Source organism: Fistularia commersonii, chromosome 34, assembly GCF_037954325.1.
Source record: "Fistularia commersonii isolate RoL2024-O1a breed Wild chromosome 34, RoL_Fcom_v1.0, whole genome shotgun sequence".
NCBI classification, from domain to species: Eukaryota; Metazoa; Chordata; class Actinopteri; order Syngnathiformes; family Fistulariidae; genus Fistularia; species Fistularia commersonii.
Genome location: NC_141317.1, coordinates 3,348,074 through 3,478,827, shown reverse-complemented (window position 1 = coordinate 3,478,827; position 130,754 = coordinate 3,348,074). Strand labels below are relative to the sequence as shown.

At 40.7% G+C, this 130,754-nt stretch overlaps 8 protein-coding genes and 1 long non-coding RNA gene across 11 annotated transcripts; 4 read left to right on the top strand and 5 right to left on the bottom strand.

Annotated features, from left to right (window-relative positions):
• Positions 1-2,578: 2,578 nt before the first annotated feature.
• On the bottom strand, positions 2,579-10,155 carry slc25a33 (solute carrier family 25 member 33). The gene is made up of 7 exons (XM_086141676.1): positions 10,000-10,155; positions 8,462-8,635; positions 7,180-7,257; positions 6,016-6,116; positions 5,501-5,567; positions 4,186-4,466; positions 2,579-4,100 (listed from the first exon to the last, which is right to left on the bottom strand). Exons 1-7 carry the CDS (start codon positions 10,038-10,040, stop codon positions 3,901-3,903), a joined length of 942 nt encoding a protein of 313 aa, XP_085997802.1. The 5' UTR covers positions 10,041-10,155; the 3' UTR covers positions 2,579-3,900.
• Positions 10,156-12,100: 1,945 nt separating this feature from the next.
• spsb1 (splA/ryanodine receptor domain and SOCS box containing 1) lies at positions 12,101-23,811 on the bottom strand. Its single transcript, XM_086141860.1, has 3 exons — positions 23,740-23,811; positions 17,060-17,929; positions 12,101-14,406 (listed from the first exon to the last, which is right to left on the bottom strand). Exons 2-3 carry the CDS (start codon positions 17,751-17,753, stop codon positions 14,279-14,281), a joined length of 822 nt encoding a protein of 273 aa, XP_085997986.1. The 5' UTR covers positions 17,754-17,929; positions 23,740-23,811; the 3' UTR covers positions 12,101-14,278.
• A 2,948-nt stretch (positions 23,812-26,759) lies between these two features.
• On the bottom strand, positions 26,760-30,533 carry LOC147214225 (glycine N-acyltransferase-like protein Keg1). Of its 2 annotated transcripts, none has more exons than XM_086141747.1 (5): positions 30,411-30,533; positions 29,274-29,381; positions 29,073-29,202; positions 28,419-28,542; positions 26,760-28,223 (listed from the first exon to the last, which is right to left on the bottom strand). In XM_086141747.1, the coding sequence occupies exons 2-5, from the start codon at positions 29,358-29,360 to the stop codon at positions 27,800-27,802; spliced, it is 765 nt and encodes a 254-aa protein (XP_085997873.1). In that variant the 5' UTR covers positions 29,361-29,381; positions 30,411-30,533; the 3' UTR covers positions 26,760-27,799. The 2 variants fall into 2 exon arrangements, with proteins under 2 accessions (XP_085997873.1, XP_085997872.1); XM_086141746.1 differs by lacking the exon at positions 30,411-30,533 and adding an exon at positions 29,562-29,662.
• A 3,924-nt stretch (positions 30,534-34,457) lies between these two features.
• Positions 34,458-36,982, bottom strand: LOC147214224 (glycine N-acyltransferase-like protein Keg1). Its single transcript, XM_086141745.1, has 5 exons — positions 36,836-36,982; positions 36,499-36,606; positions 36,258-36,387; positions 35,547-35,670; positions 34,458-35,312 (listed from the first exon to the last, which is right to left on the bottom strand). The coding sequence occupies exons 1-5, from the start codon at positions 36,911-36,913 to the stop codon at positions 34,886-34,888; spliced, it is 867 nt and encodes a 288-aa protein (XP_085997871.1). The 5' UTR covers positions 36,914-36,982; the 3' UTR covers positions 34,458-34,885.
• Positions 36,983-43,985: 7,003 nt separating this feature from the next.
• Positions 43,986-52,551, top strand: LOC147214223 (uncharacterized). Its single transcript, XR_015104378.1, has 3 exons — positions 43,986-44,127; positions 47,891-48,150; positions 52,404-52,551. It is a non-coding gene; the product is annotated as an uncharacterized LOC147214223 (long non-coding RNA).
• A 4,819-nt stretch (positions 52,552-57,370) lies between these two features.
• gpr157 (G protein-coupled receptor 157) lies at positions 57,371-64,749 on the top strand. The gene is made up of 4 exons (XM_086141744.1): positions 57,371-57,927; positions 61,436-61,649; positions 63,102-63,296; positions 63,805-64,749. The coding sequence occupies exons 1-4, from the start codon at positions 57,551-57,553 to the stop codon at positions 64,009-64,011; spliced, it is 993 nt and encodes a 330-aa protein (XP_085997870.1). The 5' UTR covers positions 57,371-57,550; the 3' UTR covers positions 64,012-64,749.
• Positions 64,750-70,373: 5,624 nt separating this feature from the next.
• Positions 70,374-77,298, top strand: slc2a5 (solute carrier family 2 member 5). The gene is made up of 12 exons (XM_086141706.1): positions 70,374-70,800; positions 70,887-70,985; positions 71,194-71,354; positions 71,436-71,560; positions 71,636-71,788; positions 72,025-72,150; positions 72,227-72,414; positions 72,580-72,690; positions 72,766-72,867; positions 75,104-75,179; positions 75,357-75,484; positions 76,921-77,298. Exons 1-12 carry the CDS (start codon positions 70,756-70,758, stop codon positions 77,143-77,145), a joined length of 1,539 nt encoding a protein of 512 aa, XP_085997832.1. The 5' UTR covers positions 70,374-70,755; the 3' UTR covers positions 77,146-77,298.
• A 48-nt stretch (positions 77,299-77,346) lies between these two features.
• On the bottom strand, positions 77,347-84,810 carry ca6 (carbonic anhydrase VI). Its single transcript, XM_086141705.1, has 10 exons — positions 84,708-84,810; positions 84,036-84,215; positions 83,469-83,617; positions 81,364-81,459; positions 79,454-79,520; positions 79,225-79,382; positions 78,986-79,112; positions 78,802-78,885; positions 78,674-78,706; positions 77,347-78,230 (listed from the first exon to the last, which is right to left on the bottom strand). Exons 1-10 carry the CDS (start codon positions 84,796-84,798, stop codon positions 77,596-77,598), a joined length of 1,620 nt encoding a protein of 539 aa, XP_085997831.1. The 5' UTR covers positions 84,799-84,810; the 3' UTR covers positions 77,347-77,595.
• A 9,090-nt stretch (positions 84,811-93,900) lies between these two features.
• Positions 93,901-102,378, top strand: eno1a (enolase 1a, (alpha)). 2 transcript variants are annotated; one of them, XM_086141944.1, is made up of 12 exons: positions 93,901-94,034; positions 96,047-96,141; positions 98,078-98,173; positions 98,618-98,676; positions 99,109-99,178; positions 99,318-99,451; positions 99,574-99,796; positions 100,160-100,357; positions 101,064-101,265; positions 101,371-101,479; positions 101,635-101,693; positions 101,861-102,378. In XM_086141944.1, exons 1-12 carry the CDS (start codon positions 93,910-93,912, stop codon positions 101,922-101,924), a joined length of 1,434 nt encoding a protein of 477 aa, XP_085998070.1. In that variant the 5' UTR covers positions 93,901-93,909; the 3' UTR covers positions 101,925-102,378. The 2 variants fall into 2 exon arrangements, with proteins under 2 accessions (XP_085998070.1, XP_085998071.1); XM_086141945.1 differs by lacking the exon at positions 98,618-98,676 and adding an exon at positions 98,327-98,385.
• The last annotated feature ends 28,376 nt before the right edge of the window (positions 102,379-130,754 follow it).

Below are 130,754 nucleotides of genomic sequence, written 5' to 3'. Positions count from 1 at the left end.
ACACTCCAGGCTGATCCAACTTTGATGTAATGCCCTTAAAACAAGTCAAAATGAATCTGTGTTGCTTCCTGAGTGGACACTATGATTTCACAGAAGTGTGATTGACTTGGAGTTACATTGTGTTGTTCAAGTGTTCCCTTTATTTTTTTGAGCAGTATATATGCAAGTGTGTATATTTTATCTTCAATGTCTTTATCTATTGTTTTTTTATGTATAGTAGCTTTCATTTTTGTCTTTTTGTTACTTGTCCTCTTGCCCTGTGCTGCTGTGATATTCAAGTTTTCACAATAGCAATCAATTGAAATATATATATATATATATATATATATAGCGACTGGCCCAGGGTAAATCCCTGTGACGTTACATGCTGGATGAATGACAGATAATGTTTGTGTGTGTGTGCGCGCGCGCGCACACACACACACAATATAAATGTACACTGACACTTAGCAAAAAGTAAAACTATTGAACTGCTTATCCGTTGCAATACTACTTTGTGTGCTTGTTTTTTTCATGAACTTCAAAGGTAAGAAGACCAGTTTTACATAAAGTTTGACCAATCCCATAAAACATGAACAAGGAAACTTCAGAGTATTTTATCTATACTGCTTATCCTGCACTCAGGGTGCTGGACACGTTCAATTGTTCACTAATTCATTCACACATTTGGGCAAGTTTAGTACCCAGTGAGCCTACGGCAATTTGTGAGAGGGAACTGGAGAACCCAGGGGACACCAAAGTAGAAAGGTGCACAACTGCACAGAAAAAGGCTCCCGGCTGGGATAAAGCCAGTGACCCAAATGTAATTTTAGTTAACCCTTTTGAACCTAAGATGGTTAAAATAGAATAAATTGGCACCCAAAATGACATGTTTTTCAGCTAATTAAGGACATATGAAACAAACTTTATATTGCTGTGATATACTATTCATGCAAAATTATGGGTCATCGGGTTTCTCCCTGCAATATATAGACATTTTCATTCACAGAAAGAGTTTAACATATTGAGCTTTAACAGGGACAGCTACACAGTATCACAATACTCAACCACTTCATCAAAACATAAAAAAATATGCTCAATCACACACACACCCATGCATTTTCAATACAATATTTACCTGTCAGTGCAAGAAAATCATTTACTATTATAAACCAAATAAACCAATTTCTTGGTTAACAAAAGATAATATTAAGGGCAATGTGACCCTTTTCATCAAAAGTACTTTCAAAAAGTACCTGAATCTGCCCTGTGTTGTTTATGCTCAACAAAGAAGACCCGAAGGCAACTGTTCCTTTGCCAGTTGAAGCGTGTTTTTCTTGAATGACACATTAACAGAACGGCATGTTTACGACGACTGGGCTGTGAGCCTTTAACAAAAGCAGGAATAGAAAGGTACACCAATAGAACGTGTAAACCGGCACAGATGTCATTTGAGAAAGGAAAATATGAGAAAGGAAAGGGCTTATATTTCTATGTCAATAATAATACAGCACCACCTTGCCTCCGCATACGACAAGTTTAGCGAGGTGAAAGGGCACCGTAAAATACAGAGGGGAAAAAAGAAGAAACCCTGTCACCCTGAAATGAGAAGCTTTCAAAGGGTATAATAACATCTTTGAGCCATCACAATGTTACATCTCAGTGTCTATATCCAGCTTTTGGAGCAGGTACAAGATGTGCACCTGGACAATTTACGTTTCTCAGTACCGGAAGTGAATTTAGAAGGGTCACGTACACAACACATAAGTCGGCACCAAGTCAGATGGCTGAGGTTTCGGATAATTGCCGTTTTTTTCTTGCAAGGGAAATCCCCTCCACGGTGACTTACGAATTTTAAAATCCAATTTGAAGGATTTTAAATTTGACGTCGGCTCACATGTTGTCGACGGGTTATAGCGCGATGCCCGGAAGTTGAGCCTCCCCTTATGCCCACTTCCGGTCAAAGCAAGCTACACGCTGGGTACAGGTGTCCTGTCTGTTAAGTCGTTGATATTGGCATTGGCGCCGAGTTTCTCTTATTTCTGCAGCCCAACCTCACTTTGAGTCGGGAATAAAAATGAGAGAATTATAATAAAAAGGGAATGTCTCTGAGTCAAGGTCGACCAGACTTGGAGCGGCCGAATATTTATTAGCAGCTGGAGCAGCACACTTTAACTTGCGAACATCCGAGTTAGCCGTCAACATCTTGAATAAATAAACCAATTGCTCTTGAGGATCTTATGCACGCTTTAAAATGTTATTGTATCATAGCACTAAATGTAATACAGTGGTTAACGTAATTACTTCAATCGCGTCATTTGAGTCACTTTTAAGTGTGGCATGCAGGGGTACACTGCAAATCAGGAGCAGTACCTGCATATGACTGCATTGTACTCCCAATGTCCAGAGTTACATAATATTGGTCTGTGACAAATGTCTAAAGCTTTTTCTGATCACAGAAAACTTTTTCAAATTGGTAAATGGAAAAATTTTCCCTCCTTATAGAGGATATTTTCAAATGGTTCTTACCAGCTGTGGTGTACATGGCGCATTCCTCCACAGGTGACCTTCAAATTAATTGTAAAAATCATCAAACTTCGGCAGTCACCACTCATATTTTATTAACTTGAGCCAAGAACAAGGTGAAGAAAACTTATGCGGTCAAAGATATTGGAAATGTGTCAGTTAATGCTTTTGCTGTACATGGCCCTTTGGAGGAGGGGGTCCTTGATTTTTTTGTTGAAAAAAAAAGTGACCACTATTCATTCTAGCCAGTTTACAATAGCAAATATACTGAGCACTGGAAGTCTATTGAAAAACAGGAAATATGTCTTGGTAATTTTCATCCCAGTGGTTAGAATGGCTTAAGCATTGCGAATCCCCGGTAAAACATTTTCTAGTTGTCCAAGGGATCTTTCAAACAAACAAAAAAGACAATAAATACTAAAGGGCAAACAGTTTGGATCTTGTTCCGGTGGTGTTTATAATCAAACTGATGACTCCATGCAATTGTCGACAAGTGAACTGAGATAGATAAATCAATAGAGATCTCTTTCAAAGACCTTCAATTATGTTACTGTATTTTACGGAGGCTGATCCTAAAATCGCACTTCTTCAAAACAAGGTACAAAAAAGCTCTTAAGGAGTTTAGACATTTGATAGCTACATAAATGGAGAAGTGACTTGTGAAAATGAGTGAGGTAGGGTTTACCAGGTACCTTGGAGTCTCGATCATATTTGGATTTGTAAGCACTATCTTCAGCTCACAGTCCAGTAAAGGCACTATTGGGTATTAACAGAAACATCTCAGTGTTGGTTCAGTCCCCAACTGATGCATTTTATTGAGCCACTGGTCAAATAAGCATCCAAGCTCTCGTGTTGTAAAAAGTTGACATTCCCCCCCAGAAACAAAAAACAGATAAGCCTGTATATATAGATATATATATATATATATTAACAAAAAATATGAAACTTCAAACCCGTTACATTATTTTGTTTAACATATATCCCGAAAATGTCCAATGTGGTCATTAAATGTGAGGAACAGCACCTCATCTTAATAGGTTCCCTTCAAATAAACGTGTGGGTACATTTACCACTGATAAAAAGGACACAAACTGTCATAAAATAACAAGAAACAATAATTTAGTTAACTTAACACTAGTCATTGAAGATGATGACCTTTTTCACAGGTTTGCAGGTTGAATACAAAATTTAAATTATTGGGTTATTTTGATGAACTAACAACAACCTTTCAAAAAAAATAGCTCTTTGGGTACAACTTGCTCCATGTCCACTGTCAGTCTCTCCAGCACCACACTGAAAATTGTATCTGCTGCAACTTTTAAAGGTCCTTTCTCAGCACAGGATTTGTAGGGCTCTCCATGAAATAACAGGAGAACCATCTTCTGAATGATATCTCTATTTGGACTCCCCAAGGAGATGGACAATCAGTTCGTATGTGGACAGGACGATGGCTGTGTTAGGGATCTGTCTGATTAGCTGTGGAATAAGTCCTCTATAGAAAGCTGCATATCCCTCCTCCACAGCTATCAATCTTCCCGTTTGGAAGAAGTACTTGTACTTGCTGCCCTCTTCGCGCAGTCTTGTCCGAATGACCTCTGTGGAACCAAAAAAAAAGTTTATGTTTCTAGTTCGCAATGATGTATTGATTGTTTGAAAGAGATGAATGCTGGTTTGGTTTACCATGTGGGTAGGCTATGCAGGATGCACAACCCTTTGAAAAAGCAGCTGCCATCATCAGGCTAAGGAAATCTGATGCGCCTTTGCCATTTCCACTGTTTGGGGAATTGAGCTGGCTCTCAGCAAGATGTTTCTTTAGTGTTTCGTAGATAAGGAAGCATATCATAGTTTCAGAGATGCCGGCATAGGATGCAGTCAGACCTCGGTAGAAACCCCGCACCCCTTCTGTTTTGTAAACATAGCGGGCACACTGCAATGCATTCATCTTCTTTTCTCCTCTTGCCCTGATAAAAAAAAAAAAAAATGGGACTGTTAATCGCAATCAAAATTTAAATATAAAAAGAGAGCTAATATTATTGACTTAACAGCTATTACCTTAACAGCAATGACAATACAAACAAGATAAGACGAAGCATTAAAGCAGCGGAGTATATGACATTCAAGGCAAACAATTCACTTAATTACAATGGAAAATGACTTCGTTAGAACTTAGATCCCTCAGCAAGAATTTCACGTGATTACCATAAGAAATTGTGTAACCCAAAGCACTGAACTTGTATGAACTTGTAAAGAAAATACAGTGAAACATTTAAATGTAAACAGACTGCATATTGCTGAAACCGGTTTGATGGTGGATCTTTGTGTCCTGAGGACTGCTTCTAGTTTTGCTATTAAAATCTAAGAACAGTTTTATTATAAGCTACCTGATATTAAATAGAAAGATCACTGAAAGAATGCAGTTCTCCTTCCAGCCTGTGACTATGAGATATCGTGCAAACTCTGAGATAACTGTGACTGGTGCAATATTAGATGAATGGGAGGGGGTCACATGGACAGTGAAATGAAACATGAGCTTAGTAGATCTGTCTGGTTGCCAGGCAAAGAAAGTGGCACACACAGATTAAATGAATTTTGCCAGAACTGACCCAACAGATACCCTTTCATTCAAAAATGCCAGTATTTTCTGTTGCGTGACAATTTTCAAGAAAAAAATGAAAAATTTTGTTCCTCTGACCTTACGTGATACTACTGCCCTGTACTTGGGAATGTAAATATAGACTCTTCTGCACACAGGAGAGTGCGTCAGCACTGTGTATTTATGGAGCCAGATCACAAGCTCAGTGTCATGCACTGGATACCCCAAGGACGTGCAGGGAAGGCTGTCCGTTATGGGTTTCTCTCATAGGTCCCTTTCTTGTGCAGGCTCCACACCCACAAATATAACTCAGATGATTATTTTAAAAAAGATTTTCATTGCACCAGTCTGTCTATAGGCAGAACATGCAGGAAAGGGCAGGCTCGTCAAGATTGTACACACTTTTTCTCCAGCTGCATCCTGGTCTTGACCATCCAGATGGGGTTCATCAGCGAATTGGTAACAAAAGCTGTGGAAAAGTAAGAAATAAGCATACTCTGTCTTACACTGCATTTTGCCCCTCATTCTAAAGTTAAGAGAAAATGCCAATACTGAACAAACTGAATTGACACAAAAAAAATGCAATGACACACTGATTTAAAATCTCCCAAATTACACCCCACTGGGAGTTATTTGTGCAAACATTAAAGATTAGTTTCTTTTCAACTGACAAATAAATAAGCACATTTCCAAAGATACAAAGTTTTGTGGATTGTTTGAGGTTTGCAAATTACAATAAAAAGTTGGCAAAAGAGGATTGAAGAACAGCCTAGCAAAAGTATGATTAAGGAAAGAGACTGTAGGAAGTAAGTGTGAGGTAACAAATACTATTTCAGTAGGGCACTGGATTGTACTATTTGGGCAGTATTCAGGATGTTGTATCCATTCCATGTGTGTTACAATGGCTAACTGCTTACCTGCAACACCAGCAGAGAACATGTGCACTGCTCCGCTGTTAGGAACCAACAGCCCATTGAACATCTCTTTAGATTTCGAGTATGCAGCAAAGTAAATAGCTCTAAAAACACAGAAAAAACTGGTAAGGACTCTACACAGAAGCAGCTGTAAGGACTCAAACACAGTGCAAGTGCATTTTCAAAAACTGCTGTACAATTATGTAAATGATTCAGATCATTCATAGAGAGTATGTATCCAGAGCAACATGTTCCCAAGCCCCAGCTCTCTCTCTGCTTGCCTTCTGGAACAGACCGTCACTGCACCAGAATGGGCTGAATAAGCACTGGGCATCACAGTTGCCCACAGAGCCGCTCCGAACACAAGGCCGGCCAAGTGCGCCAGTACAACGAAGGGCAGGTCGAGTGTCAGTAAGCAAAGAACCATGTTGCAGCTATTCATTAACCACTGCAAAAGTAATCCATGAGTGTTTAACAGAAAAACCTCAAAGTCCGATCAGTGTTTTGTGGCAAATGGATTTTGACATTTTGTCTGTGTCACTGTCATATTGTCGACATCAAAATGAGAAACACGGCAACGTATTGGCCTTTGTTGACACTTAAAATAGAACCTTAAGTGAAAATGAGACTGTACAAGCTGTACCTCTTTAAGCCCAACACTGTAACATTGTGTAAAAGACACATTAAAAGTTACTCTGGCCCCATCAAATAAGATTCAGCTATAACTAGCTGACCATTGGACGCTACCCTCGCAAACTGGAATATGTGAAAGATTCTGTGTGTCATTTAGCCCACAAAAAACACAACTAATACAAACTGATATGTAGAAAACCCAGCAAATATAACATATCATTTTTTTAGTTTCAGTACTTTCAATATCTAAGGGAAAACTATTTGAAAATAAACATCCAGTGTTTGTCTTCTTTTTTCTTTTAATAATGAATCACTGTATAGTAATCACGTGTTTCCTGATGCAAAAAATAAGAATGTCTTACATGCTGTTATTGTGCCAATATTTGACTGGTTTCTTCATTATAAATGTCATTTTGTGTCAACACCGGGTATCATTAGATAGCTAGAGTTTTCTGACATGTTACAAAGACCTGCCATTGACATAACAGAGGGATAACTTAATCAATGCAAGTATGCAGTGGAGATGCACTATACCTTGAGGGGGCCACACCGACAAGATTTGGCCCCAGACCACGGAAAAGTGACCGTGGCCCCTCTTTCTCAAGAATTGATCTGAAAAGGATATACATAGACTTCAAAATCGAAAAATGTAACATCAACATAGATAGTAAATCCAATGATTTCATATGAATAACTTTGGCAAGGTGATGAACACAAGATCCACCCCTTGCAATAGATTAGTTGTGTCGTGCACAGACTATTTATTTAACCCCAAGTACGTCACTCGCTCTCAAAAAGTGCAAACACATTGCTCTTACCAATACCAGACAACTCTTCTAAAACACCCAGCGGTCAACTTTAACAACCACATTGCAAGTCAAAGTAGTCCCCCCCTTACACCACAAATAAACAAGGTTGAAAAAAATAACACAAGCAGCTTTTGAAACACAAATTCTGTTCCTTTAGGTAAAACAATGACCTGAAGTACAGAGAAAATATGTGGTCAATTTTGAATTTTTTTTAATTTAGTATTTACAGACGCAACTGACACTTGTCCAGACTGGTTTATTGTGGCCCCATTTCCCTGAGCGTGATTTAAAACTGATGCACCTCCCCGGTTAAAGAATTGCATAAGAGTTACAAAGAAAAGGAGGAGTCCCAGACAGCAAACAAGGCAGTCTCATATGATATATTATGAAATACTTTCAGCTTTTCTGGCCATTCTCAGCAGAAATAACAGCTAAATATGAGACAGACATTGTGTGTGTCACTGTCACTTTGTGTAGGACAGGATTAGAGGCCTTCAATTCAAGACTACGAAAGCAGAAAACAAAATGAACAAAAAAGGATACTCTACAACAATCAGAAACTACATTGGATTCCCAGGTGCTCTGCTTAACAGTTACATAACTGAAAAGTTACATTTGTGCTCCAAGGCATGATAAACTGCACCAGGTGCTTATGGAAGATGTTATTCCCACATAGATTACTGGAAAAATAAAGAAACCAAAATACCTCACTACATGGACCACACGCTTATTAAGGCCCACTGCTTAACAGCGGGGGTTCAAAATGCAACATTGGGCTTTTTATTTGATCATCCATATTTTGAGCACAGTAGTTCGATACATCTAACAGCTCACTGTCATACAAGAGCAAGCAACAATTACACCTTATCATAGTATGTTGGACTTAGAAAATACTTCCGATACAAATGCATCATATATACACATTTGAAAAATGCCATCAGCACTCAATAAAAAATGAGCTTAATAATACCCACTTGGGTCTATTTGATACAAAATAAGCATCTCACCTCAGGACTTGCAGCAAGCCAGGCGAAACAGTCCCTGGTCTAATAACACCTGTCCCACTCAAGGTGCCCAACTGGACCTGGAAGACGGGCCGGAGGGTGAGACCAGAGGACTGTAACCGTGTCTTCAACACCTCCAAGGGGCAGGTCACGATGGCTCCCACTGTACCACTACATCTGAAAATAGATGTGTTTTCGTTTACAACCATGTAAATATGGATTCGAACTTGACTTCCAAGGGAAAGATCACAGCATTGAACTGGCCTACTTGACTTCATTGATGAGGTTGATTTGCCTATGTGATGACAAAGTAGTTTCTATGAGAACATAAATACATCACATGCTTTGAATCTGACAAGACATTTCCATCACAGGAAAGGAAACCCTCTCTAGATAGTTATATAACGGTACCACATTCAGTTAATGCCATTCTTTAAAGTCACACTGGCAAATCCTTTCACCGTGCCTGTAACCTTGTCAGTGTCGTGTCCAGAAGTCTGGAACAGATTATCCTAAGCCTCAGTGCTGTCTCGTGGGAGAGGACTGTGTCAAACACAGTATTTATTCACTCATCTGATAGCTACCCGGATGTGATGCTTACAAATCAAACCAATGTCTCATTACATAAGAGTAGCAGTCAGAATAACAGACACATGAAGGAAACAACATAGAGGGAATGAAGATAAATACTCAGCCCAAAGTTAAGAAATCCAGGCAAACAGAAGCAGAACTGTGTTCTGGTAACTACGGGCATGCCTATAAGCTCTTATTAAAAACGTGTGTTTTGGCCAGATGTACCAATTCAGGTGGTCCTCGCCAATCTTCGTCCAACCCATTTGCCTGGTTCTTAATAAGAAATGAAAACGACGTGTATAGATGTTGCATGTCAACGAATGATTTATTAAGGGAAAAAGACTGGACATGAGATAACCCGTAGATCGTGGTGCCTTTTCAAGGGTAAAATGGCGTCAACCATGCATCTATAGGTCAGACATTTCAATTGACCTTACAGTTGCCATCTCAGGATGTCTTCCAAGCTATATATGCGTGTAACATTCACGGTCAGCATCAGCAGCGTGGTGCGGGCCGTCGGTTGGCCGCACGCCTGCTTCGGTATTACCTAATAGCGAACGACATGTAACCAACCGCTCACGGCTGCGCCGCAGACAGCCACGACGGCAAAGTAGAGGCACGACAGACCGTTACCGCAACTCGCAAGCTTTCTCAGACGATACTTTAAGGCCATTTAAAACACATTTTCCACCCAAAGTACAATACGACCTTCCCGGCCGTACGCTACGGATATACTTCTTGCTAACGGCTACCTCGGAGTGAATGTAACGCTTTGGACTTCGACGGTTTCAAAGACAATAGCAGTTGGCTTTTTGTCCACGGCGACATTATCAAAATGACATGCAGTCACAAAAATACACAGCTGTAATTTGTCTACTGAGTTAAACGTTTCATTTAACGCTTAAAATATCTCGTCGAATTGACCGTTGCTAACGTCAGCTAGCTCGTTTGGTTTCACTGTGACTTACCCTCCAGCGAAGAGATGTAGCAGCGTGTCTTTCTGTGCCATCCTGGTGTTTATCAAACAGCCACCATACTCTCAACTGTACTGTGTGCCGGGGGGGGGGGGGGTCGCGATTTATTTGATGTGGTTTTTTTTAAGCAAAAGACGGGTTGTTTAATGACTGCAGCTCTCTTGTCGTATATGTACCTGACGAGGAACCGGTAGGGCGGAGCTGACAGCACAGGGGCCGTCCCGCAGTGTGGACGGAGGGGAACCGCTCTCGATGACACAAGCGGATCGGATAGGGAGGGGGTGTTGTCTGTGACGTAAGCGCACGTGCCTTTGACTTCCGCTTTTCGGAAGCGGAAGTTGCTGCGTTTTTGCTTCAAGACACAGGAAAATGAACAAAACAGGAAACCACCGTCTCGGTCAACAACGTCCTTTTACTCCTGTTTTTATTCTTTTCAGGAGACATCTAATCTTGCCTCCTAGCGACTTTTGTGATTATATGATCGCTACGATTCACCGAGACAAAATTACTGGAAAAATGATGTCGAAGTACAGTTTCCTGGTCTCGGTGTGATTGATGCAACAAGACTGAAGTACACTCATTGCATAATACACTGGATTTTAAGCTTTGAATTCGGACTGCTTAAATATTAAAGTGCGATGGTTGGATGTATAATCTGAGTTTAAACAGTTCACGTTATGATTGACAAGTGTTAAAAAAATCCAGTTGCAATCGAAAACAATTGTAACACGCAATTTGCTTGAAATAGTCACATTTGAAAAATATGTGGTTTGTAATGATCCAGTTTGTTTGACGTGCTTTTTAAATGCAATAAAGCAAATAGTATATTTTTCCTTCATTTAAATAAATACATTCTATGACAATAAGTATAATAATAAAGACCACTACTGCAGCTAATATTGATGATAAACAAAGCACTTTTTTTTTAACTTAAGTTGTAGCTATTTAGCCTGAACATACAGTATAAAATTATTCAGGTAAACATTAGAAATCTTGTTTCACTCCTGGAAATGAATGAAATGAGAACCAAGCATTGTCAAATGCATTTGTTTTCCAGCCACCTGTTATGGAAATCAGCGGCCTCTTACATTGTGGCACACTTTGCATTTTGCAACAGCAATTACTAGGGTGACATAGGTTAACCTTTACTATTTGTCTGTCAGCAAATGGTTTGCTTCTTTTCTGATAAGAACAGCATGTACAAGAATACAAGAAAAACAATGAATATGGAACAGCAAAACAGACCTTGGTGTTGAGGACATTTGAAATACGATACCACCCCTTTTCATCACCATACACAGCTTGTGGTGTAATGGTATGAGCCATCCACCAATGAGCAGTCTGTCATAAAAAGTGGAATGCTGTAACTTGTGTTCCTGCCCCAAAGGCTGCATGAGCTTTGAACTCACTGAATGATAACTCACTTAAGAATCCAGATAATATTTTGTTTTGGGAAAATGTGAACAACAACAACAGCTGTGTTGCACTTGTTTTTTTTTTTTACTTTCTTGGCCTTTGACAAAGATTTGCCTGTGTTTGTAAGCTTCTGTTTTCTTCACTGACAGCAAAACATAATTATTTTTTTTCAGTTTTATATCCGCATCCCAGAAATTCTTTTGGTCGTATTTGAATCCACTAAAGTAGATGTTTATGTTGAGAGACAAGATAACACAACTGGTTGGTCCCTTTGTGTGAGTAATGAAGTTTGCTGCTACCATTTTCCAGTGAGACAATCACAATTTCTATGTACCTCACCAATTTTGGTTACATTTAGTGCAATATGTTTCATTTTAATAGTTTATTTTTTTCTCCCCAAAAGTGGCAGGATTTCTTTGAATCCTCAAATTTTAGCAGTCTGAATTTAGATCTAGACACCAGTCATGAACCTCTCAAGTAGTAAAACTACTAGAAAGATTAACATATCTCAGTCCCTGTATAACTGAAATGATCAAAGTTTCAGTTCTAAGTATCTAAGCATTTGGTAATTGGTACAGGGCTGAAAGCCAAAGACCCTAACCACCATCACCACTTTCATCATACGATCCATTAGTCTGTCAGTGCTGGTTCAACTCAATACAAGTCTCATGTACATTTGAAGATTTATTTGGAGGAATAGTTTGTTTAATCTTGGAAAATGTAAGGGAATCCATTTATACAGGTTTAAAAAACAAACAAACATAAAAATGTGTTGCGTATCTACTTAGTATGCCTGAGATAAGATTGACGGCAACAAACTACAAGTGTTTAACATTTCTTTCACAACAAGAATAGTAAAGATAAAAATAATCCCTCCAGATTCCTTTGGAACATCAGCATTTGGATTACATAGATGGTTATAAAGAAAACAAACAGGAAAATCAAGTACTGTACTACTTGGTGTATTCATGTATCCCTCCACTCCTTCTGGTCAAAGACGAGCATGGATAGCAGACACTACTTACATAATCCTTGATGCCCTCTGTGTAATTTTGTCAGTAGTGCAACTAGTCTGAATGCTGTGTTAAAATCTCATTCAGGGTAGTTAACTGAAAAAAAAAATAGAAACCAATTCGCACAATGATTATTTCTAATTTGACACATGGCGCCTGGGAGACTCATAAAACCCCTTTGTGTTGTGGTGTTATCAGCTTCCCCAACTTGTATTAATAGAAGACATTTGTATGATGTAATCTATAAGCAAAGAAAGCTTTTGAAATATATCATTCATGTGATTGGTTTCTGTAAACCTCCGGCAGTCAAGAGTCACTTAAGGTCCATTGGATCCTTTAGCATCAATATATCAATACATCTCCCCCTTGCTTGTAGATTCACTACACTTTGCCAAAGAATAATTTGAAATCACCTTTAATAGATACTTACAAACAAACAAGGAATATAAATGGGGTGGTGCAAGCATTAAAAGTCAGGTGTGGCATAGTGTGTCCACATCTAGTCGAGCTGAATAAGGACCTCATCTGCACATTTAAAAATAGTAGTGTCAAGTTTAGACATGGCATTTGACAATATATTGGCAGTCAGACCTACTTTTATCACATTTGTGCAGCACTTTGTGGATTGTCTTTCTGTAATTATAGTGCCTTGAATCTGAGATTTCAAGATTTAGGCACATCATGCTTTACCTAAGTCAGCAGAACCCAAACCCCTTTTACACCTTAGCATTCCATTAAACAAACAGGACATCAATGGTTCCCAGAGAGGATCAAGATAACAAGTTTCAGTCCAACTGTTGACTACAATTCAGAACTGTTTCACCAGCTGGTTTCCACTCTCTGGTTGAACTTTTCCAAACCAGTGGAACCAGTTGATGAAACAAGAGTTTGAATAATTTAATGTAAAAAAACAAAACACACTACAGCATCAACAACATGTGGTTGAAACGACTGCACTACAAAGAGCAGGAGTGACAAAAAAAGGTTTTAAAAACATGATTGTACTGAGACAAATTTCCTGCAGATGCATGCTACAGATAATCACAGTGACACAATTGTTAAGATTTCTGCTGAAGATGTGTCTGACAGATGTACTGATGGTGAGCAAGAGTAACCTGATAACCTGATAGTGCTGTGTGTACAGATGTGTGTGTGTGTGTGTGTGTGTGGTCAGAGCTGCCCTCCAGCAACTTCACACAGCACCACAGTCGCAGTTGAGTGGTCAGCATCTCATTTCTCTGTTTTCAGAACAATTTTAGTTCAGCATCCATTAAAAAAAGCTACATTTCTAAAAGCAGACGAGTTTCTCTTACTAAATTCTCCATTTTAGAGGACTTAATGAGTGTGTCAATACTACCACCTTGTGGTCAAACTAAAATGACATCTATGTGTCACAAAGCTCAAACTAATTCTGTCAATTTTGTTTAAGCATGATGGACATTTAAATTAAAAGGTTAAGAAATAGAAATTTGAAATCTCAGTCTTGACATCAGAGTAGAGATACCGACCACTGATGCCATGGAAGCTAAAGGAGGCATCACCACAATGGTGACTGTCAGGGCATCATCTATCAGCATGTGCATAGTGCTCAGTGATTCCTGATTCTTTTTTTTTTTATTTTATCTTTTTAAAGAGTTAGACAACACAACTGGAAACTGTCATTGAAATAGGATAAGAAGTTCAAATGGTGCCCAGCCACTGACAGAAAAGCATACTTGAATCGTCATCGAGGCTCCATCAGTCCTTGAAGGTCAAACAATATTGTTCATTTACTTCAACCAAAGAATGTTCCCAGAGAAACACCAGAGATACAGCAGGATGTGCTGTGTATCGTGACTTTGCCATCATTGGTAGAGCAGATAGTTCTTGAGACAGGCGGGCAGAGGCAGTCTATGGATTTCACTCAAACGGTCTCTTCCTAATGCCACCCTCACTGATCGCCTACACAGGTCCATCAGAGAAAGGGGCTCAGCTGCATGGAGAAAACAAGAGACAGTGGTGAGACACAGCAGATAATTCCAACCTATCTCAAATGTGTAAACTTCCAATTGGATGCCCTGCCTGTAAATCACATTTAGGACACTTTTCTTTTCTCCCTTGATATCATACTCAAGTTTAGATGTTTAATCTTTTTTAACACATGAATAAGAATTAAATTCATTAGCAGTAGAAAAAAAACAATCATGATTTCTAGATTTCCTCATCTTTTTCCTCTGAAATAAGACAACTTTTTGACTAACATGATCTGAAATTAAAAATTCCTTCAAGTTCATCACCAACACTTACTCTTTTTATTCATAGGACATGCAATGTAAACAGAAGCCTATAATAACCTAAGAATTCAACTGAAAAAAAGTGTGTTTTTTTTCCCCCAAAAGTAGGAACAATTGAACTCTTATTACAATACACAACAATCCTGGCTTTATGTTCACTCCAAACACACACCTTTGTGAAGGTATTTGTGGGAGGAGGAAAGGGCTCACTCACAGATCTCATTTTAGTGGGGTAGCACAGAGTCCCCAGAGAGCGGGGTTATGCAAGCCCATTTGATGTGTTCAACTAACAGTTGGGTTTGGGTTGTCCATATCTTTACTGCATGCTGAGAGAAAGACATCAATCGGAATTGTGACTAACAGGCCAACTTACTCAAAAAGCTGGTGTATTCCAATAACATTAATATTTGTTGTGTGTGGTTTGAGATGCGTGTCTGATGGCTGTGCACAACAGTAACGGGGGTATACATGTATGAGGAGTCTTGTGTCTCAGTCTGTGAACAAATGAGTAAAAGCCCTGTACACAATTGTCTTAAAACCAATCTACTACTAGGCACAGCCATGTACCTGAGGATCTATTTTGTTTTCCAAAAATAATTTTAGACAATGGAATGAGTTTCAGAAAGTCTAAATCAGTCACTGAATAAAATTAAGAATGGCATCATAATACATTGTTGCCATGGCAATCACATGAATTTTCCAGTTGGGTTGGAGAAGGCTTTTAGTTTATTAGTTTACTTCAACACACTTCAAGTCATTATTAAGCCCAATTAGGGGAAAAAAAAATCATGGGGGGGAAAAAAAACAAAAAAACAACAACTATCTGCTAAGTAAACAGAAATTAATTAATAGATCTATTTGCGAATATTTGTTTAATTAGATTTAAAATGTTAAAAAATATTTATCCTTTGGTTTCTTGACTGTTTATCTTTGCTGAATAAGCGATTCTTACAATGATTAGAATTTGTGAATTTATATTACACATTCTTTTAAAACGATCTTTGTTAATCAGAGGCACCTACAATGAGGACTCCTTCCATTTTTAGACCTGGGAAAGACTGCACACTAAAACATGTAGTACATGCTCAGTAGAATAAAGTAGACTATTTTTGAGACCAAGGCCAGAGGTACATGCTAGGCAGGTTGAATGAGTTCAGTGTTGTGAAAACAATGGATGAGTGCGGTTTCCTTCCTGCTGTTGCGAAAAATTGAGGAGCGCTGCTTAAGTAGCATTCTAAATTAAGACCGTGTATCGTTTAACCAGTGTGAAGTTGACACAGAATGACACCTAGTTAATTGGCCACTCAAGACTTGAGAGTAGCTTTTCTGCTGATCTTAAGATTGGGAACTAGATCAAACTGGTTTAAAAATTGCCTGGAACATTATCAGACTGCATACAAAAATTAGAAACATTATTTTATCTATCGCAAACACTGTTGGCTTTTGCAACGATTCAACTAGGCCAAATTATCTCAAATGTACATGAGAGTCTAATAAGAACGGAGCCCATGGGATGTTCTAGAAGTACAACAGTTTTTAATGAGAACCTATATTTCTCTTTATAGGAAGCTCATGACCCTTTCACCGTGGTATAATTGTGAATCATTATCTCTCGTTTTAGAAACACCTTTGGGAAAACAATTAAATCGAACGCAAACAAATCGGTCTTCTATTAGGCAAATTGTACAAATACATGACAATGATGTAAAAACATAATTTGATATTTTATGCGTTTTATCGGAATTCTAATACTCAAAGAGGTCTATCAGAGTTATGACCCTAAAACTTTCTCCAACTGCAGAAATCAGCAAGGCCAAGAGAGACTAAAGTTAATCTCAAGAGATACTTCATTTAATGATTTATTGTAATTATGCCATTGCGAAATGATTTAAATAAATAAATAACTTTAGAACAAGACTAACTCAATCATTAAGCCAGGTCAACTGCAACATCAGCTGTTCATTGGATTTATTATAACTTTTTCGATTTATTTTTGAGTTTGACTTAAAGCTGAATAGTCAAAATAAATTTCAAATCTACGACTCACCAGAAAAATCAGTAATGTGGCGGGGAGGTTTGTTCTGGAATTTTCAACAATTACTCAAAATTGTTTAACTAGAAAACTTGATATGGTTCGAAAGAACACCCGGACAAACAGCTGAACTGAAATAATTCAAGATAATGGAGGTCTTCTTTGATAGCACGACACACCCTCAACAGCTTCCCCTTTGTGCATTGTTACAATAATGTCTGCCATGGATTTAGGTGTTTTATAGCTCTTGTTACATTATAAACCGTCAGTTATGAGAGAAAATGAGTTTAGATTCAAAATCAAGGACACTTTGTACTTACGATCAAGTCCATTTATGTACCGGATTCGAATTTCACAATGTCCCCACACAGCGCTCACCACAGGGTAAAGCTTCCTGCCCTTTAGTCCTCTGAACGCCACACCCAGATAATGTCCATCCACTATGTAACCCAGAGTCCCTTCATCCATGTCCAAGACTACTAAAAGGGAGTCTGGTATAATGAAGGTGTCCTCGGGTTCAAGGAAGGCCGGATAGGTTTTTCCTGTGTGATTCTTTCCGTCGTGGTAGAGTTTACTCCTGCAGAGGTCCCAACCCCAGGATTCACTACTGCTTCCCACCAAAGCTGTGTAGCCTACAGAATGCAGCGGAGCATCGCTTGTTGCTACTCCAACTACCGCATGCGTGCCTCTCTGACGCATGGCCCAGCTGATCTCCCACACATGCAGTCCTCTTGTGTAGCCAACACGACCCCGGATGGCGTCTGTGCTCTGCGCCACAGGGTGCCTGTGGAACACCAGCTTGTTGTCATCCTTGACAAAGATGTTGGGGGAGCGATCGTCATTGTTCCACGAGTGCTGCACCTGGACGTCCACGCTGGCAGGCGGCATGTCCAGCAGCAGATCCAGTCGAGATGGCTTGGTGTGATTTAAGGCCTGTAGCTCCAGCTTCAGGGGGCTGAACGCTGGATCCCGCATATCAATGGTTTTAATACCACCTGGGACCTTTTGCCCCATACTCTAGGTAGTTACTACAGCTTCTTTCTTCTTTTTCCTCCCCCCTCCTCCTCAAAGACTAATGGGGGGAGTAAGCAGCCTGAGACCCTCTCCTGAACTCATACAATCCAAGATGCAGGTTGGTGCTTCTGAGTCACCAGTTGCAGACAGCGTTGTTCGAAGCCAACCACGAGAGACTGGGGAAGAGAAGAGTTATTAAGTAACTGTCCTACATGAGCCAGAGAGTAAATCGAATTAGATGCTACAAAACAACAGCAAGTAAAATCAAAAGGCTGACTAAGGCAGTACAATTCAGTGATCAGTCATGCTAGCAGGCCTTTTTTAAGGCAACAAAACACTTCATTGCCTGTGCTTACATCACAGGGGGAATTAAACAAGGCATTTTTACATGTTACTCAACTTTTGATTTGATCATGAATAGACAACAATTGGATGGTCTTGTTCACATGCTTGGTGTATTAAAACATAAAGAGGTTAGTGTCCCAGGACCTAAAGAAAGCGGACGGTAATTCTAAATACAGGCATATAGTGATAAAATTGCGATTTCATAACCAAAGAAAATGTGCATCTGCTGACTTCGGTCCATTTTCTGAGAAGCTTGGTAATGGCAGAGAGTCAAATATGCACCCAACTTTCTGAACTTAATCTAATATCTGAAGCGGTCAGGGAGCAAATCAGACTTTGTTCTTTCCATAGAAATCTGAAACAATCTTGGAGGACAATCCTATTTAGTTGCAGTCAAGGTCTCTTGTGCAAGATAAGCCACTCCAGTCAGATGGGCTCAAACAGTTGACAAACACATACACAGTTTTAAAAGGTTTATACACAGACTACTTCTGCTCAGATTACTACTACTACTTTTAACTGAGTCAACATCACTTGTAAAGATAAATCTGAAAATTGTTCCTCATTACAATTCATTCACTGGTTGCCTTTGAGAACAACAAATAATAAATGTCAACTGAAGAAATCTAACTTACATATCTTAATTTTTTTTAAACGGATTATTTTATTTATTCCCAGCAGGATATTGTTCCCTGCGATTTTACCAACCATGGATGAACCATGGGCAGCCACTTGAGAGGCATCTTGAAAGCAGCTAGAGGAACATAAAATTTCCAAATGACATAAAACTCCAGCTACGCCGCTGTGTTAAAAGATAAATGTCTTGGAATTTTGCAAACATGCTTTGTAAATTAACACTTACCAGCGACAGATCATGTGCGTATATAGGAAAACAGTTAACTTTTCAGTTCGGGCACAAACAAAAGGGAACCGAACCACAGTTTGTTGTGCATAAAAACGTCTATTTCACAGTAACAATCACTGATACTGATGGTTATGTCTGATGCAGCAGGCTTCATGCCAAAGTGATCCTAAGTTAATTCTTGTATACCCTCAAATTTTTCCAATATGTAGGTTGATGATAGAGTCCACAGCCATGAAACTTTGTGCAATGAGCAAGCAAGCAAAAGTGGAATTAAAAACTAAATTTAGCCATTTTATTAGTGAACTTCAAGGTCACACAGTCAACGGTTCCCCTCAGCAGGAATAATACCCTGAAGTTCACATTGGAAAATGCAATACGGGGACCAAAACTTCAACTTTTATTGGTGGTTTATGACAGTTTACTCCAAAACCACTAATTAAAAGGCAAAGACTGTAAGGTTACAGAAATTATGACAATTTTCAACCCAAAGGAGTTTTGCAGTGCAGCTGTCAGGAGCATTTTTTGCTGGGACAAGACCAAGGCTTCAGGCAATTTCTTTGTTTCTTTGTGTTTGTCATTAATGACAATGAGAATAAAAAAAGATGATTAACAAAACAGTGACACCAAGAAGGGCGTAGTGAGGCTGATGGGAGCAGCAACAATTATATGACAACTCATTTATAAAGACAACATTTCCGTGCATTACTAACAGCGCTGGGAGGGGATTCCCTGCAGATTTGGGTCAGACAACATCCATTAAAAAGGCCATTAGTACAGTCAAAAGTGAGACAGATTTTATATACCCAAGGTGCATTTTTAATTGAAGGGCAATATATTTTTTCAGACTGGAGGATGAATAAGACTGCTCCTTGTATTCTTGGCTAGAGCATGAAAGAAGCCATTGATTAGCAAATAGAAATGCAAAACATACTGAAATAACCTATGTCTGAACTGTACGCCTCTTTGGTTGACAAAAGCCTTGAATGTAGGTATACCGGTTTGTTCCAAGTTTAGCATGAAGTTGTCCACAGTTTGAAAATTTTCCATACCGGCCCAACCCTACCAAAGTGTACACATATAGCTTTCCATTCACATTCGATTGTACTTTTCAGAGGCAGAAAATGCCGATGACCTTGTGCTTCACAAACTCCATGTACGACGATTGGCTGGAAGAAGAGAGAGACAGTAGTCTGCTAAAATAACAAAAAAATTGCAGTTAAATTCACATAAGTGTGGGAGTATTAGAGACAGAACCACCTGATCGTAGAGCGAGTGGCCTAATAAAACCAATGGGCAAGAGATACAGTTAACAGTATAGTGTGTAGCAGGAATCACTAAAATCAGCCAAACACCTTAGTGACAAACACTAACACCTCCTCTAGGAGTACAGATAAATATAACCTTTCCAGCTACCCAGCTAGATGCTTAAGGAGCTGATGAATAACAACATACCCATGTAATACACAAGGAATAGAAGGTAGTGTGGGTACTAAAACAAGAAATACTTTAAACCCACCATTATTTTGGAGTTTTCATTACTAATGGGAAATTCCAGAGTCAAAAATTCAAACTTAAAAGTATGACATCAGGACGGACTACTGTGACACTGACCTTGTAAAATTCAAGTTTAAGCAAACTAGTTTGCAGTCGCAAAAGAAACAACAAACAACAGATACTGCCAAGTTTTCAAAATGTTGCATTTTCTTGGTAATTCTGTTGCATTCCAAATAACTGCTTGCATAAATGCACATTTATACGCAAGTTAGCCATAGCATTACAACCACTTACCTAACATGCTATAGGTGCACAATTGACCATTAAAAAAAGTCATGACCTGTCAAAATATGAACTATGCTAGACTACTGAAAGTGTGCCTATGTATCTGACACTTAAATGCTTGCAGCAAATCATGAAGGTACTGAAGTCAAAGGGTGGGGCCAACATGGTTTGGAATTGTTTGTATAGCAAATCCTTCCAATGGTTAATATGGTTGACATATGGTAAAATAGTCAGACGGGTCAAAACCATTCCTGAGTTATTTCTTGCAGTATCGCAAGTTGTATTATCCTTCTGAAAGAGGCCACTTCGGTAATAAGGGGAATTTTGTGTGTAACACTGTTTTGCTAGGTGGCCATAGTAACACCCACATGAATGGCGGCACCACAGGTTGCCCAAAAGAACACTCTTGAGAGCATAATACTGCCAGCACCAGCTTGCCTGCTTCCTGTACTGCATCCTGGTGCAGTGTCATCCCTGTATGCTTACTGTATGCATTTCTTTCAGTGGACAGGGGTCAGCATGGGCATATTGACAAGTTGGCACCAATGAAGCCCCCTATGCAAAAAAAAAAACAAAAACAAAAACTGATGCACAACGTTTTTGTCAGCTTTTTATCAGAACCACCTTTACCTCTTTCAGCTATTTGAGCTACAGTTCCCTCAAGCATTACAGGCTCTTGGCTGTGCGCGACCTGACCCTGGTTCACTGATTTTTCTTTGGACAAGTACTGACCAACAAAGACAAAGGACACATCAAAATAGTTGCAGTTCTGAAGACACTTTAACCAAGTATTACAATGCCAAAGAAAAGCTACATGAACAGAACAAACACACATGGCTGACACGTTACTCAGCTGTACCGAAAGTAAAATATCCCCACACAAATAATACAAGGAAAAACTCAAGTCATTTCCTATTATAGACTTGCCTAGACACAAGGTAACAGGAAAAACAGAATTGTGGCTGATTTTAAAAAAAGAAAAAAAGTACTGTCTTGGTTGAGAGACAACACCTCTTCAGTGAGGCTTCAAAGGTTTCTCAATACCACTGGACTAAAAGTTGAGCCATTTGGTTACAGAAAGGGATTTCAGTAGTAGGAATAATCTGTGAATTTGTTGACAAAAACAAAAATCCAAAAAATTGAACTGAAATGAAACTTAGGGCCCCAGCTGGTTCAGAGGAGAAAGATAAATTAGAAAACGCAAGCAAACTCTACAATATACAAAACAGAATAACTTCCCTATTTCTTGGATTACGTAATTGTAAATTAAGTGTCAATATCTCAGCTGCATGATGTGATGATTTGGGGGACCAAAGTGTGGTTAGTCATTCTCTCTGGTAATTACATTTCTGCCTGTTATAGCTGGGCCATACAGGACATTGTGTAATGTGGAAAACTGTGCTGCTGGGAAGGCCTCTAATTGAATTGTAGACAAGAGTTCATTGAGAAATGCCTTGGCTCTTCTTCTAATGCAAGTAAACAACCATTTAAGTGGGTCATGTCTCTTCAGTGATTGGAAAACAGGGGGGAAAGAAAAAGCAAGCAGCGGGTGGCCAGCATCTGAATGTAAACAATCTCTTTTTCAATGCCTGTCCAGCATTCAGGCAGAGGGAAACATGTTAATTTGCACACTCTCAGAGCCAACACTTCACTATTCCATCTCCCCATGGCAAACGGTGACCTTACAACACATGAAACATGTGCAAGTGAAATCAAACTTAACAGGACAATAAATTGGTCATCACACTTACACCTCTGGACTTTAAGACATATATTCTTAGCAAAAAGAAGAAAGAGATTTAAACTAGGATGCATTTGGATGAGGGTGCTGGCCTGTGCTGGTTGGGGTATCTGGGCCCCTGGTTTGGGCTGATTAAAATGCAAATGGTTGGATTTTCTGGCTTTCCAGAGCCAAGCAAACACTTGCCTCAGTAGTGAGGGCCCACCTGAACTCACGCCCAACCCGTTTGTTGACTTGCAAGTACTTAAGGCTCCTAGGTTACATAAAGACAGGCATCCATTGTACAGATACAACGCCTGTGTATGTTGTTTAAACACGCTGCTCAAAATACTGCAACCCAAGAAAACCTGCTATTTGACCCGTGAAGTGAGATTTTTATTCAGTCACATCACTAACGCCAAATGCACACAGAACATTTTCGAGTCGTTATTTAGAAAACAAGTATTCCCTAACCATTTTGATTAGCATTATTTCATGTAACTAATCGCCACCTGAAACCAAATTTGATCACAAATTCACATCTAACGCGCCGATCTGTGGGAAATTCTAAAAAAAAAAAAAAAAAAAAACGCTCTCGTTTTTAAGTTTGCAGAAAGTTGAGTCTGTCACAGTCCCGGAAGCAGCGAAAGGGAGTTGACATGAGCATCGCCAACTGCTAACCTCTTACCCTATGCTAGCTACATGAAAACTAGCATGATGTTCAGAATGAAACAACGCGAACCGAACCGTCGTCCACGATGGAGGTCCACGCACGACAGCTGCACAGCAGCGGTTGACACAGGAGTCACTTTTCACCCGGACTTCCGAGAACCCGGTCCAAACGTTTGTTACTCAAAAGGCTCAACAAGCCGTGTTAGCATGAACTGCAGAAAACACGGCTAATGTTAATAGGGTCGAGCAACGACGCAAGCTAACTCTCTCTTATACACGCACACACACAAAGGCAGAGGGAGAACACACACACACACACACACATATATATACACACACACACACAGACACAGACAGACAGGGGGAGAATGAAAGAAACAGGCCCATTTTTTTCGGTGTTGCTTCCGACATTCATTGAGTAAATTCGATGTAAACAGGAACAGAAACTGGCTCTCCGGTAGCCGCAATTTCAATAGCAAAAGGGGGGGGGGGGTCCGCACGTCGCCCACACTTGAACAAGTCGTTAAAACGGGGGTAATGGGAGACATGAATATGACCGAGTTACTAATCTCCTCCTTAGATACCGAATTTCCTGGTCGTCTTACCTTACTCTCTTTCAGCCGGGACATGAATTGAGTGAGCTTATGATGGCTGCTCGCTTACATCTCCCGGATCACGTGTTTCGAGGCGCCCAGCTGCTCCACGAGGACCTCCCCGCTGGCGGTCTGCAGCCCGGGCACTTAAAGCCTGGTGTCGGTGGAGATGAGGCGTTCAGGGACCTCAAACGATATAAAAGTGGAGGGCTAATGGGAAAAAAAACACGAACGTTTGGATTTTTGTCATGCAAACCTGAGGGTTTCTGTAAATTCAGCGTCGAACATATGCTTTTTTAACATTTCGTCAGTTTCAAATGGTGAGAGAACATGCACATTGTTTTATGAGCTCAGTTGAAAGCTGGCAGTGGTTGAAAGGCTGTTGTATCTTATGAATTGAAAGTTCACAATCATGTTTTGCCTTTCCTCACCCCCCGCGCAGCATTTTGATTTCTTAAAGCAAAGCAGTGTACTCCACACTGATGCATGGGTTCTGCACATCCTCAATATGATTATATTTTCAAGGTTAAATTAATGACAAGACTTGCTTCCTCAATGTTTTTAGCCCTACTATGGCATCATACTCGTTGAAGCCCAGTAGTCATCTGGTTTTCAATTAAGTGTATTTATATTTTGCAAAATCGCAAGATATAATCGGTAAAAGTGGTGGGATAATGTGTGATAAATATCAGCCACAATGAAAGGAGGGGTGCATAAGTCAGTGGTGACTATAGCAATGCCGTATGGTTCATTGCAGGGGTGGGCAATTATTTTGACTGGCAGACCACATTTCTTTTTCAAATTTTATGTGCTTGCCAATGAGGTATCATGGAAATTGAAGAAAATGAAAATTGAAATCTAAATATTTACATTTTTTGGCATTCTATTTCAACTTTAAAATCATTAACGACCATAGAAATGTACTGACATTATTTTGTATGTAATCATCTGTACAACATTAAACAAAAGGAAAAAATGAGGAGTTTCTAAATTCGATATTGATTGAAAACATTTATTAAAATATTCAAAGAAAATAGTTTTGCGGGCTGGATAAAAAAGCAAAACGGGCCAGATGTGGCCCGCAGGCCGTAAAATACCCGGGTCTGGTCAAGTGACAGTGGCATTGAGGAAAAGACAGGAAGCAGAGCTGGAGGTTGCAGAGATGGGAGGATCAGGATCAGGGGCGAGTCCATCAGAGGGACAACACATGTTAGATGCTTTGGAGCTAAAGTCAGACGGGCAAGATTGAGATGGTTTGGACATGTACGGCGGAGGGCCCGTTAATATATTGGTTGAGGAATGCTGAGGTTGGAACAGCAGGGCAAAGAGAGCCAAAGAGAAGATTTATGGATGGAGTGAAAGAGGACATGAAGTCAGTTGGTACGAGAGTAGAGGATGCAGAGAATGGGGTTGGATGGATGCTGATTCACTATGGTGAGTCCTGAAGAAGAAGATAAAAGATATAATAAGTGGACATTACTTGCTTGCTACTTGACCTTGGGGCCATTCACTCTCTTGCTGACACAATTTAGAGGGTAAAAGATGATATGAAGAACATTTAATGGTGATGCTTCGTTAGTCTGACTGATACATAAACCCCTGGAGAATTTTGCACCTTGCAGTCGACCTTCAGATGCTGGCTGAGTCCCTTCAAAAACTTCATATATCATAAATACGAAGAAATCTTTTACAACATCAAGGTCCATTCTTAAAATGACGGGAAGATGTAATCTTGTCCTTTATACACATTTATTATCAAATGACTTTAATCTGGCTCAAGCTTCAGAGTCTTGCACCACAATTTGTTTTGTAGTTTATTCAATTTTGAACCTTACAGCACGTACAAATAGGGTAACAGTATGCTGGTGTGAAGATCTTGTCAATATTGGAAAATAACAAGACAATGATGCCATCTAGTGGTGTTTTTTAGTTCTTATAATAGATATCCCAACTGGGCTCAAAGCCTGAGTGGGGAGATCTGCAAAAAAAAAAACCCCTGTCATACCTTCATTTACCCTTCATCTAAATTAAGCATGTTTAAATACACAAACCTATTCAAATCTTTACAAACTTGGCGAATTCTGAATCATCCCTCATTTTAATTTCAATTCTACTTTTAGCACTCGTGTTTTTTGTTCTGCATCTGATTTCAACTACTGGGATTATTGAGGCAGTTTAAAATGACCTTATTTGTCCACCATGTGAGTCATCTGAAGGTAATATGGATCATTTTACATCCTTGGAGGGGAGCATAGCATGGCGACTTGAATTACCTTCCCCTCAGCTCATCTCCTGGTGAAAAACCCAATTTCCCATGCAGTGATGGTGCAATGTGCTGAGCTTGGTGATATCAGGGCTCCACTACGGTGGAGGAGGGTAGAGCAGACATGCTTACTGCTTCCCTTTTAGAAATCATCATTTCAGCAGGATCAATAGTACGTTCCATTCCGTGGCTGGCAAGGTGTACCGCCTCCATCGGAGGGGGGGAAGGGGACTGTGCGAACAATCCTACTGAGGCAGGTCTGAGAGGCACATGCAGAGAAGGTGAATGATGGCAACCCTACATCTGGCACTATGATCCTCCTTTACTCTACGATGCAGTCACTATGCAAGACCAGTGGGTGGATGACGTCCCGAGGACAAGGTTGCAGTTTCATGCAACGCGATAAAGACATTTTACCAGTTTCGGTCTTCTGGCTGACTCACAAAGGTTACTTGAGACGAGTAAAGACCTGCAGCAGAAGAAGCCTCCGTAAAACCCTATTGGTGCCTTTTTTTGAGTTCTCCCACATCTCTTTGACAATTGGAGGGTGGACACTTCAATGTATTTCCACTGTAGGTGAGAAAGCATCTCATATTTCAGTGGATTCCTTTCAATTTAAGCTCGGTACAGTTGAGCTCGGTAAAGCAGCAATTCCTCACTCACAGTTGGCAAAGATGTGAGCTACGATTTGTTGGGCATTCTAACACTACAATGCAGCGTTCAGAGGCGACGAGTTCACAAGAAAAGATTCAGGAAGGCAAAAATATTTCAAATACTAATATTTATAACATTCCTCCTTTTTGACACTGTATCATTTCAATAATAATGATCCCAAAACAATCACATTTCCAGAATGACAATGCTGTAAAACTGCAATTTGTAGGATTTGGTAACAAGTAACATTTCTGGTCAGAATACATGTTTTCAGTATGTATGGCGCTACTGTGTTGTAGCGATGACTGGTTGCAGGATTTGAGTGAGGAAAGGGCATCGGTTAAATGAGGTGCACCACTGCGGGACAGACGGATGGGGCAGGGTATGTGGTGCAGTATGAGCATCCCCTCTGCTCAGATCACTGCTCATTTGTCAAGTTGCCTTTAGACTTCAATGGTGCATTGCTGATAAAACACACAAAAGCAGTGGAAGAGCAAACCACCAGTAAGGGCAACCCAGGCAGAGGAGTATATTCTTCGTATATGGGCATCGTGATTTTCTCAAGTAAAACCACTCTGCACTACCAGAGAGTATATATAATTAAGAGTTTTTGCGTTTTTTTTTAAAAAAATTTTTATTGAGGAACATATACGCAATTTGGCATTTCCAGTGTCAAAGGTACTGGATCATTAAATCTACCCTGAAGCACTAGAACTGTTAGTTGTTGTTATATTAATACTGGATAAGAGAATTTAACAGAGCTGATTTTTTTCCAGTATGAAAGTCAAAGTGACTTTGATAACTGTGTTGTAAACAAATATTACAATTCACTTGTTATTTGAAAACACACATTCATTTTTTTACCATATATCATGTAAGATGCAGCACATAGGAGTACATTCTCCTAAATAAACTATTACCCACAACATAAATCTGTACCGCATAAATCAGACAGAAAACATGCTCTATCTTGATCTATTTATCGAAAAGGGAAAATAAAAAAAAAAAGTAAAGCTTTTTCAGATAATAATTTGAATATGTATAAGAGCTGATGAAAACATATGATTAAAGATATTTTTTAATCTTATCCATTTTATAAATGTAATCCAAATAATGACAGCATGGCCTGCTTTAATCGGTTGACGGAATTTGGAGTTATAGGTTTGACTTGCTCTGTCTGTCCATACATATGATCTGCGACGTGATAGTCCCGATACTGTGGCACTTTATGAAGCCAGAAGATGTCACAATGTTTTGACTTAGTTTGTTTTTTAATGTAATATAGCAGTAGAGAGGCAGGCCTTCATAAAGCATCTTTTGGACCAAGGCAACTGATAAGACCTTGAAGTAACCTTTCTCTCTGAACTCCGGCAGGCTGTAGGCCATCCTCAGTGCGCAAAGGTCATCTGTTACCATCCAGGACACAGGCTGTCCTTTTTCATTCCTCACGCAGAAATTTGGTAGATGGCGAATGAAGGCTCTCGTGAGGTTGTAGGTTTCCTCAAATTGTCCATCAAATGAATTCTTTGTCACAATTGCAGCTTCGGACTCATTTAGAGGGGATATCAGGTGGGACAGGCTGAAAAAAATACACCAGAAATGATGATCAGTCATTTGTTCATCTATAGTACTAATCATGTGCACTTTGTCGTGGGAGACTGGCACCAGTCCCGATAAAAATTGGGCGAGAGGCAGGGAGCACCCAGAACGGGATGCCAGTCCATCACCGGGCCAAATGTAAAAGAGATGAACAGTTATATTATGTCTTGCTCACTGTAATGAGTCCACTCTCTCCTGGTCTGGAAGCATGTAGACGTTACAGACGCCGTATTCAAGAGGATCAAATCCATGAGAAGCAATGAGCTCTTTTACAAGGGGAAGGTCTGAATTTAACACGTCTGTAAGAGAAACAAATGCACACTGTTTATTTTAAAGACTGTCTCCTCAGCCATATCTTTAAACAAACATCATAACCCCACAAACACAAACAATAAGAAAAAGGAAAAACACGCAGCAAACATTGAGTCACCAGTCAAACAGTTAACAGATAAATTACTATCAAGGTTGGTTTATTTTCTTTACTGTATGAGTGCAAGTGTTTAAATACGTCAGATAATATAATGTACAAAAATGCCTTAAATGGCCTGGAAAAAGTAATCATTTAACAAAACATAAAGGATAGGCTCTTTAAAATAGTTGAAATATATGGTCATACTGAATTTACATTAATATCAGCATAACACAATCACAAATATCTTTCTAAATACACCCCAGATAGTAGTTATAGACGTATCCTTGTTTTTCTGGGCTTAGTATGACCATTTTGTGAAGATTAGATAACATATAAATTTGACCGGCAATGGATTTTTAAATGAAAAAAAAAAAAAATTGAAATAGCAAATTTGTGATGTAGTTCTTTCACACATACCCCTGAACTGAAATTTACTCTTCCAGTTTACAACTCTCTCATCATTCAGAAGACGTCTGAGACTTTTATGATTCTTGCTGAAAAAGGTGCACATGTCACGGAGCGTGTCTGCCGGGTCGCTGCTGAAACACTGCAGAGGCAGAGAGGAAATCAACGGGACTTGAACGAGATCTTCATCTGTCGGATTTTTTTCTTTCATACCTCGTTTTGCCGGAAACAAACGACAGTGTTGAACATAGGCCAAGCGTCGACACATATCTGAAGACGACATGCGTTGTTGTAAAGCATGTGGGAAACCCCTCCATGAACCTGAAATGCAGTTAATAAATAAAAATATAGAAATATATATAAGAGACCAACATTACATTACCTTGTCCTCTCTGACATCAATACATTCACAAAAACAACATCCAATGCAATATTCAGTCGAACACGTCCACCAGATTTCTAACTATCAGCTTCTCAGAAGACATTTGGAAACAGAATTACACTGTAGGATGCTGGAAGTTCCTTTGAAAGAATAGTTTTAAGCAATTTCAGGTCCTCGGTAGATGTCAAAAAGATCATTTTCTTTTTCTTCGCGATGCAGTTGTTGCTTTCAGGTTGTTCTTTTAAGCCTGACAGTGGGATATTTAAAGGGTTTCTAGGTTGCCACACCTAAGAAATAATTAACATGCACCTCTAATTCTCATGTAATTATTTGCCTTGCATGTTTGTTGTTATCCCCCGCTTTGCAACATTTACTGACTTTTTAGCTGTCGCTAGCAGACAAATCAAACAAAAAATGTTCTATTTTTTTCCGACAATGACACCAACAGCAAACATGGAAAACAATCAGGATACCTTTGGGTCAATAGACCAAAGATTTTAGCTTGTAATTTCTATCCTCATAAGGTCTTCTTCGGTGTAAATAGCAAAATTTACCAACGGCATTTTCAACTCATAAATAATAAAGCATGAAATTATGCTACAGTGGTTTGCGGTTCTGCCTCACAGCACACACAAGTCAAAGTTAGCTTTATTGTCAATTTCTCCACATGTACAAGACACACAGAGGAATCCAGAGTAGATTTCTCATGATCCTACGTTTAAATAAAATTAGCAAAATTATTATAAAGTGCAACTTAATAACGTGCACAATAAACAATGTCTCTTGGTCAATATTGACTGGGGGCCTATCTGTGTAGTTTGTATGTTCTCCCTGTGTCAGCGCAGGTTTCCTCCGGGTTCTCCAGTTTCCTCCCACGGCCCAAAAACATGCGGGAGGTTAATTGGAGAGCCTACATTGCCAAGACTTGCAAATGGTTGTATGTCTCTATGTGTCTCTATGAACCCCACCTCTCGCCCAGTGATAGTGGAGAGAAGCTCTGGATCCTCCTCAACCCTGAGTGCAGAATAAGGGGTATAGATAATGAATTCATGAATACATGAAAGAATTGTTCTTCTTCTTCTTCTTCTTCTTCATCGGCTTTTCCTGTCAGGGGTCGCCACAGCGAGTCAACTTTCTCCATCTAACCCTATTCTCTGTATCCTCCTCTCACACCAACTACCTTCATATCCTCTCTCACTACGTCCATAAATCTTCTCTTCAGTCTTCCTCGAGACCTCTTGCCTGGCAGCTTTAATTCCAGCATCCGTCTACCAATATATTCACTATCCCTCCTCTGTGCATGACTGAACCATCTCAGTCTGGCTTCTCTGACCTTCTCTTCAAAACATCTAACATGTGCTGTTCTTCTGATAGACTCATTCCTGATCCTATCCATCCTAGTCACTCCCAAAGAGAACCTCAACATCTTCATCTCTGCAACCTCTAGTTCTGCCTGCTGTCTTTTGGTCATTGTAACAGTTTCTAGTCCATACATCATCGCTGGTCTCGCCACTGTCTTGTACACCTTTCCTTTTATTCTGGCTGAAAGTCTTCTATCACATAGAACCCCTGACACTTTTCTCCACCCATTCCAACCTGCTTGGACCCGTCTCTTCACCTCTTTTCCGCACTCTCCGTTGCTCTGGACTGTCGACCCAAAGTACCTGAAATCCTCCAGCTTCTTGATCTCCACTCCCTGTAGCCTCACCGTTCCACCTGAGTTCCTCTCATTCACACACATATATTCTGTCTTGCTGTGACTAACTTTCATTCCTCTCCTTTCCAGAGCATACCTCCACCTCTGTAGATTTTCCTCTACCTGTTTTCTGCTTTCACTACAGATCACGATGTCATCCGCAAACATCATGGTCCATGGGGATTCCTGTCTAACCTCATCTGTCAGCCTATCCATCACCATTGCGAACAAGAAGGGTCTAAGAGCTGATCCCTGATGGAGTCCCACCTCCACCTTGAACTTCTCTGTTACCCCTACAGCACACCGTACCAGTGTCTCACAGCTAACATACATGTCCTGCACCAGTCTAACATACTTCTCTGCCACTCCAGACTTCCTCATACAATACCAGAGCTCCTCTCTTGGCACCCTGTCATATGCTTTTTCTAGGTCTACAAAAACACAATGCAGCTCCCTCTGACCTTCTCTGTACTTTTCTATCAGCATTCTCAACGCAAATACTGCATCTGTGGTACTCTTCCTAGGCATGAAGCCATACTGCTGTTCACAAATGCTGACTTCTGCTCTCAGTCTAGTTTCCACTACTCTTTCCCATAACTTCATTGTATGGCTCATCAACTTTATCCCTCTAAAGTTACCACAATTCTGCATATCCCCTTTATTCTTAAAAATAGGCACCATCACACTTTGTCTCCATTCTTCAGGCATCTTCTCACTCTCTAAGATGCTGTTGAATAATCAAGTCAGAAAATCTACCGCTGCCTCTCCCAGACACTTCCACACCTCCACAGGTATATCATCAGGACCAACTGCTTTTCCACTCTTCATCCTTTCAATGCCTTCCTCACTTCACTTTTAGTGATTTGTGCTACTTTGTGGTCTACAATAGTCACCTCTTCTACCCTTGCCTCTCTTTCATTTTCCACATTCATCAGCTCTTCAAAGTTCTCTTTCCATCTTCCCATCACTCTTCTAGCATCAGTCAATATATTTCCCTCTCTGTCCTTAATCACCCGGACCTGTTGTACATCCTTTCCATCTTTATCTCTCTGTTTCGCCAACCTGTATAGATCATTCTCACCCTCCTTACTATCCAACCGAGCATACAAGTCATCGTACGCCCTTTGTTTTGCCTTTGCTACCTCTATCTTTACCTTTCGCCACATCTCCCTGAACTCCTGTCTGTTCTCTTCAGTCCTCTCAGTATCCCACTTCTTCTTCGCTAACCACTTTCTCTGTATATACTCCTGCACTTCCTCATTCCACCACCAAGTCTCCTTATCTACTTTCCTTCCAGATGACAAACCAAGTACTCTTCTACCTGTCTCCCTGATAACACTAGCTGTTGTTGTCCAATCATCTGGAAGCTCACCCTGACCACCCAGACCCTTTCTCAACTCCTCCCTGAAAACCATGCAACACTCCTCCCTTTTCAGCTTCCACCACTTTGTCCTCTGCTCTGCCTTTGTCCTCTTCATCTTCCTTGTCACCAGTCATCCTACAAACCATCATCCTATGCTGTCTGGCTACACTCTCACCTACAACTACTTTGCAGTCACTGATCTCTTTCAAGTTACCTCGTCTATACAAGATGTAGTCTACCTGCGTGCTCCTACCTCCGCTCTTATAAGTTACCCTATGTTCCTGTTTTTTTCTGGAAAAAGGTATTCACTACAGCCATTTCCATTCTTTTTGCAAAATCTACCACCATCTGTCCCTCTGCATTCCTATCCTGGATACCAAATCTGCCCATCACTTCTTCATTCCTTCTATTGCTTTCACCAACATGTCCATTGAAGTCTGCACCAATTACCACTCTCTCATTTCTGGGAATATTCTGCATCACTTCATCCAACTCATTCCAGAACTTCTCTTTCTCTTCAGATTCACATCCCACCTGCGGGGCATAGCCACTAACAACATTGAGCATCACACCTTCAATTTCCAATTTCAGACTCATAACTCTATCTGACATTCTTTTCACCTCTAGGACGTTCCTAACAAACTCCTCCTTCAAGATAACTCCTACTCCATTTCTCTTCTTGTCAGTACCATAATAGTACAACTTAAAGCCTGCTCCTAAGCTTCTAGCCTTACTACCTTTCCATCTGGTCTCCTGGACACACAGTATATCCACCTTCCTTCTCTGCATCATGTCGACCAACTCTCTACCTTTTCCTGTCATAGTCCCAATATTCAAAGTCCCTACTCTCAGTCCCAGACTCTTTCCTTTCTTCCTCTCTCTCTGCTTCCGAACACGCACTCCTTCTCTTCTTCTTGTTCTTGGACCCACAGTACCCAATTTCCATTAGTACCCTGTTGGTCATCAGTACCAATGGCGGTCGTTGTTAACCCGGTCCGTGACCGATCCGGTATGGTATAGTTATGGTTGACTCGCATGTTTGGTTTTGGCAAAAGTTTTACGCCGGATGCCCTTCCTGACGCAACCCTCTGCATTTATCCGGGCTTGGGACCGGCACAGGGAGACACTGCTCCGTGCCCCCCCAAGGCAGGCTTGGAGAGACATAGGCCAGTGCCGCCCTGTGGCTGCATTGAATACATGAAAGAATGAATAATAATAATAATAAAAGAAAGAAATGCATGCACTTCAATGCACACGTCACACTATAGTAGGACTGACTATGAATTAACATATTTTGAATCTGTGTTAGAATTTAGAAATGAAAGCAGAAATTAATATTAGAATGGTTTGTGCAGGATTATCATCTTTACCCCTACATCTCCGATGTTAAACGGCATTCCCAGGGGATTATATCTTGAAATCTTCATCACTAAGGAAACCATCAAAATACAAACTTGTCTATAAAACTGTCGCTCAGTTTTTTTTTTTATGTTGCATCTTATGAATCCAGACCTCACTCATACCCCTGTGAGGAACTGATTTTCTCCTTTTATTACAATGCTGATTTTTTCTTCCTGTTGTCCTATTAACTGTTAATAAAGTTATCGCAAAACACCTTCAACCATCTTCTGCTGCTCATCCTGCACTCAGGGTGGTGAGAGATGCTGGATCGTATCGCAGCTGTCACCAGGCGAGAGGCAGGGTACGCTTTAGACTGGTCGCCAGTCAATCGCAGGGCCACATGCAGAGGCAGACAACCATTAAATCAATTTTTCCCAATTCACCTGCTGTATGTTTTTGGACTGAAGAAGGAAACTGGAGAAAAGCCACACAGACAGAGGGAAAACACGCAAACTCCACACAGAAAGGTCCCCATTGTCAGAACCGAACCAGGACACAAAGCGCTAACCACTGCACAAGACTTTTTACTTCAAAAAGGTATTGTAGGAATTCACAAAACAACTGCTTATATGACACATATTCACCTTCTACGTTTCATCACATAAGATCCAGCAATTGATTATGAAATAAACCAATGCCCATGGGAAAAAAATGTACCTTATAAATTAAAGAGATAATACTTTATTGTTTATAATGGAATAATTTGAACACAGACATGTCAAAAAACACACCTCACAAACACACCAAAATGGGGAAAAAAGACATGTGAAAGGAAAGGCTTTGAGAAAAACAAGTCATTGGGATTACTAAGAAGCCCCGTCAGAAATGTACAGCTTTTTCAAATCCTATTTTGTATATGAAGAAAGCTGATGGAAAAAAAAAAACAACATACATTCAAAGATCTTCCCTCAGCTTTCCCATTTTACAGATGTAATCCAAGTAATGACAACATGGGTCAAGTTGTTGCTTTAATTGGTTTGGAGTTATAAGTTTGACTTGCTCTTTCTGTCGATACATGTGATCAGTGCAGTGGACGTCCCCATACTGTGGCATATTTCGAAGCCAGAGGCTGACACAATATCATGACTTCGTTTGTTTTCTACTCTAACAAGGCAGTAGAGAGGCAGACCCTCGTAAGCCATCTTTTGGATCAGGCCATACGATAGGACCTTGAAGTAACCTTTCTCTCTGTATTCCGGTAGACTGTAGGCCATTCTCAGCGCACAAATGTCATCCGTTATCAACCACGACACGGGCTGTCCTTCTTCGTTCCTCACGCAGAAATTTGGTAGATGGCGAATGTAGGCTCTCGTGAGGTTATAGGTTTCCTCGAATATTCCATCAAATGCATTATCTGTCACAATTCCGGCATCGGACTCCTTCAGCGTGGAAATCGGCAGTAAGGAGAGGCTGGTCGGGAAAGAAAAACAATTTAAAGAGAGGAAAAAATAAACCAGAAATGATGAGTATGGATATCAGTCTTTTGTTCATCTGTGGTGATGATGTTGTGCACTTTGTCGTGGGGAATTGGAGTCAATCCCATATGAAATTGGGGCGAGAGGCAGAGAGAACCCAAGACTGGATGCCAGTCTATCATCGGGCCGAATGTAAAACAGACAAACAGTTATATTATGTCCTACTCACTCTAACGGGTCAGTTCTCTCCACTTCTGGAAATAAATAGACATAACAGACGGCACTATCAAGGGAGTCGAATCCATGGGAAGCAATGAGTTCTTTTACAAGAGGAACGTGTCTATTTAACACATCTGAAAGGGAAATAAATGCACACTTGTCATTTTTAAGTCACACACACAAACCAAAATAAAAACAGGCAGCAGACATCAAGTCTCCAGTCAAACAGTCAAATAATAAGTTAACAAGCAGGTTCTTTTTTTCTGCCTTTTTTCTTTACTATAGTAGTTTAAACTTTGACACAAGTTCGACTATAACATTTCCAAATATAGATTAAATAGCCTGGAAAATGTAAAAATTCTTTCAATTAAAAATATCGGGCTGTTTTTTGAACAGTTAACAGTTAATTTTCCAGAGAAAGTAAATTAATTTAGTTTTGCTTGAGAATAAAAGGTGCAGAGTTCCCAATGCATGAAAATAAAACTAATATAAAACTCAGACACATCTGAACACATTCTGAATTCACATAAACATAACAGCTAATGATAAGCATAACGCACAAACATCTTTCTAAAACATCCCAAATAGTCTTGGTAAAGGTTTCCGTGTCATTCGCTGGGCTCAGTATGGCCAAAGGGACACATTTGATGATTAGACAACATATAATACTTGATCAAATGCATTGAAAGGGCATATTATGATGAGGTTCTTTCAAACATACCTCTAAAGATAAATCTACTCCTCCAGTTTACAACTCTCTCATCATTCAGAAGACGCCTGAGACTTTCTGGGTTCTTGCTGAAAAAGGTGCACATGTCACGGAGCGAGTCTGCGGGGTCGCTGCTGAAACACTAGGGAGTGAATCAAAAAGACAAGTAGGAGAAGTCAACAAGCCATCTATGTCCTGAGGACTTTTTCTTTCTTTCTTTTCTGTCTCTTTCTTTCTTTTCTTTCTTTCATACCTCGTTTTTACGGAAACAAATGACGGTAGTGAACATAGGCCAAGCGTCGACACATATCTGCAGACGACATGCGTTGTTGTAAAGCATGTGCGCGACTCCTCCATGAACCTGAAATGCGGTGAATCAATAAAAATATAAAAATACAGCAAGTACAAGAGACCAGCGTTACAAGTGCCTTATCCTCTCTGATATCAATACATTCACAAAAATAATAACATCAAATACGATATGCAGTGGAACATTTCCACCAGATTTCTAACTTTGCTTCTCAGCCACGAAAATTTTAGAACCTGAGAGCCAGGCTGAAATAGAAAACATTCGTAAACAGCAAAATTACGTTGTAGGACTCTGGGAGTTCCTTTGAAAGCATGTCTTTTAGCAAATTCAGGTCCTCGGTAGATGTCACAAGGATCATTTTTTCTTTCTTCGTGATGCAATTGTTTTCATGGTTTGTCGTGCGATGGGCATTTTTAAAGGGTTCAACAGTTGCCACCTCTAACACATCATTGGCTTACACGTCTTTGGACAATTATTTACTTCACAAATTTGTTTGTAACGGTCTATGTGCGCCATTTACTACATTTCTTACTGTCGCTAGCAGACAAATCAAACAGAAACTTTTTTTTCCGGCAACAAGACAAATAATGAACACAGAAACCACCAGGATACCTTTAGGAGATTAGACCATAGATTATAGCATGTAACTTTCATGGGACACAAGATCTAAGATGATCTATACAGGAAAATCTGCAAACGCCATTTTCAACTCACAATTAAATAAGAAACAATCACATTTCAAAGGAATGCAATTAATAATTGTACAGTGGTTGGTGTTTCTGCCTCACAACAAGAAGGTCCCTGGTTCAATATTGACAGGGAGCCCTTCTGTGTAGTTTGCAGTCTTGTTCCTGTGTCAGCGCAGGTTTCCTCAGGGTTCTCTACTCTCTCCCCGCGGTCCAAAACTATGCAGCAGGTTCATTTTGGGTCCTGAAATTGCCAATATGTGTCCCTGTGATTAACCAGTCAAGGGGGAACCCTGCCTCTCGCCCAGAGACATCTAGGATACTGTAGGCTCCAGACCCTCCTCAACCCTGAGTGCAGGATAAACGGTACAAATAATGAATGAATAATGAATAAGAAAGAAATGTATGTACCTAATGCATATTTCCCCCTATAGCAGGGCTGACCATGAATACAATGAACAATGTACAATTTTGTCATTAAAATTGTAGTTCAATTATTTTTCCCCAATATACAGAGGAATATTCTAATGTAAATTTGGCTAAATTCCTCAGACCTAAACAATAGGCATCTGAAAAAGTATTGCAAGTTTCAACAGTTATACAGATAAGTGGAGAATGAGAAAAAAGTATGTGAAAACAATAATAAGAATAAGAACAACTTTATTTATCCCGAAGGAAATTGTTGTGCCAGATTTCAAGCATATCATAACAATAATGAATAATAGTAGGAAATTGTATAAACAGTATAAGATTCCTATCCAAAATATTATGATTTTGATTTGGGATGGAAAAATAGGATGTAATTGATATCAGGTGCAGTTTGATGCTGAAATTTTAAATATAAACAGCAGTTTGCTCTAGTGGCTCTGACAATTATGTCATTCTGTTATCTATTTTCATCCTCAATGTTGTCATTCTGTTATCTTTTCCTATCTTTCTTATTATCTTCGTCCTTTTAAGTGTCTCTTCTATTTATATTTATATTCACATCTATTGATATTGATATAGTTATTGTTGCGCTGCTGTGACAAAAAAATGTCCCCCTATGGGGATCAATAAAGTATTATCTTATCTGATAATCTAAGAGGCACTTGTTGAATTGTTTGCATAATAGATCTCACATTTCAACAAGAGATTAATGTATTCCATTTTAACATTCATTTTGATTGTATTTCAGATGAAGTACATTTTAATAGACTCAATGAAAAGGAGTTCCCCTGCTAAGACTGCTACTCATGGAATTGTTGACATGTTCCTTTTTCTAATCAATACACACCCTAAACGCACGTCAAGCAGTATTTAGTCACTGCATTGGTGATGGGCCTGACCTTTTTGGTCTCAGATATGGGCATGTATGCAACCAGTCAATTACAACTTTAGCCGATTACTATGGATATTTTGCATCTCCTAATGACATCAATTTTTCGTAAGATAAGGAAAAACATGGAAGTTCTGCAACTGGAAAGACAGGTGACTTCCAGGAAAGGTTGGCATGGGTGTGAGAGATGTGAAACCTTATGCTTAAATGACCGAACATGATAGAAATGGTCAGAAATGAGATGGCTATGGATGCTACCCCAAAACACTGTCTAGGGAGGTCACAAGGATAGAGCTATGTACTATGTACATAGTACATTTGTGCATCTTAACTATCATCCGAGCTCCCTGACAGCGAAAATGGGAGAACTGTAAAATTTACTTTAAGACTGAAAAGAGGACAAATAGATAAAGGGGTTATTTGTCGCTTTAGGAAAGACGGTAAGCTGATTAAAGGGAATGTATAAAGAACCTGGTGAGTCGACTTTGGGAACATTTCAACAGACACAGGATACAAAAAAAAAGACTGAAGCAGTAAAAGGAGGGAGAGAAAACAGCTGTTTCAGGTTAACCAGAACACTTCTGGGATACGGTGAATACCCCTCAGAGACTGACCAGTCTCAGAGAAGAGGTAAAGATGTTTCAGAGGGACACCTACGACAGCGCCTGCAGATAAGAGTCCTTGAATTCCAACCTAAATATTGGCAAAACTTAAACCATTGAGAAACTATCAATTTCAGCTAACCCCCTAAGAAAAGAAAATTCAAGAAGTGGCGAGGAAGACTGAAAAAAAAGAATATGCCCGGGCACCAGATGATAACGCTGAAAAAAGGCAAAAGCGAGTCGTCTAGACAACCATGTGCTCTTGCAGGGAAGCCAAAGAAATCATCCTGAATGTACTTGCAGTCTTAAGGGACACATGGTGCAACTGAGTCTTTCAACTGAGGAGCAAGGTGCACAGATGGACCTTATCACAAGTTAGACAGGAATCCCTGCTTTGTCAGTATTGAGATGACAAGAGTGGAAAAAAACAAGGCAGCTTCTGACTGGATAGGCTAAGCAGCTAAAAGAGCATATTTGGTATGGAATAGGATATAGTAAATAAGCCAGAGGCCGGGAGTAGATGATCAGTGATGGCCATCAATCCGTGAGACTCTAATTCACCCTAGGTGAGTAAAGGATAAGCATCAATTTAGATTTAATTATGCCATGTATTTGTTGATACAATTACCTTAGGTAGCCATGGAACTACCTAAGTTAAATTGCTAGAACTGCCACTGATAAGAATGCAGTTTAGCAATACAACCTAAACATGTGTTTTTATAAATGGGTCAAATATTTGGGGTTTTGGGGGGAATTCAATGGCCAACAGTGGCTTTTATTACCGTTGTATTCCATTTGAGGCAGACGTCTTTATGACAACACCGTACTAAGCTCAAAAATGCTTAACAAAAACAGGAACATTAAGATAAATAGCAGTAAAAGGACAGGGGACAGCATATAGTTGAAGCATTAGTCTGAGTGCATCATCCTGCGAAATTGCAAGCGAATGCTTGGAAGTGCCTTTGCATGTTCACCAATATTGTTTGTTCATGAATTAAGAAAAAAAAAAGCCCTATTCTCAGTTGTATTACCCCTTAAACACAAAAATTCTTCAGGGAATTCTAGACAAAACCACTGATTATTTATATGTAAACGGGACATTTACTGTCAAGGACTGTCTAAGAAAATTAGAATATTGTGATAAAGTTCTTTACCTTTTGTAATGCAATTAAAAAAACAAAAATTACTTTTTCATGATATTCTAATATTTTGAGATAGGATTTTTGAGTTTTCTTAAGCCATAATCAGCAATATTAAAACAATAAAAGGCTTGCAATATTTCAGTTGATTTGTAATGAATCCAGAATGTATGACATTACAGAAGATAAAGAACTTTATCACAATATTCTAATTTTCTGAGACAGTCCTGTATATTCATTAATTATCTATATCTTATCCTGCATGCAGGGTCCCGGGACTCTATCCCAGCTGTCATTGGTGAGACGCAGAGTTCATCGCGGATGGATCGATCACAGGGCCACATATATGGACATACAACCGTTCACACAGGATACAACACTCAATTGATTCCCTATTAATAAAGGGAAATTAGGGTCTCTAGTTAACCTATTGCATGTTTTTGATCTGTTGGAGGACACCCACGTAGAAACAGGGGAGGAACATGCAAACTATCAAAATTGAACCAGGAACAATTAACACTGCGCCAGCGTGCCGCTTCAAACACACATCACTAATTGATGTTTCCCGGTTGCAGTTTCCGAGCTCGGGCTGATCTGTGCCTTACAATATGCTTTGCTGAAACACTGCTTTGGAGAGCAGACTGGCCGCTGCTGACACTGACAGCTGACAAAGCTACTAGACATTCAACACAACCGGGACGCCAGCTGTCACATCAGACACTCAGCACAATGTCAGTGCTTCAATACATTTTTACCATGACTGGTCTTTGCTTACATTTCACATGTTTACATATTGATCGCACTGAACACCTCAGACACGTTTGTAAAAAATGAGTGCTGATTCTGGGGTTGGGAATTTTGAATTGTTTGTGAGTCAATCTACAGCTATGTTTTTTTTTTTTTAAAGCTTTGTTTCGAGAGTTATATTCATTGCCCTTCGCAATGGGAGGAATTAACCCAACTTTAAATAAATTGAGGTCAGCAAAGACGCAATGCTGCAGTTATATATACTGTGCCCCTTCTTTGGAAAAATTTGAATTTCATCAATAAGTCTCGCTCTTCATGCCCGAATAAGCAGAAGAAGATGGCATTTTGTCAAGTTTACTTATTGCTTGCTAAAATATGATTTTCCCATATCCCCGGGAATGTGCCTAATAAAACTAAAATTGCATTAGTTTGCTCAAATAGTCTGGTAAATTCACCTGAATATGTTTTTAGAAACTAATTCTGTTATTATCTGTGTTCAAAAAGGGACCTCAAAGCTACATCTTCGGGCGTCAGGCATCACTCAACCCAGTTGTCCTGGTTGTCAGAGCTCTGTTGTGAATAAGACTGAAATCATGCGCAAACGAAGCAAGTTGCTGACCTTGTGAATCAATTTGTCTATTATCTTTTCCAGACAGATCAATGAAGCATACAAATGGGTGGTAAATAGCACAGAAAAAAACATGCTTAAAAATTCACAAGCCAAGACTCATTGACCCATGTGTGCCAGGTGTGTACAAGCGGTACAGGTATTTTACAGATAAACCATTTCCCCCTCATCCGTGTAGCTTTTCACACCTTTAAGGACAAAAGTCGGCGGTCAAGGTGGGAAACAACACCAGGAACACAAAACAAGCACCTACTTCTCCTAGCCTTAAATGTGAATAATATAAATGGCTGAGAGCTATTTAAGCACACACAGACACACACACACATACACATTCTCATTGAACTGCAACGCTGACTCGACTCCATCTCCTTAACACGTTTCACAAGCCTCTGAAGGTATTTACGAAATCTCCCGTAGAAGGGACAAACAAACAAATATGAAGAAGTGAAGAAGTGAGCCGGAGGAGGTGATTAACTGACAGTGTGCAGGTAAAGCGAGGTATCCTAATTGAACGTGTAAAAGGGCCCCGCCTCATGGCTTATTCATCACAAGGGATGCCATTACTGAAAATGGCGTGGGCTATGTGAGATATGCAAGGGGGGGTGGGGGGCATTCTCCCTGGTGTCATCGAGTACAAAGCAGAGGACGGATGCTGTGAGGCTCGGAAGACTCTGCATGCAGTCGCAGCGCCGAGTGCAGAGCTTACATGCAGCGAAATATTGGCTCCCAGCTGCCAGGAAGTAGTACTGCAGTTCTTGCATGATTTAAAACAGTAATTCATTTTGACACTAACCGATATGGACAGTCTCAAAGCTGACCTCCGAACAGTAATAGTTGCACCAGTGAGTGATTTTTGCTGATTCCGCATTCCAGCATTGGCTTAAAATAGAGGTAATGCACAAATGCAAACATCAACATGCATGTAGGAGTATTAGAACTGGACTTGCACATAGGTTTAATAATAAATGCATGCAGCTGATTTTAGGCTGGAGGACAAAGCACTGCCAGGTTCAGCTGAGGGAGGGGGCTGAAAAAAAAGTAATGTAAAAAAAAAAAAAGTAGATGGAAAAAAAAAAAAACTCCTCTCTCCTGCAGTGGGAAGCATAAAGCGCTGCACTGCTGCAGAAACCAGCCAAGACTGCTCAATGCACAGAATTTTTAATGGACATTTTAATGAACAGCATCAATGAATGCTTAGGACCTGTACAAAAATTTGCAGAGAGAGAGGTTCAAGCTCATTGGCTGACTACATGATGGATGATACTTCTCTTACAGGATTGTGCCACACATAAAAGACACATTTGGTTGGGTTAAGGTATTTCTAGTTTTTAGCGCACTGCAGAGCAGCCCCAGTGGAGCATTGCATCTTGGGTGACCAAATGTAGGTAACAGGGATTGCAGATTAAGGAGACCTCACCTCATCAAAGGTGAATCTGTCGCTAAGATGTCACCCTTTGTGCAGCCATGAGCGAGTAGTCGAAAAGTGGCCTCAGGATAGTGACATTTCTTACTTCATTACGTGATTACTCATTTGTCTCAAAGTGTGGAAGAGACAGATGGTAATAATTCTCCTGTGCACCGCGCACCTTTATTTTTCATTTACTTTGGTAAAAATGTCCAACTTTGGCTTGAAAATATGATAACTATTATGACAATGAGAATCATCCAAATTTTAATGTCTCCTCAGGTGACACATCATCACCTTGACATGAGATTTGAATGAGATTTTTTTCGCATCGTGGGGGTATACATTTTCGAGTTGTACATCTATCTTCAACGAGTACCCCAGGACATCTATTCACACGCGTCCGGATTAAATTAGCTTTCAGAGATACTGTAACAAGTTTTCAAAGCACAGCAAGTAGATGGCCTCTCTGTGGAGCAAACTGTTTCTCACTGAAGTTTCAGCACACTCATATCTCAAAGCAGTTTTTGCTCTAGTGTGAAAATGAAATGAATAAAAGGGGATGAGAGTTGTGAGAAGTCCTTTACTCTGATGGTTCTCTGAGGTATTATATCGGGAGGGATGAGGAGGGGGCACTTAAGAGGACAGGGTGGGGAAAAGGGCGGACTGAGGATGTGCATATATACTGACCCTGGAGGTTGCGTTCCCCTTTAAAAGTCCCATCCCACTCAGATACGCAGAGCTCATGCAGGATCTGCTGCGGCAGTGGGGGAACACTGCTGAGCTGTGCAGTTTATGCTGCCAGCAAGCGTGCAAAGAAGAGGAGGGGGAGCAAACGCGTACAGGAGGAGGAGTGAGGGAGAGAGAGAGAGAGGGAGAGGGAGAGAGAGAGAGAGTCTAAACAATGTCATTCTGTTCAGGAGGCAATGCAGCAGTCAACTTTGCCGCGCCATGAAAGCACATCACCAGCAAACAAGAGCCTCCGAGTGAGTGAGGAGAAGTTTTCCACCTCTCCTCCGTAGGTGTGATGCAGTCCAAGGCTCTTCTGTAGGTATCCATTTCTTTCTTCTCTAAATCTTTATTTTTACCATGTATATTGTACCTATATGTTTTTGCTTTCAGAGATACAGTGTACTGGACAAAATCTACCTCACGTTAGATATTTAGAGTTAGATAGTTAGAGGTGGATGGATAGATAGATAACGGTGAGCTTGCCTGCTGTGAAGAAGCTACAGTGTAGTCTGCCTCACTAGTTTCAGCCCTCTATGCACCAGTAACAACCAAGCAGCATCCAGACAGATAGTCAGTTAACAGTCAGGCTCCCCGGCTCCCTCATTCATGTTTAACTCATGGTCGGGGCCAGAAATAGCAGGCAGTGTTTCAGATATTGGCCTGTAGAGACGAGTCATCATTTAACAAAGGTAAAAAAAAAAAACATAACCAGGATGCAAAGAGTCCAGACCACTAGAAGAGACGTATTTTTACCAACTTAGCTCTTGTGAGATAGCTCCAGCTCTGTACTTTTCCCTGCTATGTGTATATATTTCAGGGATGTGTTCATTGAAGATGATGTAAGGACCCATGTAGTGGCGGGATGTGAATTTCAGTACTGAGATGCTAGAATGATGACAAGTGTGGATGAGGCTATAGAGGCCTGCATGGGACAGTGCAGCTGTGGTGCAGTCAGGAAGTTGTGCTCAACTTCTTGCCCTCCTTTTAGCCTACTCTAAATCTGACGCGGCCATATCTCAATAGGATGCAAATAATTTGTCCTGGATAAACCAGATGAACTCAACTTTAAAGTGACATTAGTGGTACTCGACTATTTTCGGAAAGTGTGTTTTTAATGTATAAAAATGTGTGGGTTTTTTTTGTTTAATTTATAAAAGTGTAGGAATACATTTTTAATATCCACAAGGATTTATACAGAAATGCACAGCTCTCAGAATTACTCATACACTCGACAGTATCCTTGCAGCAGCAGCAGCGTTTCAGTAATCCCACTCCAAAGGTGAATGCTGCCACTTTTGTCCTTTATCCCACATTTATCTGACTCTGCTATAATCTTTTTTTTTTGTATGGTAGTATCAATTTTCGAAGGCTGAAAAAGAAAATGAAGTGAACCTGTAAAATGCGCTTTGAAACGGTCTGGCTTACAACCGCAGCCGGGGTCAGTTCGCCCGTGTGTGAGCTACTCAGCTCTGAGTTCACCTCAGGTAACTGTGCTAAGACCTTGAAAAAGTCGGCCCTGCATTGTCCGCTGCATCGTTTCGTAAAGTCAGACGTCCGGCGTACATCCCTGGCCTTTGGCTTTCTCCCCGTTGTAGGGGGGCAAGCTAATGGGGGCGCAACCATAGCGATCTAAGTAAAAGTCAGTGCCACATTACCCGCCTGACATCATCTTGGAACATCTGCAGTTTTTCTGCTCCCGCTTTCACTAAGGGTGGGTGCTGCACTGACGCTAAAGGAAATTGCCGCACTCACCTGATGTTACTTGCACCTCACTTCTGCCCTCCCCCCACCTTCCCTCTCTCTCCCTCCTCCTCCTCCTCTTCCTATCTCCACTTTCTCTACTGTAATGTCTGTGTGAGGTACAGTTGCTCAGCACAGCATCTCACCGGCATGCTTGGCACCTCTATGACGCTGCCCTCCCCCCCTGCCCCCCGACACACTCTCTCCTCTGTCGAAAAAGTATGCAGCACATGCTTTCACCGTCCTCCCTGAGCAATTTGCCTGAGTGAAGGGGTGAGCTAGAGTGAGAGAGAGAGAACAAGCCAGCAGTAGAACAGCGATCCTGCAATGTCCTGCAGCAGATGAGTTCCTGCAGTGCTGGACACACACACACACACACACACACACACACACAGACAGTCCTTCAGTCATGTGACAGCGGTGGGGAATGTGAGGGAGAGCAGGCAGTCTTGTGCTGGACCAGACTATGGCTGACTTCGGAGACAGATGAGACAGAGAAAGACAGAGATGCACATATACATTCATACACACACTCTGCCCACGGAGCTCCGCAGGGGAGGCAGTGGTGAGATTAGCTGGTTTCCCCCCCTCCTGATGGTGCATTGTCCCATTCCAGCACTCGAGTTCCGATGATGTAATCAATGCAGCAAGCTCTGAACTTGCGGGGCTCGGGGTTCCTTTCCCCCACAGCCCCCCAAGACTGACACAGATGCGAGCATGAGGCCTCGACCACAACGGCTTCTCGATAGGACGGCTATATTTTCCATCGTATGCGGTAATTTAGCTCCGACGCAAAAACTAGTGTCATGTAAGCGCAGCGATTTACCGCTTACGTTCCCGGTGAGAATAGTATTTGTTGTCATACAAAGAAAGAACAAACTCACTTGGGAGACAGCTGCTGACACTTACTCAAAATGCTGCTGTGCAGTGCAATGTCAGACCACCTCTTCTAATAAATTTTAACTGCTATCCTGCAGACAAAAGTGCCTCTTCAGTGTTTTACCAAAAGTTACTGCCTTTTTCTATTTGCCATGAGCGAGAAAAGGGTACCTTCAAACAGAGCTGTTTTCTTTTTAAGCGTAACATCAGTGACTTTGCTCTTTCATTCATAAGGTCATCAGTCTGTTGACTGATGCAGTTGAGAGCACTGCCGGTGATTTACAGTACGGTGCTTTAAAAGGTGCTCCGGCAACCAGATTGAGACCATATTGTAGCAGGAGAGTTTTGCTGAGCTGGTTTCTGCTGCTGCACCCGGAATCTGCCTAGTGATCAACTTCTACTACAGCAGTGATGAATTGGCATCATTTCTCCGGTAGTTAAGATGAGAATTCAAGGCACATTAGCAAATTTATCTTGTAGTTTGAGCCACCAGATAGAACATAAGTACCTTATAGAATAAACATATTACTTTTGAATTTGGAATGAAACATTACTTAATTCTTCTCAAGTGACCTGCAACCATTATAATTAATTCCTTAAAATGTCCCTGGTCATATTATGTCCAATGACTCATTTATAATGGATTGTTCCAACTATATGGCCTACTGTATAACTGGACTGAATGAAACTCTAGCGTGATCACTTGTGGTCACAGCTTCAATACCGTATCGTATAAAACAATGAAGCTTGCTTTTAAAAGTCTAATGTTGCATTACGTCATGCGATGTTGCAAAAAGCTACATTAAAACTTTCTTGTATTGAATCCATTCAAATATTGAATATTTCCTGCTGTTAATTAAATATAGATACTTTTACTTTTTTGTGGAAAAAAAATGCACACAGGATAATTACTCATCAGGTCGATAGTATTCCAGTAATTCTTGTGTAATGTCCTTTATAAACTATATTAAATAAAAAAAAAAAAAAACTGTACAAGTAAGTCATGTTTCATATGTATGGCTTGATTTAAGAAAGTAACAAAGTAAAAAGCAAAAATAATGGTTGCATTATAAATATAACCCATCAATCTCAATTGTGAAATCAAACTCAACATTTTTTTTTTTCCTCAACAACAAACATCAAGCTTTAGGAAATGTCCGCTGTGAGAGTTGATTGAGATTTATGCAAACTGCCACTCATCTTTAATCACCCATTACAAAAAAAAAAAAAACATGCTTTGACCAGTTACTATTGTCTGTCGCATCATATTTGCATTCCTTACAAGACATTTCTTACAAGATTCTGTCACATTAAATGCACCTACAACAATAAGTCATTCATGGGCCAGCGTTAAAACTTAATGCTTTGCATGCTAACCAACTGGAGCAGGCTGAGTCATTCTGGGCTTTTCTGGGTTTCCCCCCCTCTCTGAACCTCTGCTCCTCCCCCTTTGGTCTAGGGAACAGACTCATACACTCAGTCTGGCTGTTGGTGGCTGCTGGAACATGCCTTGACTTGTTGTGCAGCCCGAGTGAGGCAGTAAGAGGCAGCCTGAGATACAGAAGAGGCTTGTGGTCAACAGTTTGTCGCGTGAAGTGACCCGGGCGATGGCAGAACTCGGCTGCACCAGTGGACAAACTCTTGTTGGTGTAGAACACAGCAGTGCGCTCAGTGGAGCCCGACACGGATGAGAGAGCTGCACTGCTTCCCCGCTGCTTGGTGAGTGTCAAAACTGTGAACTAATTAAAGTGCCTGACATTTAATATTAAAACAAGCCTTTCTGTGGCTCTCCGGCTCAACTATTGTATCAAAAAGAAGTAATGTAAACTAAGGCAGTGGAAAGAGTAATGAGAATAGGAGGGGAGGATGCTGTGCTGAGGCTTCCATTTCTGCTTCAAAAAAGGCAATTTAAGGAGAAACACATGTTGATCGGAACAGCTCTGAGGCGTCCATTCAGTCAGGATGCTAAGATGATGCTATGGAAACTTGAGAAAGTGTTAGTGGATGCCGATATCTGAGGCACATCCAAGCGCACCGCTCTTCAGTAACCTCCACACAGACAGAGCACCAACAGTGCCCCTTTCACAATTCTGCAGGGACTCCACCACCCTTGTCTGATCACAGAGAAGGACAGCTATTCTTGTTAGTTTTTCTCCTCTGTTCACAATGACATGCAGTTTCATCAGAAGAAGTAGCAGGCCGCCCCTCCTTCTCCAACTATGGTGATGAAAAGAGACAAGAACATCAGCACTGCTTTTTTCTCAATAAAATGCAAGTAGAAAAAGGGGGAGTCAGAGCTGATTCGGAGTTTAACAAAATGTGACAATAGAAGTAGTAATGACTTGGCCGTATTTTGCGGGCATAAGACATTCTTTGGACTGTCCGGTCCTGGATGACATTAAACACTTGACATAAACATAGTGGAGTTAATAATAATCATGCACTTTAAAAGAAGGAACAGCAAAGCAACGAATCGAAAGGGACGATTAAACAATCTGCTGTATATCTTAAACTTGTTCGTCTTAATGAATACACCGAGATGATATGATAGGACAGGAAATTGAAATAGGCATCACCAGCGATACTAACAGCAGATGAGGTGATTGGACTGTCTGTGCGCCATCGCACATATACGCCACATTTTAGTCATTTTCTCATAGGGGACACTGAAATCTCAAAGTACATAGGTGATTCCAGAAAAAATTTCGACATTGTTTTCGTACCGTATTTACCTGTGGGGTCATAGAACCACAGGCACATATAGGATGGCAATTGCCTTTTGGTTGCCAGTGCACTCCAGTGTACTGTTCTACATACACACATGATACACCCAGGTTAAACTATTTCAGAGGCGTCAGTAGTGTGTTCGTACACAAACGAACTGACTAATTGTCATCTTTGGCAGGAACTTTGTAATAATTTGCCATCATATTAAAGTCAGTTATTCGTAACGAACAATAATAGTCAAATAAATAATGTACCACAGATACCTCGTGGTGGTCTGAGGTTGCTATCCATGCTATCAGTGTGTGAGTCATGTTTAGTAGTGTTGAGAAACATGACCCCACAATAAATACTAATGTCATCGTTCGCTATAAGATGATTCGATTGTGGAACGGGACTAGAGCACGATTGTAGGTAGTGGAACAAGCTGCTGGAAATGATAGGTGATGATGCTTAGTGTCTTGGAAGGAGGTGAAACCTGACTGCAGAGAGATCCAGTGCATTCAGAAAGCGTAGTTGGATCCCGGGGTTTCGTTTCATTGTCTGTTGGTTGAACATGTCACTAACTCCATGGTTACTTACACACACGCCATACTGAGACAAATGAGATGGTGCCTCATGCTCTACTGTTTCACACACATGGGTAACACACCCCACTTTTTTTTTTTTTTTTAGAAGAATGGAACTTTTTATTTTAGATTAACAATTACCAGACAACTAGATATAGTCATATACAGCATCTAAGATACCAATAACTTTTGTTTGTAAGTAACAAAGCTACACAATTCGAATGAAAATCGATATCTGGCTCAACAAAATATAACTTCAGACTTCAGTCTGTATTATATCATTCACCATTACAAGGTTTCTCCAGTGATTATAATAAAAAGATGAATAAAAAAACGAATAAAGAAAGAACAAAAAAAAACTCTTCAACCTGAAACTTCACTACATTTCAAGGACAAAAAGAAGTTTAAATTACATTGAAATGCAGTATTTCATAAATAGTAAGACACTGCTGTGGGTATAAGGAACTCATTTAAAAATTAGCAAGTCTTTACTTGGAAATTCTTATAAGACTTACCTGCACTACTTGAGGATTTTTGAATATTTCTTTTAAATCTGATAATGAATTAAGTGAATTGGATTAATCCGGTGTTGTACTACTACACAATGATTTGCCCCGAAGGGCAAAAAGATTTAATGCTGGATTTTGAACTACAATTTGGTTTACAAAAAAACAAATTTACTAAAACACACAAAAAAAAAATTTAAAACTTGAATAAGCATTAAATGGAAGTGCTGACCAGTTTAGGAACTTGGGTTGTTTTCAATCTTTTTTTCTTAAATAAAAAAATTGTCCCAAATGCCTGCCTTGCATCACCCTCTCACTATATCCTTAGCTGATTATCATTCAACCAAGTATTGTGTAGGAAAAATGTCAATAAGCGGCCTGCGTTCGTCTCATATCTAAATTACTCTTCGCTATGATCCTGTTTACACCTGGTTTTAAAATGTGATTTGAAATTGGCCCCTTTGTAAAGTCATCATATCTGGCTGAACTTCTAACTGCAAACCATCAGCAAAGGATCGAAGCCTCGTCCGGAAACAAGATGGGTTTTAGCTAAAGCAGTTGATAGCGGTCTCTTGGCTGAAATGGACACTTTCTAAATCTTAAGCTTCATATACAGATATTTCAAAACCAGAGAAAAAACAACGCTCGTGATTTGGCAAGTCAATCTAAATTCAAATACCAAACTATCAAATGCCGGGCTCAATAAATACAATAGGCATTGTATTAACTGCAGTTTATTTTTCGTCCTTTAAGGCACTTTCACCTAAAGGCATGCTTTCTTGTACAGGAAGGCTGTGACAACATTCTCATTTTAACACAAAAACAAAGAACAGATTATATAAAAGGTCTGAATGATGATACTACTGTACAAAAAGGTGCAAAATAAAAAAAAGAACAAATTATTTAAGATAAGCTCCTTTCTCGAATATGAATAGAGGTAACACTCTTCAAAATTGGTATAGGGTCTTTCAAACAAAAACCGTACCATCCAGTTTGTCCGAATGCAGTCACACACAAATATTTGTTAACACACAGCTTGATTGACAAGCAGGAAGAGAATGAGAACTAGAATTAGGCTAAACTCATAGAGCCCAAGGACCCACTCATGCTTGTGGACATGTCTGTTAGGAGACCTCGGTTACCGCTCCTTCTGCTGTCCCTCGTGCGGAGAAGCTGGTCATTCATTTAGTGAACAGGCTGTTTTTCACTGGCATTCCTTAACCCTGTATTAGGGATTACATCAACCCTGAGTAGGAAGGAATTCCTGTGATCATGTGCTTAGCAAAGGCAGCCTTTGGCTCACTACAATGAGACGAGGATGTAGCATCCGGGCAAGGTGACAGCAGGCCACACTCAAGATTTTTCAGCATTTGTATCAGTAGGATGTTGCTCCGCCTGTATCACAACACCGACCGTAAGTTTGCGCTTTCAAAGAAGTAAAGACACAGCACAGGCATTCATCCAAATTAATTTTTTTCCCATCATCCTTTCACACAATTCTCAATATCGTCCTGCACCTCTTTGCTAGTGACTGCAGCTCGCTCTGTGGTATTCATGTTGTCCTGTCAGCAATGCAGTCCACGGGGAGAGGACAGTATGGAATAGTCAGATGGCCCAAAATAGCACTGCAGCAAGCAAACACAACTGATAGCAAGAGGATTTTAGCTGATCTCCCGTCGGCAACAGTGCACGCAGATAAACATTTGCATTATGTGACGCCAACATTGTCGAAGTGGAAACTCACAAATGTATGTCGTAGAACTCTATTTCTGCTTCCTTTTTTTTCGACTTCTTGTTGCAAAATCATGAGTCATGGCGACTATTCTTGGTTTGGAGGTGTTTATTTGCCCAAGTTCCGTCGCCTTAAAGTGATGCTGCACAAGTTTATTGGAGTATCAACAAGAATATGGTTTGGGTAACTTTGGGCTGCAGAGCGTAGACTCATCGATGCATCACAGTTATATAAACTGAGGTGGGCAAGAGAGGATGCCTGTTATTATTAATTTAAGACAGCTAAAAAGAAAGTACTGTCTTTTATTATTCATTTAAGATTTCTTAAAAGGAAAGTGAATCCATTCCGTTATTAAATTTGAATATGAGGTGGAAATTTTACAGATTAAATAGGATTTATGCCAATCAATTTAAACACTTGTTTCCCTCTTCTCTTGTACAGCTTCCTGGTGTTGGAGTCAGACCATACCGGCCCAAAGGGGAGAGGGAGGGTTGTTTGAGGCTGTTGGCTCCTAAACACCATTGCTTCATGGGAGATGAACAATGTGTATCCATAGTGCCAGACTCACACATTGAGGTGCAAAGAGGAGTCAGCACCTGCAAAGAGAAGCAGACGGAGAGACGGATGCGGCTGCTGTGGGTGTTTCTCTGGCAGTGTCTTAGCTGGTTGTTGTGAGGAGTGAGAACGAAGCAATCAGCAAGTATACTGCCGCAGAAATTCTTCGCAATTATGGGCCCCTTGGGATCACAGTGAAAAAGAAAAAAAAAATTCAAGTGTACCGAAAGAAGAAGGTATCAGCCGTGGGCCAAAAACAGATCCTGCTGTAAGTTTTTTCAAGTGAATATCAGATTAATGCAGCTGAGGACAGAATTGATAGGGGATCAGCTGAGCGTGTGGGCTCTGCTGACAGGCTCTACAACACTGCAACTGCATCAAAGCATCACATGCCCGCGGCTCTGCTGCCCTCTAGTGACTGAAAACGGCGTCCCGGCATTCGTCTTTCTTTGTCCGCTGCTGCTACTTGTCCTGAAATGCTTCCAATTTTTGAAGATGCAAATGCCTGGGTCTTGAATTCACAAACCCTCAAAATATTTCAGGACTCATTATTTATGGTTATTAATCTGGCTGGGTGCAGCATGATTACTGAAACATGTCTATAGTTGTAAAACAACATACTACAAGCACTTAAACAATCGAGGTGCAATATTTCTTTTCATAGGTGCAATAATTACACAAACTACCTTCTGACTAGGAGCAGCATGATTACTGAAACAGGTCTATAGTTGTAAAACTGCATATGCACGGCAAACACTTGAAACAATCGAGTTGCAATATTTCTTTTCATAGGTACAATAATAATACAAACTACCTCTTACACTTTCGCATGTAAATTTAGAGCTAACAGGGCAAACTTCAGCCTTCACTAAATTGTCACTCTTACTTGTTCTGATGTTAACATTTGCTCTTATGGGTTTTACGTTTTTTTTTCTCTTCTATTGATTTTGTCACGGCTTTAAACCGAACCTGCGTCTTTATTTCATACCACACACTGTAAGCTATGCTTGTATGATAATAAAAGTTCCTTGAAAAATAAAAGTTAAATAAAAACATAACAGAAGACTGAGTTTGTCTTGCATGTACATTTATTTTAAGGATGTTTAAGGATGTTTTAGTAAAAAAAAAAAAAAAAAAAAATTAAACACAGTGCACAGTGCATTTGGAGACTTAAAAAAAAAAAACAGCCCCACGCACAAAGCCATTACTGTCGCAGAATGAATGACTGATTTAACATTCAAATGCGGCTTTCGAGGTACGGAATTGCACGTCCACGTCTCCATTACTGTGAGGACTGAATGGAAAATTGTGTATTCTAAAACTTGACTTCTGGTCATTAGTCATTCTGATGATAATGCAGATGTGATTGTTCTTATCTTGCAGGAAAGAGACAGTGAGCCACTGCATTGCTGCAAACACAAGGGGGTTATAGTTTTGTCTCTACTGCAGCAATGCAGGAGGTGTAAAACGGCTGTTCTAAAACAGGCACTGCTTCAAAACTTTCCACTCATGGAACTGAAATCTTCCCAAGGTCATCTGACCAAGAGTGAAGCAAAAAAATAAATAATTAAAAAAAATACCAGTATTATTACAGGTAAACATTTTTTGAATGAATGAACTTGATGAAAAATGACCTGTATTCACTGCAAGGATTTATTTGGAACAAAGAATTCATTTGGAATCTTTATCTTCCAATTATCTGTCACATCATGCCAAACCATTTAAAAACAACCAGAATTTAACCTTGTATCAACAGATAAACATCAGTGAATGTCATCTTATTTGGAAGCACACAAATGGCAGCAAACAGGACATTGTAATTTGATATTTTTTGTATTTTTCTCATTTCATGGGTCATCTGTAAGAATTTAGTTTCAATAGAATGCCCTTCGAGTTACTGACTTAAAATAAAGTGATGGTGGCATATTAAGTCGCCTTTGTATTTGCAGTTATTAGTCACTGAAAGAGCTGGCTGGCGGCAGTGACAGGGGCATAAAAATGTTAAATTAAGAAAGCAACTCATACTGAATATTTCCAACTGCTGCAGCTTCATTAAAAAATAAAACTGTCAAACCACTAGTTAAGTTTTATTGTGAATTCATCGCAAGTGTTGTAAATATTATGGGGTGGCTGGGGTGGTGGAACGACCCGCAAGGAGCCGGCAGAGTGAGCTGTTAAAATGGAGGGCTTCAGGCTACTCAGCAAGGTGACCTGCTGATTCAGATTTGCACCGTATGCAGCACAAACACAAATGACAGCTGGCTGCACAAGAAACGAATGGCATGACTTCTGTTGTTATGCTGTCACCGGATCTCTTGAGTGGGTAGTATTACCGCTTCACTTTGTACTTTGTACTGCAACATGTTTTTAGAAAACTGAAAGTATTTTCATTGCGGAATTTGAATAAAAAGAGACAGTAACGTATTGACACACTTAAACAAGAAAAGGGGGCCTTTTGTTGTGAGGTGTCAGAGGCACTTCACATGTAATGCTACCCATACGTCAGAAGATTTTGAAAATATTTGAAACTCGTGGAAACCTACTCTACTTTTTAGAGTTTTTAATCGCAGTCTGGTGTCAGCCTGGCGTGAATCTTACAGGGCCACTATGACTACACCGAGATTCTTTCAGTAATTTTCCCACCATGCAATGCTTTCACCTGGTATTCGCAGAGCTTCTGCTATTTCAGTCTATCGCTTTTCCTTCTTCAATTGGTTGTGATACGCTGATATACAAGCTGGGCTGATCCGCTCACGGCTCCAACATCCGCTCCTCTTTCTGGAAAGCCAATATTGATCAGGATGTTCTTTGCCGTTCTTATTCACCCATGCCGCCAACAAATACCGACTACGCCTCCAATACTGCTCTGGTGATTTGTCTACCAGGTTTCCCGTTTCTGGTTTTGTTAGATCTCATTTATTGATTGTGTTACGTCACCGTAAAGACCGACAGACTTGCGATAATATCAAACACATTTGATATTGTCGAGAGCCCAAGGCTAGAAGAAGATAACAGAGTACAACCGAATACTCAATAGAGATGACGCGAGCACGTCACAACTCCAGTTAAACTCCTAAAATTTCCTCCTGATTTTCAGTTTTTAGTCTGTGACTGTGAAAATCTTTTGGTGTAAGCCAAGTATAAGAGTTACACTGAATAAATGCTTTACTGCTGAATAACATGATAGGACCTGTGTTATTTTTCTTAATGATGAGGGTCTACACCATGAGGGGTACAGGAGACTAGAATCGACTCATGGGCATCTCTCATATTAAAGAGCAAACATTTGGGACAAATTGAAAAAAAAAAATTAAAGCAAACGTAAACATACCAGTTGTTGGGCAAGCAGCTGAAATTCTGGGACATCAGTGAGGTGATGGGATTAGATGGCACATTAACAGTTTCAATGTAACAGTAAAATCAGTGTATAATAAAAGCACACGGAAGTATTTCAGCCCATATATACAGCAACCAGGTAAGTATTCGGCATGGTAACGCAAATCAAGTGAGGGATAAAGAGAGTGATTTGATGCACCCTGCTTTTTTAGAAAAGTGGGATACACTAAAATGAATCTGGTTTTATTTGTGCAAACTAACAAGTTGAAAGTGAAATGGGAGATTGAAAAGAACACTTCCGTGTGATGAAACACAAAATGTCTTGTTCAGAAAATTAATGAGGCTAAACTTCAAAAATAAAAGAAAATGGTTGTCAACAATGACAAAAATACAATGCCAAATATTCAAAGATATTTCAGTGTCAGTGGTTCTCAGAAAAACGGTTATCAGAAAACCCCCAATGTTGAGTGCAATTGCATGTTCGATTGTATCACCAATTAAATGACGATGAAAATCAAAATTACAAATGGCTTCAAAACGGGTCAACTTGGGACAGAACAGAAAACGGCACAGACCGTCAGGAACCACAGTCACTGAAAACACCTCTGCTAAAAATTGGTCACCTCATAAAACTTACAATTATTTTGGCGGAATATATCCACATCTATTTTGAAAAAGAAATAACTCCGATCCTGGCTGAAAAAGCAGGACGTGGTTTGTGGAGACAAGCGAGTCTATGCGTGGATCTGTAGTGTGTCTAGTCAGATGACAAGGCAGTCATGCAGCATCCACACAGACCCAACATACACATCTAGGATACTCAATATTGACTCACAGCATTGTATAGTCTAACTCTTGTCTCTATTTTAGTATGCATAATGGAACTGCTGTTGCTATTTCAATATGTACAGTGTGTCCCTTGGGTTTTGTCTTTACGAACTGTGTGTTGTGACGCTGTTGCCCTTATAATTTCCCATTTTCGGATCAATAATGTACATCTATCTATCTATTTATAGCAGTTCTCTCACTGCCAGCACACCATGTCGACATCAGAAAAGTCTCCAAATAAGACATAGAATAAATTTGGGGTTTGTACGTATTCTTACTTATTTGGTTTACCTGCTTATCTGTTTTTTTTTCCATTTGAAAATATGGTAATGATGTGAACAGTCTGTGTGTGTGTGTGTGTGTGTGTGTGTGTGTGTCTGAGAGGATGATTTGAAATAGGAACTTTGTTGGTTATTGATGTTGAAAACCTTATCAGTCGCATTGTACTCTCGACTTCTCGAAAATTTTGTGCACACTTGCCTCTTCCAACACACACACACACGAGAGAGAGGGGGGGAGAGAGAGAGAGAGAAAGAGAGAGGGGCAAAGTGTTTTCATAGCTTATTTGTTTGCATGCTGCTAATCCCATCCAGGACAGGGGCTGAAAATAGACACCGGGACGGAGCGCAACCCCGGCGCACCACCTGACCGACCCCCAGATGGATTTTCCGGCTGGTGCGTCGAGGGGAAGAGGCGGGGAGGGAGGGGTTAAACCTCGAGGAGAAGTTCGGTTCAGTTCCTCCCGACGCTCACTCGGTGTTCGCGGAGTTATTTCTTCGCGACGCTAATACAAAACACCGCGGTACGACTCGGTGACCGCGTTTCGTCGACATGTTGTGATTCGTTTTCATACCTGTTTCTTCTCGGCGATGGCAAACAACAATGAGACGGTTGTTTACTTTTCGGAACAGGTCGTGGTGTTGACCTCCTGCGGGCTTTCTTTCCTCGGCTCGTCGCTCATCGTCCTCACGTACGTGTGCTGGTCGGACTTGAGGACCACTCCGCGGAAGCTTCTAGTCTTCCTCTCGGTGTCGGACTGGCTGTCCGCCGTCTCCTACGCCTTCGGTGTCTGGAGTGTTTTCCGCTCGGACTCCCTGGACTGCCTCGTCCAAGGAGCGATATCCACCTTCGCCAACACCAGCTCCTTCTTCTGGACGGTGGCCATCGCCGTTTACCTCTACGTTTTCATCGTCGGGTCGAGCCAGAGAGCGGCGGACAGCCTGGTGGTTTTCTTCCACCTGGTCAGGTGAGAGCCGGAAGGGGTCTAGTTTGTGTCGCGGAGCATCACGGGACACACTCGCCTCACCTGTCAGGCAGATTTCACAAACCAGTGCTCCAATATTTATTTAAAAATAATTTCGACTGACTGAAATTTTTTGTGTTTTTTAACAATTTTTTCATGATGTGTTTAAAATTCATGTCACTTGCTGTAAAAAAAACTTTATTTCTAATTTAATGGTTAAAAAAATGGAGGGATGATGTTTTGATTTTTGACAGAGATGTTTTAAGCCAAGGGTGTGCAAACTTTTTGGCTCAAGGGCCGCATTGACTTTTAAAATATGACTGCCTGGCTGGGTCACCACAAGATACGATACATATTAAAAAAAAAAGGCATTGCTTTGAAAATAAAACCAGGTTGGTTTCGAAGGCTCTGAAGTTTGCTTGCATTCACGTACAAAACGTTTTTTCCCGCGTAGCTTCATGTCCAGCTCATTCATGTGTGTCAGTATGTCTATAGTAAAGGCTAAATCACAAAGCCAATATGTGTCATTCAGCTCAGGAAAATTCTCATGTGTTCTCAAGTAGCTCAAAAAGGAAATAATTTCCTATTTGCGCTCCCACATTCATTGATCGATCATTCAATCGATCACATCAAGTAGGAATTCTGCACCAATCTTTGGCGGGCCGAATTAAAAAGATACGACGGGCCGGATGTGGCCTGCGGGCCATAGTTTGCCCACCCCTGTTTCAAGCTTTTAACTTTTAATTTCCTTTTTTTTTTTTTTTTTCACATATTCCTAACCCTAACATATTCCTGCATTTGGTTAACAATGCAGCCTCAGGTCGGCACAGGCCGGTGTCTCCCCGAGCCAGTCCCAAGCCTGGATAAACGCTGAGGGTTGCGTCAGGGAGGGCATCTGGGGTAAAACTTTTGCCAAAACCAAACATGCGAATCAATCATAATAACCAGATCAAACCGGATCGGTCGAGGACGATCGAGGGTAGCAACGACCGCCATTGGTACCGATGACTTACAGGAAACCAATGGAAACTGGGCTACTGTAGGTCAAAGATGCAGTGAGAGAGGATATGAAGGTAGTTGCTGTGAAAGAGGATGATACCGAGAATAGGGTTAAATGGAGAAGGTGGCGACCTCTGAAGGGAGAAGCTGAAAGGAGAAGAAGAAGAAGAAGAAGAAGACCTGCTTTTGATTAACACAGTGTGTCTTCCAGCAGATCCAAATCATAACAGATGTTGTTCTGCATGATTGGCATTTTTGTCACGGTGGTTTGGGTATGGGTGTCAAGATGCGATTACATTTCAAATGAAAATTAGATGAAAAAACAGGGCAATGAAAAGTATACCTTCAGCTCAAATCCGGCTATCAAATTGTTTTATGTTCCTATTTCTGTATAGTCATTTATTTTCTTTCTCTTTTAAGGAACTAAGAAGAAAAACACAGTTAACTTTTGTTTTGAGCTCAGCGTGATGGTCACCATTTAGCCTGGCAGGGAGCTATTGCAGAATTAATTTAAGTGGCATCTTGCTATGGTAACAAGTTGTCATGACGCGCTGACAATCATTTGTTATTGAATGGAGTGCTGAGGAGAACATGCAACGCAATGACTTCTTTCACGTTTTTCCTCCCTGACTCTGACTGGCCTGAGGTCCCGGAGAGGTCAAGCTGTTTAAAACAATGGTGAATCATTTATTGTATCTAGTCAACTGATATCCTAGATTTTGCCTTGAGAAATAAACAAAACAGGGAATCAACGGTTGAAACCTACGGTTATTGTTATTGTTGCCTTACTTCGTCCGGGTGAAATAGGAAAACAGCCTTAACTGAATTGTTGCTTTGCTTTTTGATTATAGTATAAATAAAATAACTGTTCATCAAAAACTAGAGCTAAACATTTATCCATAAGTAGTATATACAATTTCCTTGGCATTATTAGTGAATCAGATATTTGTGATGATATTGTTATTTTATCTTGTATGTCAGCTCCTGATTTTTTTTTTCAAGGGAAGCAGTAACCTCAAATTTCCCTCCTTGAACAAAAAGGCCATCAATTACAGTCAAATCCGATGTCAATTTAACAATTTCTAACTAAAATCTTTTTTTTTTTGCATTCACCAAGACCTTTTTACTAACCCTTGTTTTTGTAAGGTCAAATTTAGAGCGTTTTTAGGGATTTCCTTTCTGCTATTGCTTGTCATGTGTGTTGCAAGTGATGGACTCAAAGGCTGGATAAGTATCTGAAGTCTAAATAGAGTTTACCTCTAAGCTATCTGTATGTGTGAATAGATGTTACTGTTACTTAAAAGCTTTTTGCAAACCATTCTACTGACATGGGGCTGAAAAAAATATCGGCTGAAAAAAGGGCTGACATTGGGTTATTATCCTAGAGAAGGCTAACCAAAGAAAATGTGATTTATCAGATCTTATTCCACTGCTGAGAGGTCTATTTCTGAGATTTGAGTGTTCACTGTCGGCTCTTGAAGCAAGCGGCCCGCATTATAATCTCCACGCAGGCCATCTGTAAGTGTAATGCACTGTATGCGTGTGTTTGTCTTTTTTTTTGACAGCTTTCTAACAGAACCTTCACTTACTTCCAAGCGCAGCAGTGGTTCATCCACTGGATCTGACCTCAAAGGTCCCAACATATCACCACTGAGTCTTTGCCACTCCTGAGCCTGAGCTTAGAGGATTTCCTTTTTTGTAAGACTCTTTGTCCTGCCAAACCTCCGCTGACCACAGTAGCAAACCAGAACTTCAGTTTTAGAGATGGTCTGGCTGCGTTATGCTAACGAAGTTTTGGACATAGTAATGTTGCTCACAATTTTAGGATTTTACTTGCTCCCAGGACATGAACTATAAGGAGAAAGTCAATGCTTAATCCAGCTCAGCACACATACTTAATCAGCTTAATGTGGGTTTTTTTTCTGAGATTATTAACGGGTTACCTAATGCCATGGGATACTCTTCCTTCTGCTCATACAGAGCTGTCTATGTTCATTAAGGGCATAAAGGGAGAGTTGACTCCCCATGTTGCTGAGCTGTATAATTAATCTATTTTTGGACACAAGAACATTTTCACTCCAGGGTCCACCGCACCACAGAGTCTGTTGTTGTTATTTATTTATTTTTTTTAATTTTTTTTGTGAATTCTCAATTGCTTCATTGAACCAAAGATCAAACAACAGTGCCATTCATCAAAGCTTGTATCCATAACACATACAGAGCTGGGCCCTAAGCAAAGTGGTATTTATAATAATCCTTTTACTGCTGATTGTGTGAGGTGCCAAGCAAAATAACTCGTGTATCACTGTGCAGGGTGCACTATATCTCACACACACACACACACACACACACACAAGTCATAAGCAAAAGATCATCTGTCACATGATGTCACATGTCTTTGCAGAACTTGTGGGTCCTGAACCCACACAACACAAATGTTAGTGCTTCAATACATTGTGTCGACATTTTGAGGGTTAGAATTTCTTCTTCTTTTTCACTTCTTGTCTTCTAGCTGGGGTGTGCCTCTGGCTATCACTATTGCCGCCGTGTGTTTGAACAAGATCGGCTACGACGCGTCAGAGGTGTCAGTGGGCTGGTGCTGGGTCCGTATCCAAGCTTCGGATCATGTTCTCTGGATGCTGCTGACTGGAAAGATCTGGGAGTTTCTGGCTTACCTCACTCTTCCCATCCTCTACCTTCTGATTAAGAGGCACATCCATGTCGCGGTGAGCACCCAAGCAGGCTTTTAGCCCCAACCAAACTCTTGAGAAGCGATCAGTTATTGAGCTCTCCAACCCCTAAAAAAATTGAAAATCATTGATAATCAGAAATTATCAATCAACAAGAAATATTTAGCGATCTGATTGATAGTGATGCAAACAAATGAATATTCTTATATTAAGAAGCTGCTTTTCAGATAAGTAAGTAAAGGAACATATTTGCCTCCACTATTAATTTCTCTTTCTTTCAAAGTTATTGTTTTTTTTTTTTTTTATTCAACCTTTTATTTAACCAGGAAAAATATCCCAACAAGATTAAGAGCCTCCCTTTCAAGGAAGCCTTGGCCAAGATAGGCAACAACAAATACTAGAAAATTACCCAGAACACAAGCAAAAGGACAATAAAGTCAAAAAAGTATAATTTTGTGAGCAGGTCAAGAAAAACAAGTGCTTGTTTTTGGAAGTTTAGATTTGTTAACTCTCAATGAAATAAACTCAGTTTGTTTCCAGTCTTTCTGCCACAAATTCCGTGCAGTAGGTGCAGAATGGACAAAAGCCCTTTTACCCAATTCAGTGCGGGCATATAGAACAGAAAGCAACAAATGATCTTGTGAACGGAGAGAATAAGGATCAGCACCTCTCTAAACAATGAAGGCATTGTTTTTTGAGATTTAAACATGTAACATTTTAGATGCCATCCATCCATTGTCTGCCGCTTATCCTGCGCTCAGGGTCACGGAGGATGCTGGAGCCGAATCCCAGTTGTCATTGGTGTGGGAGGCGGGATACGCCCTTGACTGGTCGCCAGTCAATCTCAGCACCACATATACAGACGGACAACCATTCAGTCATTCGGGGCAATTTTCCCATTTTTTTCCATTTAACCTGCTGCATGTTTTTGGACTGTGGAAGGAAACCAGAGAACACGGAGGAAACCCTCGCAGACACGGGGAGAACATGCAAACCCCACACAGAAAGGTCCCCTAGTCTTGTGGACCCGGGTCCTTCGTGCTGTAAGGTCAAGGCGTTAACCACTGCCTCACCGTGCTACTACAGTTTTTCACATAATTTCAGTAAATAGAAAATTAATATCTGCCTGAATTTGAATGCTTTTTAAATTTCTGTTATATTTCCCGTCCATTTTAAAATTTTCGTTTCAAGGCAACAACTTGCCAGTTTACTCAAAGCCCATTTTGTCAAATCGATGCAGTGATCGAGAACAAACTCATATAGATGCAGACTGTTATAATGCGTTGCACAGTTTCCGATTGAAAAATCCACTGATTACATTTAATGTCTATATCAATGAATTAGCCCACTATACCAAAATATGAATGTGTCATAAAAACATCATCCGAGGTTCATGCCTACCCCATCTCGTTTTCTTCATTCCAAGATGTTGCATTTGCCGGTTTATGTTTCGAGATAATTAACTTGGGTATCCTCTGTGTGACATAGCATGCTGCCCTCTCTGAGTACCGTCCCATCCTGGCTAATAGGACTCCATCACACTCTTTCACCTCCATGGCTGATATGAAGCTCACACTCATCCCCATTATCTTCATAGTCCTGCGGATTTGGAGCACAGTGCGCTTCGTTCTATTCCTGGCTGGATCCCCAGCCAGACAGAACCCGGTGCTTGTGACTCTACATGTGAGTTCATTAATGTTTCTTTTGTTAAGTGTGTCTGTCCCTCTCGGTCTATCAACTGCCTCTTGTATCGATAAAGTTCTGATCCTGCGTGCACAAGATTCTTTAGGATATGAATTTGACTTGAGTCATGCAGTGAAAAAATCCTCAAATAATTGCAATTTGACTTCCATCGCAATACCGGTAAGTCATGGTGTCAGTCCAACTTTAAATTGTAAGAAAAATATGATTATGTAAGTTGATTTCTCTGTTGGCTTAAAAATTCTGTTTTATTGTTGCCTGGTTTAAGACACTTGACACTTATTTGGGAGTCAACCTCTAGAGACTCTAGACTCTAGAGTTTGGAAAAAAAAAGCGCAAAGTACTGATTTTTCCCAACAACCTGTGCTCATTGTCTATTGCTTTTTCTGATGATTGGGAAAATTAGTTTTCCATAATTATGCCTGATCTGTAATTTATTACAATATAAGCTGCTTTCCTCCCCTAAAACGCTCTTGTTCTGAACCAACAGGGAATTGGCAACACCTCCCAGGGAGCTGCCAACTGCGTCATGTTTGTGTTTTTCACCCAGCCAATCCGTACGCGCCTCTGCTCTGCGCTCTGCTGCTGCTGTTCCAAGTGCCCAGCCGAGGCACAGCAGAACACATCGAACGGGCCGTTGATGGGACAGAACTCCTTCCACCCAGAGAGACAGCAGCAACAGTCCAACCTGGACTGATAGATAACCCCAGACTGGGATGGCACAGGTTGCACGTTGGAGGAGGGATGGTCTCCAGTGGATGGCCTCCGTCTGTGGCAAGGGAGTCGTAGAGGCTTTTGCTGAAACAAATCTGTCATTGGAGGAAACAGATGCACTTTAGGCAACAAAGACAATGCTGGAGAATCGCATGAAGCATTCAGCGGGTTGCAGATCGTGTCTCGTCAGTACGAAGGGGTCAAACGGGCTGCACATCAACCTTTTAAATGCCATTCAGTGTCATTTTCCTAACCGTCCATTAAACATATGCTTAGTTTGCATTTCTGATTTGGTTTACTCTCCATTATGTTCTGATGCAGAAGCTGACGTGTATTTTTGTAAATCTTTTGTCAGGGGGGAACGGATTACCATTAAATATCTTGATTGCAAAAATAGTAAATTATTCATTGCGACAAAATCTTACGTCAATGTGCTAAACCTTAATGATATAAAGAGGAAAATTGAGAGAATCCTGCATATAGTTCTCCTCATGTGTTTCTCTTTAAATTAACTTTGGACAACCACTGTTACTGTAACATTTGGCCGAAAGATGTTTTCCATAGTCACGGACCAACTTTGCCCCACAGAGATAACAATAGCTGAGCTTCATGTTGTTTATATTTTTCTTATAGACAGTCCTGTTTAATAAAGTGAAATCCAGTTGTCAATAAGATATATGTTTGTTTGTAATATAACATTAAAAATATATCTGTATTTCAAGTGGTTTTGGGTGATTTCAAAATGTAACTATTTAAAGGAATGTGTTTACAAGGGACCACGTAATAAAATCTCAGCATACACATGTGATACCAGATTTTATTTCTCCAAATGTATTTGTGCTGTTCTCTTTCAAATGTGGTTAGTCACCACAGTTACAACATTTTTCAGATTCTAGTTGCAACGACCCATCAGTCCTGCGGTGTCACTAAAATTATCCTCGCTTTCGTCATCATGGTCAGGATGTATAAACTGATCACATGGTCTTCTTCCCCCAAGAAAAGTCTTTCCCATGATCTTCACTTCTCCTTTGACCCCCCCCCCCCCACCTCTCGATGTGTTTACCAATTGCTAGAATTAGCTACAGGCTGAGCGCGTACCGATATGGGATATGAACCCACTGAACCCCACAGCATCCGCTGCACCACCTACGATGATGCGTCTGATCCCGGTCGGTTGTTCAAGGTCAAGGATTAATGTTTTTATTTATTTGTCTCTCTATGGAGAAATTTGTCTTGGGAGCAAGGAACAACTGCATACATGAGTCCAAAAAAAAAACAACACATAAACACCACATACAATGTTTCATCAAGGCAAAGCACTCTGTCATCCCCATCCAGCTGTACCTCATCCTAATGGTTGTTCATGTGGATTAACTTTGACTGTCGGATCAACAAGTTTTTCTTTCTATTATATTTAGATAGTGGTACTTTGTGTCTTCGACCAGATACTAATAGTTAAAACTAACGGTTCCATACCTGCAGTGGTCTGATGAGAGATTTGGAACATCTGTTGTGCAAATATTACCTCAGAGGTGTTCACAGGTGTGGACATACCCATGACCTATCCTGGCATTTTAATTATTATTCTAAAAGTCTGATTTTTTTCAATTTAACTGTTGATGTTGAGGATGTTTGAGGAGGAAAGAATAGAAGTTGCTTCACACTTGTGTCAACGTTTTACCATCCACGAGGGATCATCGCTTCCTTGGGGTTTTTGCACATAGTGTGTTATAGGTCACAATTGTGTTAAGTCAAAAATTTTGTATTGCTTTTGTTGAATGTGTAGTTTTCAAGGGAAATTTAAGTGGTGTCCTGATGATAGGAGTATCATTTCTGCTGCACTGGAAATAGAGGCCTCACTGTTTGAGTGTTCTCCTGGCAGAGATCTCTCAGTCATAAGGCAACTAGGTACTGTAAGTGTAGTATAGTGGTGTTGTTACAAGCCTTTTTTTTCTTTGGCAGCAGGCTTCTCAGCTCAGTGCAAAAAAAAGGCACGCCTCTATTTATTTTGGAAACATCAAGAAGCATAAATAAGGGGTTTTGATGCGACTTCCAGTTTTATCCCCTAAGTACAGAGGTCACTCTTCTGGTACCACGAGTAACACTGGGCAGCTTGAGTGAGAAAATAGAGAACGGTTTCTGCTGACGACATACGAAATTGCTTTTTTTTCCCTCCTTCTTCTTTTTGTGTCCTGGAGGACAGTTACACAGAGGACAAGCGCTTGCACCCAGAATAATCCATTGTGCTTAGGTTTGGCTGACATTGAAGCAACTCTATCCCAATGGAAACACTTAAAGAAGGGGTCCCTGCACCTGCCTTTGCTGGCTCCCCGCCCATCTAATTCATTAAGTAAAAGAGAACGGGGATACTGAACCATTCCCCAGTCATGTTAATGAAAGGTTTTTTTTTCACAACACAGGCTGTTGATTCGGCTGCGTCAGGGGTTTACAGAGGCAGTTTCAAATATGGTGTCCACCAACAGAAACGGAGAGCAGGTCAAAGCTTTTGCAGGACTTTTTAATTCTCAACAATGTTGTTAGTAACCCAACTCATCAGAGAGGCTCGGGTGACCTGGCAGTGCTTTGGCTAGATCTGGTTAATGCATATGGTTAAATCCCACACACGCTAGTGAGATTGGACCTGACAAAGTACAATGTTCCGGAGAAGATCCGACACCTTGTCCGCGACTATTACAACAGATTCAGTCTGAGGGTGTCCTCCAAGTCATCAACATCAGCGTGGCACCGTCTGGAGAGGGGAATCATTACTGATTGTACAATTTTGGTATGCCTGTTTGCATGAGCCTTGACGATGCTTGTGACATCAGCCGGGGTAGAGTGCAGAGGCCCGCTGTCCAGATCTGGCACACAACAGCCTCAAGTCATGGACGGCTTACATGGAAGACCTAATGGTTACCATAACATCGGTGCCTGGGTGTAGGTGGGTTCTTCAAGGTCTTGAAAGGCTCATGGCATGGCCAAGAAAGAGTTTCAGGTCTACCAAATACAGGTCTCTGGTTTTCAGAAAGGGTAAGGTGGCAAACCAGTTCCACTTTCGTCTGGGCGATGTGAAAATTCCAACATCTGAGAAGCCAATGAAGAGCTTGGCGAAACTCCACAATGCCGACCTGAGGTACACCGCATCTTGCCAGTCAACTAGTGATGACCTCAGCGTTTGGCTTTCTAGCTTGGACAAGTCAGGACCTCCCAGGAAATTCAAGGCTTGGATGTACCAACACGGAATCCTGTCCCGGTTGCTCTGGCCTCTCATCGTTTATGAAATTCCAATTTCCACTGGGAGACCTTTGAACATAAGGTGAACCACTCTTTGCACAGGTGGCTGGGCCTCCCATGGAGTCTCAGCCGCATTGCCCTTTTTCAGGCGGAACACCAAGCTGCAGCTCCCATTGAACAGCCTAGTGGAGGAATTCAAGGTGACTGGAGCCACAGAAGTCCTGGTCTACTGAGACTCATCTGACACCAAGGTCTCTTCGTCGCGGGCAGAGGTCAGAACGGGTATGAAATGGCGTTCCCAGGAGGCGGTCAACCAAGATGAGGCAGGGCTGCGGCACAATATCCGACTGGGAACGGTGGCAACCGGGCGAGCTGGGCTTAGGAGCACCACTACACCTTTACCTTAGTACAGCACAGCCAGGGGAAAGGAGAGGCGGATGCTAATCCAGGCCAAGGTGCAGGCAGAAGAGGAAGAAACTCGCCACCAAGGTCTCTGGCGTGATGACCTCAGCATGAGGCTGGGCATGAGCAAGAATCACGTGGGAAGAAATGTGGAAATTGCAGCTGCTCCACTTCAAGTTCCTGGCCCAGTCAGTGGATGACGTCCTCCCAAGCCCCTCAAATCTGTTCACTTGAGGCCTGGCGGACTTGACTGTTGGTCAATTGCTGAGAAAGGGATCTATGAAGCATATCTTGAATTGCTGTTCTAAGACCTTGGGTGAGGGACGGTACCGGTGGCGTCATGACCAAGTCCTTCAAGCAGCAGCAGATACCATCTGTACATGCATCAGCTCCAGCAAGCCTCAACATCCTGCAAAGTGCTCCATCTCTTTCGTTCATGCCGAAGAGTGGCCTCAACCCCGTCCAAAGGTCCAGGGAGGACTTCTCTCAACAGCAAAAGACTGGCAGTTCATGATTCACTTGGGAAGACCGTTGAAGTTCCTATACACATTTACATCAACCATGATCTGGCCTTACATGGTTCTAATAGCTGAGGCAACCAATTGAGTGATGTTGCTGGAACCGATGGTCCCCTGGGAAGACAGGATGGAAGAGGCACAAGAGAGAAAGAAGGCCAAATACGCGCCTCTGGCAGCGTAGGTGATAGGTGTCGGAAGCAGGGTTGGAAGTAAGCTGCAAGAGCTTTGCAGGGCATTCATAAAACATGGTCCTGGGACTCTTAGGGGAACAGCAGAGACGACAAGCCATCAAGAACATCTGTGAAGCTGCCGAAAAAGATTCCCTGTGGCTTTGGATTGAGCGGGGTGATGAATGGCGCAGTTAGCTACCTCGACACAGGTTGGGGTCTGATCATCCCCTGTTGGGTCAGTAACCCAATAACATGGTGCGATATAAGAGTACAATACGATTTACCGGCATTCATACAAATTACACAAACAAAACATATTTAGATTTGCAACAATCACAGACTGATAAAAGATATGTCTCAAACTGAGAATAAGCAGTGGATAATGAATGAATAAATATTGAGAGAGTAGAAATGTCAAACTATCAGGATGAAGGAATGGGCAAATGAAACCATGGGGCAGTTTGGAGACTGATCATTTTACAAAATAGAAATGTTGGATGCCAAACATGCTGTTATTCGACAAAAATACAGGTAATAGCGCACAGTAATGCAAACAAATGATTTTCAATTTGAACAATCATTCATTTACTGATATTTGACAAATTAGTCATTTTGACTTGTGACTGAGTAATGATGCACCCTTAAAAGTCATTCACAGTGTGAAAGACCAGTTTTGTCTTCATTTTTCTACTAATAATTTGTTAATTGTTTTAAAAAAAGTGTTCTTTAAAAAAGAACAAAGAAGGAGACTAGCAAGATTTTTATTTTTTTATGATATCTATAGATACACAGTTTGCATATCAGTACCACATTAGTGTGATAAAACGTTCACTTGTGCCAAAGTTAGTGGTGCAACACTGCCCTTTATTGGCCATTACTGTACGTGCACACTGCATACACTCAGACTTGAAAAAGCTTGCTTGCAGCATGTGATGTGCAAATCTTTTCATGTCCGCTACTTAATCATGAATATGACCAATATAAACCAGCAATAAACTCATGCATGTGTCATAAGAGTTGACAGACTGTAAAGGAGTAACAGGCTCTTTGAGCATGAAACATAAAAACGACAAATCCCCAAACAAAACACACTGACTGACTCAGAAGTCCATAATCCACAGGGCGCATTGGCTGTCTGATTGCACCATGTGAACGAAAGTGCAAACCCAAACAGTGTGTCAAAATACTCTGCTATTATGGGCCTGCGGGACAATAAAAAAAAAAACAAAAAAAAAACGATAATTGTTTTGCTTGTTGCTGTTGTTTCATTTTACCCACATCATCGGTTTCATGTGACTGGACATCACAACTTTGCCAAAGCGCTTTAAAACGAAGTCAGAAAATGCACTGGTTACATATATTTTGATAACTGAGATGAATAGATGGGGCTGCTGAGAACTTTATCATATTAACATCTAAAGTTAACATCAGATGCGCCAAATATTTTTGAATGTACAGTTGCAAAGAATAACAGATACACAAAAAAATCACACGCTAGCCTGTGATATATGCTGTCTAGACTTGAAGCTGAGGAACTTTATGGCTCGACGCTTACTAATGAGGAATGAAGTTGGAGAAAGCAGAGACGAGGGAACAGGAAACATAATCTTTACTGAATATTTTATCCTTAATTCCCCCCAAATATTCAAACTTTTGTTCCAAGTCCACTCTTGTGATCATTTGAATTTGAAATTCATTATCCCCATATTTCCCACCACAATATCAGCTCAAAGATTTTGTTTATGAAGTCAAAGCAAATAATAGTGAGGTCCAAACTTTATCCAGCAATATATTGACAAACACTCAGCTTTAGCAATGGTTAGCAGCGAGGCAGCATAACAAATTAAAGCAATAATTTAAAAAATATTCACAGCATCCTCAGCAAAAAACATGCTTATTCTCAAATCAATGTGTGATAAATCGTCCCGAGTGTGGAAAAAGAAAAGTTCTCGAATCGTTGCTGAATTACTTGCCGGATCCGTTTGCATTTTGTCATCATTATGCTGTCATATTGCAATAAAACTGGTCTGAGTCCAAGCCTTCCTGTGAAGAAGCAATAAATACATTCATCTGGTATCTGGATCATAAATTAATTTCGCCCTTTAATGGCGGTTGTAGATCTCAACAGTTGAGGCATTTTTTGTGACAGTGCAGGGCAATAAAAATAAGGCATCAGTATATAGCTTGGCGATTAATTACTTCAGCTGCATTGCGTGCATAACATCCCCGAACCTAAGAGCACAGTCAGCAGCATAAAAAGATAAACAAAGCTGAGCCGTAAAGCACTACTATGTTCTCTGATCTCGTGTCCAAAGGGCAGGCTGACGCTCGGGCTGCGCAGTTTTTACACAGTCCTCTATTATTGATACTGAAAGAGAGAGCGAAGGAATACGGCACATATCCATGGCACAGAAAAAGGACAAGGGAAAGCCACTGGAGGGGAGAGGGGTGAGAGACGCACATTTGTATGATTTCTAGTGACGTGCAGATAAACAAATTGTAAGCAACATGTTACAAATTCCTGTTCCTGGCAGAGGTTAACAGTGGTGCTGGCGCTGGCAACGCTCATATCGGCCTTTGGTTCATCCTTCCAGTATGGATATAATGTAGCGGTGATCAATTCTCCATCCCTGGTAAGGAACCATACTGTTGCAGTCAAATTCAGTGAAATAGATTCTTGTCAAAATCTTCCTGTTGAGGCAACTGGTTTTGAATTTCTTCTTCATAGTGAAGAAAATGAAATCCACTTGTCACGACAAGAAGATTTTGACACAAATTCAGTGAACTTGAAATCCTTGAGGCGATGCTGTGTTTCCATTAGCGTTGTCCCGTTCTCTCCAGTTCATGCAGGCGTTCTACAACGCCACCCACGTGGAGCGTTACGGCACGCCGATAGAGGGGACCTTCCTCACTCTGCTGTGGTCGGTGTCCGTGTCCATGTATCCGTTGGGTGGCTTCTTCGGCTCCCTAATGGTGGCTCCGCTGGTAAACAATCTGGGGAGGTAATTTCCGATCTTTCCCGCTCGGTTCAAAAGCGGGAGGCGTGCGTTTTCTCATCTCTGATGTTTTGTTTGGCGTGACAGAAAGGGCACCCTCCTTTTCAACAACATCTTTTCCATCATCCCGGCGGTGATGATGGGAGTCAGCGAAATCGTCAAGTCTTATGAGATCATCATCGTGGCCAGGTTCATCGTCGGCATCTGCGCAGGTCAGGGATAAAAATCTGATCGTTCCTAAAACCAAAATCAATAAGAGTCATTCTAATTCATCTCATGTTGCACAGGTCTCTCATCTAATGTGGTACCCATGTATTTGGGTGAACTCTCTCCCAAAAACCTGAGAGGAGCTATTGGAATCGTGCCACAGCTTTTCATTACCATTGGCATCCTTACGGCCCAAGTGCTGGGCATCAGACACATACTGGGCAACAGCACAGGTAAACACTGCTGCTGTAATACTTGCTAGAGTTCCTTAACTTACCGGATGTTGATGGAAATGTATGCCGGCAGCCTTTAGTCTATCTTTCTTCCGAATGCATAACACATAAACTTGTTGTGGGGATGCATTATTAGCCAAAATATTGCATTCATGCCAAACAAACAAGGCGTTGTACACTGACCTGCTTTGTTGAGCAGTAAAACTTTTTTTTTTTTTTTTTCCTTTCCTGTTTAGGCTGGACCCTCATGCTGGGTTTGACGGGCATTCCTGCCCTGGTGGAGCTCCTGCTGCTTCCTTTCTTTCCAGAGAGCCCCAGGTACACACTCATCCAGAGGAGAGATGAGAAGACTGCCAAAAAAGGTGAAAAAAAAAGGGCGTCTACTATGATTATTTGCTGTAAATACATACCAAAAAAATTCCTCTCCGTCTCTCGCAGCTCTGCAACGTCTGCGCGGCTGCAACGATGTGGATGAAGAACTGTCAGAAATGCGACTGGAGGACCAATCGGAGAAGGCGGAGGGTCGTTTGTCTGTTCTGTCCCTGCTGTCCCAGCGCTCCCTTCGCTGGCAGCTGGTGTCTATCGTCATCATGAACATGGGCCAGCAGTTGTCCGGAGTCAACGCGGTGAGACGCGCCTCTCAACAAAACCCCGTTCGACACGACAATCGACTTTGCGTTGATAATCAAGACACCGCGCGACTCCCGCATTGATGCTCATTTCGCCCCCAACTGGGGATGATCCGCTTTACTTTTGCATCGTCCACCACTCACTGCTCTCATCCCTCTCAGATCTACTACTATGCAGACAGCATATACGCCACTGCAGGGGTCAAGGAGAATGACATCCAGTATGTGACCGTGGGAACGGGTGCTGTCAATGTCTTCATGACTATCGCCGCTGTGGGTACAAACACGTGAGCGGAGTACAGAAGCGGTGAAACGGCAGTGACCGACGGGGAATTTGTGCCTCCATAGGTCTTCATCGTGGAGGCCTCGGGACGACGGCTTCTTCTCCTCTGCGGCTTCGGGATTTGCTGTGGAGCGTGCGTGCTGCTCACTATCGCCCTCAACTTTCAGGTAGGACGGAAAGGTCTTACACCCTCAACATGTAATTCTGCTGCCCTCCAGTGGGCTGCTGTTGCAGTAATAATGTCTTAATTATCTGCTTAAAACAATATACACTGCTCAAAAAAATAAAGGGAACGCTTAAAAAACACATCCTAGATCTAAATGAATGAAATATTCTTATGAAATACTTTGCTCTTTACACAGTTGAATGTGCTGACAACAAAATCACACAAAAATGATCAATGGAAATCAATTGTATCAACCCATGGAGGTCTGATTAGGAATCACACTCAAAGTTTGTAAAAACAAACTCCAGGCTGATCCAACTTTGATGTAATGTCCTTAAAACAAGTCAAAATGAATCTGTGTTGCTTCCTGAGTGGACACTATGATTTCACAGAAGTGTGATTGACTTGGAGTTACATTGTGTTGTTCAAGTGTTCCCTTTATTTTTTTGAGCAGTATATTTCTACTGAGACAAAAGTGACTTTCCTAATCACTCTGGTTGTAAACTCCGGCGATAACCTTAGTGGTCAAGCAGGTGTTTACCTGCACACGGTGGGGTTTTGACGTGTTTGCTCAACTCATGCACTCCCATGTTAAAAGGCCAAAGTTAAGAACAAAACTTCTGAGGCCATTTGACATAGTAAAGAAAGATTAGTGTGTAAATAACTTTATAAAGTAGTAAATCAACGCATGAACAATCATTTAGAGTAGTTACACATGTAAAATTATTGTAAAGATTGTCTTCATTTGAATTTTGTGCGGTCAATTTTAAAAAAAAAGCTCAAATACTCTTGCTAAGGTTTTTCAAGACACACATAAGTTTCATATAAAACTCAAGCAGAGGGAAGAATAGAAAACGGCGTGTGCTCCGACATCTTCTTCCACTCCAGTTTTGCCCGCAGCGTCCGGCAATCACTGTGAGCATTTCCTTTGCCGTGACGGCCAAGTGCGGGTTATTAGGTTACTGATTAAAAGCCCAGATAAATCCAAACATCTTCCTTAAGTTGAGGTCAATAAAAGGATGCCAAATACTTTTCATTTGCCTGAACACAATGGCACAAATGTCCCAAATCAGTCGGAAGATGATAAGATGGTAGGAGCCAGCTTATCATGTAGGTGGAGGTGTGGAGATCTAAATAATACAAACTATCTTCATATTTCAACATCTGAGAATGAATTGTAGGGATAATATTCATGGAGCAAGAGTACTTATTAAGGAGAAACCCCTGCTACTACTCTCTACATTCAAATTTCATATGTTTATACAGTTCAGTTTTTATGCTTTAAATCCTTACAATCAGTACTAGTAGATTGAACCTGTGTGCGCTTTACACTACTTTAATGTTAATTGTTTTTTGTGAACTTGACGGGTCACGTGAACCACATAATTATTATTTTGATAATTAAATATCAGTGAGAAACGTCTTCTCGATTCCTCTGTATGTCTGGTGGAGAAATTGACAATAAAGCTGACTGACTTGACTTTGACTTTGAAAAAGGTATATTGGTAATATGCAGGGATGCAGAGTGTTTGGGGTTGGCATCATGTGGAGCTCAAAACTTCCTATTTCTCCAGCGGCTCCCTGTTGAGCATCTGCGTGATGTTTTGGACAGTCTGGTATGTCCTCTGCTTCCCATATCTGAGAAAATCTGGGAACGCCGTGCAGCCGACAAAGAGGAAAAAGGAAATATTTCACAATAATCTTGTTAATATAACACAGAGTGATGTGGTGCACTAGAAAAAAAAGATAAAAAAAAAGGTTAACACAATGAAAAGAAAACTGTCCCCCTCTGTCTCCAGTTGACTGGTGTTGTTATTCTCATTTACATTTTGTTAATATAAATACTCACATTGTTCATAAATTGTGCAAGTGTTGAATTTAGATTTTTCAGCAGCTATTTTACAAATCCTGTAAAAGGTAAATAAACAAGTGTCATACAATTATGGCTTTTTTGCTGACAGTTGATGGGAAATAAGTCACTGACAGCTTATAAACATATAGTTAAAGGTGACCGCTTGAAGTCTTACAATCTTTTATTTGGATTTACGGTGACCTTCGGTAATTTCCTGAAGTTATGATTATCATAAGACATTTTTTGCCGGCGTCACCCACCTGTCATGTACTGTGTATTTCAACACTGACTATTAGGTAAAAACCACTAAGCCGGCAAACCTATCATCTGCTTGTTTTTGCACAGACATGGAGAGTGATAACAGTCTCTGTGTTTGTGTTGACAGGAAAGCGTGGCGTGGATGCCCTACATCAGCATTGCATGTGTCATCGTCTACGTCACAGGACATGCCATTGGACCAAGTGCGTTGGCTGCTTATTTACGTGCACTGATTTACAGCAGACCGTTCCATTAGCTGAAGTGTTGTTTGGATGCGGTCAAACATGCGATGATATATTTCGTCTGTTGTTTGAGACCGAGACCCCGAAGAGGGATGATATGTCTCGAGTGTTTTGCTCGACGACATCTGTGTTTCGCAGGTCCCATCCCATATGTGGTGACCACGGAAATGTTCAGACAGTCGGCCAGACCCGCCGCCTTCATGGTCGCAGGCTCCGTCCACTGGCTCTCCAACTTCACCGTTGGCCTGCTCTTCCCCTTCCTTGAGGTCAGTTCCAAAACACCCATGAAAGCTTGAGCAGAGGGAATAAAGCTAAAATGTCAAAAAAAAATGCAATGGATTACAGCTGTTATTTTCGTAGTGACAGGAAGTCAAGCAATACATTTATTAGAGCAACACTGATCCAACCCTCTAAAGTATCCCACTACTGATAACAGAAAACATATTTTTTTTCACACAGATGAACTTTAGGTACTTGTTTTTAGCTATTTTCCGGAAACTATAAAAAAGCATAAATATGTACTTTTGGCATGGCACGGTGGTAAGCACTTTGGTGAGGATCCTGGTAGAGTTCTGCCCTATGCATATAGATAGATAGATAGATAGATAGATAGATAGATAGATAGATAGATAGATAGATAGATAGATAGATAGATAGATAGATAGATAGATAGATAGATAGATAGATAGATAGATAGATAGATAGATAGATAGATAGATAGATAGATAGATAGATAGATAGATAGGTATTCTATTGGCAATTCTTCTTCAATTATGTTTTATTGCTCCCTCTACTAATTCCAATTAAATTTTTTATCTTTAACATAAAAATGTTATTCTATTCTATTTTATTTTATTTTATTTTATTTTATTTTATTTTATTTTATTTTATTTTATTTTATTTTATTTTATTTTATTACTTTAAACACAAAAATGTTAAGGAAAATCCAGTTTCGAGGTCGGTGCCACACAGGACGTAGAGCAATCGCCTTAACATTCATGGTTCGATTCCTAGGGTCCTTCCAGTGCTGAACCCCCACGTTCTCAGGGTTCATCCATGATGGATCGATTGCAAGTAACAAATGTCCCCACAGGGATTGATGAATTATTGATAATTGATAAAGTTGTCAAGAAATTACATGTAAATTAGCATTCTTATGACATAAGAAGAAGCAGAGGAAAAAATGGGAAACTTATCACAAAATTGGGCACAAACCACAATATATTTGCATTTAAATCAATTATGTATTTAAAGGTAAAATGAGGGATTCCGTGTCAGGTGAAGAGTAAACATTTGGGAGCGACATCAGATTTTAGAGGCCTCTCAAACACTTTTTTTAAAAGCTGCATTTGAAGATTAGGATGATGCCACAAGAGGTGAATCAAAAAAAACAATATCTGATATTGAATATTACAAAAAAGTCTGGTGTTGTTAATCGAAACACTTTAAATTGGACCTGGTTGTTAAATGTGTTCACATGGTCTTGCAAAACAAATGACACTCTCAGAACACCAAATGCAATTTAGGGGAGGAACATAGTTGAAAAACATAAACCGACTTAACGCATTCCAAGGTGGAATAAGAATTGCACGTCACCTTAGTTGCTGTTTTTGTCTCCAGACTGTTTCTTGCGAACAAATTTGATGAAAATGTCATCGAGAGAACACGATGATCACATTTCCTCCCTGCTGTATCCCTTCAGAGGGGCCTGGGACCGTACAGCTTCATCATTTTTTCCTTCATCTGTCTGGCTTCGCTGATCTACATCTGGCTGGTGGTCCCTGAAACCAAAAACAAGACCTTCCTGGAGATCTGTCAGATGTTTGCAAAGAGGAACAAAGTGGAGATTAAGCTGGGTGACGGAGAACCGCCGTTGAAAGACAGCAAAGAATGCTTGCAGGATGCGGAGAAGGTCACGACCTTCTGAAGAGAAATGAGGTCATTCAGTGAAGAGGAAGTTTGTGCGGGAATTGTAATGGACTGGACATTACTTTTTTTTATTTTTCAAGGAAGTATTTCTTAACCTATTTTTTTTAGTTTGTATGTACCTTGAACATAAAATAATCGAATATGATAAAGCGAGGAGGTGTATTGTCACAAAAATCATTACGTCGGTATCGAACGGTATCACCAGGAGTCACTGAAGAAACAAAATAATATCACTCGGTAATCTTTAATGACGGTGTCGAGATATTCATGCATTTCATAGCTAAAGTTTCGTGATGCAGTTTGCATAGGATATGGAAATACAGGTGCTTAAAAGACATTTATTACATTGTATTGCGGCGCATCATTTAAATTCCGACCATCTGCAGTTATAGTTCGGTTTGTTGAAATATCTTAAAGCTTAAACAAACAGACGCAGCTGCGTCTCACTTCAGGAGCATCTGTACTGACTGTCCAGCTGCACCCCACCATACATGCTAAGTGCGGTGGTTCCCCAGCTGAACACATTTCCCGCCGTGGTGCTGTTTCTCTCGCATGACATCTGGTCCCGGATATCCGCTATGGTCAGCACGTAGTCCCACACGTTCACGTCGGTCATCTTCCCCACAAACGCGTCTGCGTTGGAGATGCCCAACAATCCGTCCTGGTCTTTGCCGAGGATGAAGACGCCGCCGGGGGTGATTCCGTAACCGCTTTTCAGGTAACGCCGCTCACCGACCATGCCGTTGATCCACAAATCAGAGCCGCCGGTGTGGGACGACCAGGTGATGCAGTAGTTGGTCCAGTCGCGGGACCTGACATTGTGGGGCAAGTTGACAAACTCGTTGCCGATCCAGAGGCCCGCCTCTCTTACGTCCCCTTCCTGGCTGATGGAAACCATCAGCTCGTTGTCGCTGACATCGCTTGAGTAAGAGATGATGGTGTGCAAGCCTCCCATTTGAGGCAAAACGTGCATGCAGATGGTGAAAGCGTCCAGGTCCATGGCGTGGCTGAGCTGGGCCAAGGCAAAACTTCCATCATTCTTCTCCGGGAAGTTAAGAACCAGAGGAAACAGAGCACGCGGTTCTGAGAAGGAAAAAAAAAAAAAACATTCAGGAAGCAGAGTAGGATACGTTTACGTTTACTCACTCAGATCCTGTTTACAAGTGGATTAAAAATGTGTCTTGTGCAATCGAAATGAAAAGCGGATAGCGTTAGATACACAGACGAGTGACCGTCAGGATGCAACGTGATCCGATCGCTCAAATCAATTGCCGGAGTGCTCCCGTGTTCATTTCAGCAAATATTTCCCTCTCGAGTAAATGACATCGTGTCCAGATGCAAGGAAATCTAAACACCAGCGGTCTGCTGGACTGTCTTAGAGACACAAGATTGACACAGGTGTAGAAAAGCCAATGTTTCTTGCTGTCCTGTTGTGATGGGATCACCCATGATGCGGTTTAAAAGTGCGTATAAACTAGCTGTCAGCGGTGCAAATCACTGTCTCAAGACAAAATATATGTTCTCACCATACTTGGACGGCCTTGAATTGCGAGATCCACCTGAACGGCACGTGGAAAACATAAGCCGTCAGAGCAAGCGAGAACACTTTCATTTATCCACAGCCGTTTATCAAATTTTACAATCGAGACCTCACCTAAGTACAGGTGCTTTCCGAGGGATGTTATGAGACCTTCGATCTTCAGCAGCTTGGACTCAATTTCATCCTGCCGACAAAACACTGGAGGGGGGAGAATTCAAACGACAACGCAAGTGATTTTCGGCGCGTCCGAATCATCTTGAATCATCTTGATACCAGTACGTCTCAACAAAATACACACTTCCTTTCCCCAGACGTGGCAGGAAAGACGATTCCACCACGCGGTCGTTGAGAGGCTGAGCGATGCGATAGTCATTCCAAAGTGTCTTGTTGTTAATATCCATCAGAGTACTCTCCAGTTTTCTGATCTACATACGGAAGAGAGAGACGTCTCGCAAATCCGATTTGGAGTTTCTTGAAAGAAATCAGACTTTTTTAACAGTCACGACTTTTCAATTCCAAGCATCTATGGTTCCTTACCTGGTTATGTGAGAGAGTGATGGGCGTGTCAAACACGGTCCAGAGGATGCTTTCGTGGCAGGGCGGCGTCGTGAGCGAGCCCTGGTACCGGAAGAAGTGGTTGAGGTTCTCCGGGAGCATCGCGCGCACGTTGATGCTCGATATGGTCATGGACTGACCTGCCGGCGTCATGTTTAACTCACGTCAGACTCCTTTTCAGAAAATTCACACATTTCTCCTCGTGGATTACCTGTATACTTGATCTTGTCCAGGTTGGAGATGAAATCGCTGTAGTAGGTGTTCTCAAAATGTCCGTCCTATCAATGAAACATATTTGTTTAAGGTCACCGGCTCTGCAAACCCCAAAGTAAGCAGACATTAGACATCCTTATCATGTTGTAGCATCTTTTTAAATTCTTGTACTGACTGAAATTCTTGATCAGGGAGAAAAAAGTTGGATATAAAACAATAAAAGGGCAACAATGCATGAGATTCCTCTCTCCAAACAAACCTTGTGCAAAATAATTCCCAAATTAGGAACTTGATGTGTAAAGTGTTCAATAGATTTAACATTTATTTCATTTTTAAAATCCCTTTATGATCAACGGACTATTTCCCTGCTTCAACCATATTACTTCAACTGCCCGGACCTGCAGATTTGTGCTGTACAACATTCAGAAAATCAGACCCTACCGGACCCAACAGTCGGCACAGCTATTGGTTCAGGCCATGGTCATCTCCCGCCTGGACTACTGCAATTCCCTCCTAGCTGGACTACCTGCTTGTGCAATAAAACCACGGCAGATGGTACAGAATGCTGCAGCACGGTTGGTATTCACTCAACCCAAAAGGGCTCATGTTACACCTCTGTTCATCCAGTTGCACTGCCTACCAGTAGCTGCCAGGATCAAGCACAAGGCCCTGACCCTGGCATTCAAAACCACCTCAGGAACGGGTCCAGCATATCTGAACGAAATGATAAGACCTTATGCTCCCGGCAGAGAGCTGCGTTCCTCTTAATACAAACCTACTAGCAGTACCTTTTGCTCGCTCTAAGCGATCTCAGGCAAAACTGTTCTCAGGTCTTCTACCTCAGTGGTGGAACAAACTTCCAGAAGCAACAAGACTAGCATCATCTATCTCAACCTTCAAGAAACAGGTAAAAACTGTTCTCTTTCAGGACTTTTTACTGCGCTGATGCCCCAGATCAGGTTAGGCAGCAAGTTAGGCTATGCAGTGTGTGTGTGTGTGTGTACGTTTGTGTATGTCTTGTCAAAAAAAAAAAAAAAAAAAAAATCACTAACCCAAGCTTACAGTTTTGTATATTTCCTGTGCATCGTGTATTTGCAGGTGTATTTGCAGTCCCTAGGTCCTCTATTGTAAGTCGCTTTGGATAAAAGCGTCTGCCAAATGTAATGTAATCATAAAAAATTATCATTACTGCTGACTGAAGGCATAAAGAAGGAAACTAGAACTCAGAGCATACATTTCTGCGAAAGTTAAAAGCTCAATTATCATTAAAAAAAAAACACGGAAATATTTCCAAGCGCCTCCCCCTGCCCAGAAAGCTTCATAAGACATTTCCAGAAAGAGATATTACATGAAATTAAAGAATGAAAGAAAATCCATCGGGCAATAATACATCTTTCCACATGACATTTCCTTGATCTGTCAGTAATTTTTGCTTCTGCCAAAACTCCTAAAAATATAAAACCGCTCTCACATATAGTGAGGTTAATAAAGATGCCAAATAATTTCCTAAAACACATAAATGAATGTATTCATTGTCCCTGAGAAGATGTGTTGAAATTGTCCCCATTCTAAGCGACTCTGGAACTGAGGATGACAAACTTGTCGCCGTGGCGATAAGTTCTCGCCGGAGGTTCCATGGCATTCCTCTGGAAGAAAGCATTCGCTCAAAAACCCCACCATGCAGCTGAAAGCTCAATGGGACCTTTTACTCACCAGGAAACAACATCTCAGACACTTCAAAGAGTCATACCGCATTTTTTTTTAACCTTCAAAGATTTCGCTCGGTATTGTGCGAGCCATGGTTATATTTGGGATATCGCTGCCATCCTGTTCAGATACTGAGAAACTGGCAAACACACAAAAGAAAATAAATAAAGCGGATCAAAGGTGCTGGTGATTTTTACGTACGTCGTAGAAGAAGGCCAGCACTGCCAAGCCGTCCGGTTTATCTCGGGCCTCAATGAAGCTCTTGTACTTGTCAGAATTGTAGTGGACAACGTGGAGCTGCAGGACAGGAGCTGGTTAGGTGATGTTCTGCTTGAGTGGAGGAACTTTTCTATCATCTAACATCCAAAACTAGTGGGCAGAAACATTAAACTAAGGCACGTTTGAAACTGAACAAAACCAAACTTAAGTGGGAACTTAAAGATCTGACATTTATTTTCTGTCTCGAAAGATGACAGGAATTGTTTTACATTACGAAAGAAATAGAAAAGGGAAGATGTGGTATCTTTAGTGAGAAATAATCTTGTTCTTTCGCCACAGCAAATCGACCTTCTCTATCTAACCATATTTGGTGTATCCTCCTTTCTCACACCAACTACCTTCATATCCTCTCCCACGAGAAACATCAATCTTCTCTTCAGTCTTCCTTTAGACCTCCAGCCTGGCAGCTCCAATTCCAGCATCCGTCTACCAATATATTCACTATCCCTCCTTTGCCCATGACCTAACCATCTCAGTTTGGATTCTCTGATCCTCTCTCCAAAACAATCAAACATGTGCTGTTCCTCTGATGGACTCATTCCTGATTCTATCCATCCTGGTCACTCCCAAAGAAAACCTCAGCATCTTCATCTTTGCGACCTCTAGCTCTGCCTCCAGTCTTTTTGTCATTGTAACAGTTTCTAGTTCATACGGCACTGCTGGTCTCACCACTGTCTTGTACACCTTTCCTTTCATTCTGGCCGGTAGTCTTCTATCACATAGTACCCCTGACACTTTTCTCCACCCATTCCAACCTGCTTGAACCCATCTCTTCACCTCTTTTCCACACTCTCCATTGCTCTGGACTGTTGAATCCTCCAACTTCCTGATCTCCACTCCCTGGAGTGTCACCGTTCCACCTGAGTTCCTCTCACTCACACACGTCCTCCGTCTTGCTGCGACTAACCTTCATTCTCACCCTTTCCAGAGGATACCTCGACCTCTCTAGATTTTCCTCAACCTGCTCTCTGCTCTCACTACAGATCACAATGTCATCTGCAAACATCGTGGCCCACGGGGATTCCTGTCTAACCTCATCTGTCAGCCTGTCCATCACCAAACAAAAAGGGTCTCAGAGCTGATCCCCGATGAAGTCCCACCTTCATCTCGAACTTTTCTGTTACCCATACAGCACACCGCACCACTGTGTCACAGCAAGCATACATGTCCTGTACCAGTCTAACATACTTCTCTGCCACTCCAGACTTTCTCATACAATACCAGAGTTCCTCTCTTGGCACCCTGTCATATACTTTTTCTAGGTCTACAAAACCACAATGCACCTCCCTCTGGCCTTCTCTTAACTTCTCTATTAGCCTTCTCAAAGCAAATACTGCATCTGTAGTATTCTTTCTAGGCATGAAGCCATACTGCTGCTCACAAATGCTGCCTTCTGCTCTCAGTCCAGTTTCCACTACTCTTTCCCATAACTTCAATGTATGGCTCATCAACTTTATCCCTCCTATAGTTACCGCAATTCTGCACATCCCCCTTATTCTTAAAAACAGGCACCATCACACTTCGTCTCCATTCCTCAGCCATCTTCTCACTCTCTAAGACATGTCTAATAATCTAGCCAGAAACTACTGCTGCCTCTCATAGACACTCTCACACCTCCACAGGTAAATCATCAGGGCTGACTGCCTTTCCACTCTTCATCCTCTTCAATGCCTTCCTCCCTTCTCTTTTTCTAATTTCTTCTACTTTGTGTTCTACAATAGTCACCTCTTCTACTCTTCCCTCTCTTTTATTTTCCTCATTCATCAGCTCTTCAAAGTACATATTTTCTGATAACTGATATTGCTAAAAAAATTACAGCCATCATCTGTGATGCTAAATTTCCTCTTTTTGCAACTTAAACGATTTGGTGTGGTGTGAGAAAGGTTTTCGCTGCTTCAATGTGGTATAAATATAAAGAGGATGTTTACAAAGTTTTGTCATCCTTGTTGCACCATGTTGTGTTACACAACCTGCATCTTTCAATAATTATTTGGGATTGAAGTTGTTTTTTGTTTTCTTTTGTCCACCTCTGCCATATAACGGATGCCATCGATGGTGTGCTCGGCTCCGCTGGCCTCCAGGTCCAATCCGCCCCAGTGCAGGTGCATCTGCACCGCCGTGTATTTCCCTGGGAGGCCTTTGGTGATCTTCATACTGGAGGGCAGGTCTATTTGGACTAATAAAAAAAAAAAAGAAAGAAAAAGAAAGATGTTCAAATTTTAGGATAACCAATCACCTGGAATTGTAACACATAAATTTTCCCTTGGGGATGGATAAAGTATTCATTCATTAATTCATTACATGATAGGAGGGGAAGAAGTGATTTTCTTCATACATCTGAATTTCCAGACAATCTGTAAATCCTTTTTTCGTGAATAGTAACAATTTATTCTAGGTAAGTTTAAACTTTCAGTCTATTGAATAGGGATTGTGCATCTGTAAAGAGACTTCTAAAAACAGAGTGAAAAGAAATGTTGATAGAGTATGAAAATAAATTACAAAAAGAGCGAAACAGGGTGATTTAAAGCTACTATAAGAGCTTTAAACCACCAGGTGCTTTTATAATCTATAATTGTTTGGTCAGATCTTCTCACCTGTGTGGCCGTTGTTGGACATGAGGAAGGCTCCGGTCTGAGCATCATACCCACTCAGCTCCAGCTGTAACATGTCAGGGTTGTACCTCACGCTGCGCCTTTGGATGTCAATCGGGGACTGTTTCTTCCCACCACACGCGGGGTACTTGGTTGACCAGTGCATCTGGTCTAAGGTCCCCTCTAGAAAAAGATCCAAAGTACAATAACACTGTCACTTACCTCAAACCTGTTGCTCAAATGCACAAATTGCAGAAATGACAGCTTGGGATCTACTGCTAAATCTTACCCAACTGGATATCACTTCAGCCCCATCATCATTTCCCCAGAGGCCTCTGACTTTTTATTTACTACGGATGTGATTTATACATCCAATGTTTTGCTTCTGAACTCTTGTAACCGCAGTATTTACTCAAACCCACTAAAAACGCCAACGTCCCCAGAGAGGATCAAGTGATAATAGTAAGAGTAATAAGAGACGATTGTTATGATGGCAACTTTGAAGAAAAAAAAAAAACAAAACTTGCCGCGTCGCGCTGCACCCAACTCAGTTGCGCCTCCAGGTTCAAGGAGCAACTTTTACGCATTCATATATCGTGCTCGTCTCTCCCTCCCGTGAATGGACAACAGACGGAAAAAATGTAAAAAAAAAAATTAAATTAAATTAAATCCCACCTGAATACGTCCAATGGATGCCATCGTGAGGGATCCCGGCCGTGGCGGCGCGGAGCACGGCGGCGGCGAGCAGCAGAGAGGAGAACTCCATGGCTACGTTCCGCTGCGCACGACGCAGACACCTCTTTTAAAGAGAGGGGGGGAGGAGGGGGGTTGTGTGCGTGTGTGTGTGCGTGTGTGTGCGTGTGTGTGTGGAAAACCAAATTTAAATAAACGCCCAGAGATCCTCAAGCAGCAAGTCAGTGAGACAGAGTGATCCCAGCGGGATTTTAACCAGCAACCCCCCAGCAGGGAGACGCTGGTAAATAAACAAGAAACCAGGTGAGGGTTTGAAACAGCAGCTTGTTGCTGTGTCCTGCAGGAATTTTTTTAAGTGAAGATTGGCAGATTCCTTTCCTCCACGTTCATATGGGTAAGTAAAAAAAAAGTTATTTTAATTGACAGTTATTTTAAGGCTATCTCCTCTTTGGATTCTACTGATTATCTACTTATAGGATTCAGAATCACAAACAAATGTGTTAGAAACCCCTTTTTTTATTTCTACACGTACTTGCAACATGAATTAGATGAATCTTCTTCACCAGGAAGTGCAAAGTTGTATTACACTTTAACATGCATTATTCATGGTTTATTCATTGGACAGTAACGCTCCCTGTGTGGATGCGATGTAGCTGTTCTTCACACACGCACACACATGCACGCAACATCATATAATAAAGGGTAAATGGGATAATGAAAGAGTGATCTCCACCCCTGCAACTCTGCAACCTGTTCTGCTAGGAATCATGTCTACAAATATCCATTAAGAAAATAATCCAGACTTTTGACATTGTTTAGCTTTAACCCCTCAAATCGAGCATCCAATCTCTCACTTTAACATTGTCTCACTTTTTTGTCACATTACTACATTCTTTATTCTTTCTCTGTCTCTGTTATGTTACCGAGGGGTTTTTAATCTGTAATGAAGTGTGATAATTCAGCACTTCAACCATCCCTTCTTTGGTAATTTTTCTTATTTCTACACTTTTATGCAAGTACTTGCAATGAAAGTTATTTTGGAACTGGTATCCCTTAAGTAACCGAGGCTGGATTGCAATAACTGGTGACCTCAAGTGGGCCAAAGGTTTTTTACCAACCCTCCTTGTCTCATACAAGTAACATTGCACTTTGTTAAAGCTTTCAAATGATGTCAAATGTATGTATAATTATATTTTTATAAGTATACCATTGTATTGACAATTACCTGTACCATTGCTTTTGGTTGGCCACTGTGTTTGATATGTTTATCTGCATGACGTATGCGTAAGATTTCAGTTCATTGTGTTTTGTTGAATTCATTTTATTCATACGCGTGAGTCAAGGAGACTTGCTTCATTTTGGATGTGGAGTAGAAAGTATCACACTTAATAGGAAACAGAGTTGGAGCATTCATGCCTCATTCATGATACTTTGCTGGTAAATGACTGCAGACCTTCAATGACTCAGTTGTGCCACGTATGATTTACTGACAAAGCTATAAAATCAATAAAATTGTCCTTGGTCATTTTTATTTCAATTTAAATGCGAGTTAATAAATGTAATAGGTATAAATATATATACTTATGTATATACAGATATTTTTAGCATACTATGTTTGAATGGGAGCAGCAGCACAGCCGTCATTCCCAGGTCACGGGGAGGATTAATTGAGATGAGCAGGATACATAACAGATGATGGAATACGATCAAACAATAACACATAGTTCACACAGACATATTCACTGAGATAATGATTCACTTGACAAACTTTTTGAACTTCCTGTTTTAAACACAATCTTTTCCCCCCGATCAAAATTCAGGGGGTTGCATAATCTTATCATACAGATCATTTTGTTGCAATGTCAAAAATGGGTAAGAACAATTAAATTAAAAAGAAAATCCTCTCTCTGGCTTGAAAATTGTCAATATGGGAATCCATGAGGCATTTTCATGTTCCCGCTGTAACATTCCCATGGGACGAAAATTAACGACTTGTTGCATACGGTGTATAAATGTATGAGGGAAGACAAATCGGACCACATTTTCAGTTGTAAATTGTGCATAAGAATAAAGACAAGTTAAACTGACATTTTAGGGAAAAGTCTAACAGTTTGTCCCCCCATTATGTCCTCTGCATGGTGCCAAAAAATCATATTCACATGAATATCTTTATTATTAGTAGTAGCAGTATTATTATTAATATTATTATTATTTCATACATCCAATCTATGATTCAAACCTGCACAAAAATTTGGCCCAGCCCGTCGAGAAACTTGATGAATTTTTGCCCGTTAGGCTTTTATGTCATTGTACTGACAAAACAGCAGATAGTTGGCAGCAAAAACATCACCTACCTTTTGGGGGTTATAAAAACAGCCATGCCTGTTATAAATAATAGATTAAAGCGTTTCACCTGTAGATTGCAAACACGTTACTGCATGTCCAACACCTTAGTCCTAAATACCTGAGTTATGAGTCTCCAGTGTAGCAGTTTTTTTCCTTGGGAGGAGCAGAAAAAGGGCAGAAACAAAGAAAATGAAAGGCTTTTGTGATTTAAAGTGGGGATTCATTTACAACTGGGGAAAAAAATCCTGGTCAAGATCATGGGTGTACAGTGCTTGAAGTTATTTCCAAGTCCGAAAAAGGAATTTACCACTCGTGTCCTATGAAAATACAAGGCTTCCTCCAGCAGTCTGAAGAGCTGTCTAATCAGTGCGTCACTGTTACAGTTTTACCGGACGATGTGCCAACCTATTTCTTGTCCAGAAGGGATTTTCTGGAAGCTGAATAGGCAACCAGCATGAAACTCCAAGCAGTCCCTGCATCTAGACTACACAACCCCAGGGTGTGGGTTGAGTTTTTTTCTCCAGTGAAAATAAACAAGTTTGAAAGTGTTAAATAGCAAGTCTTTCCACACAACCTGGCCTGGTTTCTTGCCCCCTGTCTGTATGATAATAAACCGATACACTCCGCTTCTAATCTAATTCTTGTCTCTGAAAGTGAGTCATCACATTTTCCAAAATACGACCGTTGTGTTTTTTTCTTCAATGGATTAAAAATTAGATCCCCGTTACGTCAAAGTTAACATGAAGCTGCACGGTGTCACGAAGTTTGGACCGAGTGCAGTCATTTGAAGTCCTGACAGTAATCCAACTGTTTAAGTGTGTTTGTGTGTCTTATCCTGTGCGGAGAACTAATCAAATTACAAAGTGATCAAAGGTTTTAACTTGATGTAGGACTCATTGTTCCTCACGTATCCTCCCTTTCCAAGCCTGGAGTTTTACGGCCTTTCTGCGGCTCCCACTTGATTGATACCAGTTGTTTTCCTGTTTGCGTACCAACACCTGATGGCTGATTACAAGTGGTTTTAAACAATCCCGGGTGGAGAAAACAGAATTGACCTAAGTCGCTGAGAACATTTTCTACACCTGCAAAGTCTTGAGGTCATTAAGACACCGAGGACTTGTTGCCTTTCGGCGATCAACTTGCATATGCCAGCCGTTACGAGTGACCCGCTGTCTCCTCCCTCATTAGATGACTGGGTATGTCTTTGCCTCAAGGATAACCATAATTTAAGAATATCACGTTACGTAATTCTATCACACGTGCAGGAGAAAGGGAGTCATTTAAAGCCTAACTCAAGGCAAACATGACATGATGCCACTCTGTATAGGACTCTGATAACATATCGAAACATTGCCACTTTCTTTTCTTTTTTGCACTGCTGCTACTGTGCACTGAGAAAACCATCATGCTGCTATTGTCCATATACCTACCTATCGACCTTTGCACTAAACTGTACACGAATGAACCAAAAATAAACTCTGCTGCGTCACTCTTATGCTGTCAAATATCAGTTTGTATCTGCATGCACTTAAAACTTAGTACCTCATAGTTTAATGTTTACTGTTTAATCTAACAGTGCCCTTCACTGCTAATTGTGCTTCATTACAATTATTGTATTGTTAATTTCATGACACCGTGGGATTGTGCGAAACGTCTTCTCGATTCCTCCTCTGAGAAATTGAAAATAAAGCTGAATTTGAACTTATAACTTTGAATGATGCTGTTAGTCTTGTTATGATCTCAGTGGCAGTGAGACCAAAAGCAGATACTTACACTGGGGTCAAAAAGTATTTATTCAACCACCAATTGTGCAATTGTGCATCATTTTCATCATAGATACGCTTCAACTATGAGAGACAGAATGGGGGGAAAGAATCCAGGAAATCACATTGTAGGATTTTTAATGAATTAATTGGTAAATTCCTCGGTAAAATAAGTATTTGGTCACCTACAAACAAGCAATATTTCTAGCTCTCACAGACCTGTAACTTCTTCTTTTAGTAGCTCCATATTTCTCCATATGTTACCTGTATTAATGGCACTTGTTTGAACTGGTTATCTGAATAAAAGACACCTGTCTTTTAAAACATCACTGCTCAGGCAGAGATCTGCATGGAGGAATGGGCCAAAATACCAGCAACAGTGTGTGGAAAATCTTGAAGACTTATAGAAAACATTTGACCTCTGTCATTGCCAAAAAACTATTGAGATTAACTTTTGTTATTGACCAAAAACTTTTTTTCCTCCATCATTTCCAAATAAATTCTTTAAAAATCAGACCATGGGATTTTGTGGATTTTTTTTCTCATTCTGTCTCTCATAGTTTAAGTGTACCTATGATGAAAATCACAGGCTTCTATCATCTTTTTTAAGTGGAAGATCTTGCACAATTGGTGGCTGACTAAATATTTTTTTTGCCCCACTGTATAAACACACGGGAGTTAGTCATCTGGATGTTGTGCAACTGCAATGCCATCATTGGAGAAACAATGAATTTGACCTTTATGAGCCAGATGACAGTTAAATACGCAAAGGGTCTTTTTACGGATCCCCATGTGTGCGATTAGGATGGAAGCTCCAGAACTTTTCTGTTAGAGTGCCAGTTTTGATGAGGTGTAATGGCAAAGGTCAGCTCAAACTATGTGGCTCATAACATCTTGAGTTTCCATCCACAACACAGTTTATAAAAGCACCAACAAAAAATTGGAAGTTACAAAAACAGAAATGGATCAGTGCTTGTGTATTTGCACGGCCCCAAGCACCAGGTGCACGTTCAGATGAGCGACAACACAATATGCACTCTCAGAGCATGTGGTAATATCAACATCTTCCAAAATCTCTTCACACTGATGTGGATGACAAAACAGACTTTGTGTAACTATCTGCTGTTTTTAGTGTCACAACAGGATGTTTGAGCTTGACCGCATGTAAGATTAAATGCAATCGATTTTTTAAACATATATAACTGTGTATATATACACAGTTGTAAAGCACTCTTCATGGTAATCAAAACACGGGCATTTTGCTGATGACATGTCAGCTTCACTGGTCCGTTACCGGCTGGACCAGTTTTCTTTTCTACCGTCATGCTTTCTTTTTGCCACCTCATACATACTCTAGATGCAAATTAGTTAAGATGCATATTAGCTGTCGAACCTGTATAGCTGAAGATAATTGCTAGAATTCAGTGATACTAGAGAAACTAATAGTTTCTGTCTTTTTATGTGTGTTGAGGAAAACATATAATGTTACATATGGTGAACATATAGTGTTCTGTTTATGAGAACAATTTCAATTTACTTTGGCCGCTGGATTGCGTACAATCGGATTGCGGCTAGACGCATTCCTCGATAGTTGTTTTTTCTGAAACTAGAGAAACAGTGCTCAACGCTGAGAGAGATCAATAATTTTCCTACAGTGTGGAAGGAGGAGAGAAGGAAGGCAACCGCTAAGATCATCTCCTGCACAGACTTCTCTGCCAGGACCAGCACCTAGTCTATCAATTTCACTTATATTCTTCACAGGGACACGGGATACTTTCATTAAGCACCAGGATTTCACCTTACCACTGGACTGTGTTTTTTCAGGGGGAGGTAATACTTTCACACCTCTATTTCAATCTCTCCAACACTGGACTTGTCTGAAAATGGGGCTGCAGGATATGGAAAGTAAAGAAAGTGCCAAAATGCCAGATGCCCATGCATGTAACTGTTGATAGGATCTGCAATGATGTAAATCGTGTTTACAGATATGCACCGGCAGCACAAAAAAGATGTTTGGCAAAAAAAAAAAAACCTCCCCCAAAACTTATCAGTTCTCTAAAGAAGCAAGAAAGTCTGAATTATTTGTAGCGTAAAGCAAAAAAAAAAAAGTCCCTGGCATATTCTTTGTTAAGTTTAACCTTTAGTCATGTAATTTAAAGTACTGTAGCCTGTATTGTATGGTGGATGAAGTTTTGCTGATTCCTTGGACGTGCCATTTGGGAAGATTCTGTGGAAAAATGACAATTTTATCTGGTCAAACATGTACATGCAGTATATACATATATACTAAATGTATGTCTGCCCAAAATTATTCATACCCAAGGGGTCTAAATAATTTCCAGTTGCGATAAGCCTACTCATCATTACCAGATGACATGAATGGGAAGACTGTGTTATCTTGAACAGAAATCTGCAAGAAAAAGAAAGCTGACTATATCTTTAGAAAGTAAAAATAGAAGTGATTTATTTAACTTTTCCAAAAAATTGCTGGGTGTGAATGCACTCGTCTCAAAATGTGCTGCACATATCCGCAACTGAAAGCTGCCCAAAGCAACCACAGTCTGCGTCACTAATAGGAAAGCTCAGCAGAGGCAGGATACATGGATTAATATGCTTGGCTTGCACGATCTGGCAGCAGCTGGAGATTTTGTTGAAGTGTGTTGATCTTATTTTAAACAATCACTCTGAGTTATGCAAATGAAAACCGAACCAAGCACCAGCTCTAACAATTCACACCGATATAGCTAGTTCGTAGCAGAGGTAACCAAGCTATCCAAGATTTATCCATGTGCAGATTCACACCACTACCAGTGGAAATAACCAAACTAGTTCACAGATGTGTGGAAGTAGTTCTCAAGCTGGCAAATTAAACTGTCACAAATGTCATCATTGCAAGTCTTTTCACCTTCTTAATGTAGTTGGATGATGCCTACATTCAGAAGGGTGAATGTATTTGGAGTAAATCAGATCGACTGAAAAAGCACTGCTTTCAAAAGCTACTTTTAGGTATGTGAAGGCCAAAATGAACATGCTGGATTTAGCTTAAACTAAGATTTTATTTCAACACCTTGGATTTCGCCACAGAATAAAATAAGATGGAATAAAGTAATAAACCTTCAGCAGAGGTCATGTGTAATTTCCCTTCACATTTGAATTGTATCCTACAGGATGCACTATGATGCACTATGACACAAAAGTCATTATGTGATAGAACAATTACACAGTTCTTCTCTCTTATGAATGTTTTATATTGCATTATAGTTACAATGTCATCGAGATCCATTATGGAAATGATTCAACTTTCATACAAATAAGAAAAAAAACTAATATGCCATTCAATAGGAAAGGAAAAAGAAGAAAATAATCCTGCTCTGTGAAAACTAAATTCCTGTCCGATGTGTTTAGTTCATGAATAATCGGCACAATCCTGGTAGGATACTTTTATCTATAACTGGGAACTTGGGATATTCTTTTTTTTTGTTTTTTATTAAACATAAACAGTATAAACAAATATACATATGTACAAATAAACATGGCAAGGTAGAATCGATTTGTCAATGAAACAACAGGGGATGAGAGAACAAAGGACATATGGACATTCGTTCTGTATGTAATCAGAAGTTAACTGTGTTAAAGATTTGTGAGAAATGTTTAATGCTAGACAAAAAAGAAAGTAAAAGAAAATAATTGAATAAATAGATAGATAAATAAAATTAAAAAAAACTTTAAAGGGGAATATAACATGTATTTAACTTGGTGGTTCACAAGAAATCTCAGACATCTGTACTGTATATTTTTTGGTTTTGGGATTTTTCCATAAGTTTTAAGGATTTTTTATAGAATTCAAAATCGTTTATGAAGAACGTGAAATTGGGGTAACACTTTTGCATTCTGTTTTTGTCAATGAAGAACTTGGCCAGGCATAAAATAACATTGACACATCTCTTTTGTTGCTTAAAAGTAAACCAAATGTTATGTCATCTCTTAAGAAGTAAACTAGTGACGATGGAAAATTGTCTTTAACCCATTTTTGAGTTTTAGCCCAAGAGCCCTGTACTTTTTCGCATGAGAAAAATATACGGTCAGTGGTTTCAAAGTTGTCTCAACAAAAGGTACAAATATTATTGTCAATATCAAAGTGTAACCTCAATAATTCCTTAGATGGGTAGATGTCATTCATAATTTTGAAGTGGGTCTCTTTTGCCTTTGGGGGTCTGGGTAGTCAGATACATAGTTTGCAGCGTGGCAATCGATTCCTTATCAAATTTATTTAAAATATTATTTTTGTTTTGACGTCCAGGGAATACATTTTCTGTAAAACATTTCCTAATAAAGGAGTTGCTGCATTTTCTATCCAACTTGGGATATTTTTTTTTTGCCTTCGATGCATTGAGATGTCGACCTCTGAAGTGACATGTAACACCGAGTACCGTCCGGCAGATGGCGCAGTCCAGTTGCGTCAAGGTCATTGCAGCAGCACTCTCATCTCCAGGCCCTGCACCAGACGTCTGCACAAAAACCACCTCATGCAACGATGAGTCGTCAAAAATGTAGAAAACTCCACTGTTTACTCACATCTAATCATCACACCGGCATTAATCTCACTCAAAATAAACTAGTCATGGTCTCAGGGTTAAGAATACAAAACGCGCTTGTTTCTCCAATAATTCTACATAAATGTATATTTTGAAAAGCTGTTCCAAAAATCCTGAAAGTGAAGTGTTTTCTAGTTGGGTAGATAGATAGAGAATTACAATAATTACATTTAACCGGCGACGAGCGGCAGAAAACGTGACTACGGCAGACATGTGACCATCGAGCAGGCACTGCCTGCTTCCCTGCACGTACTCATTCTGCGTCATCTTTCCGACTCCACGCCACGTTGAATCGTAAAACTACATTTCCACCGATTAACGCTAAGCTGGTCCAATTAGACCAAAATGTAAAGAATCTAACGTTTAGTCGCTCTAACATCCCTTTCCTCATCTCTTGTGTTTGGAAAGTCATTCATCTTCTCGGTGGCGAACGTGCATCCATCCTCGCAGTCGAAGATCATGTGACTGTGGTCTCAGCCAATGGCGTGGCCCCGTCGCTTCATCCGTCACGTTTGCTTCCAGTTATCATCGAGGCCGAAACGTCACGACCGCCTTCTCTGCCTGTCCGAACGAGGGACAACACCTTCCTTGCACACGTCGGAAAGGTAATTTCAATGTCTGTATATTCCTCTCGCTTTTTTTAAACAATAGTCGCATTGTCTATGACGACGAAAATGGCCGTATTCAAGACGTCGTCTTTTCACGTTTTCCGCGTTGAGTAGTTTTCCACGGTCTTGGTACGTGATGTTCTTCCGCCTCGAGGACCGTGTTCTCGTCGGTCGCCTACGTCTTCTGCTAACTTCTGTTTTCCCCCCCATTTTGTGTTCCGTGGCTGTTAGAAAAGCGTAATTCATTTGAACGCACCCCCCTCTTTCTATTTTTAAACGAGGCCGTCAGCTGGTGAGACGAACCTCCTTTTTTGAACTGCAATGTGTGTGACAACCGGGGGTCAAATTGCAAACTTCCCGCTGTCCCTGGAGTCCGCGGAGGACTAGCATAAAGTCCCCGTCTGATCCACGTCCGGGCGGATGTGAGGGACCGCGGCGGGCTGCTGTGGCCCAAGTCACTGCAGATCAGGACCAGTTGCTCACAGCAGATGTGGGGGTGTGTCTACCAGCGACAGGAAAATTACTGCCTAGGAGTCTCTTTTTCCGTTGCACTTAGACCCTTTACCCTTAAAAAACAGTTTTATCATTTACTTTCCATTTCCTAAAGTCACTCAGATGTTAGATTTTTCATTCTCTCGACCTAGTTTGAAGTGTCTCATATTTGAAAATATCATGTGTTTATCTTGCTGGCAGATTCCAGCGCAATCTCTGGTTAGATTTTCTAAAATGATGCATAAAAGATATCAAGCATCTTTACATAATTATTTAATTATCTGAAGGTGCCATTTTGTGCTGCCTTCTTGCACTGACCTTTTAAGTCATTGAAGTCATTGAATATCAAATGAAAGTAATGCAGTATGGTTTGAAATGTCTTGTAGTGATGCTGGTAGCAGCATCACAGTATGAGATTGACAATTTCTCAGTGAAATAGGAAAGGCGTTTTGTCTTGGAACTGAATGTTCATGCTCCCCCTAGCCTGTTGAAGTGCTGTTGAGCAACACACTGACAGCTCCCTGGGCTCTGCTAAGTGACTGCTCATGGGTCATCCCTGATGCAGAGACTATCCCTGCAAGGGATTAATAAAGTAAAAGAAAAAAAGAATATGCATAGAAACCCCATGACAAGATTTTAAATTCCAGCTTTCCCAGGTTAATAGTTACCAAAATCAAGCACCACAGATATTTGGCAATAGCCCTGCATGACTTGAATTGATTTGTAGAGAGCTAAAACATTTGCTGTCAGTGTTGCCACAAGCCATTTTCCACAGTGTTTTTCCACCCAGTATGAAGTGTTTCCCCTTGGTTCTGTTGCCCATGTAATAGTCACTCTGTGATAGATTTGGAGACTGCTTTCAAAGCTCAGTCATGCGTTTTGAGTGGGCACATGAGAGTGCTAGTGCATGAATTCAGGTTGAGTTAGACAAAACAAATATAAATCAATGCAAACCATGGCCTGATTGTCTGGCCGTGAGTTTGGAATCTATCAATGGCTTCGTGAGATTAGACTATATTTGAGACCCTTTATACATATAACTGATAACAGGAAGGGGGGAGGCGAACATGCAACTGACATATTGTTTCCTATCATTGTGCTTCACAATTGTTATCAAGTTGTTGCTTAAATATTTAACTGTAGCAATCCCATTTTCCAACATGGTGCAATGCTGATTTTTTAGATGTTGTGTAAACTCCATGAACCTGCAGGGAGTTTTTGCTGCATAAGCCACACCCCACTGTGACTTGTACTTCTACTTTCCCGACCAATCCATCTCAGTTGGCGCCGGTAGTTTGTAGATGTAATATATATTGTTGATATACTGTTCAGCCTCCAGACTCCATCTATAAATTTTGATTTTATCCAGAGTTGGCATGTCATTAAGAGTTTCAAAATTTTGCCAACTCACTGTCTGGCACTAAGGTCAAAACCAGTAAATATTGAGGCAGTGCAACCAGCATCTGACTGCGGATCCGCATTTTACTGACAGCTCATCTCTGCTGCTTCGTCCCCAGATCCAGAACCATGTCTATCCTGAAGATCCACGCTCGTGAGATTTTTGACTCACGTGGTAACCCCACTGTGGAGGTTGATTTGTACACCAAGAAAGGTAGAGTATAAAAAACACTTGACATATTCATGATGAGAAAATTATCTGATATTGTTGTTGTTGAAGAGATTTGCCTGGCCATTTTACAAATAATCCATTTTTAAAATTCCAGTATCAAGTCAATTACTTCAATTTCCTGATCACTAAAAGTACATCTTAAAATAGTTTATCTTTTACAAAGTAAAAAAAATATTCCCCACATAAGAAAGTTAATATCACCATAGTCTTAAAATCAGGACTGTGTTGTTAAACCAATGCTTCGGTTCAGACCTTTTGACTCCAGCAATTTATCAGTGCACCGGGTGCACTGTGGACGGCAAAGTAAGAATTTCATTGTACAGGGAAACGCATTTCTAGACTGTACATATGACAGTAAACATGCGGAATCTTAAGTGTTCAAATTGATAAACTGTTAATAACACAGTAACCTATTACTGATAGACAAATGTCTCTAATATATTGGAATCCAACTGTATGATGTTGCAATTATCTCACTGAGAAAACTGCTAAAATTGTGAACAATTACTGGTCCAGCGTTGTTGCTCAAGATCAAGAAGAGAAGAAGATGGTCAATTAGTGAAAATGATTTTGTGACATAGCACACCCTTTCACTGTGAGTCTATTAGAGAGTACCTCTAGAGGATCACGGATTCTTACCTTTTTGTATTTTATATTACATCATGAAAATAGAGGGGATAAAATTCAATTTCACACACCACTATGGCTTAGATCAATTTATTAAATTACTTAATAGCTTGACTGAAATCTCCTGGTGGGTACACTGCTGTGTGGCCTAAAACAAAGGACTAACTCAACCTGATGAAATGCCCTGAGAATTTTAATGAAGCAACCTCAATGACCATTGACATGGAAGTGAGTGAACTAGGTTTGAGGCCTTGAATACATGGGCTGGAAATGGATTGCTTTATTTCTCTGCCCTGTTGTCTCATTAGTTTGGGATGGTTGCTAAGTACTTGCATTTACTGTAAATTGTACTTTTCTTCCTTTTTGATAAGAATCCCCCTTAAGCCAGTCAGGCATGTTTTGGAATCATTAGAGTAGATGAGTGTTCAGCACAGAGCTTGGCTGTCATATTGAGTGGTTTTTTGTGTTACATAACCAGCTTTACTCTTGGTTAGGGCCATACAGGAGGACCTCCCATGCATCTTGTTATTGTGATTGCAGTCTTTCTCTTGATTTTAAACTAGACTTTTACAATCCCTTTTTAATCATATATCCTGTGCTTATAGCTGGTTCATTACTATTATCGACTCTCAGTAAACACGGTTGCATTTTGAAAATTCCCTTTCCCTAATTCCCCAATGCCCTAATGCTGTTGGTGTGCTACATTTCTGTTTTGCTTTGTGGATTGTTACCCTGTGGCTCCTTAGTTAAGGGAACATCCAGAGACTTATAATTTTTAAACTCTTGGAACAGACAGCAGCTGTGCCCTCCTATCCTTAAACCCTAAATCCCCTCAGACTCACACCATTATTGCCGGGCCACTTGAGGAACTGAAAAGCTTTTTTTTTCCTTCATCCCTAACTATTTCTCTATTGGGCAGGGGTTTAGAGGTTTTCTCAGATGCATAGCACATGCTCCAGTGGTACTCTGTCTCCCCCTGTTACATCACAGCCTCTGCTGCACAGCTAGTACAACTTCTGCATTTTTTCTGACTGTGATAAAATAATAGACATAACACCTCAGTAGAGGACTTTGCTGACTGAAAGGCCTTTCCTCACAGCAACACATACTTTTTAAAAGTATGAATTCAATGAAAGAGTTGTTCATTTGCAAATTTCATGCTGTATTATTACTTTATGTAATTTGAAGCCAGAATGTGTTTGCCATTTCTTTCTCGCATCTTCATCATCTTTTTCTGTGAGCATGATACCGCACTTTAAGAAAAATGACAAAAATGTTGTCTGCCTCTCAGGCCTCTTCAGAGCTGCAGTGCCCAGTGGTGCTTCCACTGGCATCTATGAGGCTCTTGAGCTCCGTGACGGTGACAAAACACGCTACATGGGCAAAGGTGAGCTATTTAATTGATTGTCTCTTTAAACCGATTGGTTGTTACCCTTTTCAGTTCTCTTGACTTTTCAAAATCACTGTACACTGTTCTGTTCTCATCATCTCTCTGTACTTGTGGTGTACCAACTCCCCCATCTGTCTTATCTCCTATCAGGAGTCAAAAGAGCAGTTAAATATATAAATGAATTCTTGGCCCCTGCATTGTGTAACCAGGTAAATAAAGTGTGCAATAATGGAATAACTTACATCTAGCACTGCAAAGCAGCATGAGGAATGGGTTTGCCTTAAAAACTAATATGAGGAGGAACTAACAGGTGTTCACAGATCATACAAAAAAGGAATAGAGCCCCATAATGAAAAATCTGTGTTCTGTGGTCATCTGTCTCCTCTGCCCTGCATGCATGTCTTCTGCCTGGGTCAGTCATGGTCTGCTTGTCCCTTGCAGGTGTCTCTAAAGCTGTTGATCATATCAATAAAACTATTGCACCTGCACTGGTTAGCAAGGTAGGACTGTTTATTGTTGACCAACAATACTGTATGCATGAGACAAAATCACCTATCAGCCACTGAATGCCGTCACAAGTTTATGAGCCAGGCTTTTGAGGTCTTGTAAACAAACTTCAAAATTATTAATATACAACAGGAGTAATATTTGATCTTGTATCAAACTGACTGACTTTATAGTTTTAAAAGAATAAAACAAATGCAGAACAAAAGTGCTGAGGTGTAATTTAAAAGAATGTTTTTTTGTATTTCACTGTATTTTCACACTAAAAAATTAATATCCATTTTACCTATAGACTCTTGAATTTGTAAGTTTTGTGCAATGCTGTGATTATTCTAATAACATTGTGGTGTTTATTCACTAACTAGACAGAATCAAATCTACTTTCCCTTCAAATGAAGTGTTAATAACGTGTGTTCTATCAAATCCAGGATGTGAGTGTTCTGGATCAGGAGAAAATCGACAAACTGATGCTTGACATGGATGGCACAGAGAACAAGTGTAAGATGCTACTTTATTGATTAAAGTAGCCTGACTGCTTAAATTAGCAAAATTGTATATATTCTTCAATTTAATTAGATGGAATGCCACATAAGGGAGTTTAAAACTCATGATTAAATATGTATCTATTCTGCCTCAGCTAAGTTTGGTGCTAATGCCATCCTGGGAGTCTCCCTGGCTGTGTGCAAGGCTGGTGCAGCAGAGAAGGGCGTGCCCCTCTACCGCCACATTGCTGACCTGGCTGGCAATCCTGAAGTCATCCTCCCCGTTCCTGTGAGCATAGTCGAGCTATAACCTAACTAATATATCAAAAGCAACAACATATTCCATTTAAAGTATCACGCTGTAACTCCTGATTCCATTAAGTTGAAAGTTGATCTCTGATTTCCCCTCAGGCTTTCAACGTCATCAACGGTGGTTCCCATGCAGGCAATAAGTTGGCCATGCAGGAGTTCATGATCCTCCCTGTTGGAGCCAGTACCTTCAAAGAAGCTATGCGCATTGGGGCAGAAGTCTACCACAACCTGAAGAATGTCATCAAGGAGAAGTATGGCAAGGATGCCACCAATGTCGGAGATGAGGGAGGCTTTGCGCCCAACATCCTGGAGAACAAAGAAGGTAAAGGGAAAGTTAGAAAAACTGAGGTCTGGTAAGATAAGTGATTTATTTTTGGAGTAGTTAAAGGGTAATCATTGACTGTTGTTGCAATTTCTCCTCACTAATCTTTTGGAAGTGTTACATTCTTGGGCCTCTCGTGGAAGTACCTCCCTTATCATGGCACTCTTGGGCTGGCAAATGGTTTCTAAATTGAGATTGAGGTTTAGACTTTGCACTAAGCCTAGTTGCTGCTACCCACTGATTTGTGTCCTTGTTTGACAAAACCCCAGTGGAACGAAGTATAAATTGGTGATTTTTTTTTTTTCTTTATTAACGGCAGCGACTTTGTTTTAAAATGCTTACTGTATTGTTTTCTTTTCTCAGCTCTGGAGCTGCTGAAGAATGCCATCGGCAAGGCTGGTTACACTGACAAGATTGTCATTGGCATGGATGTGGCTGCCTCTGAGTTCTACAAGGGGGGCAAGTACGACCTGGACTTCAAGTCTCCTGATGACCCAAGCCGCTACATCTCTTCTGACAAGTTGGCTGACCTCTACAGGAGCTTTGTCAATGATTATCCCGGTGTGTATTCAACACAATACGACTCTTCTTTTATTTCACTTGCTTGCTTTACCCCAAGTTGAACTTTTAAAGGATTTAGAAAGAACAACAATAACTCAATGAGCTGCAGTCTGGATTCAGTTGTCAATGTTTTACTGTACAATGAACAATGAGAGTCCATTGTAATCCTATTGTGTCTGTGACAACAAGAACCAGTGAAGAAATCCTTTAATTTTTCAGGCATCTTTGACTGATTGTTATTGTAGATTGATATTAATCAGTGTTAATGTTTCTTAATTCTCTAAAAGTACTTCTAAAGTTACCATTTTATTCCTGTCAGTGATCATCCCATTGTGAGATTCATCAGTCAGTGGGAAACACCATTGTCATTTGTTCGTTTAGGTCTTATGCTCTTTCAGACGATTTTCTCAGTGGGGATCACATTTCATACTGTACACACATAGAGCTGATGTCAGTGTTGCAAGGCTGCAGACGGTAGGGTTCTATAGAATTTCACAAATCTGAATCAGATTGTGATTTTCAAAAGGATATTTTCAGACAGACTGTCATCCCCAAATTAGACTGTTGCTATTTTAGTAGCTCCTTACTGTTTCCACTGACTTTGAATACTAACACACATTGTATTGTTATCCATCCATCCTGATTTGGCTTCTTGATTTATGTTGACAGCTGTAACATGACTGACTCCTCCATTACTTCCTTACAGTTGTCTCTATTGAGGACCCCTTTGACCAGGATGACTGGGAAGCATGGTCCAAATTTACTGCCAGTACTAACATCCAGGTGGTGGGTGATGACCTCACTGTCACCAATCCCAAACGCATTGCCAAGGGAGTGGCTGAAAAGTCATGTAACTGCCTCCTGCTCAAAGTCAATCAGATTGGCTCAGTCACGGAGTCCCTGCAGGCGTGAGTTTCTGCAACATGATATTAGACATTTGAGATTCCTGATATCTACAGTGGTAAACAAGGAGATACCAGGCTAACAAGACCTAAACGTATCCCTTCTTTTAGATGCAACATGGCCCAGAATAGTGGCTGGGGTGTGATGGTCAGCCATCGCTCTGGTGAGACTGAGGACACCTTCATTGCTGACCTTGTTGTCGGCCTTTGCACTGGACAGGTACATCTTGTCAAAATTCATACAGAGCAATATTTCATGATTAATCAACCTGGTTTCATTAGGCTTGACGGCATGTTAGGTTTGAAGCAGATAACTGACTAGCGCCCCAATGCTGCTAAAGTTTTTAGTTTTGTTTTACTTTACCTGCTTTTCAGATCAAGACAGGTGCACCTTGCCGATCTGAGCGCCTGGCCAAGTACAACCAACTGCTCAGGTTAGTTCAGTCTTAAAATGCACTTGTCTTTTTTTATTTCTTGATAAAGAGGTGGTAATGTAGTTACAGCTCACAGGTATCTGCATTTATCGTATAGCGCACAGTATTATAAAAAAGTTCTTTGGCGTTATCAGCTGCTAAGTCAAGACAAACTGTCACTGTCCTAGGATTGAAGAAGAGCTTGGAGCCAAGGCCCGTTTTGCCGGCCAGAATTTCCGGCATCCTATCTGAGCTGGGCATCCTCCATGGGCCTCTGTGTGTTCATTGCTCATCAGTAATCCCAACACAAAAATGCCGTGCTAGGTCACCTGCAATGCCTAGAGAGAAGATGGAGAGAACGTCACAGAAATACAAGGTCCAAGTCTTCGGTCTGCAGTGTGGAGAAGCTACATTGCATCTTCCACTTACAGCCACAGTTCAGCTCATCTTCAAACTATGCTTTAGCTTCTGAATAGTGTCTGTCCCTGATGTTGATTTCTGTGTAACTGTGTGAAAGACTTCTGTTTAGCTTCTTGTGAGTTGTAGTGATCCTTGGCCTCCTAGAGAGTATTTGAGCTACTGTAACTGTAGTACTACTCTGCTTCAGGCAGAAGTGAAAGTACTGTATGTGCAATGTGTCGCATCTCACAAGGTATTGTGTTGCTGTAAGCGTCGGCAGAACTATAATAAACAATATAGTTTGAAATAGTTGACTTTTTTTTTTACATGACGTCTCATCAGAATTTTGTGATTATTATTGAATGTTGGGACTTGTGATTTTTTTTCTATGATGTCATATGTCCTCAAACCCATTCAGTGTTATCATTTGACTGAAAAGAAAATCAAATTGATTTTTGAATCTCCAGTCAAATGTTACTATTAGCTCATTGCAAGTTTGTTCAACAAAAATAATTCACAATTTCAGCTGCCTGTCCTAACAAGTGAACATAGCCAGTTATGAGCTGTCTCTTCAGCTCCCGTCCGTGTAAAGAGTAGATGTAATCTGAATACCTCCGGGAGGCCGAAATACGAGTCCAGGGCTGCAGGATGCCATTTCTGTCCCCCTGGGTAAAAGAATCCAGGCGCTCCATGCAAGCTCTTGGCACAGAGGCTTGCCAATATAAATGAAGGTCTTTTCACTGGTGGATTGACAATGTGGGGGCTCGCCACCACATCGGTCTGTGTATCCCAATTCACTTGAAGCCCTGCAGGAACCTGCCCTCTCTTGTTCAGCTGTTACTAAGGAGATACATTACAAATCACTTGTGCAAAGACAGAACCAGTTATCTTCCACTTTGAAACAAAATATCAACATGACATCAGAAGCCGATAGCTGAAATAAAACGGAGGGACAACTTTCAAATAATTGTACAAACTAATCAAAAAGGCAACTTCTCCATGAATAAATGAGATACGAGTTGAGATATGGGTTCATTAAGCATTATGCAGGATATCTTGTCTTTGACAGTTGCGCCACCCAGTGGTCACATTTCTGCAGTGCATGTTTCTAGGTCGATGTCTTTTCGCTCATTAAGGCAGCATAGTAGAATCCAACAACCACATACTGATAGCATGTCTTTTTCATCCAAGAGAGATTATGAATACTCTAAGTGATCGTAAAGATTCCAATAGTGATTGCTGAATCCAAGTTGATAATGCACATGTACTCAATTGTTTGTAAGTGGAATTTTAAGGTGTTGGTACTTCATATGAGTAATAGCAGTAGAATATACATCCTCGCCAGCGTATTGAAAAGAGGAATTTTGTACTCTCTACTCCATTGCATTTATTTTAAAGCTTCGTATGCTTTTCAGATAGATAATTATTGTTCCATAGCATGGTTTATCAATTGTATTGCCTTTATTTTCCCGTTTAAAACCGCCCGACGTGTGAAAACGATGACATCAAGTGTGTGAATCAACGTGATTCACTGACAGTACAGTGCCGCTGACCTTCTAATTCTGTTATCTAACAATGTCTGCACATCACAAGAAGCTTAAATAGTCTCTCATGTATCTATGATAAGATACACAATGTAATGATCGTAACAAATATGTTTATAGAGCGCTTACGATCAATTTGCAGTACAAATGAGAAGGGGTAGAAGGGCACATGACATGATCGTCAACGCCATTATTTGTGCATGTGTGTTGACTTCTTTTCCGTTTAAAATCCAAAATGATTATTATTTATATTGTTTTGCTGGAATACTTCTGTTGTTTTACTCTCAGTTGGTTACATGTTTCCAAGTGCTTGTACTTTTATTCAATGAGGAATGCAAAACGTACAGATACCGACGATGAACGTGCGTTGCAGTAGTAACAGGTGGGAAACAGGTAAAAGAATAAACATGTTTCCCCCTATTTGATTATGACTACGATGTTTGTTTATTATAAATCCATCCGTGTTTTGGGTCGAACCTGCTTCTGTCCGTTTGATTGAACGGCGCTGTGAGAGAGCAGATGCAATCGAATGGGCAGACACGCGGCGCATGCGCAGAGAGAACTGCTCTATTCCAAGCTGTTAAATCTTGTCGCATTGTTTTCTCACAACTCTCTACAGCTCTGTCTTAATATCCGCACACTCAACGGTGTAGTTCTCTGAAATCCCCCAAGGGCAATTCTATTTTAGCCCAGAGTAAGTGCCGCTAACACGCCGTCTCTTCCTCTCTCTTTCGCTCTTTCTCTCTCTCTTCCTCCCTCCTCCTCCTCTTTGGATGTTTCCAGTTTCGGCCAGTGGGTGACGATATTTTACCGGCTGAACTTTGAGAACCCCCAACTGTTCTCACCCCAACATGAAGAAGGATGCTGTCATGCTGAGTGCCTCTTACACACACTAGTCTGAGCATCCCGGCAACGATTACTCCCTGTTTATTTTCAAGCCCATCATTTATGACAGCCTTATATCCATCGTGGTCCGTTCCGCTATACGTTAGCTCCATAAGAGCAGACATACAGGTGGCACTGCAGCTGTTGTGCTACTCTCTGTAGTGGCGACACTTGGCTAACTAACGTTGGCTAATTGCCCCTGCTGCTGCTGCTATTGTTTGTTGTTGCAGTCTCTCCTCAAACAAATCACAGATGTTGTAGATCACGCTCTGTAAGGTAAGTGCTGTGAGATTCAATCAGCCGTCTTCTTTTATTTTGACAAACATTTTGGCAAACGTGGAAGAGATGACATATGAGAGGATTGTTTGTAAACGCTGGACTGTTAACGTCAACCAGTGCTTGTTAGCTATTTGGCTAATTTGCCTGTTAGCATCAGCTAGCTGGTTAGCTGATAGACTTGTTTGCCCCTCGCTGTTGCAGGTTACCACGAAGTAATGTTAGCGGCTAGCGGCAGACACTAGCACTGATTGGAAATGCCAGGCAGGAACAGTGTAATGTCTGGATACAAACAGCTCATTGACACCGGTTCCCAAAGAGCCGATACAGCTAATTTAGGATGACCCTTCTTGTATTTCACTTGTTTTAAAATTAAGATGCACGGAGCTGCTCAACGCCTCCGCAGAGAGTTTGTCAATTCGAACTATCAATTGTAGTGTGTGTGTGTTCCGGGGATTAGCCTGAGCCCATTCAACCTATTGTCATTAGCTCATGTAAACGTTAGCTACCAACGCTATCTTGCTGTCTTTGTGTTCAAGACCAAGTTAAATTATTATTCGCCTTTTCGTTCATTTTCGAGCTCCCTCGGGGCTAGGTTTAAATAGACCCCACAGTGTAGAATGGTGCACAAATGTATGGTTCAAAACAATTACGTGGGTCTTGTAATATTACAGGAGACATTTTCAACAAATAGTACTGGCAGAATTGCCATAATTACTTCTCTGCTCTGGCAGTCGGGGTAGTTCAAACATTTGAGCAATAGTGTCACAGTGATCGCGGCTACAAAAGTAGTGCGTTAAAAGTTGCTGGTTATCATTGTGGTGACTTTATTATGCGATGTAGCACAAAGTTACGAAATTCTGCAACCAAACTTTTGCAACTGTACTAGAGGGCTCACTTGAATGGTTTGACTTCAAAATACAGCATAATCTAAATCAATGTTGAATTTACAAAGTCGGTAATTGTGTCCGTGACATAAATGGCAGTGATGTCAGGGCTTTAGTTAGTCGCCCCGAAGAAAGGTTGTTAATATTTTAGACAGCTTAAAACTCCCCTCCCTTCAGTTCTCCTTCATAAGCTCTGCTCCAATGAGCACACTAGTGCAGCACATGTAAGCCCCGCCCACTCCTCCACTTTGTTGTGACTGTCAGTTTTATTTTGCAAACAAAAACTGAAAAAATGTCTCAAAGCTGCTGTTTAACGGGAGGCAGTACCCAAAGGCCCCCCCAAATTCTTTTTTTTTTTTTTTTTTAAAAAAAGATGCCGTTCAAAACTATGTAAGGAAAAGGAAAAGGTTATGCAAGTTCCAAGCAGGACAAGGTATGAATTCTGTAACGTACTGACACATTTTCTCTTTGAGTCAAACACTGTTATCCAAATGTGGGTTTTTAGGAACCCATATATTTTTAGAGCCCTTTTATAGGGTGCAACTTGTTTTATTGAAAAGTGACAACACGTGACAATTCTATATTGTGTCACCATTTTTTTTTACAACAGCTTTATACAAGAGCCAACACGAACTTTAGCCTGAATTTCACCTGCCACTGCTACCCACCATCCTATGTGAATGCAAGACAAAAAAAAATACACAGCACACGTAAGATGGAAAGCAATTTTGTTTCAGCTCTCCAACAAATAGCTGCCATACTGATATGATTAAAATATATTGTGCTGTGCCCTTTCAACCTGTTACAGCGTTTGTGGACTTGTGTAGTCCCACATTAAAAGACTCTGCACAATGTGGCAGGTTGGCCACTCGAATAGAAATTATGTATGCCGCAACATACAACCGTGGCTTTGAACAAGGAGTTCAAAACAATATATTTCACTCCGTCAACATATTGTTTGTGCAAGGCTGAGATGAAATGATGAAACAATATGTTGTGTGGTGAAAAAGTGTTCTTTAATACAGTTATTTATTCAAGAGAGTCACCCTCTGAGTACCTTTGCATTGCTTTATTAATGCAAGATCTTTTTAAAGTCTCCATCTAAAATCTGTTTTCAATTATTTATTCTTATCTCAAAAATGTATCATACAAGCCATCAACTGGGCAGTTGATGAATTTTATTCCCTCAGTCAAATCAACACCAGTCTCATGATCCTGTGTGCCAATTTATTGTGCTTTTATTAGTTTAAAACTATACCCAAAGGGGTTTGTGCTGCATTACTATTCATTCATTTATTCAGTCATCTGTCTGTATGCTATGTGTTTGATTTGGGGTCCATTTAGTTGTGTTGATAAGTTGCTGTAATTCTGTAAGGTACGGACAAACTTGCATGGGTGCATCCTTTGCAGATCAGCTTTTGAAAGTTCTTAGTTTGGGGCTTGCTGAAGGATCTAACGGATGAACTGAATTCAGTACAGTCGGTGGGGATGGATGTCTTTCTCACCATAGCAATGAGACTGACGGGTAGGAGAGTCCAAAACTACATCATAGTGGAATAGTGGAAATATCCTCACCAGTAAGAACATGAATGATAATCTATACTCATAATATTCATTTGTGATAGATAAGAGTAATCTGGAGGCCTGGGATTTTCTTTGAATTTAACAAAATGTTACCAAAGTGAAGAAGAATACAATTACAGACTGCCTTTAAATGTGAGCAGTTCATTTTTACTATTTTACTGGCCGTCACATGGCCCTTGAATTTCACAGGCTGCACAGCCCAGTGATTTATGACTTTAAATTGAAGGTTCTATGAGATTTATGTAAGCATGCATATATCCACATGCTCAGAGAGACTTTATGGAGGATCCACAGCAGTAATGCTCGAATGGATAAATTCCTTAAATGCAATCGTTCCTCTGAAATCATAGAAGTAAAGTGCCGTATGATACACCTTGATGAGCCCTATTAGAGCCTCACATTTCATCTTTATTAGGGGACATGAGATAATTTTGTGACTGCGACCTGCTGAGCGGTTGATCAGCTTGAAGTATAAACCTTCCTGTTGGTTACAGAGATCCACCATAACAGGTTTTACATTGATTGTTATTGAGGCACAGCTACAACTGAAAAGCACTTTACTCCTGAGCCTCGAATGTCTTTTAGCCAAGAGGTTAATTTTATCATAGTCAACCAAACACTGTTATACTGGCCCTAACATTTGTTTAGTATTATTTATCTTGCTATTCACGAGTCCTTCACGTGGCCTTTTTTTTGTACTTTTTAATCCAGTATCATCCAGTGTAATGTTTCGCTATGCCATGCTGATGATTTGTCTTCATTATAAAAAAAGAAATAATAACCCATCCTACACATTATCTGGTTAGTTCAGGGGTGAGAGGAGGTCGGAGTGTTTTATAGTGTTTCAATTTTATCTCCATGGAAGCAGTAGTTAAAATGACTTTGAATCACATATCCAGTGACACACCCCGTCCATCGAATGTTAATCTAGCTGGCTGCCTGTGGTTACAGCAGAGTAATCATGAGAGAAATTTAATAGCTGTGCTATTTTCTTTTAAAGACTAATGTGTGTTTGAGTAAGGGCAGCTTCCTTTGAGTAATATGCAGCAAGAGGAAGGACAGAAGATAGAGGAAAATCCCCTCTCGCCACATTCTGGCATGTCTTTGTTGGATGATTTGCAAATACACATGCTCAGGAATTCAATGTTTACATGCTGTGCTCAAATGGCTTCTTGCTGTTTTTCACCTAGATGCCATCCTCAGATCTTTCCCTCATCATGAATTTTGATAAAAGCTGATTGCCTTGTAAAATGTTCACGAGTCTCAGTCTACTTCAGGGTGTGCACCGAGGCATTGTATGTTGCAGTGTGAGATGATGCTATAACATGTCATTGGTGTGGAAAACCCGCATTCAAAGAGACATTCTACTTTAAGCAAGGGTCGGATATCTTGAAGAAAGGTTATTGGCTGATTTACTGAACAGTCTGCTCAGGGCTTTCTTACACAATGAAATAATGTTGGCTCTGAGAGAGATCACTAAATGGTGAAACGTCTGCCTATAAGCATCATCAGACACACCGCCGTGTTGCTGTATCATTATATCTTAATTGATAACTTCATCATTTCTACAGAGATTACACAATAGACAGAATTACAGATCAGATCAAATGATGTTGCATTTGCCTTCATAGTTTTTCCATAACATTTTACTTGCATATCTAGCTGTTATGTGGAAAAATTAATGCGACAAACAAAGGAGCAATGTTCGCCCTCTTGATGGGCCATTCAAGTGCTGCATATTCATCTGTCAGCACTTACTGACAGCACGCACAACATGCCAAGCTCTCTTTATTGTTCTCTGAAGGTGTTTTTCAGTTCCTCTGCCAAGAGCTGGGTAATTGGCTGTAGCAAAACCTTGCATGTGTTGTTTTAAGATATTGGACTGACACGCACAGGGCACACTGGCAGAAATGAAGCAAGCTCCCTCCCACCCTTTTTTTCTTAGCCTATCCCAGAAAACAGTGGAGGCAAGATACTGGATGTGTGTTTTGTTCTTTGACAGCCTCCCTTCACCTCTCATAAGGAGAGATCCAAGCATGCTGCATCATATCTCATCTTTGTTTGATTCAGGCCTAGCTCTGCAGTTCAACAATTGTGCCAAGAAGATAGTATCGGCAAATGCTATCCGTGTTAACAATTGTGAGCTGTCTTGCTACATACTGCTGGTGGGATTTGATGTACATGGTGTGATCAAATCTGCTTTTGTGAGCACAGCCTGGTGAAGTCTGTCTCATTTTGTCCTGTAAATAATAGGGTGTATTTTATTGGCTTGACTTGGCATTAATTCATTCAGGCCACATTTTGCCCACTTTTCAAAATGTTGAAAAGCTTGTCGCCTGCTGTGAGTGTGTGTCAGTTTTGATGTCATTCCTCCGAGTCTGAGCATCCGTTAGTCTTCCCATACGGAAAAAAATGTACAGGAAACCTCCAGTCATTTGGATAGATAGATTTTGTACATTTGCTGAAATGAAAGAACATGGACTTATCATATGATGACAGATTTTAATAAGTAATCCAACTCCCACACCATCTTTATTAAACTGCAGTCTCTTCAAGACATGCTTCTTTTCTGTATTGTTCCTGGATGTTGATAGCATTAAATTCTCTTCAGTTGGGAAGAGGGAACAGATTAGGAGGTGGTGTATCGACGTACTTCAATTGCTCCCATTTTAACCTATTTGGCTGTCCAGCTGTTGCTGAAAAACTGCTTTTTATCATGGTCTGCACGAGAGTGGTGTCTTATTATAGATGGTAAGGAACGGCAAGCTTTAATGAGTGTCAACTTTTGAAGTAAAACAATATCCATAATGTGATCCGATCTTTTATCATCAGCACAAATATTTTTATTGTATCATTTTTCCTGCGTGTCTCTTGCTCGGGTAGTCGAGAGCACGCTTGTTTTTAATTTATTTGCTTGAGAATAAGCAGAAAATACTAATGTATTGATGGATGACTTTTGAATCTTTCACATGAAAATTCAAAATAAATCGTCGATGCAAGCAAATACTTGGGTCTTCATTTTTTTGTATTTACCATCTAAAAAGCAGCAAACAGCAAAAAAAAGCCTTTTCTTCATTCGTCCCCTTTAGTGTTCCAGCTCACTGGATTTAAATATCCTGTGTGATTTATGAACTTTAGGGATTTTGACATGTAGTACTGTAATTTGAGATAAAGTATTGCATACCAATCATAATAGCTGGAGCAACAGCACATGGTAAACTGTGGTATGACATGATCGTGACTTTTCATATGTGTTACGTATTCATCATACGATCTATTAGGAAAAATATCACAGAATCCAGATCCAATTCATGCTGCTTTTCAACAGCAAACGGTTAGTACGAGCACTTATTCAATTATGCTGCCAAAAAGCATGAAATGAAGATGTTAAAAAACAGTCAGCCATTTGCCATCTCAGTAAAGGAAGAAAATGAAATGGTGTAGGATCAGCTGGCTTGCCCCTGAGGAGAGGGAGAGAAGGTGGGGGGTGGGGGTGGGGGCAATGAGGAGGAGTGCTTTGCGCCGTGTATGTGTGTGTGTGTGTGCGTGCGTGCGTGTCAGTGCTGATTAGGTAAGAGATTGCCTCATGTAATGACACGGCATGGTGTTAGTGGTGCAGAAACACAAACAATGCATACCAGTGTTTTACTGTGCACCCCCTGCAGCTGCCAGCCTGAAGACATTTGTATAGACATATACACTCCCTCGAATATTTCCACATCTTTAGATGATTCCCATTTCAACAACACACACATTTTCTCCATCCAGTAGCCAAAAGCCCTTCTCTGTGTGTGCTCTTTTCCTCCTGTAGTGCAGATGAAAAATGGAGGTGATTAAAGGAAGGGTCCACATTGGAGGTTGTTTAGTTTTCGATCAGCACTTTTTGTTACCATTGACAGCAGTGTTTTTTCAGTCCAAATATATATATATGTGTGTGCGTGTATTCTAAACTGAATACAAAAAAAGCCAACGAACCCCACACTCTTGTTTGGTGAAGCTGAAGCAATAGAAAGCATGCCATGATCTGCGCCTGTATGTGTAATTGAAGTAATCCTTGGACACATATGACCTGTTATATGGAGCAATGAAAACTGAGCTCACACTCATTAGCTGGTAAAAATGAAGGAGAGAGACCTGCTTCTTATGAAGTTCAATTGTATTACATTCTGGACAAAATTATATTTCAGCCAACAGCAAAGCCAAAAGGCTAAATCCGGTTTAATTATTAAGGAGACCCCTTGATGAACAAGTCTAAATAGTACAGTTGTGTTCTTGTATTGTTCGTTGGATTACGTGTTCATGTCAGGTGCCCTTTGTTCAGTAAAGCCAAATGCCTTTGTCATTAATAAAGGGGATGTCGTGCTTTCTCCGTACTGTATTGGCATTATAGGACATTGATTTTCAACACTTTGTGCGGTATAAATCCTCTTTTTACAAGTTTCTGTTTGTGCTCTTTGATCCCTGTGACAAAACCTTAATGCTGTGACTGTGCACACGAGGCAGCGTTTGTTTTGCCGAGCCACACTGGCCTGTCCTGTGACTGATGTTTTAATGGAGACCGTGTATAAGCCAGTGTTGAGCTCAGAGTTCATGCACCCATAAGGAAATGACCTTAGTGACATTGTAGCACTTTCCACTCTGCTGTTGATGACGTGCCTCTGGTATAGTGTGTCCTTGCTCACCCTTGCAGGTTAGGCACACCTATTGAGCTGGCTGAGCCCCCAGTTTAGGTGCTGGGACTTATTGCTGGATCGAATAGGTTTAAGGATGGACATCTTGTCTCTGTACCCCAGTTCCAGCAGCCAGCACAGAGAAAATGAGTTCTGAGGATTGGGTTTAGATTTGCCACTGTAGCACTTCCACTCTGATGCACTCTAGCTACCATCAGGGGAAGGCTGTCAGAGAGAGAGAGAGAGAGAGAGAGAAAGAAAGAGAGCGATAGAGAGAGAGAGAGAGAGAGAGAGAGAGAGAGAGAGAGAAAGGGGGAGAGAGAAAACAGCGGAGCACAGCAGTGCTATCTAATAGATCAATTTGTAATAAATCTGTTGCCTCAAGCTGTTGTTGTTCGCTTCTACTCAGTAAAAGGTGTCTGCATTTCTCAGGCAAGAAAATGCTTGTCAGGCTGGGCATACAGAGCTATCAGTGAATGAGACGCGCCTACAGCACAGTAAATCATTTTCTCTTTGCTCAGCTTACAGAGGTCCACCATATCGCTCTCTTATCAGCACATTCCATTGGTCAAAAAGAGGGGTTCTAACCAATCGATATGACTGAGTGCTGAAATAAGGAAGTAACGCTCCCCTCACATTAAATTTTCCCATTATCCAATATGAGCCATTAATCATGATGAAGGAGCTATTGATTAGGCTATCAGCTAAGGTTGGTCAATTTATTTGCCAAAAGTCATTTCGTGTCGCAAGTATCTGTTGAAGTAGCTGATTCCTGAAACCCAAGCGGCATGATTGGTACGGCCCCATTATTATGACAACAGTTTGATCTTTAAGGTAACAAAAGAACAGGGCTCTATAGGGACCACATGGGAACTCTCTGCTCCTCCTCCACTAGCAGCCATATGGACCGTACTAATTGTGTTTTACGCCAACCATTTTCACCGATCCATTGGGGACTTGTGGGAGTGCTGTAGCTGTAATGTCACCAGCAGTGGGTTGGCTCATGAAAGAAACATTAGCAAGCAAGATGAGAAGACAGGAAGGCAATACACTGCAAGTCAACACAATTATTGATTTTATTCAAATGCAGTGTGGTTCTCTGTTCTGCTCAATGCCTTTTTAAAGTATGATTTCTGTTTTCTTTTTGTTGCGGGTACTGAGAGCAGCATTCAGTGGTGTCTCACACATGGTCTTTGTCAGCTGATAAAATTCTAGGCATGATGCCAGTGTCTAAAGATAAAAGCTATTAAGATGACTTGCTCTTCTAAACCATTATATTTTCAAAATGTTTCCGTCTTAATTCTAATGTGGGAATTTTCATTTTGATTCTGACTGCGGTCCCTCAAATAAAAAAAATGACCCTCATTTGTGCTGTTTTGTGACAACACAACTGCAGAGGTTTGAGTGTTGAATGTAAATGTGACATTCACAGTATTTGCTGTGGCCTTCAGGGCCAGGGATTGGTTGTAAAGTGTTTGAAGTGCTAAGTGTGACTGAGTCAAATCAAGTGTATGTTTTAACGTGTTTATAATATGCAATCATGAAAAGGGCACAGCTATGGAAATTACAGCTCGAGAAGAAGGTGTGTCAGAGTGGTGACTGTGGTGGGGGGGTTAAGCGTGTGTGTGTATCAGTGTATCCTCTAACAGTTTTCTTGTAATTATTGAAATTTATGTTTGCCGCGGAGCTGTAAATCTGCAAGATCTCCCGTTAATAAAGCGGCAGAGGCAGTCGAGTCATTAGGCTGGGAAATAAAAGGCAATCAAGCCTCCAACATCCTGTCCCTTGCCCCAAAATGAAGCAGCAGAAATCCTAATTAACTGAGAGGATGAACAGCTCTTACTATAGCACTTGTCTATTCGGCGCTAGAGCTAGATGCTATTCTCTAATGAAGACACTCTGCTAGCCACTTGCAATAGTTCTCACTCTCGCTTCTCTCCGTCACTCGCTGTCTGCGTTTTGGCTGGCCATAAGTATTTTGTTCCTTCAAGACCCTCTCTGTTACTACTTGCTCCTCTATTTTTTTCCCCCCCATTTGACATCATGGCAGTTTCCATTACATGGAGGTGTGCAGGAGACCCGGACAGCAATTGTGCGCGCTGAATGATGGCCTCTGTGACGCTTATTGTCCCTTATGTAAAGTGCTGTGAGAGAACGGGAGCGACATCATTGATCTCTCCCCACTGATTTCATAGATTCTCTTTAAGATGACAATAAAGTTGTCTCTCTGTGTCATCTTTGAACGCTCCTTTTCAAATCAGCGATGTGGCAAATTGCTCCTGTCATCAGCTGCCCATATTTACAAAGCGCCGTGTGATCATTTGCTGAGTTGAAAGTCAGGTTAAATCTTGCATTGCGGTTTGCACACTTGTGTGTTTTTAGTTTTTGCTTGTGTCTGTTCAGCAACATTGCGAGTCTCTGACACCCGGTCGGTTACGTGTCACTGCTTGGGTGCTGAATTTATAGACCGAGACAGTAGCTTAAAAAGAAAATAAGATGCCTCTTTTAGCCAATGCGGGGCTATAAACTGCAGCTTTGTTGTCATTGTGGTGGTTGTTGTGTTGTGGCGTAGGAGGTATTGATGATTGATCGTTTGAAACCTGAGCTTGCCTCAGCAGCTGCCTCGCATTATTTACCTGTAAACTTGTTCACTGTGCTTTGCTTTGTCTGAGGGCAGTTCTTTCTCCTGCACCTCTCTACCTCTTTGTTGTAACCAGCAACCCAAATGCCTCCAGGGACAAATAGACAAATAGATGACAGAGGTGATGCTCGGTCCCCTCAATTCTCTCGCCTATCCCTCTCCCTCGCGAGCCCTCCGCCAGACAAGTTTCCAGGCACTCTAAAGCAGCAAATCGTCACACTGTTAGGATTCGCTGTCACTTAACTGAGCTGGGGCATAGCAGCACACTGGGAGGCCAAATCATCCTCATCCTCCTTTTCCCATTTCGCTGCCTTTTCAAATGAAGAAAATGCTGTTTGGCATAGCATTACTGAGACTTGGTTCACTGTTGATTCTCAGCGCCCCCAGCCCTTCTCTTTGGTTTAAGAAAAAAAAAAAAAAAAGTTTTTGAGTTTATATATGAATAAAATATAAAACACAACTTATGATGACTTCTTTAAATGCTTGACACATCTGAAATTTTTCCAACTGGATGACTGTAGTCAGCATTTAATATTAGATTTTCTTTATTATTTTAAACATGATTTGCAGGCAAAAAAAGCCCAACATTATTTAGTTATTCTGTAAATCTCTTTAAGGTATTTATTACTTGTGCACAGATTTTATGGTTGTGATTGAGCTAGTGAACGCTGTAGAAGTTTCAAGGCTGCTCCTTTATTCTTGGCACAAAGCAAACAATCTGCTCGGCATAGTGCCAGTGCTTACTGCTATCACCAAACGTAGTAAATAGAAGAAGGTGGTTTCTGGCTTTGTATCAGGTTCATGTGCATTCACAAGCCCATAGATACATGAGCTGAGTTCAATGAAAGCCCAAAAAATTCTTGTGACAGCGGGAGTTAAAATTTCTCTCCAGCTTTGTCGCAGAAAAGAGATTCACTTCCACCTCTGGCAGCCCTGAGAGACCTTCTCTTCAAGCAGCCCTCCCTTTTTTTTTCCTCTTCTTTCTGTTTCTCTCTGTATTTAGCACTCAAGCTTTACCTCTAATAAACTGCAGGCTTGTGAAAATCTGTACATAAAACAACATGCAATGCTGCGTTTTCTTGTTCTTTTTTCCACCTCCCTCTGCCTTACTCTTCCCCAGAGTTTTTTGTCTTGCCTGTGCAGCTGCAGCTGTGAAAAGGATGACAACAGGCAGAGAAAACTAGAAGGACATGTCGTCTTTACCTCCTCCCCTTTCTCTTTGTGCTTCTCTCTCTACAGCTTTACCTTGCTAACGCAGCTGCTTACATTACTCTGGGCTAGTCCACCTTGTATTTTATGTCGTAGGGAGATAAAGATGAAGAAATGAGAAATGTGTGTGATGTTCTCAGGGAGTTTAGTTTAGGAATATGGATGTGAGCAGGATGTCGCTTCTGATTGTTTTTAGATTTTGTTTGTAAGCTAATTGTGAGCAGGGGAGCACATGGTAATTCGCTGTTTTGTTCGTGAAACATGAAATCAGAAACCGTAACATGTGAAAAGTTTGCTTTGGAGATTAGCGGGGCTTCTTGGGACAAATAAAACGTAAAATCGAGCGACACACTTATTCGAGTGGGCACCCTTCCCGAAATTGCCACTTTAATAGCACTTGCAAGTCACCAAACTATGTTGTTTTAGTCCTCTGTGTATTATGCAATATTTACAAGGGATTTTATCATTCATAGATAGATTTAGAGAGTATTTCTTTGGAGTAAACATGAAAAAAATAAATCCCAGCGGCTGTATTGACAGTATTTTCTGGTTCATGTAGTGAACCATTTATCCAAAAATACCAAAACTACACTAAAAATATTTAACTCTAAAAAGCAACAGAATAAAAATATTTGGATTTAAACTCCCTCACTCATTGTCAAAGAGTCCATTTCTGGCGAGAGGGAAGTTTGTTGGAATTTATTACGTTTTTTTTTTTCCCCTTCCCATTTATAAACACACAACTGAACTCTTAGATCATAAATAATATATGACATCATGAATAAAACATGTTGTATTCGAGCGAGTAAAACTGACTTTTGACAAATAAATTTAAAACCCGTTCGCCCAACTGGTTATTGAAAGATAAGATTAGAGTTGAACCTTGATTACAGTCTGTTTGGCTGCATAGAGTAGTGTGATGAGAAGAGATGTATTACCACATCACTGTGTCCCTCTCTGCCCCTCTGAGCCTTAAACCACTCACAAGCATTTAGCCAGCAGTGATTTCTCCTCTGTTCACCTCCTCACCCTCTTTGTGATCTTGTGGAGCGGCTTGTGGAAAACCTCCCAATGTGTCTTGAATGAATCCTCAAGCGTGTGTGTGTGTGTGTGTGCGTGCGCGCGCGCATGTGTGCACTTGCCTGCAGTCCTTGTTCTCTGCGAATCTCTGCAGCACCACCTGATTTGACTTGGTAATGGAGCATTGATGAGTCTTGGGGGAAATTGGAAAAGGAGCACACAACTGCACAGCCAAAACCCACAACTGTGAGATGGCAGTAAAGATAGTGTCAAGAGAACAGCAAAGACAGACCTGTCATCTATTGATGCCTCTGGTCGACTGCTATTCCTACAGGGGATAAAGAAGCTAAGAGAGGAAATGTGCTTCAGCATCCAGGTTTCACTTTAATTCAGTATTTCTGACTCCAATGTGATGAAAAATCTAGTTCTCTCCCCAGGACAGCAGATTATTTACATCTTTAGCAGAGCTCATTGCTCACTGAATATTGAGTTCAGTGGGTAGGACATAAAAGGTAGTCAAGCCAGCAGTAGTAGGGGAGATAAAAGAGAGTTCGCTTAAGCTCTGTGTTATTTGAAGCACATTTCCACTGCTGTTGATGTAGCCACTAACCTAATAATTCATCTTGCCTAGTTTTTATCACTCACACTCATGCACACACACGCCCATATGCAGCAACTACTCACAAACACAAATTCCCCTTGACGGAGAGGGTAGGCCCCTACTAATATAAAACAAGCGATTCAGAGATGAAATGCCCATCATTTTGCTGTCTCAACATGGCCACCCAACAAATGAGTGGTGCTGCTAACAAAAAGCAGGGGCTGCCTGAGCTCAGCTCCCTCACAGGGGGCTCCTTGTCTGTGTTATCACTCCAGCTAGTGCCGCAATTAATATTAATGTGTTTTAAAGCACGCTCCAGCAGCTATACTTTCCTCTCTCCTCTGCTTTGTGTGCGTGTGTTTTTTTGTGACTCAGGAGGAAGAGAGCAATAAAGCCAGCCAGGGGATAACAATCTAGGCAGGATATGACAGTCCTCATGTCAGCTGTCTTAGAGCTGGAGGGATATGTGGATAAAGACAAGGGATGAAGCTGAATCTCAACTAACCATCCAGACAGGAAGGTAGTGCTCCATGTAGGTATAGGTTTCCAGTGTCCACAGTGGTTTATTTAGTCATGTTGTAATAATACTTGACCTTTTACCAGTCCACTTTCTAACCTTTTACACATTTTGCCTTATATGTCTGTGTGTGTGTTGCTCTAATACACATGCAGGGAGTGAAATGAGCACCTCCTTTGCAAGGAGCTTCATGGTCTGCCAACTCCAGGAGTGGATTGTTCCAAATTAGTATGCATTAGGTGGTTAGTGCAAAGCATTTAATTATGCGAGATCGCACTAAACTGTCTATGTTATGATTAGCTCAACACGTTACAACCTTAATCTCTTCATTTTTTCCCCTCTGTCTTTCCATGAGTGAAGGGGGAGAGATGATAGGCTTGTGAAAGAGGACGATGGAGGTCGTCTTAAGAAATGCTCCCGTATTCCCATTAGATGTTACAAGTATCTGTACAGTGAATGCTTTCTCCCTGGCAGGATTTTGATGTTTTCTTGTCTCTCCTCTCTCTCTCTCTCTCTCTCTCGCTCTCTCACTCTCTCTCTGTCTCTCTGCATACCCCCAGATACTTTGTCAGACGATATTGAATCAAGTCACATCTTTTCATGTGTGTATGTGCACATCGCCTCGCTGTGTTTTCTGTGTGGCTTTTCATGGTAGGCAAGGCTTTTTAATCTCGGGCAGCATGCAGTGGTGGCAGAAGCAGCCTGGGCAGAGTCAGAGAGAACCAGGCAGCCATCCAGCAAGGCAGTCAGTAACTGCAGTGGAGCCCCAGCAGTTCCCCGGAGGAGCCCATTATACAGGAAAGATATCAAACCATGAATCATTTACGCCAGTCCTCCCCTCCCCTCTCCTACTGCTGCACGCAGCCCTGATGCCCGGCCGCCTGCTTGCCTCTGTCTGCATCCTAAATGAATGATTATTGTATTTTATAAACATGGGCTGTTGTAATTAAAGTTCTATTGATCCTTTCTATGTTGGGTTCAAAGTGGACAAAAATGTACCCTTTGATAGAATCTTCTTTGCCATTAGATTGAAAAAGTTCCTCTAGAAATAGCAGATAGGGATTTATCAAGCCCCCCCCCCTCTAAACTCCGTCTTAGGCGTTTTAAAGTGTTTATCCAGAAAGGCGGTAGATAATACAACAGGGTGCTTTTTCTGGACTGTTGTGCAGTTTGCTGTAATGATTATATTGGGAGTTTTCCCCCATGTTGTTGCTCTGTGTTTTGGGTAAAAGATGTAGGGGCACGAGGGTTAATGTGCTGGAAAAGAGTGATTTAGGTCACTGGTCGTGTCTGCATCTGTCACTCTTGACAAGCTGGCGCTTTAGGAAGCCGTGCGGCGTCGAATAAAGGAGAGTGAGAGACTAGTGAGGAGAGAGCGGGCTCTTTCAAATGGAAAAAAAAAAAAAAAAGGAAAACCTGACTCGACTGTGATTTGTGCTCTTGGAGACAGCCACAGTGTTACAAGCAGCTGTTTGATATAAACCTCATCAGTTTCACCTCTTTACTGAGGATGAAGCCAGTTAGAGCCTCTGCAAATAAGTGAATGTCTGGTGGCCCATTCCGATCTGTTTCTCCTCAACACCGATGATCCTCTACTCGGACCGCTGTCGTTTCTCGTGGTCAATCTCCTTTCCTCTCTTCTCACTTTTCTCTTCCCCTCTTTTCTTTTTCTTGACTTCTCTTTTGTGTTCCCTCACGCGCCATCTCCCTCCATTTCAGTCAGGAGCGCACTTCAAATTCACTGTAAATATTACAGCACTGATGAGGAAAAAGTGCTGTCATCTCTGCAAGAGGATTAAAGAAGCCATTTTGTGTTTTACTTATTCATGTGTCTGTTTTGTGCGCTCTCGATTTTCCAATGAGCTCCATGGATTTCTTCCTGTAATGGCGTGAAACCAATGACATTATTTGCAATGTGTACCATTTTACAACAACAGTTGAGTTCCTGTAGTGCTGTTGCCAGTGCCAGTGACACGTCTCTCTAGTGATAAATGTTTGCTATATCGTGGTGTTAATATATCCACATAGTTCTTTTTTTTGTGGGGTTAGGTTTTAATGGACTATCAGTGGAAAAAAAAAATCTGGTTTTTTTTTTTGTTTGTTTTTTTTTAACAGCAAAACCAAGTAAATCAACAGACATTCAAAATGCAAAACTCTTTTCTACCAGCCTGAGTCGCATCTCCCCACCCCACCCCGCTCTGTGCCGGTGTTTTATTTGTTAGCGAGCCAAATGGATCTTCATAAGGCTTAGTCTAATCAGTACTAAATATTCAGTGGTAGTCCATAGACTAATCAGCCTGAGCATAATCATTGTCAACCAATTGCATTCCTCTTGACCTCCCAGATGGAGGTAAACTGCACAGCCTCTCACTAGCGCCACCTCAATTACTGCAGTAGTAATGGTGATAAAGAAGACCGCAGGCTCAAATGAAAATGGCTGATTGATGAGGACACACATGGCTCATAATTGGATTATAAGGAGAGACGGTAATGGTGTTAGGGGCTCCGTGATGCGACGGGATTCTCAACACTGACCAGGTATTTAGCAATTTACCCCATCTGCATCCTCATCTAATGCAGTAGTGTATCTAAACAATATCCTCAGGGGCGCCCCAAAGCATAACCCTGTTGTTCAAGCCCTGCTGCACTGTCAGGGGTTGTGTGTGTCATTAAAAATGCTTATGTGAGCTGCCAGTGACTAGCTCTCCCTCACTACCGTCAGCCGTGGGATCAGAACAAAAAGCTGTCTATTTGCAAGAAGCAGCCTTCCCTGTCCTTCTGTCACACACACATTCTGAATGAGTCAGTAGTATTTGAGTAGACAAGACCTAACTGTCCTGGCTGCACTACCAATTACAAATGCACAGATTTTTTTTTTTTTGTTTCGACCAATTATTGTTTAGTATTATTTACTTGTTTATTATATCTGCCGACAGATATGATTACCAAATGTATTATGTTTTGAATCACACAAAATTGAGAACAACCTCAAACGCGATATTCTGGAAATTCTTTGTATTTTTGTTTCATTATTGAAACATCGACCGGGGGTTTGCCACCTCCCATGTTGTCTCTCATTTCTGCACTTCCTAATATAGAGTGTAAGTAGAGGCATGTAATTAATTTAACTTGACAGCTCAAAGAGCAGTAGTTGAGTCCAGGAGCAGATGCTGAAAGGGCAGCCCACTGTCTCTTCCACTGTTCCTCATCTCATTATGCGTATCTTTGAGGATCCAACATTCCACAGAGCGACACAGCAATAGGATGGTTCTCAGTAGGTGCAGTGCTGGTGGTGCCGGTTGCTTGAGCCTGCGTGAGAGGCATAATACCAACTAATGCCTGATGGAGCGCTCTCCCATCTCTGTTCCGCCTCTCCCCTCAGCTGCTGCTTAGCCAAGCTCGGCCAGTGCAAAGAAGAGCTGAGTGCCTCCTTTTCTACACTCTCTGTTCACCCTGGCAGTTTATTAAAGGGAATACTAGCTTTTTCCTTGCGCCCAGGCGTTTGATTTCGACAGCAGCAGAAGCTGTCATGGCAGATAAAAGGCAGCAGGCCACAGAATTACAGTGCACACAGCATCTGTATTTACTGCGTCATTCTCCCTGCCTCTGACAAGGGAGGAGGAGTAGAGGAGTAGAAAATGGAGGACAGGCTGCTGCATTCATGTGTCTTTACATTGACATGTCTCATCAGGGAGTGAGGTGGACAGACAGTCTACAGTGAAGCCATCAATCAGCCCTTTTCAATACGCCTGTCCAGCACACTGTAATACTCACACATAAAGCCTGACAAAGGATGGCATTATTGCAGCTGTTGCTTTTTTTTTTTTTTATAGAAGCCTTTTTTTCTAAAGTTGGTTGTGTCATGGCAAAATACTTGAGTCTGTTGGTTAAAAAGATCAAAACCTGTAATAATATCAAGGTTTTGCCCCATTTTGACTTGAATATTTACAAATTTAGTGTACATAGCTAATAGAATGTATGCATGGAAAGATTTGTGAATTGCACATTTTTTTTATTGGGAATGTGTTTGTGTTTTCTATGTTTGGGGGAGACTGGAGTAAGTTAGCATTTTGCTTAGTTTTGTAATTGCTTTCCACACATTGTGCTGTATAACCTATTACAAATAAATGCACCTATTGGCCTTTTTTAGTAGTATATTTTTTAAACAATACAAGAACATCAAATGAAAAAAAAAAAACTTTAAAAAGAAATCAATTTCAGGAAGTGCTTTCACTGAGACTGTGGGAGATGCTAATTTCTTCACAGTATCACTTCATGAAGCCTTAATTTAGGAACCTTGTGCTCTGTACTCAGCCTAATTGCAGTAATTCTGCAACAAAATATTCCACACTTTAGCATACATTTGACTTTGTTATTTTTAGTTATGGGATTACTCTCTGTACCCCATGATTTAATTTCAAACTGGAAGACCACAAGTTGCTTATAATCAACAATTCTGATGTATAATGTTTTACATTTCTATATTTTTATTCAGTTGACAGTTTACATTTTTTTTTCATGAACAAGCGGTTATTTGGCCTTTTTCCACTCCCCTTAGAGAACTTTAATAAAATAGCTGAACGGCTAAGATTCTGATGGCACACTGGGAAAGCTGTCATGAAAAAACAAGATTTGCAGAAAAATACGCTGGAATTTTGCTTGTGTTTTCTAATTTGCACAGTTGCATTATTTTCCTCTCTTCATCATTACAGCCCAGATGGGAAGTCGTTCTCCATGTAGGTGTAGCTCATTCTAAGTCACTTAACATAATTTTTCCTCATTTTGCTGAAAATTTTGCCTATCACAAAACAAATCCAAATTTTTACAGAGTACATTTCTAAGGATGGAGTCTTTTTTTTATATCTTTACATTTTTACATACTGCCTTTGTGTTGTTATGAGTCTTGCCTGCCTAATCCTCACAACAATTGCAGATAGACAGTGAGAGCTGAGCACTGAGCACTGGGGTTGTCAAGATTGCATTTTTAAATTCTAATTCAATAGTTTTATTAAAGAATCTCTCTCTGTTGATCTATCGATCTATTGTAGATAGATATTTCGTTGTCAATTTACAGTCTGTCGACATCATCATACAATGGATACATTAATACGGCAATAAATTTAACATGTACTTGCTTTGCATAGTGGGAACATAATAAAGCAAGTACAGCAACTTGTTTAAAAACTGTGATTTTATATATTTCTTTTTCAAATACGGAAACAAAAACATAGTTGGTGATCTTAGTGCAATGTACACCCCATAAATAACATCAAATAACATTAGAAATAAAGAGAAACACACCTTTAAGGGTATTTGAAAGCTGATGCTGTAAACAGAAACAAAATATTGCGGTTTCTTCACAAGAGATCATGGCTATGCATGATTTCACAACTGTTTCATGGAGTATCAGCGGATTTCAAACAGACCCAAGAGAGTAGCATGAAGACCTCCATCTTCTATTACCGGATGTACTCTATCCAATTGATTATAATTTTTAAACATTTCAAACTAGATATGAATTACACTATTGGACTATTATGTCCAGCACTTTGTTTGGCCTGTCTGCAAATCAGTTGGATCACATGGGTTTTTCACATGATGCCCCCCTCCCCCCTTTTTTCTCCTTCATTCGTGTTTGTGGTTATCACAGAAAAAATTGTCACAGAAAAGACCTAAATAGTTAATAATTATCAACATGTGATATTGCAAAGGCACTGAAGTACTAATATTGTAAGCATGCAACAAATTACTTTGCCTGTGTACACGCAAAAAGCCCTGCAATAACTGTCTCTACGACATCTACATAATCCACTCAGGATACAAGTCCTAAAGCAGTTGATCTTTCTGTAAAGAAATGAGTTTTAAGCTTTTGATTATTAACTTTGGCATTGAGAAACTATTTTTATGAGATGATTGTGATTTATCTAAAAATCAAGCCATTCCTTCCCCAGTGACACTGATGTAATCACCCTAAAAGCCTGCGGGCGGTTTTATCTTATCTTGGTATTAGAGGTTAAAATAAATCTTTGCTCACTACAATTATGATGCTAGTTTGCTAAACCTGCATATCAGCAGTATTTAAAGCTACCAGCTGTCTGTCTTGTTCATGCGTCTCAATGTTCTAGCCTGTAGTGACAGCAAGACTAATGTATTCATGGCACTGCCACAGTGAGAGACATTGCTTTACCTTTGCTTAATTGAGGGGAAACTCCCCCGACACCTGCTTAGCACTACACTAGCCTAACAAACCAGCCAAACTCCATCCTAGGAGCCGAGTCCACTGAACCCTGACTGAGAAATAACACAACCTCAGACCACCCAGGGATTGCCGATGGGAGAAATGATTTAATAATGTTGATGAAGTATTACGCCAACCTTATCCCTCTTTCTTACTCTCACTCTCTCATTACTTCTTACATGGATAGGTAGGCAGCTCTGACTATGTGCCTGAAGGTGTATTTAGATGGGGCTGCTAAATATTTCAGACCCTGAAGACAGAGACTGTGAGTGAAAGAATAAGGACCAAAAGGGAAGCATGAGGGCCAGAAAAATCAGTGCAGAGGGTTTTGACATGGATCGTGGAGGGAGGTTTGGGAGTGTAGTCAAGGGCAGTCAGGGCAGACTTGTAATTGGCTGACACCAGACTGTGGTGGTGGATTTGTGTGTGCTTCCCATATTGCTTTACTGTGCGTGCACACAGTGCTGTAAGGCTAAATACATCACTCCGGCCAGGGTGCATTACTTTTAGGGAGCTGATGTGCTGCCATCACCCCTGCACAAGCTTGAACGTTGATATCATGTTTAAAATCATTTGTATATTACTTTCCAATACCCCCCCTGCACAGCGATACTGGCAAATTCCCATTGAAGACTCAACATGACAGTTCAACGGAGCTCCCGCCTCAATTTTAATTGTCCCTTGCCCCAGGGGGTGCTGGAAGCTAGCCGGGTGGGGCTGAACATTTTCTCTTGGGGGATTGAGGAGAGGAGGGTGAAAGAACATTCACAGTGTCAGGTGCAGGATCGGTGAAAAGAGATGGAGAGGGGGCTGACAAGCTAGCCGTGGGGAGCCAAGTAGTGAAGCATTTCACTGAGATGGCAGAGGAGAGAGCTTTTATATAAGTGGAAACTACACATGAGTCCTCCGTTTGCAGCTCCAGCAACACTGCACTTACTAATACATGTTAGCCTATTTATCAACCCCATCTATTAACAGACAGTAATGCTGCAAGAGTGTGCAAAGAGCTCAATGTTCCCTTAGTTGCTCAATGACAATAGATTACTTAATGCACTGTGACTACCAGGATTCGGTGGTCATTCATTCATACAAGGCTTATTTAGCCCGAGACTTGCAGACCTCCTGTGTAGTTTGCTTCATTTTAGCACCGTTTATTAACAGGCCTAGTGATAAATTCCATGCCAAACATACTTCATTGTGTTCATATTTTTAAACTGTAATGCTGTGATGGGTGTGTGTGTTGCGGCTTTGCTCTCAACATTTTATTGAATAGTGTTTAACTAATGATTTCAGTGGTTTTCATCAGTCACTGTCTGTGTTTTAGAGAACAGTGCAGATGGCCCATATATAATGGCAAATCATGTATTTGTGTTTGACATCAGTAAAAACAAAATGACAATGTCATAATAAAAACTAAGGAGAAATCTTAAAAAAGGAGCAGTTATGTGATGTTCTCATCTGCACCGGCTCTGTTTTCTTTCATTTGTAACATTGCATGCTGGCAGTGCATTTACTACAATCAAAAATGTATCCGCAAATTACTAAAGTTTGTAAGCGTTAAAAAAAGCTTATGGAAGGTAAAATTTAAGATTGCTTAACTGCAACAATTTGCAGATAAGAGCATGTCCTTGTTACAGAGAGGAAATTACATTTTGAAAACTTAAATCGAGAAATTAACCTGTCGAGGTCACTGCATCGTATTGCTGTTAATTAGCCAACCAATGGATTAACTAATCACTGATTGACAATTTCACACTTTACCTTAAGCTGTATAGGTTGTTTTTTTTCCTATAATGTGTGTTATATAAACCGTAGTCCATTTAAAATCTGCAGATGCCACCGATGTAAGTGGTAACATCAGAATTCAGTTTCATCTCTATTCAGCCTCACATACCATCATACCCCATTTCTGCTGCTACTTTGCAGTGGCCTTTATATCCTTGTACAGATTCTGCAGTAACACTGTGCTTTGTGCTATACATCCGAGAGCTGCATGGCTGCAGATACTACAGTCTGTTTTATCAAGCTGTTGGATCGGAGCAACAACAGTCCATTAAGATGTACTTGTTTCACGTCACTTGAATAAATTATATTAATGTGACAGCCCCAATACAAATAGCCATGTAGCTGCTAAAGCATGTGAGCTAGATATGTCATTTTTAATAAAACATCTGAGCAATAGCTGAACTGTTAATGGCATGTTGAATCAAATGTGTGTGGACCAGAGGAAGCAGCAATGTGGTTTTTGGGGTCTTTGCTCTTCCTGTGTTGCTGGCACAGAGACGTCATACAGCCAGGCATGCTGGGGTCAGAGGCTCTGAAAATAGCCCTTGGGGGACTGAGGCTTCACTGATAGCATACCTGCTGTTCCCCTAAGATGTTATCCAACTGCAAGCCAGCCCCGGCTAAGTTCCAGCTGCTGTGCTCTGCTTTGGTTTGCTCTCTAATGCCTCACACTAAGATGGAGTGGGACCATTATATCACAACACTGAAAAACTCCCTGCAGACATACACCTAAATACACTCATGCTTTCTTACACCTGCACAAACAAGCTTGCAGATTACCACATCATTCCGGTCTGTATGTGTATGTCTTTGCACATACATATCACCCCGCGCATACTCACATGCGACCACACACTCATCGAACCAGATTGCTCTGTCATCACAGATATAAACGTTGCAGCAGGAGCACAGGCGGGCAGGCAGGCTTTTCACAAGGGGTCAGAGTTGACTACAAATTACAGCTGGTGGCTGACCAAAACCAGTGATGGATCTCAATGCACTCTGTGTTTACCCTCACACCTGCACCCCCATGGAGGGAAGAGACGGCACCAAAGCTGAAAGCATACAGCCATTTTGTAGAACCTTAAGGAACTCCCTGCCTCTCTCCCTCTCTCTCTCTTTCTCTCTCTCTCCCTCCCCTCTTCTTGTATGAGGAATAAATGAGGTGGTGCCATTAAGTGAATTTGCTGTTATTTCCCCAGGCTCTTAGCAGAAGATGTCAAACCTCAGCCACTGAGGCAGCCAGGGATGACTGCCTTCTTAGGTTGCAGCAAACACACACACATGCACAAACACAACACTCACTGCCATGCACATGATCAGCTTTCATGCTTCTGTGTAATTAATCAAATTGCTTCGGCATGTGATGAATGGGACTGGATCTCTAAAGGGGGGGAAAAAAGCATTAGGTTTGCATTAGGTTAGTGTTATGCCCATGTAACAGCTTACAATTTAATTACAGTTAATGGTAAACATTATATTCAAATTTTCTGAAACAAGTATTTGGTAGGTCTAATTGCTTTGTAGTTCCACCGACTACATTTGAGCGATTTCACAGGAGAAATTGGCTTGTTAAACAAAAAAGTTCAATCCCATTATTTATACCACCAACTACTATATTCTCTCAGTGTGTGGAATAAGCAAGAGGGCTTAATGTCCTCTACATTTCTTCACAAATGCCTGCACTCACACATCCTTACTGCACAAGAGTCTGGTTCTGTTCTGGTGAATTTGTCACAGTTCCCCATTGTATTACAAAGTGTCTATCCTTCGTATTCAACCCCTCCCCTCCCCCAGCCACCCCCCCCCCCTTTCTCTAGCTCCCTCCCTCCCTCCTCCGCTAAATCATTTCTTTACATGTGTGTGGGTGCCCCCTCTCGCTGTGTGATTCTGATACTTCATAACGTCAGAAGGAAATTGAGCTGACCTTGAGGCTGCCGAGCTCCTTTATAATGCTGATGTATGGGGCTGTGAGCGCAGGCAGCCAGTAAGTGAGAGACATGTTTTTATTTGCCAGGGAGCAGGGCCCAGTGTCAGGACACATAACAAGGTTCATTTCTCGCCTACTCGAGCTAGCTAGTTTGCGCGGAAACGTACTGTCACGCATTGTAGTCCAATACCTGTGATTTAACTACATTTGCCAGTTTTGTATACAGAAATATGTGGCCCTCCCTACTTGCACTTGAATCAGTTACGCCTGTTCCTTGTTAGCATTAGTTGTTGAATGCTGATGACGTTACTAATAATTTCATTTTCACAAGCCTCTTCCCATATATATATATATCAGATCTAAAAAATGTAATGTACTCCTGCTCAAGTCACTGCTATTTAAAGATGGGTATTTTCCTGAATCGTGTGTGTGTGTGTGTGTGTGTGTGTGTGTGTGTGTGTGTGTGTGTGTGTGTGTGTGTGTGTGTGTGTGTGTGTGTGTGTGTGTGTGTGAGTGTGAGTGTTCGCTTGCACACGCGCGCACTATTCATTGGTACATTAAAAAAGATAAAATTCAAGTCCCTGTTGAGGACCAATAATTAAGCGCAGACCATGATCATTACAACAATTCTGAGGGGGAAAAAAAAAACCTCAGCAAATTGAGGCCTGATATGCCATGTTGCAGTTTTTAATTTCATTAAGTCATTAAGTTGATTTTGTATTGATACCAGCAAAGCACTACTGTAATATGGAAAAAAAAACATCCCTTTCAAACGTTCCCCACTAGAAATGCTAAAAGCACAAAAATCACAGATTAATACCGTGGGTGTATTGGCTTTGCTAAAGTGTGGTTTATACCGTTGCTCTGCATTTCTGAAGTATTCATATTGGCAAGGCTATTAGCCAATGGTCATTGTAGAGATGAATTCATGGATTGTTTTACGCCAGTTTGCGATTTAGAGTGGCTGTCTGTACAATCATTTAAAGACAATAGAAATCTCTGACAACTTTACATCACTCTAGCTGTTATTGATGGCTTCTTTTTTTCAATCTCGTTGGCCCAATTTCTTTTCATCAGCGTAGCTCTGCTCATCAGTGCAATCAACAGCCTCCTAAGACAATCAGCCTGCTCTCAAATTACAGTCCTGATTGAGAACAAGTTGGCAGGAAAAGAAAAGAGGGATAACAATTCAAGCATGAGCGCTAGATGAAAACTAATATCTGTAAAGCATAATGCAAACTAATGCAAAAGCACTGAAGTATACCGCATCTAGCTTTATTTATGCTCGGGGGATTTATATGCTTTGTTTAAAAATAAATAAATAAATTTAAAAAAAGCTTAAAATGGTGCTGGTGTGTCTGGAATGATCACACGATGTGAAGTTGAAAGATGAGATTTTTTTTGTGTGTGCCTCGCTGCTTTGTTCCCTTCTTTTGCAATTATCATCTGAGGAACTTTTCTGAGCCAGCAACACAGGCCTACGAGCCAATGTATGGGACACTTCTGAGACCGGGACCAGACGCTTACTGAAGGCCTAACGCTTCAGAAAGATGCTGCTGCAACTCAGTGGCAATGTTGAAGCTGTTTTCTCATTTTTGATGTGTTTAATCTTGGTTGATTTTTGTCCAAAAAAAAACATCAGCGGGGATTAGTTCACATCAAGGACACGGCTAAATTTCTAAATTAAGTTTACAAAGATCTTTGGATTGTTGACTATGATGGTGAAACCACCGAATTCAGTGGTATTCCTTATTTCAATGATCTCATCAAACCCTGTGAGGGGTTATAAATTTCAACATGCGTCTCATTAATTATTTGAAGAAAATTAACAAGTGTTGGACTTAAAATATTATGGCTATCAATATGTAGCACAATCTTTTCATCATTGTCAAAGCTAAAAAAAAGTTCTAATTAGTGCAAAATTAGAGCCTCAATTTCTCACAATTCACACCGCCAAAAGCTTTAGTAATCTACGGTCTTTGAGACATCTGAATCTGCAGAGAGAGGTTGTTTAACTACTGCATGAAGAGGCAGTTGCTCTTTCCTACCTCACTCCCTTCTCCTGCGCTTATGACACATTTGTAAATGGGCAATCATATTGAAAGTGTCACAGCTACCATAAACCACACAGGCTACCCGGCGCTTGCATGCAGTCCCCCTGGACCTCTTTTCCATCAATGTCATAGGTAACACTAAATGCAGAATAGTCCCATTTGACAAAATGAAACTATGTAGGCTGATGCTCCAATCATACTTCATCCTATCCACTCACTACTCGACTTCAGCGTTATGTTTTTTGTGGCTTATTATTGGTTCAAACGTAACCCGGTTAACAGAAACGGATAGCTTTCTTAAGTAATGTTTACATATCAACATAGCCATAAATTATTTAGTTGTCTTAATCTCAATATCAGTCAGCTTCATTTATAATAATTGCTCCGCTGAAATTCAGATTACCTTGTCGTCTTGGATCTGCTCCATGGTGAAAATGTACCAACTAAAACTTTTCAGATAAATGCCAGATTGCTTAAGTGTAAGCACATGTTCATTTTTAGTGGTAATAATGTATTATGTTTTTGTTGAGTGTCACCCAAAATTATACCGCAATTTTCAGTTGTTATTTCTTGGCTTTTCTTCTTTTGTATCTGGTTGTTTTCGTCACTCTCTCACTCCATTTCTGTAATCCGCACCTGATCTCAAATTCACTTTATGTTAGTCTATCAGCAGCAGAATTTCATCTTTCTTCTGTACAGATGAGCACTGTGTTTCATCTATGCAATACACAGCGCTCACAGCAGCAGATCATGGATTAAAAGATGCCTCGAGTCAGATCATTTACCTTGAGATTTGTTATTCGCTGAGTTATTTAGGTTACTTTGGAATTCATTTTCAGTTC

What these genes read in the sequence shown, in the direction of transcription:
- slc25a33 (XM_086141676.1), bottom strand. Translation starts at nt 10,040, where the DNA reads ATGGCACAGAAAGACACGCTGCTACATCTCTTCGCTGGAGG. An exon ending in GGCTTGCTGCAAGTCCTGAG is followed by an intron (nt 7,258 to 8,461) that starts GTGAGATGCTTA and finishes TATCCTTTTCAG; the next exon opens with ATCAATTCTTGAGAAAGAGG. An exon ending in AGGATGCAGCTGGAGAAAAA is followed by an intron (nt 4,467 to 5,500) that starts GTGTGTACAATC and finishes TTTTTTTATCAG; the next exon opens with GGCAAGAGGAGAAAAGAAGA.
- spsb1 (XM_086141860.1), bottom strand. Translation starts at nt 17,753, where the DNA reads ATGGGGCAAAAGGTCCCAGGTGGTATTAAAACCATTGATATGCGGGAT. An exon ending in GTACATAAATGGACTTGATC is followed by an intron (nt 14,407 to 17,059) that starts GTAAGTACAAAG and finishes TTCTCCATGCAG; the next exon opens with CTGAGCCCCTTTCTCTGATG.
- LOC147214225 (XM_086141746.1), bottom strand. Translation starts at nt 29,639, where the DNA reads ATGATCTTTTTGACATCTACCGAGGACCTGAAATTGCTTAAAACTATT. An exon ending in TTTGTTTCCGGCAAAACGAG is followed by an intron (nt 29,203 to 29,273) that starts GTATGAAAGAAA and finishes CTGCCTCTGCAG; the next exon opens with TGTTTCAGCAGCGACCCGGC. An exon ending in GAGAGAGTGGACTCATTACA is followed by an intron (nt 28,224 to 28,418) that starts GTGAGCAAGACA and finishes TATTTTTTTCAG; the next exon opens with CCTGTCCCACCTGATATCCC.
- LOC147214224 (XM_086141745.1), bottom strand. Translation starts at nt 36,913, where the DNA reads ATGATCCTTGTGACATCTACCGAGGACCTGAATTTGCTAAAAGACATG. An exon ending in GAGTAGATTTATCTTTAGAG is followed by an intron (nt 35,671 to 36,257) that starts GTATGTTTGAAA and finishes TTTCCCTTTCAG; the next exon opens with ATGTGTTAAATAGACACGTT. An exon ending in GAGAGAACTGACCCGTTAGA is followed by an intron (nt 35,313 to 35,546) that starts GTGAGTAGGACA and finishes TTTCCCGACCAG; the next exon opens with CCTCTCCTTACTGCCGATTT.
- gpr157 (XM_086141744.1), top strand. Translation starts at nt 57,551, where the DNA reads ATGGCAAACAACAATGAGACGGTTGTTTACTTTTCGGAACAGGTCGTG. An exon ending in AGAGGCACATCCATGTCGCG is followed by an intron (nt 61,650 to 63,101) that starts GTGAGCACCCAA and finishes TGTGTGACATAG; the next exon opens with CATGCTGCCCTCTCTGAGTA. An exon ending in CGGTGCTTGTGACTCTACAT is followed by an intron (nt 63,297 to 63,804) that starts GTGAGTTCATTA and finishes CTGAACCAACAG; the next exon opens with GGAATTGGCAACACCTCCCA.
- slc2a5 (XM_086141706.1), top strand. Translation starts at nt 70,756, where the DNA reads ATGGCACAGAAAAAGGACAAGGGAAAGCCACTGGAGGGGAGAGGG. An exon ending in TGATCAATTCTCCATCCCTG is followed by an intron (nt 70,986 to 71,193) that starts GTAAGGAACCAT and finishes CGTTCTCTCCAG; the next exon opens with TTCATGCAGGCGTTCTACAA. An exon ending in TGCTCTTCCCCTTCCTTGAG is followed by an intron (nt 75,485 to 76,920) that starts GTCAGTTCCAAA and finishes GTATCCCTTCAG; the next exon opens with AGGGGCCTGGGACCGTACAG.
- ca6 (XM_086141705.1), bottom strand. Translation starts at nt 84,798, where the DNA reads ATGGAGTTCTCCTCTCTGCTGCTCGCCGCCGCCGTGCTCCGCGCCGCC. An exon ending in CATCCATTGGACGTATTCAG is followed by an intron (nt 84,216 to 84,707) that starts GTGGGATTTAAT and finishes ATCTTTTTCTAG; the next exon opens with AGGGGACCTTAGACCAGATG. An exon ending in GCATCCGTTATATGGCAGAG is followed by an intron (nt 81,460 to 83,468) that starts GTGGACAAAAGA and finishes CCTGTCCTGCAG; the next exon opens with CTCCACGTTGTCCACTACAA.
- eno1a (XM_086141944.1), top strand. Translation starts at nt 93,910, where the DNA reads ATGGCGTGGCCCCGTCGCTTCATCCGTCACGTTTGCTTCCAGTTATCA. An exon ending in CATCCTGGAGAACAAAGAAG is followed by an intron (nt 99,797 to 100,159) that starts GTAAAGGGAAAG and finishes TTCTTTTCTCAG; the next exon opens with CTCTGGAGCTGCTGAAGAAT. An exon ending in GTCACGGAGTCCCTGCAGGC is followed by an intron (nt 101,266 to 101,370) that starts GTGAGTTTCTGC and finishes CCCTTCTTTTAG; the next exon opens with ATGCAACATGGCCCAGAATA.